The sequence below is a fragment of the Myodes glareolus genome, chromosome 4, assembly GCF_982192425.1.
Source record: "Myodes glareolus chromosome 4, mMyoGla1.1, whole genome shotgun sequence".
In the NCBI taxonomy this organism is placed as follows: domain Eukaryota; kingdom Metazoa; phylum Chordata; class Mammalia; order Rodentia; family Cricetidae; genus Myodes; species Myodes glareolus.
The window spans coordinates 110,968,982-111,092,046 of NC_142029.1; the positions used below are offsets into that span (position 1 = coordinate 110,968,982).

General features: G+C 44.3%; 4 protein-coding genes across 7 annotated transcripts; 2 read left to right on the forward strand and 2 right to left on the reverse strand.

Annotated features, from left to right (window-relative positions):
• Positions 1-12,558: 12,558 nt before the first annotated feature.
• On the reverse strand, positions 12,559-23,642 carry Gpr83 (G protein-coupled receptor 83). The gene is made up of 4 exons (XM_048433734.3): positions 22,596-23,642; positions 18,421-18,546; positions 16,542-16,675; positions 12,559-15,131 (listed from the first exon to the last, which is right to left on the reverse strand). Exons 1-4 carry the CDS (start codon positions 22,977-22,979, stop codon positions 14,507-14,509), a joined length of 1,269 nt encoding a protein of 422 aa, XP_048289691.3. The 5' UTR covers positions 22,980-23,642; the 3' UTR covers positions 12,559-14,506.
• A 20,621-nt stretch (positions 23,643-44,263) lies between these two features.
• Mre11 (MRE11 double strand break repair nuclease) lies at positions 44,264-90,258 on the reverse strand. Of its 2 annotated transcripts, none has more exons than XM_048433701.3 (20): positions 90,108-90,258; positions 89,360-89,472; positions 87,824-87,956; positions 83,856-84,016; positions 78,849-78,936; positions 77,588-77,729; positions 74,923-75,037; positions 71,027-71,212; positions 69,531-69,702; positions 66,787-66,867; positions 65,853-65,979; positions 63,709-63,812; positions 62,514-62,687; positions 59,972-60,034; positions 55,458-55,677; positions 54,123-54,188; positions 51,356-51,414; positions 50,079-50,143; positions 48,044-48,119; positions 44,264-45,272 (listed from the first exon to the last, which is right to left on the reverse strand). In XM_048433701.3, the coding sequence occupies exons 2-20, from the start codon at positions 89,377-89,379 to the stop codon at positions 45,216-45,218; spliced, it is 2,109 nt and encodes a 702-aa protein (XP_048289658.3). In that variant the 5' UTR covers positions 89,380-89,472; positions 90,108-90,258; the 3' UTR covers positions 44,264-45,215. The 2 variants fall into 2 exon arrangements, with proteins under 2 accessions (XP_048289658.3, XP_048289668.3); XM_048433711.3 differs by having other exon boundaries at positions 90,102-90,258.
• A 40-nt stretch (positions 90,259-90,298) lies between these two features.
• On the forward strand, positions 90,299-95,140 carry Ankrd49 (ankyrin repeat domain 49). Of its 2 annotated transcripts, none has more exons than XM_048433690.3 (3): positions 90,299-90,387; positions 92,000-92,346; positions 93,381-95,140. In XM_048433690.3, the coding sequence occupies exons 2-3, from the start codon at positions 92,089-92,091 to the stop codon at positions 93,840-93,842; spliced, it is 720 nt and encodes a 239-aa protein (XP_048289647.1). In that variant the 5' UTR covers positions 90,299-90,387; positions 92,000-92,088; the 3' UTR covers positions 93,843-95,140. The 2 variants fall into 2 exon arrangements, with proteins under 2 accessions (XP_048289647.1, XP_048289643.1); XM_048433686.3 differs by lacking the exon at positions 90,299-90,387 and adding an exon at positions 90,404-90,811.
• A 6,510-nt stretch (positions 95,141-101,650) lies between these two features.
• C4H11orf97 (chromosome 4 C11orf97 homolog) lies at positions 101,651-121,385 on the forward strand. Of its 2 annotated transcripts, none has more exons than XM_085689908.2 (4): positions 101,651-101,784; positions 105,162-105,266; positions 118,873-118,998; positions 121,126-121,385. In XM_085689908.2, exons 1-4 carry the CDS (start codon positions 101,727-101,729, stop codon positions 121,128-121,130), a joined length of 294 nt encoding a protein of 97 aa, XP_085546034.1. In that variant the 5' UTR covers positions 101,651-101,726; the 3' UTR covers positions 121,131-121,385. The 2 variants fall into 2 exon arrangements, with proteins under 2 accessions (XP_085546034.1, XP_048290754.1); XM_048434797.3 differs by lacking the exon at positions 101,651-101,784 and adding an exon at positions 101,800-101,938.
• Positions 121,386-123,065: the final 1,680 nt, after the last annotated feature.

Here is a 123,065-nt window from a genome sequence, read left to right on the forward strand (position 1 = left end):
TCTGCAGTAGTCTCTAAATAGTCACCCAAAATATCCACAAAATAACTACCTGCCCACAGCAGAGAGGATGAGGTCACCCAATCACATAAGAACCCTGTGTTCTTCCCCTCTTTGGCTCATTTATGATTGGGGATCCAAGAGGGAACAGTCAAAAGTATGTTGAAGGGTGTAAGAGGAGAAAGCAGTTACATCCATGATCCAGAGAGCGGGAGGCCACTGATGTAGGCATCAGCAAAGGAAGGACCCTTGGCTGAGGATGAAGATCACAGAACTGATTCTTACCCTCAGCATTTTAATTTCTGAACTTCAACATTTGAAACTGTATATTTGCCTTCCTATTTACTCAAGAATAAAAACAGTAACTTACAACATGAAAAGTACTGTGCATTAAAGAAAATACTGATAAGTCAGAATTTATGAAGAGCTAGCATTTCCGTTTTGCAAAGGCCGTTAACAGGATGATCGTCTGATAATGGGTCAGAGCTGAGAACCTCAGGATGAGCTCATGTGAGACTCGGTGCAAACATGGGTGCAGAAATACTCATAGCTACTGCTTTGCCTGCTAGAGGCCTTAAAAACAATGACATCCTAGTAGGAAAGTACACACCTAGCATATCAATAATTGATGCCTACAATTTTTTCCAATCAATGAGGCCAGTACCCCTAGGAAAATAGATAATTCTAGGCAAAGGCAAGAAATATACAAGATGAGTCATGAGCATACCACAGTTTCAGAGATCAGCAAAATTCTAAAGCTGATCCAAAAAGCCACATCCCAACCTAGACCAAAGGGAGCATGCCAAGCAGACACGGGGCCTGAGGAGAAGGGTTCTTCTAGAAAAGTCTGCAACTACTTAAACAGTAAAATAAATGAAATGGCATTGTTACAACCCAAATAGAAAACAATTGCACTGTCTCTAGAGATACAAAATGATGAGGAAGTAAGAGACGACTCTTCCAGGAAGCAGAGTTGTAACTAATGCTTGCAGCAGCTTCATCTTCTAGCAGGTGGAGGGTAACTGGTGCTACTTCACATGCACTGTGCCTTGCGATTCCCAATAAAGAGACACTGTAAGAGTGGATGGGATATAATGAAGGCTGCTGTCTCAGTCACTGTTGTTTTGCTGTGAGAAGACATGACAACTTTTATAAAGGAAAGCATTTACTTGGGGTCTTGCCCACAGTTCTGGAAGGTTAGTCCGTTACCATCATGGCAGGGAGCGTGGTGGCGGGCAGCAGGGTAGAGTGCTGGACCAGTAGCTGAGAGTCACACATGCTCATCCTCAGGCAGCAGGTGAGTGGGGGCTGGAGCGGAAGTCTGAAACAAGGATGTATCCTACTCCAACAAGGCCACACCTCCTAATCCTTCCCAGTAGTTCAACAACTGGGAACCAAGCATCCAAATAGATGACTATATAGGGGTCATTCTTATTCAAACCATCATGGTTGCAGTGGGAAGCCCTGGGAGCAGAGGCTCAGTGAGACAACATGATTAGGATTGGTAGTGATGACTCACATCCAGTGTGCAGCTTTGGTTGGATGCACTGAGAACTCACTTTGGGTCTTTCTCCTGTGAAATCATGAGGAATGCCATAGAAATCCCAGTCAAGTGACATTCTTTACAAGCCCTCAAACCCTGAGGTCGTGGAAAACAAGGATAATCTGACTTTGCTCTCCAGGAGGCTAAGAATGTGAGTGCTATGTGGTGTTCTGGTTGGCTCCTGAGATAGAAAACAGCTGTTAAATCCATAAGTGCAAGGCATGGTATTGCAGGCCTGCCATCCCAGCACTCAGAAACCTGAGCAAGAGAAAGCCTGCAGTTTGGATTAGCTTGGACCGCAGAGCAAGACTGTCTCAAAACAAAACCTTAGGAAACATGGAGCACAGACTTGTTAAAAATGACTTATCAATATTAGATCTTTAACTGAGACACATACGATGTTGGCATTCAGGAAGATTAGTTACGGTATATAAATAAGAATGGACTGTACTAGTTTTATAACTTCCTGAAAACCAAAAGTTTATTTTTTAATACAAATGTTTATTTCACAAAGACGTAAAACCTCTCCATGTAGGTATGGGGAAGATGACATAGTAAGTAAAACTTAAAATTATGATAAAGCAAGGCCCTAAAGGTAGGGCAAATCTCAGCACTATTCATCAATATTGTTAATCCACTCATCGGGGCATCTGTGAGAACCTGGTGCCTCCAGTCTACAAAAAGTGATTCTTATCAAAGATGAATCAGGCAGAAGTCACAAAACACATGGGAATCCACCTTCTCTGAGGAGAGCAGGAAAGCTGGCCACGGAATGACAGCTACCCGCTTGATCACTCAGTGATTTAACACAAAATGACTGTGATGTGGGATTCCCCCCTGTACACTGTGAATATAATTAGTTAGTAAAGAAACTGTCTTGTGCTTTGGGCCTATAGCAGAGCTTTACAGGAATAGAGCTAGGTGGGGAAAACTAAACTGAATGCTGGGAGAAAGGAGGCAGAGTCAAAGAGAAGCCATGGAGCTGCTGCTGGAGACAGATGTGCTGAAACTTTGCTTGTGGGCCACAACCTCATGGTGATGCACAGATTAATGGAGATAGGTTAAACTAAAATGTAAAAGCTAGCACATAAGAAGCTAGAGCTAACGGGCCAAACAGTAACTTAAATAATAAGTTTCTGTGTGATTATTTCGGTTCTGGGCAGCTGGGACAAACAAGCGGTCTCCCCCCAACAAATTGGTGCCAATGTGGTTGACTAAAATCCACTTAAAATTCACTTGAGAGGTCTTGAAAAAGTATTCTAGACACAAAAACACAGAGTTTAACACAGCTTCTTGCTGTTTGTTGGTAGTGTGCCACGGCTCTTTTAAGAGAGGTTTTCCTGACTCAGCAGCAGCAGAAAACAAGCCGTGGTTTTGAAATGCTAGCTTTCTGGGCCATGCTGCCAGTGCAACCTCTGGCTCTTTCAGGAGACCGAGCATTTGAATGGGGTTTGTGAGCAACATTCTATGGCTTGCTTGGTGGCAACATGAACCGGCTGTGTTCTTAGACATAGGGCAGTGTACATGGCTCTCAGAGGCAGTGAGCAGCTCCGCCATGCTGGGCTGGGTGGGGAAAGCAGGCAATGCCTTATTTCCCCTAGCAATGGTGCAGTTGAAGTTTTTAAGAAGCTCTCCTGAACAGTAAGGAATTACAGATACACAATAGGACAGATTCAGACATAAAAGACCTTTAAATGGGCCACAGTTTTGGATAAATGTGTGTTGGCTTGGGAGAGAGAAGAAAAAAATAAAGTATAGAGAGTCATAAAAGGAAGTAAATGGTTAAAAAAACAAAACACAATCTTTAAAGAGACAGAGTAAATATTACAAAGTAATAGAGTAAAAACAAATAAGCCACGTAAAGATGGGCTATACACAGAGAATCTGGATAATGAATATATATTATTGTGTTTTCTTTGAATTTTTGACTATGAAGGAGCTAAGTACAGAGAGATATTTCATTGTATGGGCTGCTGAGCTAAACCAACATGTATATTATAAAGGTATCTTGTTTTAAAAATTTGGGTCTAAGGATATGTTGCTTTGGAAAAGAGATTCTTCTTTTGTTTCCACAGAAGATGAGAACTTGAAAATTTCTTCCAAAGTAATGTGGTTTGATGGACCAAAAACCGCTGAAAGGTTGCCTTGTGTTGCAAGGAGAGGGCCGCTTGTTTGTCCCAGCTGCCCATCTAGCTTAGCCCCGAAATAACAACACAGAAACTGCATTAATTAAATCACTGTTTGGCCCATTATCTTTAGCCTCTTATTGGCTAACTCTCACGTCTTGATTTAACACATTTCTATTAATCTGTATATTGCCACGTGGCAGTGGCTAACTGGGAGAGATTCTAATCAGCATCCAATGAGATGGAGGATCCATGACTTCTCCATGACTCTGCTTTCTTCCTCCCAGCATTCAGTTCTGTCTCCCTGTCTACCTAAGTTCTGCCCTATCACCAGGCCCAAAGCAGTTTCTTTATTAACCAATGAAAACAATACAAATACCTCCTACACCAGCCTTGAACACCCTTCAAAAAAATTATTTCGCCCAATAAAAAGCAGAAAGCAGTTTGGAGAAGAACTATGCCCATTTCCTCAAATATCGTTTATAAATGTTTGTTTATATTTAAAGGGGGATATGCTATAGGGATTTGCATTGGTATAGATCTCGGTTTATTGATACAAATTTAAGGTCAATTATGTTATACTGTACACACACACACACACATACATATGTATTTCTGCTCTTGGTTAAGGTATTGCGTTTGTGCATCTCATTTAAAAATGTAATGTATAATTAAGAAATATAGGTTAATAGATAGTCATCTATAATAGTCAAGTTTGTGGTCACATGTTAGTTAGATTTTCTAGATGTTACAGAGATGTATTTCAGATGGATAAGCATTCTTCAAAACTTTCAAAAACTACAGAATATGGCATTTAAAATGTTTAAGAACTTAGGACTTTTCATGACATGAGACACATCTGTTCCTGGTAGCATCAATTACTTCAAGAGGAAGATGGGCATCAAAGAGGCTCCTTATGAAATTGGCAAGAAACTACTATTGCCTGAATTGCTTGTTGATATGCTATATAAACTGGACATTCAGGACCCACAGTGAAATGACTGCTGAAGTTGCCCACAGAAGGTGAGATAGTCCTTTGGGGTTCCTGCTTCATCAAAGAGTCTGTCAGACATTCTGCAGGACACAGAAGAAAGTGACTGACAAACTACCAATATAGGGAGAACTGTCTTTGAAATTTCCTGCTTCACAGAAAAGTCTGGGATACTATGGGCCGGTAGACTGAAGATGGATGTCCCAATGATACAGAAGAACTTTGGGTGACTGTCCAGGCAGCAAGATGTCTCTGTCAATTCTATAGTTTTGGAAGTTACTTACAAAGAACTTCTTGTTTATTTAGGTAATATTATATCCTTCTGGAATCTTTGATGGAGTTGAAGAATTGATAGTTATATATGATAAGAGATAAAGTAGATATAAGTAATTTTACTATGTTAAAGTTAAAACCTTCCTTTTCATTTAAACTGAAAAGGGAGGTGATGTGGGATTCCCCTCTGTATACCGTGAATATCATTGGCTTATAAAAGAACTTCTTTGGGCAGAGCTATAGGGAAACAGAGCTAGGCAGGGAAAACTAAATGGAATGCTGGGAGAAAGGAGGTGGAGTCAAAGAGAAGTCATGGAGCCACCGCCAGAGACAGATGTGCTGAAAATTTTCTGGTAGGCCACAACCTCGTGGTGATGCACATATTAATAGAAGTGGATTAAATTAATATGTGACAGTTAGCCAATAAGATGCTAGAGCTAGTAGGCCAAGCAGTGATTTAATTAATACAGTTTCTGTGTGGTTATTTGGGGGCTAAGTGACCGGGAACTAACTAGCGGCCTCCTCCAACATGGTTGAGCTATTGCAAGGGATAAAGTAGGAAATATGGTCTCTAATCAAGGAAATGAAAGAGAAAGTATAAACATAGTTCACAAATGAACTGCGTCACAAGGGGCTGGAGATGGCGCAGCAGGTAGAGAGCACTTGCTGCTCTTGTAGAGAACCAGAGTCCAATTCCCAGCACCCATACTGGGCAGCTTATCACAGCCTGTAAATCCAACTCCGGAGAGCTATGATGCCTCTGGCCTCAGTACCTCTCCTCTTACACACACACACACACACACACACACACACACACGCACATAGCACATACACACAGGCACATGTATGCATGCATACACATAGGCACATACACAAAAATCTTAAAAAGATATGTAGTTATACTAGGGATATGAAAAAATATTTAAATTTTAAAAAACAAATAAGGGGACTGGATTCAGGTAAAGAAACTGAATTAAAATATTATTAAAAATTACAGAGGATGCAACACAGAAGCAAACAAACAAGGAAAGCATGACAAAGAAGCGAGGCATCAGCAAGGATCTGGCTGTGCTAGTGAACCAGAACCTGGAGGGAGGCAGGAGGATCATGAGTTCAAGGTTAGCCTGGGCTGAAAATCGAGTCTGAGGCTAGCTTGGAATACATAAGTCTCTGCCTTTGAAAACTAAACAACAATAAAACAAACAAGAAAAGAAGCGATGAAGATCTAATACAACACAGAAAATAACAAGAGCTACAGAAAAAGAAAAAGAAAAAACAGGAAGAGCTAATATTTGAGGTAATGTCATCAAGTGAGTTTGAAGAATTTACTAGAAAAGACAAATCCTTGGAGTGGAGGATTAAACAGAGTTCTAAACCAAATAAACTGAAGCAAAAAACACACCTACATACTTAGCAGTGGAAATCCAAAATGTCAAAGAGAAAGAGATATAAATAAATAAATAAAAGGAAAGCTGCCTGCGAGGAAGCTGGCAGACATGGTGTGTGAAATACGCCTAGCACAGCGTGCTGTCTCTCGTATGTGGCATCAAACACTGGACTCAGAGCTGCAGGGCACAGGGTGGTGACTGGTGAGGGACATGGGGACGTGAGAGAAATGTGATGCAGTCCATGTCAGGGTGAAAACACCTGGAGACCTGTCACCCATCACGGTGACGTCAGTTAGTACCAGCAGACTGTTGCCCTGTGGACCCGAGACCTGTTAAAACAGTGGACAGTAAAGAAAGACTCACCACACACAACTGATATCTATGTGAGGCCGTATCTTCATTTTGGTTGATTATCTTTGAATAAGATTAGAAAATCAGAAAACAAAGTAACATAAAACACTCCTACGAATGAATGCCCCTCAAGCAGCAGACCCTTGTCACAAACACTAGCTGCCAGAAGCAGCACAGGCAGGTCCTCTCGGTGCTAAGGATAAGTAACATTCAGCTTTGTAGACACTGTGCATCCTGTGTGGCAGATTTCCACTGTTATAACAAAGTCCCCGAGACGGTCAGCTTACAGGAACAAGCTCATTTTAACTGAGTTCAGTCCATTGCAGGCAGCCTGTGGCCGTCAGCCTGTGGTGAGGCTGTCCATCAAGGTAGGGGTGGGACACGGTGTCGAGCAGAGCAAAGGGAGAGCAGGGGAAGGAAGGAACTGGGCGTCCCATGTTCCCAATGACCTAACTTCTGTCCGCTAGGCCCTACCTCCTAAAGGTTTCCACTTCCAGAGAGTTTCAGAATCACTAGGGTCAACCCTTCAACACATGATCTGGGGACACAGATGAAACTATAGCATATTAAACTGTTGTTCCAGAATAAAAGGCCTCTTCCTTCTGGAGCAAGGGTCTTGCTATGACCTAAGCTAGCCTTGAGTTATCTTTGTAACCCAGGTTTGCCTTGAAATAACAACCTTTCTACCTCCCTTTCCCAAATGCTAGGATTCCAGGCATCTGTTACTGTGCTGGTAAGTCTTCCAAAGACTTACTTTCTTCCAAAGAAACTACTTTCTGTCCATCTCTGTCCTGTCAAATGTAACAGACCAGTTTATCTGATGCTCAGTCCTACTTCTTTCTTATCCTGTAGAGGCCAGAACTACAAAACAAAGCAAAATCACAGACCCTGTATTCTGACTTGTCATACACATGCCGTGTTCTGGAATGGGAATAGCCATGGACTTTAGAGGGCAAAGGGAGCTGTAGAAAGGCAATGCTGTGTTCAGGGCAGTGAACTCTTCCCACAGACAGAATCTGCATCATGCACGGCAGCTGCAACAGAGGCTCCCTCTCCAAGAGCTGAGTGTTGGTCAAGCAACACAGTAACTGAGCACATCTCCTCAAGATGCTTCTGCCTGTGCAGCATCCAAACCTCATTTTCCCATAATCCTGGAAGTCCTGTGACCTCTCTGAGACCCTGTGACAAATAGCTTTCAGATTTCAACTTTCAAGAGCATTGTGTTATAGTGTTCCTGTGCTGTCATAAAATACTCATGAAAGATAATTTAAGGAGAAAATATTTTGGCTTATGCTTGCAGTGTTGCTTTGGAACCTGTAGTGGGGCAGAACCAGGAGCCCATAGTAGAGAGAGCTACTCCCCTCATGTACAGCCCACACTCTTCAAGACTGTGCCCTTAGTGACATTCTTTGTCCAAATGGCCCCACCTCTCCAGTGTCTGCTGCCTCCCTGTGTTCCATGCAGCTGTGAACACACTGCAGGCTTAATCCATCCTAAGATCTGAGCACTCATGATCCAGTGTCACCTGGAGACATCGCTGCCCAGAGGACCAAACCTCTACCATACGTCAGTCTTCAGGGCCAGCACACCCAAGGGGTGTGTGTGTGTGTCCCACAGCAAAACCACTGTAACAACAGATTTGTTTCCCAGGTGGAAGCAGCCTATAAACTTTCAAGAAAATGCATCTGGAGTTGCCTTCTTTCATGGGTTTTGAAGGCATTGAAGAACAGGATGGCATTGTTGGATGAGAAGGCGCTGGTACCCAAGGCACAAAGCATAAGCAGCATTCCTTCTGACTGATTGGATTTCTGAGGTCATGGGAGCAGGAGAACTGGGCTCTTATGTACTCCCTGTGTGCCCATGAGTCTGTTCTGGGATCGGCTTCTGAGCTGCCCCGCATAGTTGAAATACTAAAGAACTAACAGAGTCCAAGCATGAGAGCAGTTGGCACCAGGTTGAAGTCCTTGAAGTCCCTGATCTCTTGAAAACAATGAGCCAATGTCACAACACATCCATGAAGGACCACAGAAGCTAGTTAGTGCCAATATCCATTTTTGAGTAGCGTAGAGAGAAAGAAAAACATCAGGTTGTGCAGCAGGAGCTAATGGAACCCTATACTGGTAGGCAGGACTATGGCCCTCCTCCAAAGGCCCACCCTTCAATGTCCAGGTCCTGAATGCATGTCAGGATGAGGGGAGTTATATTCGTAAGTGGATTTAAGATTTAGAGTATCCTGGATTACCCAAGTGGGTAGAATATAACCACATAACCCCGAAAACTGGCGAGGGAAGATCTCAGAAAGAGTCCAAGGCAAATGTGGTCACAGAAGCAGCTCAGATGCAATGCTGCTGGCTTCAAAATTGGAGGAAGGAAGTCAATAGCCATGCCTGTGGCCTCTGGAAGCTCTCAAGCCCGAGAGGCCTCACCCAGGACCAGCAGAAAACAGCGTCCTGTGCATGTCAGACTTTGCAGCCCTGGCAAGCAATTTTGTTGTGTAAGCCACTAAGACTGTGGTGATTTGTTATAGCAGTAATTTAAAGCTAATTCAAATGCCTTCAAAATTGCAAAGAGAAAATGATTTTAATCCATTACCTAAATTCAGACACACTACTGAATAAGTATGAATTTAAGCCCATTTTCAGACAAATAAGCTCTAAAAAAATACGAGCACCTAAGCACCTTCTCTTGAGGAAGATGTAGCCTTTCAAAATAAGGGAACAGACCAAGACAGAGGACCCTGGAAGCTGCTGGGCTTACCCGGTAGCAGGTAGCAAGGCGGCCCTCAGAAGCAGATGAGGGTATAGGGAATAAGCCTGTCAGGGTGGGGACTTGAAGATGCCATGGGAGGTCCGACAGCGCAACATAGGCCAGCGGGATAGCTGGTCTCCTGAAGCTCACACCACACATTGGGATTTTAACTATTGTTAAAGATGGGGGAGCGTTAGTGCCAGTGGCCCAGAAGTCAAGAGCAGAGGCAAACTTCAACTCCAAGTGAGGAGGTTGCGCCGAGAAGAGAAAGATGATGGCCTATCCTTATTGTCATGACAGTGAGCTCTCCTTGCATATCGAAAACAGTTTTACTAATTTTTTGAGAATTTCATACCCCCCTACACCTCCCTCTAACTTTTTCTGTAAACCGTAGAATCCAATTTGTACTTCCCATGTACTCCCGGATGTGGGGCCATACCTGGAGCAGGGTTGACCAGAGTCAGCCCTCACTCTCCCTCACCAGCTGTCAGTCACCAACAACTCCTCAGCTAGGGGCGGGACTTGCTGACACCCTCCCCTCCACAGGGGGATTCTGTCAGGCCAGATCCTGCACAAGGCTGAGCCTGGGAAAACCCTGTCCCTATACAGTCTTCTGCCACCTCTGGCTCTCCCAATCTCTCAGCTCCTCTTCTGAGAAGATCCCTGGGCTCTAGGAGAATATTGTAATGATTCAGATATGGGCGTAACCTGATTAGAAAGAACAGGGTAGAAAAGTGAAGGCCTGGGCTGTTGGAGGAGGAGGCTGCTTGTTGGTTCCCGGCCACCCAGCTAGCTTAGACTTGAAATAATCACACAGAAACTGTATTAATTAAATCACTGCTAGCTTCTTATTGGCTAACTCTTACATATTAATTTAACCCATCTCTATTAATCTGTGTATTGCCACGTGGCAGTGGCTTACTGGGCAAAGTTTCAGCATGTCTGTCTCCTGCAGCTCCAGGGCGTCTCCCTGGCTCTGCCCTTCTTTCTCCCAGCATACAGCCTACCTTTCCCTGACTAGTGTTGTTTGTCCCTGCCATAGGTTCAAAGCAGTACTTTATTCATTAACCAATAAAAGCAACACATAGACAGAAGGACCTCCCACACCACTGGGCCTCTGGCTCTCTATTTTCATTGGCTTGCTGTTTGGGCCTTTTATTGGTGGGTTTAAAGGTGTGCAAGTCACAGGGTCCTAACTAGATTAATTGCAGTCCTTGGTCTATAGCCACTCTAAACAGGAGTCCAGTGTGATCTGCTCTTTGCTATCTGGTGAGTGATTTAATTAATTACTTTTACTACTATGATACCCTACTGCCCGAAACCAGAACAAAAACCTGTAGAAGAACCCATACCTAACTCTGTGGCCCATGTCCTGTCTTGAGACCAGTTCTTCACCCCAACTGTGATACTCAATGTCATGAGTCTCATGTCTCTGGTGCCTTTACTGTCTCCTCATATGCAAACTGAGCATCTTAGTTCTTGACCAATCTGACAATGATCCCTGCTGGACTGGAAGCAGGTGTATTGGAGAGGTTGTTGAAACCAACCACTTTGCCCCTTCATAGCTGTCTGTGAGACTGTTTCCAACAGCTCTGGAAGAGACTCAGCCCAGGCTTTTCTCTCATTAAATCCCACTGCTTTGCACCATTTTTCCTCTCTTCCCTAACTACAATTTGAAATTGGCCCCAGAGGGTACGTGGAGATGCTAAAGATGTTAATGACCGGTCTCTGGCAGCATGAGTCTGCTAGCTTCAGGCTCCACTCTGAGACCGGCCTGCATGCTCCGTGAGCCTTCTCAGATTCCTCGGGGCCAGGCAGCCATGGTGGACTCTGCATTAGTTACTTAGTTATTTTGCTTGTTGATGTTGCCGGATGTTTGTCGCAGCCGCTTGAGGAAGGATTTGTTTGGGCTCATGGTTCCAGGATATAGCCCATCATGCGGAGAAGGCAGGGCGGCACATTGTTCCATGGTGGTGAGAGCGGCTTGCTCGTATCTCAGAGGACCAGGACGCAGAGAAGCGAATGCTGGCCCTCCAGTAGCTTCCCCTTTCCTCTCTTCAATCGGTCCACCCGCCCCCTCTCCTCGGCCCACACAATGGATTATGGTGCTCACCTCTGAGTGGGTCTTCCTTCCAGGGTAAATTCTCTCTGGAAGACCCTCATCGATACACCCAGAGACCCGGAATGGTTATTGACCTTGGCAGCTTGCCAGGGTCTTATGGGTACCAGCATCATGGGGATGACTCTTGCCAAGTCTGTGTCCTGGAGGCAGTGGTGCCATGCTGCCTGACCCCCGACCCACTGACCCCTGATCCGTGGAGGCTTTAGGACTCACTCAAGTATTTCCCAAACTATGTAAATCAAGCCCTAGTTTTTAGGGTTGCTAACATATTTCGCCCCCCACCCCAGATAAAACCTTGCCATTAAAACACTGGAGAATATGAGATCAAAATAAAAACACAGGCTTCTTTGCCATACTTTCACAGAACTTGGCCTCCTAGATGGTGATATTTTCAGTTTGGATTGTTGTCTTCAGAAAGATATCTACGTTTGCTGAGCCTCAGTTTCCTTCTCTGAGACACAGAAATACTGATGACCACCCCCATAGAATGCAGGGAGCGTGCGACCATGAGCTGGAAGCCTCTGCCAGCCGCTGCCTGAGGCAGCGTCCACACATCCAAGTTCCTATCTCTTTTGTCTTTGTCTTTTCTCTTCTAGGTCACCAGGGCCCCATCATTGACCTCTGTCTTTAAAACTGACCGTAACCGTCATGAGATGGCCCCAGGGGGTTTCTCTATAGTGGACCCCAGGCCTAGTACAGCATCAGTCACAGGACACCCAGGGGAGGCTGTCTACTGGTGCTGCCTCTGGGAGCAGGCTCTTCTCAGTCACTAGAGACAAATGTTGCTTGGGGTCCAAGCGTACATCACAGATGTGCCACCCCCAAAGAGGGCAGGGCAGCTCCTGCCAAAGAGTCAGAGTCTCTCCACTCTCTCCGCTGTCTCTGCACCCAGGCTTCCTAAGCTAAAGGTCTGAGCTTTGCATTGAGAATCTCTGTACTCTTCATGCAATCCACGCCGATCCCTGTTTTTAAGGTCACCAACTGTGACACGGTCACCCATCCAAGAAACACAGCCGGCACACGGAGGAGAGATTTTACTGAGCCTAGAGAGATTTACAATGAAGCACACTTTACAGCAGACTGGAGAAACTCAGGCTTCACAAAGACAGCGCTCGCGATTACCAGGCACGTTTGCTCAGGAGCACACAGGGACCCAGGACAGGGAGCAGATGGGTGACAACAGGAGACCCAGACCTCAGGGCTGACTCTGTGATGTGGCGCTACCTCTAACAGCCCGCAGGGAGGTGTGACTAAAGATTTTCCCACAGTTCCCGGGGAAGACACACTGTAAGTCCCGGCGGCCTGTCCTCAGGCTGGAACATACCCTGACTCTCCTGACTCTCCACAGCTCACAGTCACTAGCTGACATCACAGGGGTCAGGACAGACACAGAAGCTGTAGCCCCCTAACCCACTTTAAATTTAGAAGTCTCTTGCTGGCCTCTCCAAGTCATTTTTTAAAAAATCTGCTAATACATATAATCTTGGTAATTTTTCTAGCATTCTCATGAATAGACTAGTTTAAGAAACTCCCCTCACTCGCTATAGGGACACAGCTACAACCAAGTTGTGCTTCAGTTAGCAACTGAGACATCTAAATGAGTCTTGGATGAGATGCTCCTCCCTCCGACCTCAGTCCCCGACTCAGCTCCATAAAGGTGGAGCTTTCGCTTGTCTCTGAGACCTCTCTGCGACGAGATGGGAATCTGAACTAAGCACAACAGCCACCAAGCTGCTCTGGGCCTGGGGGGCAGATTCTGTCCCACCCGACACGTCACTCTCTGGGTGACACTGAGCCACTGAGAACACATGCAAGATGATGCGAAAACTGGCTGTCTGGAATGAGATTTCTCTGACAAATGGGCCCTTAAGGAATAGAGCCGCTTTAAGAAGCCCATAGGTTTTTGGAAAATGACACATGAATTTTTCAGGTGCTGTTGACAGGGAATCTTGTTTCAGGAATTGGTGTGAAAAAAATTTCATCTTTCAGACAACAAAGAGAAATGTCCTGTCTAGACGGTTTGGGCAGATGAGGTGTCAAAGCACAATTATTCCAGCTCATTGGAAAGCAAGCTCCCTCATTGCCCGTGAAAACAGAACTCTCTCTCATTTTCGGGGGCTGGGGGAAGGGGTCCTACCTCCCAGCTCCTTGTACTGCTCCTTTTGATGGCTGCTGCCAAGGAGAGGGCCAGGCCCCACCCACCATTGGCTGCAAGATGGAGCCAAACTTTAGCTTGCCCTCCCTTCCCCTCCCCTCTTCAGTTATGCTGAGGGACCCCACTCATCATGGGGGGTTCAGGAGTACTGTGATGTACTTCCATTTCTTGCTAATTATTACAATCTAAATGGACACATGGAGTTCAGAATTTTAGAGCTACAAACATGTACACACACACACAGAGGGCAAAGTTACAAATTCACAGCACATTAATAGGCATTTTTACAAATTGATGGGCTAGCAGGGTGATATTCATTCATTCCTGTACCTTTCTGAACATTTTTTTCTGAAAATGGTAATGATAAATTATTTCTTTTTATTTTAAGAAGCCAAAATGGGTCCTGTCTGATCACGGCCATTGAAGATGTGTGATTACGCTTGGTCCAGTGACTTCCCGAAAGCTTTTGTGCCGTTCTTCCCGGCTAGTGAAGCTGATTTCTGGGCACATGGATCAGGCCCACCAATAGTTCAGGTCGCCTGTGGGTGTTCAGTAGTGGGGAGGGCAAGGTGGCAGGTGCTGGGCTGCTGGGGGTGGACTGAAGGGGCTTTCAGAGCTCTCTCTCAAAGATCTGGGCACAACACCTATGGCACCTTCTAGGTGGTTTACACATCAGATTGCGGGGGAGTTGGGGGGCGCTGGACAGACTTCTAGGAACCCAAGCATCTCACTGCTTCTGTAGGACTTTCCGACACTGAGTATCGAGTCCATTGTGAGAGGACACAGCCTTTCCCCACCTCGTCCTGCTTCCCTTAACTCATGGCCACAATGGGCTCCACGGAGGACAGATCTGTCTTCCCAGACTGGATCTGGGTAGAGGGCAGGTGGTGATTGGCTAGCAGAGCGCTCCGACCGTGGCTCTTCTCTGTCCACGCCACCCTGAAGGAAGGAACTGGGGAGGGAAGCCTGTCTTCCTGAGGCTTGGGTGGCCTCTGGCACATGCTCAGCAAGGCCTTTAGCTCCACCCTGAAATTCTCATTGAGCCAGCAGTAGATGAAGGGGTTGTAGCAAGTGCTGCTCATGGCAAACCAGTGGAAGGCAAAGTAGAGGGCGTTGTTGGTGTGGATGGCCTTGCTGGAGAGCAGGAGGACGTAGCAGTTGAGGGGGAACCAGCAGAGAGCAAAGAGGACCACCACGAGCACCAGCATCTTCACGGTCGTCTTCTTCTTGCGCCGCAGGGCCAGGTACTGCTCCGTGGTCACGTCGCCAATGGTGTTGCACAGCCACAACTTCTTGGCCACACGGGCATAGGCCACCGAGATGATAAAGAGTGGGAGGAGGTAGAGCAGGATGAAGGTGGCCAGGTCCAGGTACTTCCAGAAGAGGTCAGCCGGCTCTGGGAAGTCCGGCAGGCAGAGGGAGCGCACAATGTCCTCGCTGGACCAGAAGGGAGGGAAAGCATAGGATGGGGACGGGGCAGATGGAGTGGGGAAATCAGTATCTCCACTTCCTCCCTACCCCGGGCTGAGCACATCTGCTACAGATGTTTTGACACTGTGGCCTAATCATCCCGGCCTGCTTCGGTCTCCCAACAAGGTAGGGCCTTTAATAGAGGTAGAAAGACTCCAGACTCCGTGTTTCCTGAACCTAGCATCATGCCTTGCACACAGTGAGCCCCACAGAATGAATGAATGAATCAATGAATCAATGGACACGGAAGGAAGGAAGGAAGGAAGGGCACAGCAGTGTTTCTGCACAGAACGTCAGCTCCTTCTTGAGGAAATCTTAGAGTCCCCTTTGTACTCAGTTCTCATCCCCAAGGGGAACAGAAGGAGGTAGGGAGACTGTGGGAAGCAGGCCTCTAGTGTCTCTGTGACTTCTTAGCTTTTCTCACATGCTAGGAAGAAACTGAAGGAGGGGGGCAGCTGGTTCTCAGGGAACTAGCTGAGCCCAATCAAAGCCCCACCCCACCCCTGTGCTCATGGTCTGCGTCTCTGAACTGCAGGGGTGTGGTGTGGAGGTAGTGAGTTAGGAGTTCAACTCAGGCAGATCTCAAACGCTAGCTCCCTTCCACTGAGTCTGTATGGAGACAGGCTGTAAGGAAGAAGACCATAGTTTTTAAAGAGAATTGGGAAAGAAGGAGTTTCTGGTGAGGACCAAGCGGGATCTTGGCGGAGACACCTGTCTCAGAATCCTGCCTCAGAAGCTGACGCTCGTGCTTGTTTGTTTCTAAGTCCTGCGAGACTTGGAATCTTGCTCATTTAAAACAAGGCAGAGGGAGACCATCTCTGCCTGTGTGAGCCCACGCCTCCTGGTGGCAGAGTGGAGACCATCTCTGCCTGTGTGAGCCCACACCTCCTGGTGGCAGAGTGGAGACCATCTCTGCCTGTGTGAGCCCACACCTCCTGGTGGCAGAGTGGAGACCATCTCTGCCTGTGTGAGCCCACGCCTCCTGGTGGCAGAGTGGAGACCATCTCTGCCTGTGTGAGCCCACGCCTCCTGGTGGCAGAGTGGAGACCATCTCTGCCTGTGTGAGCTCACGCCTCCTGGTGGCAGAAGCTGATAGCAGTTGCCTTGTCCCTGCAAACAGGCTAAAGAGTAAGGCAGAGCTAAAGTTGAAAAAAGCACAGGGCAAACAGAAGAGAGACTGGGCATGAACTGAGAGATGGTAAGAACGATTCAGTGAGGCCGTAGGCAGTGAGGAGGCGTGCCTACAGCTACCAGGAAGAGTCATGTCCAGGGAGCTCTGGCTGACTCCCTGTGACTGTGGTCCAGGGCCATTCTGGAGAAGGTCAGTAGGTTACAACCTCCCCTGAGCCCTAGGCTGCTCCCACTAACACGTCTCACCTGTACTTGAAGGTAAACAGCTTCTGGCAGATGGCATGTGGCAGTGAGAAGAAGGTGGCCATGACCCAGATGACAGCAATATAGATGACACCCTTGGTGATGGAGATCCGAGGCTTCAAGGGGTGCATGATGACCTAACGAACAAGCAAAGGGTGTCTCCACTGAAGTCGGAAGCAGGTAAGAATCTAGGCAGCCCCTGAGCTGCACCAGGCAGCTGAGCATCAAAGGGAGCTCAATCTGACCTCAGTTCGGCTCCAGGAGGTCACGTGACTCCTGGAAGTCCCAGGGCCTCTTGCAAGTGAGGAGAGCAGGGTAGGGGTGAGGGGAGGGTACAAACCTGGCAGAAGGGACCCCAGGCTCAGCCCCACCTCCAGAAGGTCAGTGGTTCCAGACTCTGGATGCTATGGCGGGTTCTGACCATGAGGGGAAATCTCCTGTCACCCACTGCAGAAGTGGATTTGATAGCACCTATTAAAGCCATTACTAAATTCCAACACAGACCGGCTTCCACACATTTAACAAGAAGCCAGTATCACAGGTGTGGGGCAAAATTGCATCTTGGAATTGATATTGTGTGGCAGTCAACCAACTCTTCTAAGAGGCTTAAATAAAGATGGACGTTAACAGTGTTTCCATTTGTGAGACTGGGTCCTGCAGCAGAGGTACCCAGATCTCTGATGAAACTAGTGGGGGTTGACTAGAGGTAGCTGTGTGCAGGATTTTCTCAATTGACTTTGCTGCCTTTCTACTGTGTGAAGACTTGATTCTAACGTGATCGTGGCATTTTGGCAACAGAAATATCTCAAATTTGGACAGTCCATGTCTCACCTGATGTGCAAACCCCTTCAAGAGCATCCTTATCAAGTTGCCATCCAGAGGCACTGAGATGTGGCTGGTGACATGAGGCACTGTGGACCATTTATTCCTCCAAGAAAATCATTCCTCACAGTACATGATGCTTTCAGTGTGGGTCTTTGAAATCATTTTTCCGTTGGCCCTTATGCTTCTCAGATCATCTCAAAGCAAACCGTGATTGTCTCCATCCTAAAGATACTTGCCTCGTGAGTCTGCTTAAATTATCACAGAGCAGGAAAGTCTAGTGGTCAGAGCATAGCTTGGAGCCAGACAGATGTTGATCCTCATTTTAGTCAGGTCATACGATCATAGGAAAGCTATGTATGTGCATTTCTGAACATGTTTCCTGACTTAACATGAAGAAAAAGAAGGAAAAGTAGAAGAAGAGGCAGCAAAAAATAATTTGTGGTTGGGGTCACCACAACAGGAGGAGCTGTATTAAAGGGGCACATTATTAGGAAGGTTGAGAACCACTGAATAATCATCATTATGTGCTCATGAATCACAGAGTTAGCAAGTACCTGGCCCTTCCTAAATGGATGCCCTTTGGTCCTCTTTGAGTGCCTACCACCCGTGGGCATTACCCCACATACTCACTCCTGTGCTACCACATCTTGCTTGCTCCTGCCACCGGGACACCCTGGTTTGTGTTCCTCCTACACAGTCTGGGCCAGAGCCTCCACCTCCCACTTGAAAGCTTTCTCCGACCTGTAGTTCTTGCTTCTTCCTTTCCTTCTGTAATTTTCTGGGTTTGATTTTCTACCACCACCAAAATAATTCATTAAATTTAGAGATGGGAAATGCCAACAGTGAGTCTTCACTTTGACAACAAAGGGGAAATAACCTTTTGCAACCACCAAAGGGTTTAATATCCCTTGTGTCCTTGCCGGAATTGATCAACAAGGAGACAAGTGCACACGCTGACAGCTGGGCTGAATGAGTCACTGTTGTGAGAGCATTCCCTACAGACACCAGGCAGGCATAGACAGAGGGGGAGGATGGTACCAGGAGTGGGTGCCCTCACCTGGTGACGGTCCACAGCAATGGCTGTCAGTGTCAGTGCTGAGACGTGCAGAGAACAGTATTGGGCAAAGCGGCTGACATGGCACATCCCCTTCCCAAACACCCATGTGCTGTTTACAAAGCGAACCTGTGGGTAGAATACAGACATCAGGGGTGGACAGGATGGATACAGACATCGGGGGTGGACAGGTTGGGTAGGATACAGACGTCAGGGGTCAACAGATTGGGTAGGAAACAGACATCAGGGACGAACAGGATGGATCCAGACATCGGGGGTGGACAGGGTGGATGGGATACAGATGTCAAGGTGGACAGGATGGGTAGAATACAGACATCAGGGATGGACAGATTAGATACAGATGTCAGGATGGATAGACCTTGACTGACACCCAGCTCAACCTCAGTGGTCTCTGAAGAGCATCTCTTCAGGAGGCCTCTCAGCTCTCCCAGTCAAGGAATAGTCCAGCTACTGTAGCACACAGCACATGGCTTTCCCCCAACATAACCCATTCTTGATCATTGAGTTCACCAAGCCCCAATCATGGCCCTGGACCATCAGGATCAGAAGAGTTTGGGAAAGGTGTGAGCTCGGGAGGCTAGCCTTTCCACAGCTATTCATTGCTGTGCAGCCTTAGTCGGTAAACTCTGTTAACCTCAGTTTTCCCTTTTGCAAAAAAATGGTTTCAGAACACTTACCTGAAAGGCTTATTGCAAAATCTGTAAAGATGGGAGAAATTGCCCAGCAAATTGTTAGGAGGTGATTATTAGAAATTGGAGGCTGACATTTTGAAGTGTAATAAAATTCTTGACTGAATGGAACCTGGTCTAACAGGGAAACATCTCCAAAAAGTCATAATATAGCATTTTAACTGTGCTTAGAAGGGGTGTGTGTGTGCGCGTGTATGCATGCATGCGTGCATGTGTGTGTAAAGGATCCGACACAGAGTAACAGTGTCAAGCGATCCACCACTGAGCTACACTCAGCCTCATGTGTATGACGATCTCGCAGTTGACCACCTGAGCAGAGACATCTGGAAAAGCGAAGGTTAGGGTGGGGAGAAACAGGACCCTTGGGGGAGACAAGGTCCTCCTTCAGCAGCATGCAAGGCTGTGTGCTCACTCAGGCCTGGAGCAGCCCCTGTGAGGAACGCCTTGTGTCCAGGAGAGATGGAGCATCAGTTCTGACCAAGGCACACCTGATCTGGAAGGGGACTGAATGTAGAGCGTACCCCCTAGAGGGTCAGACACAGCGCAAATGGGTCAGCCGGTGGGAGTGGAGTGGGCAAAGGAAGAGAGACAGGCGTTCTCTCTTGACTTGGATTGACAGAGTTTGTCACTCACTGCCATCACCTTAGTGGACCTGGTAAGGCAGATCCGAGGATGCGCCAGCCTTGACAGATACACAGGTAATGCCTCTAATTGGTATCTGAAGATCATCCTCTCCAGAGGCTTCTTAGCCCTCCCAGCCAAGGAATATTACAGGCACTGTGCTGAAGTATGGGTCACTGAGCTTTCCCCAGCATTGCTGATTCGTTCCCACTCTGGGGTCTCCGAGTCTTCTCTCCTGCACCTGTGAAGCAGGCTCACACTTTCACATATGAAAATCATGTCTGGTAGGAAGCAGGTGTAGAGTGTGTACAACATGCCATACTTAGCCAGCACCTTAGCCTCTGAACTGCCGTTCTGACTACACAGGATGTATTTAAGATGAGCGAGGACTCACATAGGAGGAGCCTAGGACAGCAGCCAACAACTCTGGATCAGGGTCTGTTGGGAAATGAGGAGTGGGGTGTTTGCCTGGCCTGTGTACAGGAAAGTTGGATTGAGTTTGGCTACCTCTCCTCAGGGAGACAGAAGACCCAAGGCTTTGCCCTATGCCCTGGAGGAGCCACTGAGGTTACAAAGCAGCCCATCCTCAGCCCCTCTGCCTCCCACCCACAATCAGCAAGTGAGCAAAGCAAAACTTCTGGTGGGACACCACCCTTCCCACCTCCCGGAAACTCTCTGCTCTTGATCTTGCCCCCATGGATTCAAGTGGAACATGGCTGCTGGCACGTGGTACTCACCCAGACGAAGACAGATGTTTCAGGAGGCCACAGGCCTGACACACTTGGCCCAGCCTCTCTTTCCGGCCCACCCCACCTTCCCTTGCCCACTCTGATGTGTTTTTGGTTCCTACACCTCCACCTTCACCCAGTCACTCGGCGTTCTCGCCACACAAGGTGCGCTTCAGTGGCTCCTCCTCGGGTTTTTCCTGCTCCCTCTGCACTGTGTGTACCGGTCATTCGCTTGCACCCAGGAGACCTGGCTCTTGTACAGCTGCTGAAATGTCACCGCCTTTGCAGAGTCTCCTTTGACCTCTGCTGAATCGGGATGAAGGCCCGCCTCCTCCAGATCCCACTGCATGTCTACATGTCTGTCTTGGGAACTACAAGCAAGTGTTTATTTTTGTCTCCATGATCAGAGAGCCAGTGTTCATGCTGACTGCCGTAAAACAGGGGCTGGGAAGAGGGGCCCAGGAGGAGGGTACTGTCACCAAGCAGTCAAAGGCGATGCCTCCCCCCAGTGAGAAGGCAGAGGGACTTGAAGATCCCAGTTCTCACCACCTGTGTGCCCAGAGCAACACTCTGTAAGTTCTACAGGAGCTTGGACTGGGGAGGTTCCATGGGTCAGGTTCAAAGCCAGGCTGCTCTATTTTGTCTTGTAGGAAGGGCAGAGTCCCTTCCCACAGGAGGTCCCTGGGTCATTCAGCTCTCAGCTGTCACTGCTTCTTTGTCCCTTCATGTCTGTGTATATCTGACCCTGCAGCCCGCCTCTGAACAACAGCCACGAGGCCCTGGAATCTCGCAGCTCCCATCTGAGACCCACCCCAGCTTGCCCTTTCTCTGATAAGAAGGCAAGGGAGGAACCACAGAGAGCCAAGATGCAGTGTTTCTAAGGATCAGCAAGGCACAGCACATTACTGGGACACCTTCACGTCCTTGGTCAGTGCCTAGGGGATCCTGAGTGGCCACTGATCGAGCGATTGGTTAGTATAGGCTGAGGGAAGTTGGTGTCTTGGAGCAGTGGAAGCAGAACATGAGTCAGGAGTCCCCACTCCCACTGGCGACTTAGTGCACACACCAGGGGACGTGAGCGAAAGGACACAGTTCTCCTTGCTCTGCAGGTGGCCGTGGACAAGACCGGGGTTGCTGTGCCTTTGTTTCCTTATATTATGTGAATAGTCCCTCAGAAGGGAGAGTGGGAGAAAGAATGAGAATGTTTTGAAGGTGGAAAATTTGGAAGGACATCACATGGACCAATGGACTTGCAATGATCCATCTTTTTCTGTCTTCATTTGTATGTGAGATAATAGATAGATAGATATTCTGCTTGGTTAATAACTCTAATAACATGTTATTCCATACGTTGAAAGGGATGTAACTCTGCTATAGAAATGAGCTGTCTGTCACTGGGATTGCTCAGCCACACCCTCACTATTTCAAACCGTCCATAAACTCCCTGGTCACTAAGGGACAGAGCAGCACCTCTGCTGAGGAGCAGAGGCTCAGAGAGGGAGCCACTAGCGTACCCTGTGCAAATGTCCCACACCCCAGGCTCCAGGCCACCTCTATGTTATTCCCTCCCAGAACAAGCATCCAACAGGGCTTCCCCGTCAAGCCGCCAAGGGAACAGAGCTGAACCCATCAGCATCCAGATTGACAGCTGCTGCTCCAGACAACCCACCAAGCAGCACTGGGAATGGGTGGGAGGCAGGCTCTTCACAGGCTGACTTGAGGGACAAGAAGTGACCTAATAACCTCTGCTAACATTGCAGGGACCCGATTTATTGTTCGCTCATTTCAAATGCCTGTGATCAGGGAAGTCACACAGTGAATGGGCAATCCTTTAGAGCCAGCTGCGGACACTTGACTCATGAATCAGTGCCTTCAGCTGCAGAAACTCTGACTTGGAAAGGAAGAGGAAAAAGAAAGAAGGGGAGACAGAGGAGGAAGGAATATTGAGGAGTGACAGGAAAGAAAAGACTCTCAAAGATTAGGACATGAAGAGAAAATAAAAGCTGAGGTGGAAGGAGGTGGTGAGGAACTGGAAGAGACAGAGTGACAGGCAGAGAGAGAGGAGAGAGAATAGACCCATGCGTCAGGAAAAGAGAAGCCCGGGAGGGCCTATCCTTACCAAAGTGAATGGCGTGTTGAGCAACGTGATCATGATGTCTGCCACTGCCAGGTTGACGATGAAGAGGCTGGTGGCAGAATGCATGCGCTGGTTCTTGAAGATGACATGACAGACCAGGACATTGCCGAAGAGCGAGAAGACGATGATGAACGAGTAGGCCACGATGAGAAGGGCTTTCACCGTGGGGTTCTGGGACTCGGCCCCATAGCGTCTCCTACCCACGAAGTTCTGCCAGTCGGAGAAAGTGTAGTTGGTCCAGAAGTGCGAAGCATTGGTCCCGGTCAGGGATGCCTCCATGCTCGGATGCTCAGTGACGACCTGCGGCTGCTCGGTGCCTAGCACCGAGGACAGGAGAAAGAGCAGCAGGACAGGAGGGACCATCATGCCCAGCCACCGCGGCTCTGGACGCAAGGGTCGGACTCCCCGCCGGCTCGGTGCGTGAAGGCTGGCCGCGGGGCGCTTAGCACACCGGGCTACAGAGGTGCGCAAGGCAGAAGGAACCAGAGCACGAGGGGAGCGGAGCACAGAAGGAGCCCCGACCTCGGGGTCCCGACTGGAAAGGCCACCGAGATCCGCAAGGAGTCCGGACCGCAGAGGGAACTCCGGAATGCAGAGGACTGTGCTGACTGCCACCCGCCTCTGTCACCCAAGCCCTCGGTGGCGCTCGCCCGTTCTCGCAGCACTTTTATACCTCTGCTCCCGCAGCGGCCAGTGCGCCTCCGCCTATAGGGCTGTGCAGCGTCTCTTCGCTCCAGTGACGCGCTCAGCTCCAGCCGCCTCTCTCCTGGCTTGCGGCACCGCAGTCCCCAGCGCAGCCTGCGCTGGCCCCTCAGCACTGCAGCCCGGACTCGGATCGCCCTCCCTCACGCTCACCAGCTTTCTTTCTGTACAGTAAATCAGAGAACAGGTGGAAGCAGCCTTGGGGACTATTTGGGGTCACACACTGCAAGGCCGGGTTTGTGCAGTCCAAGGATCCACCACGTTGGTTTCCACCTGATCTGTAGCCTTGGCACATTCCCAATACTGAAGTGGTTCCTGATCCAGGTGGATCCTGGGATGCGGCAAATCCTGAAATAGACCTGGAATATTTCTCTGTAGCTAAACCTTAGACTCACTGCGGGCTTAGTCAAGGCCTGTTGGGAATGTGACATGGGTGCTGATGTCTTTAAAGGAAACTTCAAACACTTCTTGTCCACTCCTCTGGAAAACAGTTGCTTAGCTACCATAGAGTTCTGGAAGCTGCCCTCTCTCACCAACCTCCCGCTTCTCTCGTGAGACTTTTTAAATTTGTTAAATTTGTTAATTAGTTAGTTAGCACACAAAGTAGCGGTTCGGTGTGTGGTTTGCATGAGTATACATTGTTATACTTCAGTCCTATTCTTTTCCTGGCTTCTCACCCCTCTTTCCGGTCCCCTTCCTCTGGCAGAATATTTCTTCCCGCTTTCAGGCTATGCGAGCTTTGATTGGCTCTCCATGAGCTACCCAATCTTGATAGACAATCCTCAGCTCCTCATTCTGTCCGTGAACCTCTGGAGATTTTCTAGTGTTGCCTAACTCTGGTGAGCAACCTTCAGGTTGAGACTGGAATACAGATGTCTCCAACACAGGCGCCCTCGGGGGTTTTCACTTGGACCCAAGAAAGCATGCATTTTGTCTCAGGCTCGCCCCACCAAGACTGCAGCCATCTCTCACCGTGGACCTTTTCCAGGGGCAGTGAGGGTTACCCTGTGCACTCACTGTGGCTGCGGGGACACAGACCAAACTCTCTGAAAATTAATTTGAAATGGGTCTATTAAATGTCACCATCATAAAATACAAGATGCTCTTTTCTGGGTTGGAGAGAGTTGGGGAAGTCTTTCCGTGGTGACGGACACTTAGGAGACAGAGTGGCAGGAATGAGTTCTCCGTGGGAACCATGCGCTCCCAGACATGGAGGAGATCAGCACTGTGATAGAGGTGGTGACTGCAGCGACGAAGAGAGGGCAGGGACCCAAACTTAAGGGTGTGCTAGGATAGGAACAATTCCCTTGAGAGTGACCGCAACCAGTGTAGAACTTGACATGATCTGAGTTGTCCTTTTTCCCTCAAAGTGCGGGCAGGGGGACGAAAAAGGATGACAGATTGAGGGAGGAATCGGGATGACTATGAGATTTTCAATTTGGTTGAAGCCCAACACAAAACCCATCAAGGAGGGGAAGAAAGATGGCTTAGTGGTTAAGAGCACTGGTTGCTTTTCCAGAGGACTTGAGTTCAATTCCCAGCAACCACATGGTGGCTCACACCATTTATAGTGGGACCCAATGCCCTCTTCCGGCACAAAGTCAAACATGCAGATAGAGCACCCATATACATAAATGGATAAATAAATCTTTAAAGAAAAATAGTAAAGATGTTTTTTTTAAAAAAAATAAAGATGCCTCCTTTGATCTCAAGCTTCCTTGGAATTTTAGCCCACATTTCTCCATTATTTTATCAGAAAGTTCCAGAAAATGTCCTCATTTTCACACTGCATTCACCTTTTAAGCCACTGAATTTGGGAGTCTCCCAGCTGTGCAGATGAATCTTGTAGGTCCTACAGGGTTAGCAGATTAGAACAGGGGGATTGTGTACTTGATCACAAGGGAAAACATCAGACAGAATAAGTAACAAACGCTTGGTCAAAGTGGGTTTGAGAAGCAGAAGGCCCTGGGTAAGTCAGTTTTGGTGTTGGGAGACAGAAGCTGCACTCTTGTGCTCCAGAGAGATAGGATATATTGAGGATGCCAAGAGCAGGCATGCAGTCCAAGCCATTTACTCTTCCTTAGGTAGACAGTCTGCACACAGCTAGGCTGGGTCCCGGACCACTCCAGGATCCCTAGCACAGCAACTAGGCTAGTTTACCCTGGTCTTTACCAAAGCGAGAGCTTCCCTTGCCTAACTCCACACCAAGGCTGAGTTACTCCAGTGTCCTTCAAAGGCTTATTTGCTGATCTATAAGTTACCATCACATTGAGATTATGGGGAGACAAGAACTGTTCTTTCAGAAGGAGCCAACTATGTTTGTGCATTCTGAATAAAGAAAGTCGAGGATGTGTGTGTGTGTGTGTGTGTGTGTGTGTGTGTGTGTGCAGTCAGAATGTGAAAAGGGCCCTCAGACTGCTACATCTCTAGTAATAATCACACAATCAAACATGCCCAAGTGCACAGTCTAGGGTTCACTTCAAGCTGTCTGGAAGAGTCATAGGCCATCACTTTGCAAGTATATTTCCTCAAAAACTTATATGACACCACACAATGGTTCAAAGAGGTGTTTCTAAATTATAATAATAAAAACATTAGAAAGTGAAAACAATTAAAAAATTAAAAGAGTAGTTTTTGGAGAATCACATTGTGGTGGTTTGAATAAGAATGGCCCCCAATTCAAAATATATTTGAATAGCTGGTCATCAGGGAGTGGCACTACTTGAGAGGGATTAGGAGGTGTGTCCTTATTGGAATAGGTATGGCACTGTTGAAGGAAGAATGTTGCTAAGGGTGGGCTTTGAGGTTTCAAATGTTCAAGCCAGCCCCAGTGTCTCTCTCTTCCTGCTGTTTGCAGGCCCAGATGTAGAACTATCAGCTCCTGCTCTAGAACCATGTCCCCACCACAATGCCAATGAACTAAATGTCTGAAACTGTAAACATGCCCCAAGTAAATGCTCCCCTTTGTGATGGAGGAAGGTCATCTGTCTATGTGTTACTTTCATTGGTTAATAAAGAAACTGCCTTGGCTTTTGATAGGACAACAGCTTAGATAGGTGGAGTAGACAGAACAGAATGCTGGGAGAAAGAAGCAGTCAGGCAGAGGCAGCGAGTTGCCCACCATGAAGCTGCCAGGTCAGACATGCTGAATCTTTCCCTGTAAGCCACAACCTTGTGGTGACATACAGATTATTAGAAATGGGTTGAATCAATATGTGAGAGTTAGCCAATAAGAGGTTGGAGGTAATGGGCCAGGCAGTGTTTAAAAGAATACAGTTTCCATGTAATTATTTCAGGGGTAAGCTAGCTGGGAGCTGGGTGGCGAGATGCGGCCCACTGCTCCTTTTACACCTTTGTATGAATTACTGTGCTCATAGTGTCTCTTCATAGCAATATAACCTGAAGACTAAAGTTAGTATCAGGAGTGGGGCTGACAGGCTTGCTGTGACAAGTTTGACCATGCTGCTTGTCGGTAGAATGCAGACTTTGGGCTTTGGATTAGAAAAGCAATTGAAAACATTAAGCAGGGTTAAATGGGCCATACTAGTAGAAGTGTGGAAGATAGTGATGCTGAGAGAAATATGGATTATGATGACCTAACTCAAGGGGTTCCAGAGAATACTAGGAAGTGGTTTACAGACTATTCTTATAATATTTTGGCAAAGAAAGTGGCTGTTTTTCTCTCTCTTTTCCTAAAAATCTTCCTGAGTCTAAACTGAAAAGTTTGGGTTACTGGTATTGGCAGAGGAGATTTCAAGACAGCCTAGCATTGTCTCTGTTGTGTGGTTATTAGTGATCTCTTATGCAGATGTATAATGACAAGGAGAAAGCTGTGCAAGGAAAAATACAAAACACACTGTTTGGGGAGAAAAGGAGCATCAGGAAGTGATATAGAGCTAAGTCTAGAGCTCAAAGAGGTGAAAAAGCCTGATGCCAATGGAATACAGAGAGTGGTGACCTCAGGGCAGGACTCCACCCAGTAAGTTTCCAACTTCCAAAAGGAGTTTAAAAAAGCTTAAACACTGAGGGAAATGATTAATGACAGAAAACTTACGCTGACATATTTCAAGGAGGGAGCCACATTCCAGCCCCAGCAAGCACCAGAACTTGGCGCTTCAGGCATGTAGTTTTGGCTTTTGAACCAAAAATACAAGGAAGGTGCTGTGGAATCTCCCTTTGAGGAGAAAGAAAGCTCCTGAGGCCAGACATCTGTCAGGGGTGCCCCTGCACCAAGGCCGAGAGAGGCTACTGCCTGAAGCTGTGAAAGTGAAGCCTGGATTGTGTTGGGGACTCCAGGATGTTGGAGATGCAAGAACTGTGAAGGCCTGCCAAGAAGAGCTGCTAGCAGGGAGCAGAACCAGCCCAGGAGAGAGAAGTGTGCTGCAGCCAGCACAGTTGAAAGGAGTCAGAGACCCAAAGATCTCTTTGGCGTCAGATATGAGATGCAGACTTTGGAGTTTGCGCAGCTGGTTTTCAGTCTTGGCTTTGTCCATTATTTCCTCACTATGCTCCCTTTTGGAATGGTAATATATTTTATGCCATTGTATGTCAGAAGTATGTTATCTGATTTTTTTATTTTGATTTTACTGGGAGTTACAGTTAAGAGATTGCCATGAGCCTCAGAAGAGACTTTGAACTTCAAACTTTTAAACAGTGTTGAGACGGTTATAGACTACGGGGACTTTTGAAGTTGAACTGAACACATTTTTGGATTATGATATTGCTACAAGCCTATGAAGCCAGAGAATAAAATGTGGTAGTTAGAATAAGAATGGCCATCATAGGCTCATATGTTTGAATGCTTCGTCATCAGGGAGTGACACTACTTGAGAGGGATTAGGAGGTGGGGCCTTGCTGGAGTAGGTGTGGCCTTGTTGGAGGAACTATGTCACTGAGGGAGGCTTGAGGGTTTTAAAAGTCCATGCCAGATCCAGTGACTTTTTCTTCCTGTTGCCTGTAGATCTGGATGTAGAACTCTCAGCTATTTTCTAACACCATGCCTGCCTGCACACCACCATGCTCCTTGTCAGAATGACAATGGACTAAATCTCTAAAATTGTAAGCCAGCCCCAAATGAATGCTTTCCTTTATAAGAATTGCATAGTGTCTTTTCACTAAGACACACATCAGTTCCCCCAAGGATATCATGATGCCTCTTCAACATCAATGCTTTACTAAAAAACTCAGGCTAAAACTAATAACACTATTCCCAGATCCATCCCATATCAATTGATGGCAGAGAAAAGAATAAGGAATCAACATGGTTCCAGGTGTGTGACAGTGACTTGGTTTGTCTATGTTGATGGATTAGAATCCACTAGAGGGACAAAATCATCATGGTGTCTGTGTCTGTGCGCATATGTGTGGATATGAAAGGATATTTCTTAGTTACTTGTCTATTGCTGTGATAAAACATTATGACCAAGGCAATTTGTGTAAGAAACTTTTAATTTGGCTTCATTTCAGAGGGTTAGAGTCCATGATGGTGTTGTAATAGCTGAGAACTCACATCTTGATGCACAGCCACAAGGCAGAGAAACACATTTCAAAGCCTGCCCCCCAGTGGTACACCTATTTCTCCCCCAAACAGTTCCTCAAACTGGAGACTAATTGTTCAAATATATGAGTTTATAGGAGTCATCCTCACTCAAACCACCACAGGGGACTTACTGTATTGGCTCACAAGATTAGAAGTGAAGCAAGAACCTGAATAGCTGCTTAGTCCAAGAAGCTAGAAGCCTCAAAATACAGGAACCAATGGTGTAGCTCAACATGAAGCTGAAGATCTAGAACGGTTTGAAGACATGCTATCTGGAGTCTGCAGTAAAAGGCTGAAGAAGTGAGTCTGATGTCCTTAGCAATGGCTGTAGACCAGACACACTCACTCAGGAAGAGTCGAGTTTACACCTGCTGCCTGACATCCTCGTGTAGTTCTATCTGGGTGGTCCAGCCTAATGAATGGCCCTACCCACGTGCAGGCCTCTTCACATCAGGTCCACAGCCATTTTGGACCTTCCTGGAAGCGCCACCACAGACACACTCACAGGTGTGCATCTTCCAATCCAATCAAGCTGACAGTCATGATTACCCATTGCAGGTGACAACATTCTTGAAAAGGAACCAAATAAGCCTGAAATACCAAGTTCTGCTGAACAAATACTCAAATATATGCAAAAAGTTAAATAACCCCCGACAAGCAAGACACTGGGGCAAGATTATAAGAGTATACCTAGCATATGGAAAATACCTAAGACCTGCCTATAGTTTGTGAATCCAAATTGAACTGGTTGTGATTAGAACATTCCACTTGGGATGAGTCTTAATTGGCATGGAGATTGCTCCACAGACCAAGCTGGTCTCACACGTGTGGGGAATGCATCTGCCTCTACCTCCCGAGTGTTATAATTACATATGTGTGCCGTCACACTCAGCATTAGTCTGTGATATAGTAATATATAAAACTTTGTAGGTGTATGAATGGTGCGTGTGGGAGGGGGTTCAGGGTGCCATGGCATATGTGTACAGGGCCAAGAACAACCCTGAAGAGCTGGTTCCATCCTTCCACCTTTACTTGGGTCCTAGGGATACAATTCAAGTCACCATGGTTGCATGACAGACATCTTTTCACACTCAGCCACCTCACAAGCCCACTCTCCACTTCTATGTGTAAGTTTTATAAATGGTGGCATGTCTCTTGAGCCAACTCCCATCAAACTACCTACTCAGAAAGGTAGCATGAGCTGTAGACATCCACAGCATGGGCCGGTAGTATCCAGGGTACCATCATCCATGATCTGTAGTAGGAGTCTGCTTGTTCGTTCCCGGCTGCTCAGCCCCGAAATAATCACACAGAAACCATATTATTTGCAGTACTGTTTGGCCAATAGCTTAAGCATATTTCTGGCTAACTCATACCTTAAATTAACCCATCTCTATTAATCTGTGTATCCCCACGAGGCTGTGCCTTACAGGGTAAAGTTCCAGTGTCTGTCTTTGACAGGGCTACATGGTGTCTCACTGACTCTGCCTTTTTTCTCCCAGCACTTAGCTGTTTTCCCTGCCTACCTAAGTTCTGCCTTGCTATAGATCTAAAACAGTTTCCTTATTAATCAATGGTAATCACAGCATACAGAGGAGAATCCCACATGATTGACTTCTCTTGATTCAAACCTATCTTTGGGTAACCCCAGGCACCTCAATTGATTTAGCATTCCATCACTCACCAAGACTCAAGACCTGTATCTCATTGGCCACCTCTCTGCAAAGCCCAGACCTATATTTCACACTGAGAACTGACTGGCCATTTTCCCCTGAAATACTCATTCTCTTAGCAAGAAGCTGCAAACTAGGCTCATCCTCTCCATCCCTCCCTTACGTTCTAATAACTCTCTCTTCTCCAATATAACCGAGTAAGAATTTAGGGTTAACTGCGTCTCATCTGTTTCCTGATGCACTTGAAAATGCTGTTTCTACCCCATGACCATTGCCTCTGCCACTCGAGAGTCAGAAACAACCTTGTTCATTTTGCATGTGTGCAAGCATGTGTGCATATTTGTATACATGTGAGCACATGTATGGGGGCCAGAAGGCAACCTTAGGTGTCATTCTTCTGGCTCTATTCACCTTGGTTTTTGAGACAGGACCATCCTTTTCTGGGACCTGGAACTCACCAAATAGGCTAGTTGGACAACAAGTCTCCAGGTCTCCTGTGATAAGAATCAAACCAACCTTTCCATGTGAGTTCTGGGGCGCTCACGTCCTCAGACTTCCATGAGCACTTTGCCAACTGAGTCATCTCTGTGACCCAATTCCTCTCTTCTTCAAGACCCAGTTCTAATGTGGCCTCTTCATTGAAAAATCTCTAAACCCCTTTCCCACCAGATCCTAATGACAGTAAGGAAAGGGCCCCCGAATCACCTGTATGATGACGCTAACACAGGGGAGGGCTCCCAAATCACCCTGTATGATAATGCTAACACAAGTTCTTGTCTCTTAGTTCCTTTCCTTGTCATCTTGCTGTTGCTACACATCTGTGTTCCCACTACACAGTTAGTCTCCTCAGGACAAGAACTGTCTTTTTCCTAATACCATCTCCTACATTCAGTGCAGAACCCAGGTAGCATATCCCGAGGAAGGCTGGGTACCGGGATGCAAACTATCATTTCTGATACTTCGTCTGTCATGCAGGATATGCACATTAAGGACTCAGCAGTTAAGAGAACATGTTGCCTATGTAAGAGGACCAGAATTCAAATCCAAGCACCTATAAATGCTATGAATTACTGGCACCCCAGAATGGGGGGATGGAGACAGGAGGATGGCTTGGGAGCTGGGAATTATTGGTTGCCAGTTTAGCCAAAACAAACAAACAAATAAACTAACAAACAAGAAGTTAACCATGAATTCCAGGTTCAGTGAAAGGCACTGCTTCAAAAGAGTAAGGTAGAATGGCAGAGGACATCTGGCTTCCTGTTTAAGCCTCCATGATTATGTATGAATGTGTGCATACACCATATACACATACACTCCATACATGCATACACCACATGCATATACCTCACAATACATCATACACACACACACACTTGTACACAAAAAAGTTAAAGAGCTCATAAACTTCCACTTTCTATAAATGACTATTTTCGGATTCTGTTGCTAGCTAATGCTCAAACATTTCTTCACTAGATCTTGGATGGAGCAAAGACACAGTCCTTCTAAGGCCATGGAACTAGGGTTGCAAGGAATAACAAATTTCAAGCTGACTGGATATTTTTTCAGCATACGCTCTAATTTTATGCTAATTGCCATTGAGCTATTTTTCTGCTTCAGTTATTCCTGCTGTGTGCTTTGTTTCAAATAAAACCTTCTGAATGTGAAAGAGGATAATTAACCAGGATTTTTAAGCTACTTGAGTAATATTGCGTTTTTCAGAGGAAGAATAGCGATTAAAGTGTTTTTTAAAATACCAAATCAAAATTTTGTTAAAGCTCTTCCTAGGTGGGGCTAGGATGAGTCAGTGGGTAAAGTCACTGCTGTCAATCCCAAGACCTACGTTCAGTCAGCGGTTCTATTCCTATAAGTTGTTATCTGATCTTCCTGTGGTGCTCTCTCGCTCTCACGCTCTCTCGCTCTCTCTCTCTCTCTCTCTCTCTCTCTCTCTCTCTCTCTCTCTCTTGCACACACATTGAACAAATGTAATTTTAAAAATAAAACGTTTTAAGAAGATGTTCTAGAAATCACCAGTGGATTGAGAGATGTGCAGCCATCCCCTGAAGATGAAGCTATAACTGTCATTCGAAAGTTGCTTTTGAAAAAATGCTTTAATAAGACTTTTAAAAACTACCATTTGGGGGTATTAATTCTGAATTCCAGGAAGCAAAACTTGTCTTTTTTTCACATTCATTTTTATAAGACTCATGCTATGATAAAGACTAATTCCGACAATTAGACTTAGAACCCTGCTCGCAGGCAGTGGACTGGCAATGACCACTGTGGGCTTGAAGTCTAATGACCATGGTTCAGAGTTAGGAAAGGCTCACCACGCAGCAAACGTGCAGATCAGAATGTGAGTCAGATCTGGCCCACCAGGCAGACTAGTCCAAAAATTCACTTGACATTTGGAAAGACTGTGATTAAGGGTGGAGTAATAAAATATAATTTAAATTATGTGAGAAAAACAACCATACCATTTATATGACACCTAGTGGCTTAATTGCTAAATAAAAATTCTGAACATCAAGTGAGTTCCACAAAGCTCCTGAACCCCCAACTGGACTCACCCTGCCCTCTCCTCCTGGACCCGGCTGGACTCACCCTGCCCTCTCCTCCTGGACCCGGCTGGGCTCACCCTGCCCTCTCCTCCTGGACCCGGCTGGGCTCACCCTGCCCTCTCCTCCTGGACCCGGCTGGGCTCACCCTGCCCTCTCCTCCTGGACCCGGCTGGGCTCACCCTGCCCTCTCCTCCTGGACCCGGCTGGGCTCACCCTGCCCTCTCCTCCTGGACCCGGCTGGGCTCACCCTGCCCTCTCCTCCTGGACCCGGCTGGACTCACCCTGCCCTCTCCTCCACACCAGCCTTGTTATACAGTGTAGCAGCTGGCTCTAGGTGGCTTTTCTCACAGCTTTCTTAAGGGCAGGCACCCGCTCCTGCCTTTTATACCATAACTTGGCTTGATGCCCAGCACGGAGTCAGCGCTTACGAAACACTTAATGTAAGAACACAAGAAAACACAGACGCTGGTAAAAGCATGCAAAGTGTCCAGAGAAACCCAGCCGGGTCCAGGAGGAGAGGGCAGGGTGTATTGGAATAGACTAGGATTCTCTTTGCAAGTCTCTGTGGTCTGTGTACAAATGAAATTTATGAAAAAAGAAAACCCCAAGAAACACCACCAAAGTTCATAAAACAACCAGAGAGCTGGAGAGACGGCCCAGTGGCTGATAGCATGGCTGCATTGGAGAAGGTAAGTCCACTCTCCAGCATCCATTCCTCTGTGACTCAGCTCCAGGGGACAGGGATGCCCCCTTGTGTCCTCCTCAGGCACCTGCACTCAGGTGCACACTTAATTTCTTAGTCATCACAGTCTTATCACTAATATCTGGTACTCTCTTAATGTTTTTTTTACATATACTAGAAATGTAATTTTATCAGTTTTATATCAGAGTTAAATTATTCTTAAGCATTCCCCCATTATCAAGTTTTTCTCAAAACTTTTCTTTTAAATGGCTGGATAAGCAGGCAGTGCACACCTTTAATTCCAGCACTTGGGAGGTAGAGGCAGGTGTATCTTTGTGAGTTCAAGGCCAGTCTGGTCTACAGGGCTAGGTCCAGGACAGCCAGGACTATCTTGTGAAATACCACAGCATAATGTACTTTTCACTGTAATGAAGAATCCTTGGTAAGGTTTTTATATAATTTTTCTAGACTTGTTACGTGAAGGCATACATTTATCTTCCAGTTTCATTCATTTTCTTCCCACTAGTCTAGATTAGAGGATGGGATAGAGTCCAAGACACAGAATTCTAGGCAAGGGAGATGAAATGTTCTATGGTTATGATAACTTGTTCAAGTGACTGGTAGGAAGCCATATCCTTTCATACTCCCAGCAGCAGCAGTGCAGGAAGGGGGAGGCTGCTCACCCCCGAAATAACCACATAGAAACTGTATTAATTAAATCGCTGCTTGGCCCATTAGCTCTAGCTTCTTATTGGATAACTCTTACATATTTAACCCATCTCCATTATTTTATCATGTCTGCAAAGGTTTCAGCATGTCTGTCTCTGGTGGCAGCTCCATGGCTTCTCTCTGACTCTGCCTTCTTTCTCCCAGCATTCAATTTAGTTTTCTTCCACCTACCTAAGTTCTGCCCTATCACGGCTTCAAGACAGTTTTTTTTTTATACTAACCAATGCTATTCACAGTATACAGAGGGGAATCCCACATAACAGCAGGAAAGAATGCCTCATTCACTGTATCCTACCCAATACTTCATCATTGCCTGATTCAGTGAAATATATTGTAACAGGATGCTTTCATTGATTCCAGGCTCTAAAATCCTTCCTCACCCATAAGCTAATAGTGAGATGGCTAGTCAGTGAGACCTGGGTGTTCGCCTTCCAGTAATTAGAGTTGTGTGATTCATCCATGTCAGTTATGGAGCGCTACTTCCCCTTAGACAATAAACATACCCACCTTAGTGGGCTTTGTGGTGATCTAGGGCAGGCCTGGCTCAGAGGAAAAACACAGAAAAGGTTTTAGTTGTTTAGACTAAAAGCTGAGGCTCAGATACTGATGGGTATTTTCCTGGTGCTCGGGGCATAGCTGGTATTCAACACTGAAGAACAAAACTGTACATTCATTTTTCTGAGTTACGGTTTCTATTGCTGTGAAGAGACATCATTGACTGTGGCAACTCTTATAAAAGAAAACATTTCATTAGGGCTGGCTTACATTTCAGAGGTTTAGTTCATAATCATCATGGTGGAACACAATGGCATGCAGTCAGACATGGTGCTAGAGGAGTTCATAGCTCTGTATGATTCTCAGGCAACAGGAAGTAAGCTATTACACTGGGCATAGCTTGAACATAGAAGACCTCAAAGCTCAGCCTACAGTGATTGACACACGTCCTCCAATAAGGCTACACCTACTGCAACAAAGCACACCTCCTAATACTGTCACTCACTTTGGGGGTCGTTTTCTTTCAAACTACCACATTCATATTATGGTTTGCATCTGAAATGCCTCCAGAAGCTCCCGTGTGGAAGGCACACAGGAATGCAACATGTGACCCAAGGTGAGTTTCTAGGGATTGGGAGAGATCCATCTTCATCAAGATTAACCACTGGTGGCTTCAAATCTTCATGGGAGATGGTAGAAATTCTAGGAGGTAGGGCCTGGTTACAGGAGGCAGGACACTGAGGGACAGGCCCCTGGAGGATATATTTTGTTCCTAGCCTTCTCAGTCACCATGAAATGAGAATTTCTCCATCATGCAAAGCTCCATGATGTTTTGCCTCTAAAGAGGCCTAAGATAATGGAGCCAGTGGGCCATGGGTTCCAGGTCCCGAAACTGTTCCTTTTTTGTCAGTGGTGGGATGCTCACAGACAAGCAAAGCTGACGTGCTAAAGTTGGATTTCACTGCTGACAAAGTCCTGGGCTGGTTAGCTATTTGCATTTCCAGTCTTGTTCACCTTCATATCCACTTTGTTATTCAGCCAAGCAACGCAACTAGTTGTTACTAAGTCTTTGAATACAACCTCAAACCAAGACCAAAACTTCATATCCAAGAGTTTGATCTAAAGGAATGAGGTAGCCATCCACAAACACACACATTTACTGTTACTCCCAAAGACAGGAGGGAAAGGAACACTGACCCAAATCATCATGGCCAAACTAATTTGAGCAAGTGATTAATTAAAGCAAGCCTTTTTATTCATGTGCACTGGCTGCCTCCCCCTAAGGTGGGATTCAAGAGGTCAGCACTGGATATGAGAAAGACAAGGTTTTTATAGCTCAGGGGTAAGGGGGTTTCCAATGGAAGATTTGGTGGGCAAAACAGGTGGGATGATGGAAGCAGAATCATAAGGATAATTAGTTAGTCCTAATAACATCCTGAAACAAAGACATAGTTGCAAGATGGGCATAACAAGGTAGTCATAACAACAGGTAGTCATAGCAACCTTTTTGAAACAAAGGTATGGTTGCAAAATGGTTATAAACGACTTTTTGAAACAAAAGCATGGTTGCCATTTCTGTAACAGGCAGTTCAGAACCATTTGTGGCTAAGTTTATAGGTGGGGGATAGGCCAATTCTTGAATAGCAGAGGTTTAAAATATACAGGAATGAACCTACTTTGTCTTTACTTGAAGATGGCTTTTAAGCCTAAGATGGAGGCAGGCTGGTTCTTCAGAATCCTACATGCTTCTAGCTCTTTTTAAGTCTTGTAGAATATCACACATTTTTAATATTTAGGGAAAAACCAATAAATGTAATTTGAGAACAAATCACAGAAACATCCTGTGGAAAAATTACCATTAAATACATTTTTTTGTGGACAGGCACATGAAGTAATCTCAAGAATCCCTCAGACCCCACCAATTACAGACTCTACACCAGCTGGACACTGCTCACACCATCAGCACTTATGAGACCTTGAAGAGATCACCAGTGGTTCCAGTTCAGTGTTTAATATGAAGCCAGCATCATCTGAAACCTTTCTACAAGACAGCCCTCTCCTTAGTCACCTTAAATGGGCCAGGCTCTGCCTTTAGACAGGACTCAAAGGAGCTTTGATTTTCTTTTCTGCATGGTTTCTGTCCTAATTTACTTTTGAATTTGAGGCTAATGTTTTCTGTTATAAGTCATGATAGGTTATGGTACCAACCTCTGTTGACTGGAGGAAGTGCAGCCATATGGGAAGAATGTAACTGGTGTGGTAGCGTATGTCTGTAGCAAAGTTTTTAGTCTAAGACTGGCCTGGGCTGCACCGTGAGACTTTGTTCCAAAAGTGGGATAGGGATATGGAAAAAGCTAGCTGAGAAGCAGCATGCATCTGAGCCCTGACTACACAAGCAATGTGACCATCAGCCTCAAGTTCTTGCCCTTATGCTTCTTCCACCATGATGGACTGTATATACTCCTAAACCCTTTCATCTTCAAGGTGCCTTGAGTCAGGTATTTGATCAGGGATAAAAGTAACTGATACATCAAAGTCTCAAAAGAACAGGGGAGGACAGCAATGCTTCACACAGCTGGAGGGAGGGAAGATGCAATGCTTCACACAGCTGGAGGGAGGGAAGATGCAATGCTTCACACAGCTGGAGGGAGGGAAGATGCAATGCTTCACACAGCTGGAGGGAGGGAAGATGCAATGCTTCACACAGCTGGAGGGAGGGAAGATGCAATGATTAACACAGCTGGAGGGAGGGGATGCAATGCTTCACACAGCTGAAGTAGAGGGGATGCAATACTTCACACAGCTGAAGTGGAGGGGATGCAATGCTTCACACAGTTGCAGGGAGGGGAGATGCAATGCTTCACACAGCTGGAGGAAGGGAAGCCAGACAAGATGTGGCTATGAGAAACTACATAATTCTCTCACCTGGGCTGTGTTGCTAATGGGCAAATGAACATTAGCTGGACATGGGGCAGGCGGCGTTTCAGAGGGAGATGGAAAGAGCCCAGTTAGGAAGGAACACTGCTAAGCCCACACTGTCAGCTCTAGCCCTGGAAACACACTGTGTTCTCTGTCAAAGGAAATGTCTAGTAAACCCTGGGAACAAAACCAAGGCTTAAATTAAGCAGACTGCAGTTGTCAATAACTATGAACCATAATACAACTGAAATGCATGAGATTTTGTTAAAACCTTGTATTAGGTCACAGTAGTACAGTAATTATTAAATGTATTTGAAAATGTAGAGTCTAGAAGTCCCAAAGTAGCTTTTAAGAATAAAAACAAAAGCAGCAAAGAGTAGTCTTTGAGTAAAGCACTCATTATAAAACCACATCAGTTAATTGTAATTAATTTCCAACAGCCTGTGAAGGAACAGCATTTTCAAGCATCAATGAATACAGGCACTCAGTAATAACTGAGACAGGCCATCTCAACAGACGGCGCCGGTGAGCCATCTCTATGTGGAACAGAATGAATGAAACATGATCCCTACCTCACACCACACATAAAAACCAATTCCCAGTTAAACAACAAAATGTAAAAAGCTAGAAGTCTTTAGATAGACTTCCAGAAGGCAAATTAAAGAATCATGACTTTATGGTAGAGAGAGTCTCCTAAAATAGAATGTAAGAACATTAATTATCAATAAACTAAAATCTAACTATGAAGTTAAATTGTAAAGAAGTAGGAACAAGAGAAATCTGATTATATTAAACACGAATTATTAGGGGCTGCTGAGATGGGTCGCCAGGTAACAAGCCTGACAACCTGGGTTCAATGTCCAGGACTCTCACGTAGGAGAGAACCAACTCCTGAAAGTTGTGCTCGAACTTCTGTGCATACAGGGACAAGCAAGGGCTTTCTGAAAAGGCTCTCAGAGCATAGGAAATATTCCCAAGAACTGATAAATGTGATTATAAGAAAATGTAATACTTTAAAACATGTTTGGCATCTTTAGTCATCAAGGAAATACAAACTAAAAGGGCTTTCTGATTCCATCTCAGCCAGTCACAATGGTGTGGGCGAGCTTGTGGGAAAGGGGAGCCCTCACTCACGGCTGGCGGAATGCAGACTGCGCAGCACTGCAGCACTCAGCGGAGGACTCTCAAGAACTGAAAAGGAACTATTGCATGGCCAGCTGTGGTCCAGAGACTCTGAACATTCGTGTCCATTGGTTCACAGTCACAGTAGCCAGGGACGAAATCAGCCTGGGGTCTATCAACAGATGAATGGATAACAAAAACTTTTATCAGCTGTAAAGAAAAACGATTATGACATTTATAGAAAAATGATGTAACTGGAAACTACTGTTGAGTGAAATAGGTCAGAAAGACAGCTGCATTTTCTCTCATGTTGAAGCTATATTGAAAGGTGTGGGGCATGGTCATATTTGCATGTCTGCATATACACGTGTGTACGCATATGTGTAGATCATGCCTAGACAAGATATTAGAAGGGAGGAAGAAATCTTCAGGGAAGAGAAATCGGGCAATGGAATACATATGTTAAGAAGGCTTTAGGGACTAAACAGGGAGGAGGGGAACAGTGGGGAAGATCAGATGAGAACGCAGTGTAACAACATATATGAAATGCCATGATGAAATTCCTTACCCTGCAATCTAGAAAAAACAATAAACTATAGAAGTAAGCAGAGCGCGAAACTCAGGGACAGAGCAGCCGTGTGGCGCGCACAGCCTAGGTCCGCACTGAAGAGAAGCAGCCAACACTCATGACTTCAGAGTCAAGTGAGGTGATGGGCTTACATACATTCATGGAAAGATACACCCTTGCAATTGGGAACTCTGTGAGGGAAATTCAAGAAACATCAAAAGCTCTTGGACTACCATTTCAAAAAACAAATATGAAAAATCAGGAAAAGCATAAATTATCATCAATATTAATATACTTTTATATCAAATGGAAACTAAGATCTCCCCAAATGGACAAAAATATGACTGAGCAAATTCCCAAGAAAACCAGAAATGGCCCAGACACTTAGCATGCTCACTAGTGAGAATCAAGGCATGGCTGTCCCGAGAGCTGTTCGCCACTGTCGGATGGGTTACGAACTAAGAACATCGTCAAAGACTGGGAGGCAAAGGGCACTCACAGCCTCACACAGCTGCTGTAGCCTCTGGAATGGGAATCCGGCAATACGGGGCAAAACAGTATCTGCATTTATTCTTCGATTAAGGGACCGAACTTCTAAGAACTTTCGCTAAAGAAGTAACTTCAAAACCTGTGAGTACACTAACACAACACTAACATTTATAACGATAAGAATCAGAGCTATCAGAAAACATAAACCAAAGATAATAAACTGCTGGTATTTAAAATCAAGTGTATAGCCAAAGTTATAAAAGTAAGAAAGATCTGTATGAGATAAGAAGCAATTTCCAGGGCATAATACTCAGACCAAAAAAAAAAAAAAGTTTCAGCAAAGTTATAGCAAAAGTCTTCTGTGTACTAAAGGGAAAAAGATAAAATAACTCTAATTATTTTGGAAAAAAATATAGAAAAGGCAAATTATAATGTAGCGTTAATGATAATGGGTCATAGGTCGGCAGAAAGGAGTAAGAAAGACCTGAGTATATATTCAATGGTTCAGAAGTTGAGAAGTATGCTAATGTTTTTATAAAGTCAAAAAATAAAATGAAACCCTAGAGAGAAGTACACTGTGAGGGGGCCACTGGGGGCAGCCGCTGTGAGCAGTGTGCAGACTGCGGAGCCCATGCCACGTCACACAGAAGAGAAATCCTTGCTTCCTGAGAACACACCAATGGAGGGGAAAGGAAAGTAAGTGGATGGCTACAACCGACTCCACAAAGATCAAGGATAAGTCATACACGCACCTACACACACACACACACACACACACACACACACACGCACGCACGCACGCGCGCGCGCATGCGCGCACCTATATAAGGATATATCTGTAACACTCACATAGATAATAAAATAAAAAAAATAAATTAAACTTCAATGAGGGATTAAATTCATTATTCTCACCAACTTTTTATAAAATATTTTAAAAATTTTTAGGGGGCTAAATAACTCAGTGGTAGAGTCTGTAGCAGACCCTGAGCTCCAACCTGAACCAAACCACAGTAATAATGTTTGAAAACTATTGTGTGGGATTAAGCAGCATTGCAAAGCTTAAGGATCAACGTGAGAAGCCACTGGAGTTTCCAGGGGTGAGGGGCAGGCTAATTTGTTGCAGATGAGCACTTAGTGTAAAATCCATACTTGAATCATATTCGAGAGAGAAGCAGCTGTGAGTCTCACCCTACTAGCTATGCCCTTCCTTGTTTCTATTTCCTGACTCTAGGAAACGTGCTGAGTCAGGTATCTGCCACCAGCACTTCAAACGCATTCACAAGCAGGAGACACTAAGGACTGTGCCATGGGAAATACTCCCTTTCCAATAGGCTGGGACAAGCTTGAAAGCAAACAGGCCTTGTGATAGTTCAGCTGTGTGTGGTCTGGGCCACCCCATGAGGGAACCGACGCCCCACTGCCTTCCCCTCTAACCCTCAGGTGCCACCCCTCGCACCCTTTCATTTGACACAGGCTGGACAGCGGTCCTTTATCACCTGCTGGAAAGTGTGGCTCGTCCTTAGAGCAGGCAATGATGTAAAGGTTAACAAGGCAAATGAGCCGTAGCTTGGCAAGAGGGTGGGTGCATATGACAAGGAGTCAGAACCAAGTGCCTAATGGCCGACAGGTAGTAGAGAGGTGATAGGGGAGTTCAGTCAATCACATTCTGTTCGTGGGGCGTGTTGCCCTAAGGCAAAAGTTTTCCTATAAACCTGGCAGGTGCAATTCCCCACCCTCTCTCTCCCTGTGGACCTGGCCTGGATCCAACATTCCAGATGGGTGGGATTCTGTGTAAGTTTTTCCTTCTGTTTTATTAAAGCTGTATCTTTTGTGAGATAGTCTGGGGACTTTTCATCACCGATCACACTGCAGCATCAGAGAGGGACACAGTGAAACATACATTTTGGTGTGATTTCAATGTCTGCACATCAAAGAGCGGAATGAGATCTAGTAAGCCACAAGGACACTCCTAACAGCAATAGCCAGTTCCGCAACTAAAATTGTGGTAGTATCAGGTCCAACACACATTAAGTTCAATATGACTGAAAGGAAGACAAGCAAGGGTGAAATGTGGGTATTTTTCATTCAATAAAAATAAATCTTTATTATATAATTCTTTTTGTAATTTTTGTTTGTTTTTCCAGACAGGACTTCTTGGTATAACAACCCTGACTGTCCAGAGAACTCTCTCTGTAGACCAGGTTGGACTTGAACTCACAGGGATTCACCAGCCTCGCCTTCTCCTGAGTGCTGGGATTAAAGGCATGCACCATCACCACCCAGCTTCTTTTGTAATATTTTAATGTTAGCTCTTAAAGGCTTCAAAACACAACCTGGACTTAAATGTCTGACAGATACAAAAAAGGCTCAATTTAGAAGAAATGCTGTTTCTAAATAATCTACCTTAGGAACTTTTTTTCATGCCAGGAGACCATTTTTACTCAATTTTTCCAGTGATGAACTTTTTTCCCTTTATGAAGACATCCATTCTTCTTAAACCTTTACATATACAATTCATCAAATGAGCCATTCTATGTAATGGGTGGAAACACGTAAAGTCCAACCTGCACACACAATCAAGGATAATTACAGCTTTGCTGCACAGACTCTCAACCACTGCAGAACTCAGAGATTCGCTGTGGAAACACCCTAAGTGCACCGACAGCAGAAGCATCCCCTGCAGCTGGAGTGCTCTGCCCTGCAGTCATACTGCTTCCCAGCGGCGATCGCATCCCCAGCTCCCAGCAGCAGCTCCTCCAAGGCCTCACTTCACAGTTTAAGACACAGTTTTTCTATAATTTTGTCATCAGCAATTTTAAAAGTTTCTGAAAATAAGTTCTCTATGTTCCTGAACTGAACTTTACTTGCCTAGAGGTTTAACTTGTCAGTAGCTCGAGGCACCGTGCACTCTCCATAGGTACCCACAGGAAACACTGCCAGGGAGAGATGGACTCTTTGGTTAGCATGAAGGACAGAGGTCTTCCTTCATCGAGGGCCTGTCACATCCTACAAGAGCAAATGGAAGTGCTCAAAAATCATCTGGAAGTCTGTTGGGAGCCAGGCGGTTCCAAGGCAGTCTCAAAGGGCAAAGCAAGCCTTGCTGCGTGTCCTTGCCCAGGAGCAGATGTGGCAAGGTCTAGGCTGGGGCTGGGACCAGGTCCCTGAAGGAATCAAGGTTTCAGTTCCTGGGAACTTATCTTTTCCCTCTGAAGAGCGAGGAGTATCCATTCCAAGGCTTCTGCTCCTCAGCCTGAGGCACCTGAGCTAGCCCGTGTTCCCCTTGTGCAAAATGGCTTCATTAGCTTCTTGCTGACTTCAGCTCACTGTATGACAGGCTTTCAGCTATGTCCCATCTTCTCCCAACAAACTGGATAGAAGATGCACTTCTTAATAAACTTGTTTGGCATAAAGACACACCTTTGCAAGACTTCCTGAGTCCAGCTTTCCTATCACCTTTACTTTCTGAAGACCTTTGTACTTAACATACTGCTAGGGTGTGATACACGCTACTATATGAACAATTTCCAGGATTCGACCTGCCGGGGCCTCACTTCCCCTAGCAGCTACCAACATCACTTCATACCCGAACCAAGGTTGTCAATAGCAGAAAAGCCTCACTAAACTTGCCTGCAGAGAGTTTCGCAGGCAAATTCTCATGGTCACTCACCTAGAAACATCTCACTGGCACAGGAGACAAGCCAGTGTCAGACACCTCCCCACTAGTCCCCCCACTCCTCTCCACTCCATTCTAATCCCGGAATATCTTGCATTTAAAGTGATGAAGATGTGGGAGAACTGCCTGATCTCACAGGGATCTCACAGGCCAGGCCTTTGGCTGTGAAGGTTCTGCTGGCAATCCTGTGCTCCCACATGAGGAGCATGTTCTAGCAGCTCATGAGTGCTGCACTGTGATTCCAACTCAGACCACTTCAAGACACTGTGGTCCAGAGGCACTGCTGCCAGCTGCCGGGCTCCAATACTCGGTGAGTTCCAGGCAGGATTAATTTGATGGTCATGAACATTGGTGTCTATCTATGAAGAATGCCAGGGTGCTGTGCCAGCAGGACCCACATGCTCTCAGGGAGTGCTTGAACACACTAGCCTTATGAAACGAGAAGGACCAGCAGCGGTCTTCAGCGTGTGGATGAGGGAATAAGACTATTTAACTCAACTCTGAAGGGGAAATGTTTTTATTTCCTTCCTAAAACAAATATGAAAATAACAACTTGACATAAGCTGTTTCAGTTTTTGAATTATCTGTTCAGAGATGTTTTGTAGCAACCAAAACCACAATGAGGCATTGCCAGTGAGAGAGCCTGGCATTGGCACTGGGCAGCTGTATTTCGGTATGTCAGCCTGACCCAAAACCACAAAGGTCAGCTGGCTGTTCTGCCTGAAAAAAAGCTTTTCAATATTTTTAAGACAGAAAATTCTCTAACCCTTTTCTACCTGATGGGTATATGAGAGAGAAAAGAAAACGAACAGATCAATACTGTTCAATGGGAGCAGAACCTGAATCTGTGCTACAATGTGAATTAGAAAAAGTATGTACTTAACAGAAACCTTATACTAACTAATGAAACACAAAGCCCTCTAGTGCTGAATTCCACACGCGGTGACAAACACGGGCTTAGGTTGCTCCATAAAAGGCCTTGCTTTCAGAGATCCAAGAAATAGTTATGACACGAAGGAGCCGGGTCTGTGAGCTCTCTCACCAACTCTGCTAGCTGTGGCACAGTCTCTGATCATGAGGCAGCACATGGAATGGAAGCTTTGTCTCTAATCTGCACTCAAGAAGAGCATTTTAGCAAAACTCTTACAAGCAGTAAACAGTTCTGTCAGCAAGTTAACATTCTCGATACGGCAGCACATCCCCAGACAGCGCCAGCAGCCAGATTAAAGACCACAGAGAGCGGCATCTCCTTACCACCGAGCTAGGAAATGGCTTAATGGACTCCCATTCAGGAAGCAATACTTTAAAGTATAAACCTTATACACTAGCTTCCCGGTCAGCAGACTTTTCAGACTCCTTGTGAACAGAATGCTAAAACATCTTCAGCTGTAGTGACGGCATGCAGGGCTTTGATTTCTTCCTGGATCATTTTGCTCATGGTCCACTGAAAACATTATCTGCGGTTTCTCCTCAGAGAATGGCTGCTCAGGAAAGGGTCTTCGTCATCGTCCTGAAGCGACACAAATGTTACATTATGTCAGCAACCACTTATCTTCTGCTGAGCCAGAGAGAAATAGCATCAGGGAAATCACATTATTTCATCTATTTCCTCTGACACTGTAAAATGTAAATGCTCAAGCCAATTCTCTGTGTATTATAATAAAATCTACCAGGTCTTGTGTGAGAATGCATGTATCTATAAAACACAATGCATACAGTTCTCCCAGTCACAAACCTTAATAAAAGCAAACAAGGTATAGGAACCAGGAAAGACACTATTAAGTCATTTCTATTCCATCCGTGAAGTTTTCTCATGCACATAATTTTGTTCTTACTGTTATGTGTATGCAAACACATGTATGGTTGTGTGTCCTGTCAGGACAACTTCACGGAACTGGGTTTCTCCACCCACCCTTTGTGGGCTCCAGGGCTCACACTCAGCCGCGAGGCTTGCGCAGCAGCAGCTCCGCCCACTGAATGTCTTGCTGGCCTCAATTACCTCATCACCATGTTTGCCTTCTTGGATATTCAGCCAAGAAACAAGGAAATCCCAGGGAAAAGCCCCAAGTCTGAAGGACCGTGATTTCCGTTTCCTGTCACCTACTTCATGACAGAGTACATTGCTTTCAGCCCAATGGAGAAAAGAGCTGAGCAAAGTAGTCTTTCAGCTTTTGCAGGAAAATATAGATGATATATTTCCGGTGTTCCCAGGCCAATAGGACATAGGCTACAAGCATGGTAAGAATAAATATAAATATCAGACATTAACTAAGAATTTAATGAGAATGAAAACACCTAGCTGGAAAGATGGCTCAGAGGTTGAGAGCACTGGCTGTTCTTTCGGAGGTTCATTTCTCAGCAACCACATGGTGGCTCAGAACCATCTAGAAAGAGACTTAGTGCCCTCTTCTGTCATGCAGACATACATGCATGCAGAATAGTGCATCATAATAAATAAATGAATCTTAAAAACTAGGAAAGAATTAGCTGGACCTGGCGGCACAGATGTGCCATCCCAGCCGCTAGGGAGTCTGAGGTGGGAGGGTCACATGTTCAAGGCCTGTCTAAGCTACAGAGAGAGTTCAAAGCCTTGGTAACTGTGTGAGGCTCTGTCTCAAGGTAAAGAGAAAAAAAAAAATTCTGGAGTTATAGCTCAGTGGTTGAGAGCTTGCCTAGCATATGCCAGACCCAGGGTTCAAATCCAGTCATAAGGCAAAAACAACTAGCAAGCCTTACATAAAGCCTGATTATATGATCTGAAGAAAGATATCACTAGATGGATTGTTTTTTATAGCTACATATTCGAAAGATAAGTGTTTATAAATTTGTTTCCATTAGGATGTTAGTAAAAGCAAGTGATTATTTAGTATTAGACTTATGTCTTATGAAGTTCTTTAGTGAGAAATGGATGCTTTGAGGATCACAAATTTAACTGTTTTGCTGATTCACTTTCTCTACTCTCCAAGGCAGGCCTTGTTAAAGACACAGAAATAAAAGCAGGCAACGTGCCTCCAGTTCTTCTCCGTACTTAGATGCAAAAGAATACACATACATTTTATTTTCTTCTGTGTGTATGCATTTTTGTACTCAAATGCATCTGCTCATAAGCCCTGGAGCTCACGCATCCCCACAGGCCAGGACTAGGATTACAGGGATGTGCGTTTCGGACACCAGGTCTCAGGTCCTCGTGCCTGGGCAGCAGGTCACCAGGCCGTCCTCTCACCCTTGGTGTCATCTCCAGCTCTGCTACCCACGGACAGCGGACGCGTGTCTGCTTCCCTACTGGCAGCAACATGTCACCATTCAATAGGAAGACTCAACTCACAGCCAAGGTGCAGCAAGCCTGGCAAGCAACTGCAAACCCGTAGCTGAGACACAAGGAACATGACAGCCGCGCAGAGCTGGAATACAAAGTCACTAGGAAGTCCATGACCCGGGGATGTACAGCAGACAGTCATAGAAGAGAGAGCACAGCAGTGAACGCCAGGGGCTGGGGACAGAAGTAAGGACACTGGGACGTGTTTAAGGGACACACGGGGTTTTACAAAAAAAAGTTCTTAAGGTCTGTTTTACAACACAAATCTATTTAATACTACCAAGCTTCATTTAAAATGGCTAAGATGTGATTTTTATGTTATGTGTTCTCACTAAATTATATTTTTTTAAAAAAAATAAAAACTAAATGAAAGTGAAGAGAGGCTCAACAAAAACATCTTCTACAAAGCCTGCGGAGGTTCAGTGGCAGCTGTGTGGGAATGGGAAAGGCCAAGGTCTGTGTTTCACAGCTAAGTCCCTCTGCACTAAATAACAGACGAACACAGGAGAGGCACGTGCACTTCCTCCCACTCCTTGGGAGTTAAAGCCAGTGAGAGCTGGGTAGAGACCAACACTATCCTTGCTGAGTACCTGTGCTGAGGTAGCATCTGTCCAGGGTATGAAACACGGTAGGTGCAGGGAGCATTTCACCAGGGTAACCTTAAAAGCCCTACACCAGCATCACCCCCACTCTCCAAACACAAACAGCAGAGCTAAAAGAAAAAAAACCAACCCAGCTCTGATCCCATTAATGGGCCAAATGAGAGCAGAGAGAACTTTGTGCTTTAAAAACCCGCAGGCCTTTACAGGTAATTACACTGACGGGCACTTACTGATCTTCAGAAGTACAGGTTCCAGCATGGCTATCATGGAGTCTAAAAATAGAACCTGCAATGCTTAGTGAGTGCTCCCCACTTACGTCTCTAGACGGTTAAGGTAAGAAAATGCCAACGACATAACCATTACCTCATCTGATTCAAAGTCAACCCCCTTGGCTGTCTGGCTCTGGGACATCCGTTTGCTAGATGTTGTGCCCGGCCACCTGCGGAAGGGAGAAACACCAAGTGTGAATGAAAACATTAGAAAAATGCACTACTAGTTACCACTGAGTACAAACAACACACAGCTTCCTTCCCTCTGATAGCTATAGTAATTTTATGTATCTGTGTGCACTAAGGGATAATATACTAGGTATAAGAACTGTGTGTGTTTTTGCATCCTACAAGCTCTATTTCTCTGAGGAGAACAGCACTGTTTCTCTAAAGTAAACATTTTCTAATAAAAAAACAAAACCTTAATGGTAAGAAAACCAAATCCTAGGTATGTTACCCCCTTTGCACCTAAATTTCCTCATCTGTCAAATCGGGAAATGTTTATTTTTTTTAAAGAGCTATACGCTTAAGCACTAGCCACGGTCTGCCATGTTAGCACCAGCCAGGCGCTGACGCATGTTACTGCTATGGGATCAGCTCCCCTCCACAGCCGCAGTGGACAGTATGTTCTCTTCACAGCTACAGAGGATCTTGGGACAAGCCCACCACTCTGCAGAGCATCTCCACCACATCCCACAGCACTTGCTCTTTTCCATAAGCACTCACAATCAAGGGACTGAATCACAACTGTCATACAAAATTATGAACTAATTCAATTATCCTTAATGCAGCTGTAGGTGTTCAATCCCTTCTAGGACAATTTAAGTCACCTAAGTCTGCAACCTTATCAAAATCTGCAATGTACCATCAGACCTAATAGAATGTGAAAATAGTAAGTATTAAAAACAAAAGAAAAAGGGGCTATAGTTTATTTTCTTTAAAAAAAAATACATGATGTATATGCACCAGGTACACACAGTGCCCAGAAGCCACATGGATCCTCTTGGAAGTAAAGTTACAAATGATTCAAGAGTGAGCCAGTATGTGGATACAGGTTGTCAACAAGGGTGCCAAGAACGCTCAATTGTTGAGTTACCTTTCCAGCCCCTTAAACACCTTCTTAAGTAGAAATTTTTATTTATTAATTAAGTTTTAAGTAAACAGTATTTGCCCAAAATGTTAATACATAAAAGAAAACAGTGATTCAAAATAGTTTAATAAATATTCCAAGTGACTCAATTAGGAACTCCAGAAATGAGTAAGTCTACATGAGCCACTTATGTGCTAGAGTAAGTTCATGTCAGTCAGGTAAGTACTCCAGACTAGGTCTATGTCAGCACATATGTATTCAGAATAGGTCCAGCCACATCAGTAATACAGAGGAAGTCCTGCCAGACACATAACACTCCAGAGTGAGTCCAGTCAAACACACAAGTATTCCAGAGTAATTTCGCAACAGCCAACATGAGTTCTAGAAGTCCAGCCAGACACAAAAGTACTCCAGAGGAAGTCCAGACATAGAAGAACGTTAGAGCAGTGGTTCTCAACCTTCCTCCTTTAATACAGTTCCTCATGTTGTGGTGACCTCCAACCAACAGATCTCTCATTGCTATGTCATAACTGTAATTATGCTACTGTTATTAATCATAATGTAAATATCTGAAATGAACCCAAAGAGGTTGTGATCCATAGGTTGAGAACCACTACTCTATAGGCAGTCTAGCCAGGCATACAAGTTCTCTAGAGGAAGTCCAGTCAGACACAGAAGTACTCCAAAGTTCCTACTACCCTCTTCACGTGTTTGGCACAGCCCTGTGTACAGAAAGCACAGAAAAATTTATATAGTGAAAAACAAAGCCAAAATCTAGAATTAACAAAAGCATTCTCTATTACCGAGGAGACAATCTTTCAAGAAGAAAAGAGCTGGGTAATACAGACAAGGGGACATGAATCACAGGCTGTTTTTCAGAAGAAATATAGCAATGCTGAATCATTCTATTTTTCATTTCTACATACTTTGCTAGATGAAAAGAATTCTATTCATCCTCTCTGGCATAGAAAGATGTATTGCCATAGAACTCTGGATCATTGTTGCTTTTGTTTTTGAAGGAGGTAGGTCCCAGGCCTACCTTTGATCAGCCTTGGAGCTGGTAGGAAAAATGTCATCTTCATCAGACTCATCCACCTCAATAGTCTACAGAAGGGAGAAAACAAAGCAACAGGTTCATCCCAACATCTGAATTAAGTAACGGAATATGAAGACATACATGTAGGTATGTGTATAGGCAAACTACATAAACGCTCGCAATTACCACAAACTCAGCCATGTGTGTGGCTCAGCGGTAGAGCAACTGTCTAGCCATGGGGTCTGATCTCAGCTCTGGGAGAAAAAAGTAAGCCCAAGCTGACTTCCACCAAGAGCCCTCTCCCTTCTCCAAGCCCACTCTCTTCTCTCTTCACTGGCAGTTACCGAGGCAGGGCCCCTGAAGGACACAGGGTGCTGAATGACAAACACAAGTGCTATGCACTCCTGCCCAGCAGCTTTCTTCCTAGGTTCTGAAAATCGATGGACTTTCAGTGTTTCAGCTCCAAGATTTTCCATAGCCCAGGCTAGTTTCAAACTTGCAATCTTCTGGTTTCTGTCCGCTGAGTGCCAAGATTACTGATTTGTGCTACCAAATCCTCCTCTCAGCTCCAACCTTAAATAAGGCATCAGATCAGGAAGTAGCACATAGGTAGGTATTGATGTTAAGAACCAACAAAGCTGTACGTCATTCTATCAGGTTCTGTGTTTTGTGTTATTGTGACCCTTGACAAGCATGGGCTATGGTTTCCTCTAACTGAAGTCAGATGAGGAAGGAGCCAAGGACAACACTCCAGAAGAGCAGCATGCAGTGTCGGGAGCTCCACTACACCTGTGCAGTACACAGGAAGTGCCGTCATCAAGCACAACTGCCTGGCATAGGAAGAAGAGTCCCTGCCTGGGTCGTCGGATACACGGACTCTGACAATGAGACAGCCATCAGACCCATTCTGAATCCTCTTCCAGAATCCCAGGGGGCAGCAGGGCCATGTTAAATGTGTAACAGGACACAAGGATCCCAACACTTGGGTCTTTAGCCCACACCGCTATGAAAAAGAGCATCTCCACGCGAGGAACACATCTCTGTGTCAGGGTTTAAAAGTAGGGCTTTTCGGTCAGCACTGCTGCCCTTGAAAATGCTACCATACCACAGAACTAATGAACTTTTAATAATGTGAACCACTGGGCTTTTGTTGTTGGCTCTAAAAGAGCCTAAATAATAATCAAGCTCTCCCCAGAGTTGACTTTCACACTTTGTCCCTATTAGGAAGTCCATAACTCAGAAACAGATTATTAAAATCAAATTTCTAGCAGTTTTCTTACCTCTGAATAATTCTTAGTGGCAGTGTTTCTGGCAGGCTGCTGTCGAGAAGATCTGAAAGCTAGCATAAAAAAGATGAAATGCCTGTTACATAGTTCTTAAATAACTCAAAAGCTCTACTCACTTTTCAGCTGGAGAATTTTAAAGCCCTATCTAATAAAACCTGGAATGATAGCTTAGAAAACCATTCTACATTCTGGAATCTGAAAAGCTGTGAAACTATATACACTTGAAGCACCCAGAGCCCACCTATACATCTCCCATTTTCCCAGCAAGTTCTAATATAGTAACAAGCAGAATGCACCTACATGTTTGCATGAGGAATGCTTTATAAGCACACCTGGACACTGAAGTCTTGTCCCTCAGTCAAGTGACCTACACCAGCCCTCCCGCCCTGCCAGTCTCACAGCTCTGCAGGCTCCCGAGGCCTCACAAACTCTCACTCCTCTCCCCTGTGGCTACACTGGGTACATGAGAACACACCAGAGGGGAATTCTACAAATCACGTATCTTTGACACACTGATAAAAACTTTCCTTATACTCTTTCATTTTGCTTTATAGAAACCTGAGGTCTGGCTAACCTGTCTCCTTGTCACGTGACATGGAAACACTAGTCCAGCACCTGGCTGAGGATTGTTGTCTCCTCGGCACTGCCATGTGCTAACACCAACCATACTTTCTTCAAGACAACCTCCACTCTAAGAGGGCAAAGGCAGACATTAAAAAGCCAAGGATTCCTTCAGAGGTGGGGGTCTTTCTACGCAGCCCAACGTTATTACTGCTCAAGCTTCCCACCTCACATTCCTGTCGGATCCTGTGCTGTCTGAAGGAAGGTGAAAGGCAGACACCCAGGTTCCATCTGCTCTCTCATTCACACACCCCACCCTACTTTCTAAAATGGAAAAACAGGGCAAATGAACAGAAAGCCGGCGAGCACAGTGGTTTCAGAGAGTGCTCTGTCGGTACTTACTAACAGCCCCCAAATCCTGAGATCCTGGAAATCAAGAAATCTTTCTTTGGATTCCTAGCTGACAACAAAATAATGAAGGAACACTTATGAAGCCAGGTAGTGTTTATCAGAAGACACACTACTTTGTAATGAAGGCCATGTACTTTGGTAATCCAGAGATCTGGTTCTGGAGCTGGGCCCATTCTGACTATCTAGCTAGTAACCACTGCCAAGCTACTTGGCTTATCCAAGTCTTAACATCCTCACCTGGAAAACAGTGCCAATGTTTTGTGCAGAAAACCACTGAAAGGATTAAAGGTGCTCAATGCCAGTTGCCTTGGCAAGCGCCCAGCAGGACGCAGCACCCATCCAGAGCTCTTCAGCGTGGAAATGGACGGAGTGGCTCAGGGCAGCAATCACACAGAAAGGCAATGGCCAAGGGTGGTTTTTATCTGCTCAGTCACCACCCTCTGCTGACTAACTTCAGTGGAGAAACATCTTGCTGTCAATTCTTATTTATAGCATGTAATCTTTTCCCAACAGTAAACAATCTTGTGTTCTATAGAGCTCGCCTAATTTCACCTACCCGCTGCTCTGCCTACCGTGGACATCTAGACGTAGAATTCCAATGATGTATCTTCCTGGGTGCTGACAGTCAGCACCTCCAGGTTAAAAACACCATATGCATATATGCATGTAACAATCAATGAAAAAAGAATTTGAAAGAACATGAAGAGGTATAGGGGAGGGTTTGGAGAGAGGAAAGGAAATGATACAATTATATTATAACAAAAAATAAAAGAAATAACTGAAAGGAACATGAAAGATAGAAATATGAAGGGGGAAAAACCCTCACCAACTTAATGCAATAAAAACGTCCTGTGTATCCATGCTAAAAAGATCAGTCATGTCTAGAGAACAAAGAAGACTAATGGGAACGAGGAGGTGACGGGGGGGGGGGGGGGGGGGGGGAATGTGCTGATCACCCAGACAGGAGCTCCGGAGCACAGCAGAGCATCTGAGGAAATGACAGCTACAGCTTTCCTGGACACAAGGAAACACCTCTATGAGCTCAGGGAGTACTGAACAGGGTAGAGAAGAACACCACACTTAGACTTCATCTGGCAACACTGCACAAGACCAGAGACAGCAAGCTGAGGGAAGAGGGTACCGCAGACAAAGGCAGCAAGCTTAGCCAACGGCTGACACCCCAACAACAGCGGAAACGGCAAGAGTCTGTAATTAATTAAGCCGAGCACACACACTCAAGCACTCTTTGTATGTCCGGTTCCTTTTTTTAATAGTAATAGTATTTTATAAGAGCCTACTCGATGCACCGGCATTGGGATCTAATTGTTTTACCAGTCAGATTTATGACCACAGCTTAGTCCCTCACGTACACTGAGGAAACCCCAGCCACTCCACCAGGTAGCTAATTTCTGCCGCATGCTTCTCTCATCCTCACCCACCCTCGCTGCACTCATTTCTCTGTATCTGGGAATCTCTCTGTCAGGAGGTAAGTGAAGCTATACTGCAGAAGTTAGCCATTCCTTAAAAAAGTTAGGAAGCACCAGTAACTCTGATGTATGGAAAGATTTCTCAGCTTTTCGTTTTGTTTTCTCAGTAGTTTGGAGATCTAGAGGGATTGGCACATGCAAGGCTACAACTCTTCTGCAAAGCTGCGCCTGCAGCCCTAAGAAACATCTCTGCAGAGTAATTTACTGACTGCAGGGAATGCGATACAAGTGAGAGTTACTAGTGAGGCACCTCTCGCCTTTCCGGGCTGGGACTCAAATGTGCCCCTACTGTCCGTACTCACCGTCTAGAATGGACATATTTCTAGTCACTGAGCATCTGCCTCGCGTAGCCGTCTCCAGCCCAGTGTCTGCAAACAGAATCACGAGGTCAGTAACAGTCCCTTGGCAGCTAAGTGAGCACACACAGGAAGAAAAGTTCAGTAAACTGCACAGAAAGCCAGCAGTGTAGGGGAAAGAGACCTAGAGACTGGGGATCAGACTCAGACCATGCTTGGTCACACTGTTCCTCCACTACAACTTGAGGACACACACCCTAAACGTAAGAATGATAAAAACAGTCATGGACAGATTCTTCAGAGCTCCTTCTGCTTGCTTGTTTGTTTTTGAGATAGGTTTCTCTGTGTAGCCCTAGCTGTCCTGGAACTCCCTCTGTAGACCAGGCTGACCTCGAACTCACAGAGATCCACCTGCCTCTGCCTCCCAAATGCTAGGATTAAAGGTGTGCACCATCACACCCAGCTCTTCAGAGCTTTTATATGATGCCACAATTTATGTTACAGATCATGTTCTCACAGATAAAATATTCTTTTTAAAAAATTATTTATTTTATATTTATGTGTATATGAGTGTGCTTACGTAAGTTTATGTACTTCACGTGTACGCAGGATCCTGCAGAGCAGAAAAAGGCATAGAATCCCCTGGAACTGCAGTCACATACAGTTGTGATCTGCCATGTAGGTGTTAGGAACTGAACCCAGGTCATCTAGAAAAGCAGCCAGTGCTCTTAGTCCCTGAGCCATCTCTCCAGTGCTTTCCTTATTCCCTAAGGACAACTAAGAACTGCTTCTAGTGACAGATTTATGGCCACACCAGAAGTCCCTGGGTAGTCATGTTCTGTCACCTGGCCCATCCCAGAGCAACAGTGCCAGCGATGGCAGCTCTGCTATGACTGCCCAACAACGTAAGGGGTTGAGAGTAGTCTCCGCTTTCAAACACGCTCATGGAGTCTATGAGTATGCAAGCACTTTGTCTTCTGATGGTCGCAATATTTTTATATATCTTCATGATCTGGAGCTGCGATTTTCCTTCCTTCGTTCACATTTGTGTCATTCTTTACTCCTCCATCCGTGAGCAAATACACACAAGGGAAGTGCACGGGAAGTTCTGAGTCACAGCTTACAAACAACTAAAACCCTGTGTTCATGTGGCCAGTCACCCTTCACCTGAGTCAAGGGTGCATGTCACAGCTACCTATGACACATCACAAAAAGAAGTCAGCAAAGAATTGTTTTAGAAAACAAAACCTCCTAATTCAATTCAGACCAAAGGACACAAATTGCAACTTTTCTTCTAGCTTTGCAAATCTGAAGTGTTGAGAGGCAAAGATGAGTGCTGACCTCGGCCCCTCTGAGACCTTCCTCTTGGTGCGGCGCTCTGTCCTCTGCCTCCTCTGCGCCCGCGGCCTCGGCCCCGGCCTCTGCTGGGCACTGCTGACAGGCTGTCATCCGAGTCATTTGCTGTCGCCTGTTCCATTATATCGAAACTCGTGTCATCGGCGCTGAAGGCTGAGGCGGAGCTCTCCGACTGCGATCTGAGGGCCCGGGCCCTGCTCATGGCCTGTGCAGTGGGGACAGCACATCAGTGCACATCAGTAGACACAGCATCCTACCCCCCCAACTCGTGCAGTCACATGGACATTCACCAACCCACTCACACTGTATGCCAGACAAGTGTAAAAGGACTGGTCTACCAGTCAAGTTCAATGACCTGTACCTGAACTACAACCTCGTACAAAGGTCACCAAGAAACTCAGTTTTGTGGTCAGCACTTTCAGAACCAGCAGTGCTGAAGACTACTCCTTCCCCTACACAATGTTTATAAAAAAGAGCTTCCTTTTTACAATGAGCTCAGAAGAAGAAGAGGAGAGGGAAGAAGAAGTAGAAGAGAAAAAGAAAAACTTGCAAAATAGCTCTTATCTCTGAGCGGTGAAATTTTAGGGTTCATTTATTTTCTTTCTTATTTTTGAATAACATTTTCCCTAAAATAATACCTTTATACTCAGAAAAACATGAATAATAAGTAATCTTATAAATTGTTACAAAAAGGCTTCTAAGAAAGAATTAACATCTTAGAACCAAGAATATACACTTTTTTCATTTTGTAAGAATCATTTAGAAAAGACAAATTTGAGATTTAACCAAACATTCTACCTCTAAAATGAACAGATTTTTCATTAATGATAGAATGAAAGCAAGTTATGCTCAGGTATCTTCACTGGATCAGGCAAAAATGGAAGAAAGAGAACAAACCCCAAACAGGTTTTTAATAAAGCTAGCAAACAATTCACTGCACTAACACTGCCTCTGAGGAGAGGTTAGAAATATAGGCGTCTACGAGGTGGAGAACCGAGAAGCTGCAAGTGTGGAGACGCAGCTCCCACAATTGCAACAATTGTCTTTCTTACCCAAAAAAAACCACTTAAGGGCCTAAGAGTAGGAGACCAGAGGATTCTTGTGCTCCAATAGGACACCACAGGCAAGGAGAGGAAGGACTAATTGATACGGGCAGAAGCAGACAGAGTAAGAGAGGGTGGTGGGTGAAGCTGCAAGGCATGGGATAGGAAGAAAATAGGTTAATTCAGTTTCCAATAGTTAGGAAAGGACTCAGGAGATGGCTCAGAGTCAAAGAGCATGTCTCGCAAGCTAGTGCCACACCTCTAAAGTAGCAGCGATGGCCAACAGCATCAAAAACCCTGAAGTCTGACTGTGATGCTTATTTTTGAGTGACCATCTTTTCCAAATTGTCTTTCTTTTTCTAAATATCATCTTTATTTTCATTTTCTTAAATATTATAGTCAGTGTTCTAATTTACCATTTCTCTGCAACAGCTTGGAATTTACTGACTCTAGGATTTTTCATCTCAAACTCAAACTCTACCCATTTTGTACCCTCAAGTCCCTGGGGCCCCCTGTTCTGCTCCATTCCTGACTAAATAGCACAGTACGGCATACAGATGAAATACTACATTGTCCATGTGAATCTGGCTCTTTCCCACTCAGTGTGCATTCAGACTTCATGCATATTGAACATGTGTTAGACTGTAATGATATGCTAATATTCCCTTTGCAGGAGGATATATATCCATGGGCTATTGATAGACACCCGGCTGTGTCTAACTTGGCTACTGTCAATCATACTCTAACAGCACTGCCATATGAGGATTCACTTGAGATTCTACTTTCAATCCCTTGGCTGTATATTTAAGCTGTACTCAGGAGGGGGCACCAGGTCCTCTTACCAGGGGGTGCAGGGTTCCAAGCTTTTCACATAGGTGCCAACACTCACACCTGTCCTTTCCTGTATGCACCCTCATTCTCTGTCCCTGGGTTTTATTCTTGCTTCTCTAATGTGTGTACCATGGTTCTGCATTATGAATACTTAGAATCCTAAGTGCTGATGGAACAATTGAAAACCTTTGAAAAGACGTATCCAAGACTTTTATCCATTTTTAAGTTGCTGTTATTATTGAATTTTAGAAGCCTTTTTAATGCAATGTAGACACCAACTCCTTGAATGTATAATTCATAAGTATTTCCTCCCACCCTGTGAATCCTCCTTTCACTCTGGATGGGGTTCAGCATCACATTTTGAAAGGATGCGCCCAACCTGTCTAAATTCAGACAGGACCTAAGATTTTATAAGCCAGAGAAGCAAGGACTGTGTGCCGGACTAAGAATAGCCTTATATTTTTAAAGGATTGCAGTGTGTAGGATGGAGATCATGGCAGCCTATAAAACCTGATCTTTCCTGGTCCTGGTCATTATTTCCAAGTCTACTTGTGCCTACAGAAATACCTGAGTTCTTCCCACATGAACAAGAAGCTCTACAGAATGTATTTTTTCCCTCTAAATAAAAGGACTCCCATTTGTCTGTTAAAATAACTGAAGCATGGTACCAGAATTTATATTCTGAGCTCAGAGATTCTGACAAAGCTGTGAATTACATCTTGGGAAAGTGTCAACTCAATTACTCAAGTCCTAAGTAGGATGCTGAGGCTGAAAACCCTGCCAGAACCCCACAGAATTCTGGAATGCTTACTGCTATGGTTTAATATGCTTTTCAGATTTCATCCACAAAGTCACACATATCGATAGTATGGTCAGGTCCTCATGAACGGATTAATCTACTCATGGGATTGATGGATTCCTAAGTTACACAGGAAGTGGCTGTTATGGAAGAAAGCGAGCACACTAACTGCCTATGTCATGCTATCTGACATCAGAACACTACAGGAAGACTCTCATTACATGCTGGTTCCATGTTCTCCAGCCTGCCCAGCTTCCAGTACAATAGCTCAAAAAATTTCTATCCTTTCTAAACTATCTGGTCTCAGGCATTTTGATACAGTAACTGAAAACAGATTAAAAAGCCCAGGAAATCTTGTTATCTGTAAATATAAAAAATATAGCTAAGTTTTAAGTTTATTCCTCTGAAGGACTCCCATTTGACATGTTCCATTCCCATATAAAGATACACAATCCCTTTTATTTATTGATTTTTGATGGTGATAGGGATGAATCCCACACCCTAACACGAGGGATTCAACCACTGACCTAAGCCCTCAGCCTCAGCTCTTATAAGAAACTAAGGTTAGTGGCTTCAATTCCAAAGGACTCAATGTAAAAAGTATTTTTATTATATGTTCAGTTAAAAGGGCTAACCAAAATTAATCAGATGATCTAAGAACTTTTCTAAGAACCTTTCTAGCACGTTCTTTTCTATTTTAAAACCACTTGTAAGATGAATGTTGGGAGCTGTGAACCCCAGATCCTGAATTTCTGGTAAACAACTTGTAATGCTTGCAGCTGCTATGAACACAAGACCCTCAGGAGTTTCTGATGGCAGGGGAGTGGTTTCTGGTGTGTTTGGCTGGGGTGTGGTTATCCCTATATAAGCTGCCCCTGGGCATAATAAAGGTGGCATTGCTGTTTCAAGAATGACCTGTGTGTCTGTCTGTGTGTGCCTGTGTGTTTAAATCTCCAGGCCCTTGCCCGAGGCTCGTGAATGGCACTATAGGCATAGTACCGTAGTACACATAGTCCAGGCGGGCGCTACAGATGAATACAAATGGGATAAAAGTAAGTGACCCAACCCTAATTAATTGTTTTTTCACTTAAATTTCAGAACACAGCCTACAAAAAGCACAGCAGGTGCACCTAGGCACATGACTCGCGCTGGTTTTGAGGGGCTCAGAAGTTTCTGGTTTCAGCTATTCAGTGGCTGTGAATAATCTTATGGACCCCTGAGAAGACTCTGGCTGGCACCAAGTCAAGACTTCGAGGCAGAAACATGTTCAAATTCCAGTACCACCATATGACCCCGAGTCCAGTCTCAGTGTCCTCAATTTGTAAAATAGGACCTGCCAGCACAAGCACAGAAGCTATCAAAATAATTTAATAAATACCTTCTCCACACACACCTCACCTACTGCTCAGGAAACTCTTGGGGGTCACACACCAGACTCTTTCATACATGTACTCCTAGTAAAATGCATGATGCTCACCACAACAGCCACAGAAACTGCCAACTGAAAGTAATCTAGATAAAGCCTCAGGAGTCAATAACGTGTGAGACAACCATAAAACAATGACAGTAGTACAGGACTGGAGCTTCAATAAGCAGTTTCAAATCTTCCCTTTCTGACATCGAGGAGACTAAGGATTTCAGCATTCTAACTCACAAATAATTGTAGAGTTATTTTCATTACTGAGTACTCCCTGTGAATTTGCCACCACATTTACAGCTATATTTCAACAAGAGCAGGAGAACAGCAATGACAGCCACACGCTTACGGTCACTCATGAGAGCTGGGTTCAAACTATGGACACAGCACACTATAGCCGAAAAATTACCTCTCGAACTTCATCGTCTTCTTCGTTGGTATTTCTCTGTCTGCTTTCTCTGAAACGCCGGACCTAGACCACAATAGAGAAAGTCAGACACCGTGTATGTTCTCACAGCAGAGTCGTGGTAATGTGACGGTTTTGTGGTCTGTGTAACCGAAAGACTGAAGCGTCCATTAGAACTCTACTGGGGGAGCAGCACAGGGAATGGTGCTTGGCTTGGGAGATCTGTTCACCATACACAGGAAAAAGACAGCAAGGGGAGGAAAGGCTTGGAAAAGACTTGTGAAAAGTCACCACCAAAGCCAAGAAGCATGATGAAATTAGAAAGTAGGTAAGTAGATGTAGGGGCCCAAGGACTGAGCCCTGCAGAGTCCAGTTTAAGAGGATGGAGAGATGAAAGCTACCAGGAAAGAAAATTCTCCATTAAGGATGGAAGAAAGCAGGCCTCAAAGCATGGAATCATGTAAGACCTGTAAGTTAATTGCCTCAGGAGCAGACAAAACGTCACAGGAGACCTTGACGAGAGCGGCTTCACTTCACTGGAACCTTGGGTCAAAACCAGCATGGGAGCCAGGCATGGTGGTATGGTGTGGGAGAATTGTCTGTATTCTGTCAATCATATTTTAATAAAACACTGATTGGCCAGGCAGGCAGTATAGGCGGGAAAGCCAGACAGGAAGTAGGGGTGGAGCAAAGGGACTGGGAGTATTCTGGGAAAACAGGAAGCTCCCTCCACAGTTCTGCCCAGACCACCTGAGAGGAAAGATGTAAGCTGCCCCGCTGGAAAAGGTACTGAGCCATGTGCTAACGTAGATAAGTATAATGGGGTAACATAAGTTATAAGAGCTAATAAGTAGCCTGACCTAATGGGCCAATCAGTTTATAATCTTATGGAGACCTGTGTGTGATTTCTCTTTGGGATTTGCCAGCTGTGGGGTACCGGGCGGGACGGAAACCCCAACAAGCTGGCCCCTCACTACAGTAGTACACATCTTTAATCTCAGCACACGGGAGGAGGCATAAGCAAGTGGATACCTATGAATTCTAGGCCAATCTGGTCTACATAGTGAGTTCTAGGACAGCCAAGGCTACATAGAGACCCTGTCTTTAAAAAAAAAAAAGACACAGTAAGGCATGGTGCTCTGGGTACCAAAGCATTGTCATTCACAGATAACACAGGTGGAGGAGGCAAACTAGGGGGCAGTGAGGCAAACGCTAGATGCCGTTTTAATCCTCACAACGGTGGAGATTCTGTTATTCATCCATTTTACAGATAAGACACAAAGAGCCTGGAGAATCCAAGGGCCAGCACACAAATGATCAGGCTTTCGACTCTGAGCACAATGTGGTCCAGAGGCCATGCTCTTGGCTACCATGACACAAAGTCACACATGGTGCAGCTAAGGAGGCAGTGTCACCGAAGACAAAACAACAACTCCAACACATTCCAACGTGTGGCTCTGCATCCTTACAGTCCTGTAACATTATACTGAAAATACTTTTCCACGTCTTTCAAACACATTTTTTGTTTGTTTGAGACAGGGCCTATGCATCCTAGGCTGGACTGAAAATCATTATGTACTGAGGATGACCGCGAACTCCTGATCTTCCTACATCCACCTTCTAAACACTGGGGTTAGGAGCATGCGCTGCACATGACCAAAATCCTAATAATTAATAGCTATAAAAACGTCTAGGTTGTCAACATGACAGTGCTCAATGAAACTGAGTTTCCCAACTATTGCGCTTTAAGGACAGCACTAGCAGGACCTACTCTGTGCACTAGTTTTTGACTGATTGCCATCTTAGGATACACCCTGGGGCCGCACTAAAGAAAGGACCTCCTCAGGCCCCGCAGAGCCTACAGCCATGCTGCTTGCATGAAGCTCCTCCAGCAGGGCACTTACTTCCAGCTGTCTTAAGTCAAATACGACAAATAAAACCCATGTACTATTAATGGTCTTGGTTAACTGTGATTAAATACTGTGTTCTCAAGCTTGCTAGACATTTATCTTCCTTGTGAATTCCCTTTTCATGTCTTTTGTTCATGGCTCTACTGAAATGTTTAATATTTTCTAAAGCTCACATTTTATTTGAGTCTTTTAATATTATATTGAAAATGTTAGGCTTTTGTACATTCATAAATATTTTCTCCACATTCATACCCTTTAATTTTGCTTTTTGACATGCCAACATTTAAATTTCAATGTACTCCAATGGAAGCTTTTTCTCTGTCGCTCCTTGATATGCAGAGGGAAAACATGCTCCAGGTAAGACTCAAAACTCAATCAAAACGAATGAAAAACTTGAAACAGCAGCAATTCCTATGCTGCAAGCATCACTCTGCAGTGCTCCCAGGGGCTCGGAAAGACGCTTTCTCAGGACAGAACAACCTTTACTCAGCGCCCGCCACACTCAGACTCTTCCGGGTGCTGCTAGACACTGTCTAATTTACTCTTCATTTTATCTCAATTTTATAGAAAAAAAACCCAAACTAATCAGACTTAAACAGTCAATCAAAACCAAACCAAACACACCAGCCGCTCACCTCTTCGTCGATCTTGTCTTCCAGAGCATCGATGTGGCGTTCCTTCAGAAAGCGCTGTGTTTTCTCCAGCTGGTACTTCACTAATTCTTCAATGGCATCCTTCTCTTCCTTATCCACAAACTCCTGAACTGCTTCCCCCATCCCTCTTTCTGTCAGCAGTGAGAGCTGAACATTCTGCAGGAGAAAACACAGTCTGTTATGGAAAAGGATGTGCTGGGGTCAGCAGGCAGCACTTGGCCAAGAGCCAGAAAAATGGGAGAGGAGTCAAACAGAGCTGTAACTTCGGGGGTCTGAAAGGCTGTGACAGTCCCCAGAAAAAGCCATGAACGGTGACTGGAAATAAGGTAAAGTCATTGGGGGAGGGAGATAATGGTTGCAAAAATTCTGCCATCTCACACTGGGCCTTGTGACTGTTCATGGTGAAGTCTGAGACTCCTCATCACCTGCTATAAACTATGGAGATTGTTGGGGGTGCTCCAGGCAGAAGAGGGAGGCACATCTGGGAAATGGACTGAGATGCAACACTGCTGGCTGTGTGCATGGACAAAGGAGACCCAGCCAGGATATTTGAGAACTGCAAGAGACTGAGGAAGGTTGAGAAACAGACCCTCCCTACATGGCCCTCCGACACCTGGTTTTCCAGCCAGAGAGATCAGTGCCATTTCTGACCTACACAGTTGCCAGGTAGCAGATTTGTGTCTGGAGTTTTTTGTTTTGTTTTTTTGTGTTGTTTTTCAAGACAGGGTTTCTCTGTAGTTTTGGAGCCTGTCCTAGAACTAGCTCTTGTAGACCAGGCTGGTCTCGAACTCACAGAGATCTGCCTGCCTCTGTTAAGTGCTGGGATTAAAGGCATGCGCCACCACCACCCGGCTAAGATTTGTGTTTTTTAAAATAAATGCAGCTAAAGAAGTCCAAGTAGTTTTACTAGCATTGGTTGTTTAGGTTTTAAAAAAAAGTAACTAAATTAAAAACTACATTCAAACATAAGCTAAAATCTCAGATCAAGACTTACAACAAAGACAGGCAAACCACACACCAGTGAGCCCTGGCAATGACAGCAGCAGTGTCCAGAGAACACTCTGGTGTGCTGGCTACTGCAGAGCCACCGGGGAGTCACTTCACATACGAACTATGCACACACCACACTAAAATCTGCTGTTGTCCATTCTTAAAGCCATGAGCGGTAAGGAACTACCTTCTCCGCGGTCTGGAAATATTGCTTCACCAAGTCTTCTACTCGGAGTGTTGTTCCTTCTGCAGCAGGTTTTGTGATGAGCTTCCCAAAGTTGATCTCCTCGCCTACAGAAAGGGGCCAGGGAGAAACAGCGCTCTCCATAACACACTAACACAGCTAAGCTCTGACCAACATTTCAGGGGCCAAATAAATTCTAAAGCAAAAAAAAGGCCTCAGATTTGCTAATAAAGAGCCTTGGTGTCATTTAGAGTTTATTTCTTTTTCCACACGATCCATATACATTTTTCCCATCTACAAGGACCATGGCTATTGCCACTGTTCTAAGACTATCCCCAGACCCCACATAACCCTTTCAGGAAGTACGAGTCAAAACACTCCCCCAAGAACAGAAATATTACTCGCTTCTTCCACCGTGTGGACGTCTGCACTGATGACAGAAAAGTGGTGGGCAGAGCTTCCAGGGCACACGATAAAGCACAGAAGTGCCCAGAGAGCCACTGATGTCACCACCACACCCACCCCAGTTCAAATAAAGGAAGCCAGTTTCAACGACAATGGCTCTTACAGACTGGTAAGATAAGTTTTACTGACTCTCAGCCCTGAGCACCTGTCAGCATCTGTGAGCACAGGAACAGGAAGTGTGATTTAATGCACTATGCTGACTTCCTGTGAGGGCAGTCAACAAAACGCAGCAGAAACCCAGCAGTGCCACTGAGGGTAGAGACACCGCCCAGTTCACAGCATCTCCTGCCAGCGGACAAACACCTTTGTGAGCTCCAAGACAGTTACACTACTTTTAATTACCATGACTGCTCTGCACTTGCCAGACCCTGTGTGAAGGTCATTTACAAAACAATTCCAGCTTTGTAAAGGAGCAGTCTCAACAGCGGAGAATTATTAATTTATACAATGTCACATATGTAATAAGTGGCCAAAATAAGAGGTTTTCAGTTAAGACATATTCAGGTGGCATCATTTCTACCAAACAATTCAAATTTAAATTAAAAAGTATTCCCAGGTCATTCTACTGGGGATAAAACTCAAACAGGGTAAGGTTCTTGTCAAGGAATCAATAAGAAGTGGCAGATTAAAATTCACATCAGAACCCAGCTCTTGCATGTATGTGCCTTTCTGAGTTCTACAGCCGCATGATCTGGCCTATACGTCAATATCTGAAAGGTGGCTTCAGGCTGAAGTCACAGCATTTGTAAATTACTTTTTAAAAAACTTTGCTGATTTTTTTCTCAATGTGTATGAACATTTCCATGAATTTATACTATGTACCATGTATTAGCAGTGCTTGGAGGCCAGATGAGGACACTGGATCTCCTGGAACTGCAGTTATAGACAATTGTGAATCACCATGTGAGTGCTGGGAATTGAACCTGTGCCCTCTAGAACAGCCAGTGCTCTTAACTGCCGAGCCATCTCTCCCAATCCATTAAGAATTAAGAAATTCTTAATTTCTTCCCCTGTTGGAAATGCTACTAGTTACAAAGGGTAGGGCCTCTATACAGAGCACGACTGGTATTTCTTATGAAAAAGCATTATTAGTTGATGACTTTGTTCTATAGTTAACAGGACACTAAGTGTCTATAAAATTTAACCGGAAATAAACTACTCAATCATCAAAAATAGCAAACCACAGGACACTTCTGACTTCAAGTCTGGTCTTCCTGAAGCACTGTTAACACTAAGTCAAAGTACTTAAAACTGCAAAAGTTGAAAGCATGTACTCTGTCAGCCCACGGTAGGGAAGATGGGCTGTGAGACAGCCGCCTGGCACTTCTGAGCTGTGACTAGTTTGTGTTTGCAAACAAAGCCTTCCTCCAAGCCTTCATTCATCCCCACTGCTTTATAGACTGGATACAGCTGGGTAGGATGGTGCAAGCCTGCAGACCCAGCACTCAGGACACTGGGGAAGGATCTAGAGCTACAAAGCAAGACCTTGTCTCCAAAAGGAAATAAATAATCAGAAAATACTCCAAATGCTCATTTTGAGAAGAAAACATTCCCTTACCATTTTTTGTCTAACATTACAAATACTAAAATATCTACTACTATCTTCATTTATTTTACCAAAGACTGACTTACACAAATCTTGCTAGAGCATTCTTTATAACTTTTTAAAGTAACCAGCTTACCTGTTTTTTCCTTTTGTTCCCTGTGCCTGAAAAAGTGGATGACATCTTTGGGGTTAGCAACCCGATCCACAAACTTCTGGCTAAAGCGAAGAACATTGAAAGGTTCAAAGCCCCCACTGTAGTCCACCTGTAAAGACAGGAAACAGTGTGCCAATTTTTGAGAAATACAGGGTTTTTTTTGGCATCTAAAGTATTTATATCAATCTAAAAGCTCAATACTTTTACATTTGCAAACTCATGTTCTATGTTTAATGATCATGATGATGTTAAACCATCTGTCTTATTGACAGAATAACACTCAGAGCGTGAAGTTTACACAAACACACTTCCTGTTCAAGAGAACAGAGCAATGCCATCCCAGATGCTGAAATGTTCTCTATCTCCTGTGGCAGCCTAGGTACACAGCATGGGTACTATTTGAAAACAAGGTGGGGGGCTGGAGAGATGGCTCAGAGTTTAAGAGCATTGCCTGCTCTTCCAAAGGTCCTGAGTTCAATTCCAGGCAACCACATGGTGGCTCACAACCATCTGTAATGGGGTCTGGTGCCCTCTTCTGACCTGCAGGCATACATGCAGAGAGAATACAATATACATAAATAAATTAATTAAAAAAAGAAAAGAAAAGAAAACAAGGTGGAACTTGCAATGTTCTTTGCTTTAGCCAGAAGTCTGTGGATCGGGTGCCCAGAGTGCAGCAAGGGAGCCAAGCAAGGACAGATCAGAAACAGATCATTTAGGAAACGACAGCAACTATGAACAAAGCAGCACACCTACCAAACTCACCTGAGATGGGATCAGGCCTCAGACCTCCCCACTTCTGCCTCTGCTGGTGCCGACTCTATGCTAAGCATTTAACTTACTACTTTTCAGAAAAGTATGTGAAGTCTGTGTTACTACGAAAACTAGTACGGTTTAATTAGCACAAAGGACCTACCCGGAGTCGTATGAGAGGCTTCTCTGGCTGTAGAGGATTCCCCAGCCGTTCCCGTTCAGCATTTTCAAGCATTTCTTCAATCTCAAAATAAAAACGGCAAGTGTTCAACTTTGTGTAAATTGTCTGACATAGTTAGTTTATAATACTGCTGCTGACTGACCGGCCTAATTCCATCTTACAGATGGAAGCCATTCTGTTATAAGGTCAGGACAAGTTCATTATTATTTGATGCAAAATTCAAGTTGTCCATGCTTTTTACCTGTTTCTGGAACTTGCCATGCTTCCCACCCTATGGAGTTAACTCATACCTTGAACATACCCCGATAGGACCCGATGTTCTGCCAAATAATTTTAAAATATTCCGCAAGGTCCTACATAACCAAACCTCTGGAAATCCTCCATCCCTTGAAAACCCCCTCATATTTGGGGGACTATATAAACCCTACCCTCTCCTGTGTTCAATTCTGATTTTTAAACCCCACTTTAGGGGGATAGCCCTATCTGGCAGAAAATAAATCTTGCTTAACTTGGCCAAGGAATTTGGGTAATGGTCTTTATTCCTGTGGGTGGGATCAGCAGCACAGAATTCCGCACAGCAGCTCCACAGCCGCCTCGACTTCCCATCTCACTGACAACACCTTTTAAACACACCTTGTAGTGCCAACACCATCCCTTAATATTTTTCTTTTGCAAACATTCTCAGCAATGTTTCCATCTTTAACATAACTCCTTCACAAGAAAATCTACAACATTGATTCTGTTCCAATTTCTAATCATGTTTCAACACGGGTTCCCTTGCCTTAACTTTAAACCAAATAAATCAAGGTTTCCGGTGGCATCATATAGACTCTGCAGAAATCTTGGACTGCTTACCTTGGAAAAATTCAAGTAAACAAGATGAGTGTTTCCAATATCTGAAGTTGCCTCATGCTATACCAGGTCAAGCTTACAAAATCTCAGAGATCCGAAAGCAAAAACACTTGTTGTACACTGCTCCAGAGAGCACGAAGGTGCGAGAGGGTAATTTTAATTTCCTAATTTTAATTTTTCAATTTCCTGCTGCTAGTAACCACTCTACTCTCTGGATTCTTGTAACTCTCCTTAAGGATGGGGCATGCTGGAAACCTGGCACCTGAGACGGACAGGCAAGAGGTTCACAACAGAACCATGTTCCAGAATACCTAGGCCTCATGCCAAGAACCTGTCTCAAACAACAACAACAACAACAACAACAACAACAACAAAACAGGAAAAACTTGGAACTTAGGAGCAGGGAGGGGTTACAGTGCAGCTCAACCAGAGGTAAGTTAAACCCTCAAAGGACATTTCACAGCCTGTTTATCACGACTGTAGGGAAAGGGGTTGTGATTTTATATCAGCTTGACACGGTTAGAGTAATCTGAGAGGAGGGAACCTCAAACAGAGAAGCCTGCACTCCTAGTCAGTCGAGTCTGAGAAGCCAGTCACCGTGGAACCTGCACACACTAAAGCTGTTCAGGTACACAAGCCACACGTTGCTCCTGCAGCTGTGACACTGGCCAGTGGCCTAATCTGAGGTACCAGGCTAGCCCACTCAATGGTAGAAACAACTGCATAAAGAATAGCATCTGCATAGCCCTGGAGCCAATTCCTGAAAATAACAAGGAAGAGGGGAAACAAAGGAAGAAAGAGCAAATGGGAGACAGAACCTAACTACACAGAGCACTGTGAATGGATTAATGACAGCCTTCAACACAGCACACAGCGGCAGTCAGTGCGGACCACGGCCATCATTATTCCCATTCCCGACCTTACATGAGACTACAAAGTAAAGCCAAAGCTGACAGAGTATGGACTGAGCATGTCAGCATGTGAGGCTAGCAAGCCTGTTTAAATGTGATAGAATGTGCAGCCCAACTACAGCAGGGCACCCGGAACCTCCCCAGAGGCCGAGAAAGAGAGGCTGAGCTTTATTTGGAGTAGTTTTCAGGGTGGGCGGAGTGCAATGCAGATGAGAGGCGTGGGGCCGGAGCGTCCTCCCAGCTCCAAAGTCAGGGTCTGTCTTCACAAGGAAGACGAACCAATTGTAACAAGGAGGAAAGTGAGGGAACTGGATGTGTATGCTCAAAAGAAGTTCTGGGAGAGTTAACTAGCTTCTCTATACCTAGCATCCTTCTATGTAAAAAAAAAAAAAAAAAAAAAAAAAAGTCTTTGCAACTAAATATTCAGCCCCAAAAATCCATTTGTACTTCCTCTCTAAGGCCCAGGAATACTGAAAAAGAGGTGCAGAAACCTGTGAAAGCCAGAAGATAAGAACGGCTGCAAGACATCACCTTGTGGGCACGACAATGCAATCATGAACTCGCTGCAGCCGCATCTGGCTTGCACAAGGCCAACTACGGGATACCAATGGGCTCTGAAGAAGGGGCAGTCATCACAATTATGTACTCACTGATGCTGGGCCCACCAGGCACCAAGGTAAGGGAGTTAAATTCAATGACTCACAAAACAGACACAAAAGTGGAAAAGATGTCTTCGAGGGGAGAGGGGGATGCTTCAATGGTGCAAGGGAGAGAAGGGGGGCATTATATACATGTATGAAATTATCAAAGAACAAATTTAATCTAAATAATTAAACTTAAAAAACAAAAAGACTTTGGCCTCATTCCCCGAATGCCAGTGGTGTTGCAGCTTCATAGCTTCCCTCTGCTCTGCTCAGCGATTTCTCAGACAACATAGACCTCACAGCTGTGCTCAGAAGTTACCTTCTCCAAGCAGAAGCTCTGGATGGCTTGGGTCACTTTAGGATTGTCAGGGTTGAACAGGCTTGGGTGGTTAGCCAGAACCACATCCTCCATGAAGAACTGCCGAACTGTGCGGAGAGGCAGCTTCTGCATGTTCATCTTCCTCCCTTTAACGCGCAGCAAGCCCACGTGTCTATACAGAGAAACCAAGAGCTCAGGCATAGACATTCTCAGGAAGATGGATGCATCAAAGCTGGCAACCAGGTTTGGGGCACATGCCTGTGGTCCCAGAACCCAAGGGACTGAGGCCGGAAGACAACAACTTAGAGGCTAGCTGCGATCCCTTTATACACAAATAAAAGGCTCCACTTCTCACTTAGTAATTATAAAAAAAATACTCTTAAAAATACATGTTTCTGTTAATTTAATTTTTTATAGTATAAAATGGAAAATATTCTTCTTTATAAGAATAAAATGTACTGGGGGCTGGAGAGATGGCTCAGAGGTTAAGAGCATTGCCTGCTCTTCCAAAGGTCCTGAGTTTAATTCCCAGCAACCACATGGTGGCTCACAACCATCTGTAATGGGGTCTCCTCTTCTGGCGTGCAGGCATGCACACAGACAGAATACTGTATACATAATAAATAAATAAATGAATAAATAAATATTTTAAAAAAGAATAAAATGTGCTCTTCCATCATCTCCTGTCTGAGCAGATACAACTTCATAACGAAACAAACCTGACAAAAGTATAATAAAATGCTATCCAGATCATGAGAGAGCCACAGGGAAAACCACAAGTACACACTCCACTGCCATGCTCCTTATACCACATTACCATAACCATCAGAATGTCAGCGGAACAACGGGGTGAGACCTTCTATAGTCGTTGGTATTTTGTGAACTTACAGAAAAACCATTTCCCCATTTTATTGTGGGTAAAGAAACACGTGCACAGCAAAGTTAGCACTTTGGTAGGGAGCCCATTTTACCCAATTCTTGGATTCTACTGTGAGGCATTTTATTAAATTAATTAAAGTATCTACCGAGCTACCTACCTACCCCTTTCCTATTATCTTCCACTTTATTTTTCATATGTCAAAGTGAACTACGGATATCTGTACTGCTTCTCTTAAAGCAGCAAGCGCTTGTTTGATTTTTTCACTTTTTTATTTACCTAGGAATAAACGAGACGAGGTGGTGGGAACCTTCAAAACCAAGAAAACACTGCAACTACAATATCCAACTTTCACACACAAAGTGACCTTCAGGAGAAGAGCACTTGTCTGCAAGCCTGAGATCTGAGTTTGATCCTCGAACGCAAGCCAAGTGGAAGAGAACTGATTCCATGGCGTATGTGCATCCTCACACCTCCCTCCCTTCCTCCCTCTCACACACAGTAACGAATGAAATCTAAAAACTAAACAAGCTATTCTCTGCTGTCAAACCATGGATGTGGGTAACCAGCCTACAGCACGGATTTCTTAGGGACTGACTGAGAATATGTAAGTACTCACTTCTTCACAGCTTCTCCAGGGGAAAGGGAAGTCACCACTGAGCTTCCAGGCTGAGACACATAGAAGAGCTGCTGCTCATTCTTGGTTGGGCCAATTTTACACTCGTGTTCATGGCCCCAGATAACGAGGTCAATGAAGTCATCCAAAAACTGCTCTGGGATGAAGTTGGTACTTCCATGTTTACTCCTACACCAAGATTTAAGAGTAGAACATAAGTTCACAGCATTAAGGAAGCATTTCATCTTAGGTCTACACAGATCTGCATATATCCTGTCAGAAACTGTGCAAGGGATGGCTATTCTATCGAATTTCAGAGCACAGGTTTATACATTTGCAGGATATGATCAAACCAGAGGCCTGACTGGAAGCATGAGGAAGCCAGGTCTGCACTGGAAGGAGATGGCAGAGTTTACAGAGAGAATATTCTACTCTGGGCAAGTCAGGAAAACCAGCTCTGTCCACCTCAAACCCACAAGTGTCCTGACTGCACACCCCATGAAGAAGACAGATGAAAGCCAGCTCTATCCAGGCAAACCCACAAGTGTCCTGATTGTACAGCCCACGAAGAAGACAGATGAAAGCCAGTTCTGTCCACCTCAAACCCACAAGTGTCCTGATTGCACACTCCACGAAGCAGACAGATTTTAAAAACTGAGTTAAATCCAAACTCATGATAAAGAACACACTCCTAAGTGTGTTCAGTGATGCTTAACTTCTACTGACTATAGAAAGAAGGAATAGGGGCTGGAGAGATGGCTTAGTGGTAAAGAGCACTGGCTGCTCTTCCAGAGGACCAGGTCCAATTCCCAGCACACACATGGCAGCCTACAACTATCTGTAAATCCAATTCCAAGGAATCTGATGTCAATGTACATAAGATAAAGTTAAATAAATTTTTTTAAAAGGAAGGAATAAGGTGGTTATTTTAACTAAAGACACTGAAGTGCAATGACCTTATCTGAAAGCTGTGCTTTTAGAACGAGCAGGCCTCTGTGAGGAAGGATCCACCTGAGAGGACAGAGCGCCCTGCCGGGAAGAGCAGGTGGAGGGTGCTACAATGAGAACAGCAAGGAAAACTGCAGCTACACTCAGGGAAGATGGAAAGTGAAGGTAAGAAAGCCGTGGGCCTTTGTGTTTCGTATGTCTTTGTGTGAGTTAAATATGCAGGGTATGAGGAAAAGCAGGACACACTCAAACACAGCACGGTGCCAAGGTGCCTTCACAGAGCACACAACCCAGCCTGCTGAGAGACTGCAAAGTCTCTTGCTAGCTTCAGTATCCCTCCTTCTGCAGCAAGAACCAAGTTGGCCATTATAAAGTGGAAATAAATCAAATGCAAAGGGTGCCTGGCACACACCCAGCTGAGCAATCCTGTTTTCCAGATGCAGCAGCAGCAGCAGATGTGTCTAAAAATGAAAAAGGAGAGACGGCTCAGAGGTTAAGACCTCTGCTCTTCCAGAGGTCCTGAATTCAATTAACAGCAACCACATGGTGGCTCACAGCCATCTGTAATGAGATCTGGTGCCCTCTTCTGGCCAGCAAGCATACAGACAGACAGAACACTCTATACATAATAAATAAAGAAATAAATAAATCTTTAAAAAAAAAAGTTTAAAAAGACCAAAAAGGGGAGGAACAAATCTAAGTGTCTGTAAGAATCACACCCAGTAGTGAGAGGGAAGGCAGGAATGAAGCAGGGCAACTCTGGGAATCTGGGAACCTGGCATCCTGACTAGTTGAGGCAGGCCACGGACTGAAGTCCACAGACACTGTACTCTAGAGGGAAATGTGCTCCTCACAGAGATATAGGTGAGAAGTAACAGCTTTTCTGTGCACTTTATCTAAGCAACAGGAACAAGTAGGACAAAAATGTGTTCAGACGTGGAGCACTTGCTGAGCATGTGCGAGGGCTGGGTTGGATCCTCAGACACACATATGCATGCACTAATAATCTGGGCTTCTTTCACAAACATGCAAAAGACAAGACACAAATGGACTATGCAGATCTGGATTAGATTGGAATCAGCATGAACTTGTGGTTGTGTTTTTTGTGTGCACACATACAGTTGTTTCCATGTTATTAACTATCAATAATAGTTACTATTATTAACTCTGTTCAACTGAGATGGCTGAGAGGTCCAGCATCAACAAGCACACCTAGAGCTCACACAAATCCGAGCTCTAAACACCGTCAACAAAAGCAGTCAGAATTCCTTGGAGAAGTGGTTGGTTCCAAGGTGAGGGAGGGCAGGAAAATACAAGATTGAATTACAGCATCTTGTGAGGTCAAGAACGTAAGGCTACACTCAACAAATAAACTAACAAACACAAACAGACAGCTGCCCTCTCTCTTGCTCATCCTCTCCCTGCTTTCCCCCTGCTCCAAGTCCTTGATATAAAAACATAAATAGGAAAATAAATGAGGAAGGGTCTGGTCTTTCCTACAAGGAATCCCAGTGACTAAATATGGCAAGAACGGAGGTCAACAAACAGCACAAGTCTTACACCACAGTGCTAACTTCTAGACACAATCACCCTGTGGGCGAGTCAGTCCATAACAGTACTGTGGGAAATAAGGTATTCATATGGTCACAAAGCATCTTCCCCCAACACTAACTTCAAAAGAGAAAGTGGGAACTGCACTGAGGAGCAAGCTGTAGTCTACCCCTTGATCACACGTGAGTATCACCGTCATCTGCAGTGAGCTGTCACACACCAACCCTCAGCAGGGCTTTCCACCTTCCTTATGGCTTAATCTTTTGGAATAATGGGTTTTCCCTCCACCTTTCCCTGAGTAGTGCAAGGTGAGGCAGAAAAGGGAATACTCGGCAGAGGTGTAAAGGTTCGAGGAACCCTCGCATACCAAAACACACTTGAGACCATTTCAGACTCCTAAATCTACCTCCTGAAGCCTTGCACTGACCCAGCACTCAGCCTAAATACACTGCACTGCATGGCCAGGCCCAAATCCTGGAGTCTTCAGAGACTTCCCAGCTCTGTCTCACTCCCCTTCCGGCTTCCTGCACTCACTCCTACCTTCTCACCTCACTTTTACACTGTAGTGATCACAGGACACATAGCGCTTCCTCTGGTTTCTCTTCCGCCCAATCCATCGTGGCCTCTACTAACAGAATAAACTACCTACAACCATTAGCAAAAGACAACTGATCTAGACCAGGTGTGGTGGTGCACGCCTTTAATCACAGCACTCGGGAGGCAGAGGCAGGAGGGTCTATCTCAGTGAGTTTGAGGCCAGCCTGGTCTACAGAGTGAGTGCCAGGACAGCCAGAGCTGCTATACAGAGAAGCCCTGTCTTGTAAAAACAAACAACAAACAAAGCAAACAGCTGCTCTAGCTATGTTTCTGGAAAGGCATTCACACACACTGAGATGTGTAGAGAAGGTACTCACTGCATCAAATTTTATAAAGAAAAAAAATGCAAAATAAAATGCTCACTGACAGAAGAAAACTACAACTATAGATCAGTAACAGGAAGGATGAAATTCAGTAATGCAATATTAAACACTTACTCACTGTCCGTGACACACAGTGATTCTTAACATACTAAATATTTTCTATGGATAATACAGTCCACAGTAAAGCACATGGAATGATTAATTCACAACCCAAATAATGTTTCCTGAGGGATATGAGGAAGCAGATAGGATGCACAGCAGGGACGGCACTGGGTTACGGTCACTCCTGTGTCTCGCCTATTCGGGGCACACACTCTTTCATGGTTATTAATCCTCATGACCCGGCTTCAGCCTGAAGTCACACAATGCAGTGTGACTCCTCCTGAACCCACACTGGTGATCATGACAGTCAGGCCTGTACTAGAGTCCTGCACAAACAGATCTTGAGAACCTCAGTGCTTTACTTCAGAGTATTTTTACCTGTTCTGATGAATCACAAATAAGTTAAACCATGAGTTCTCGTCTTCCTTTGGTCTCAGCATGGTCACTTTTTTATTGACAAACATCCGATAGAGCCTTTCATCTGGAATGGACCCTGGGGAGGGACAACACTATTTCAAAATAGTTTTCCTACTGTGGACTTCAATGATGAACAGGTTTTCCTTCTAAGTTATGCATTTCTCAAAGGACTACATTTCCTGTTCAGCTGTGTCTCTGAACTCCAGAATCACATGTAGAAATGGAATTACTAACAAGTGCCCCAGGTTCACGACAACAGCACTCACTTGCATTCAAAGAACACTTCCCACTTTGGAAGTTAGGGTAATATGGAAAGAGAAATAAATGAATTGAGATTTTCTAAAACATATATTAAAGTGTAATACTACTATATATACTGAGTTTATGCTTTTTAATATTTTAATGATTTTAAGTAATTCTTCCCATATGCAGAGGTTTGTCTTGGTCTGGGCAGAAGACACCAAAAGAACAGGTAAGAAAACAGTACTAAGCTGTCATTATGTTAAGAGGAAAGGCCAAGACATGAACACAGAGAATAACTGTGGAGCTGGAGAGGGTTTTAACCAAGGCTGCTACTTCACATCAACTAGAGAAGAAGAGCCAGTGACTGGACGCATAGAGACATCTGGATGTACAGAGGAGACAGGGAGTGGGCACAGGTCAGGCAAGCCCAGCATACAAGGCCGTGCTGGCAGGGAAACCTGCATGTAAAGCACAACATAAGTTGGTAAAACCTGAAGACACAGGCTGAGGGAAGTAACCGCTGATATGTTGTCAATGCGAGGGAACGGGGACCCCCACTTCTGCTCCAACACCCACAGGTGTAAGAACTGTGGGGCACACAGGCACAAAAGACTCCAGACGGGCATCACGGAAGGGGCGGTGGGGGTGGGGCTCTGAGAACTTGAGCACAAAGCACATTCTTAGGTTCAGGATGGAGCAGACACCAGTTAAGGAGGACACAATAGGATGGATAACTCGGGAGAAAAATGGATCACTGAAGGGGGTGCCCCAGATAACAGTGAAAACACAGTTCAATGGAGGAGCAAGCCATTTTTCTGGAGATACAATGCCCAATACTGCAGACACTAAAACTGCTAATGGCTTTTTAAAAATGTCTATCCTCTTTATGTTCTATCTCAGATTCAGACATAAAGCACAAGAAATGGACTTTACACATTATTTCTAGCTTCAGAAATATTTGAGATACAGGGGCTGGTGAGATGGATCAGAGATTAAGAGCACTGACTGCTCTTCCAGAGGACCTGAGGCTCAATTCCCAGCATCCACATGGCAGCTCACAACTGTTTGTAACTCCAGTTCCGGAGACTCTAACACCATTATACCAATGCATATAAAATAAAATAAATTTTAAAAAATAAAAACATATTTGAAATATAAAATACACAGAAACTTTTAAATGTGTTTCTTAAAAACAGAGTTTAGTTTTTCATTCATGTATAATAAAGTCTAGCAAAAAGGCGTTCCTACAGAACACTAAAGGAAAGGAAAACAGAAACCAGGAGTAGTTGTGCACATTTTTAATCCCAGCACTCAGGAGGCACAGGCAGGCAGATCTCTGAGTCTGAGGCCAGCCTGCTCTACAGAGTGATTCCAAGACAGGTAGCACTATATAGTGAGACCCTGCCTTGAAGAAACCAAACAAACAAACAAACAAACAAATTAAAAAAGAAAAAGAAATGGAAAACAATGAAATTAACAAAGTGTGTGTGTGTGTGTGTGTGTGTGTGTGTGTGTGTGTGTGAGCATTGAGCATGCCCATGAGATATGCAGGCTGAGACAGAGGTCAGCCTTGAGTGTCATTCTTCAGGTGCCATCCACCTTATTTTGAAGACAGAGCCTCCAACTGGTCCATAGTTTCCTGATCTGGCTATGCTGGCTGCCCAGTGAGCTGAAAGGATTTTCCCTTCTTCACTTCCCCAGTGCTGGGATTACAAGCACATAATAGCACACCCAGGGTAAAGCAGATTTCTGAATCTACTTTAATAATAAGATATCAGTTGTAGAATAGATGCATATGTGAGCCACTAATGCATGAGATATATAAATAATTTTCTACCAGTCACATTGAAACAAGTAAAATAGCAAAATTAATTTTAACATATATAATCTGTTACTACTGGGTCTTCCTATCTCTTATGTCTAGTGTATCACAACTCAGAGTAGCCAGATTTCAGTCTCACAAACCAAGAAGGCCAGTGCCACTGGACTAGACAGGATGATCTGACCTCTCGTAGACTTCAATGATACCAAAATGCAGTTCTGCTAAAGAGCGTGCCCTTCTATCATCCAGCTTTATATGACTCTAAAGAAAAGTCCAAAACAATAAACAGGACGGAAGCAGAGCTTTTGTTTGTTGTTTTCTGCCAAAACTGCCATTAAGTATGAATAGCTACTGGAACTTAGAAATACCAAAACCATTTTTACCAGAGCATTCCACCATTTTTTAGAGTTATCAACAAGGAATAATCACAACTGTCTGACTTCTCCCCTTTGGAAGTCCCTTGGGTCCACACCAGCTCTAAAACTGTATTTGCCGACTGTTCACACAATTATCGATGGAAGGGGACAGTGGAATCCCATCTGACCCAAGGCCATCACCTACCTAGGCCGTACAGAGCGAGTTTTGTGCTTCCTTTCTGCAGCAGAACTGGACTAATGTCAATCTTCTCCACAGACATTGACCGTCCAAAGTGATTCACAAACCCAGCACAGCTTAGAATATCCAGGGCACAGAGGGCATCTGCCTGCACAGAGGATTCAGAGAGCACTGAGTTTGTCCACAGAGAAGGACGGTCTGGGTGAGCACCACACTCTGTAGACCACAGGTCTATTTGTCTTATTCACAAAACTTGGGATCAAAGTGCTTTCAGATTTAGGGTTTTCTTGACTTTAGAATGTCTGTGCTGATCTTACACCAGGTGAGAACTCCAAGGTGAAAATCCAAAACCTAAAATGACCTAAAACCAAAAACTTCTGCACCTCAACTTTGAGATTTTCTTTTTGTGGCACTTTTAGCTTAATACTTTTTGAATTAAGGACACTCAACCTTTAATTACAAAACAAATTACAGCAAAACAAAGTCCCAACGTTAAGCAGCTGCTGCCTTCTTCCAGCCACAGATCACCCACAGCAGCTGAAAGCATACAGCAGAGGCATCATGATGCCCTGGCCACTCAATCCAAAATCAGCTGTGAAGTAAGTGCCTTGGAGTCAAATGGACTCTTGTTTTTTGGGGGGTACATATATGACCATAGACTAATGACTTATAGTGACAGGAGAAAACACAAAGGTACTTTGTATTAGGACGGCCAGTCTTCCCTATCAAACAGGGAATAAAATAATTGAATCCAGATTTAAAATACTAAAAAAGATTTTTTTTATGGTGAGAATCCAGGAGATCAAGGATGCTGAGAAGCTCTAGGTAGGCAGTCAACCCTACTCCCAGCTAGTCACTGTTAGCAAAACTCCACAGAAACAAAAGCAAGGCCCCAGCAGGCCCTGGATCAGTGGCTACGATTCCAGTTTCTTATAGGCTGAGGCAGAATCAAACTCAAGGCCAGCTTGGGTAACTTAAGAGATCTTGTCTTGAAATAGAGTAAAAAGAGGGCTGGGGATGGTAGTTGCCACCTGGCCAGTGTGTCAGGCCCTGGTTTCCATCCTCAGTACTGCAAAGAGAAAAACAGCACGGCTCTCTCCTACAACAATTCTTACTCCACACAAAATCAAACAAAGAAATCTAAAAACATAAGCAATAATAAATTGACATCATTGCTCAATCTGACTGCAAATTATTGGGAAGAAAGGGATGATGCTTTGCACTAATCCAATGTCATTCTGAAGATTCGAACAAAGTTTGTAGTTACCCCTGTGGGATCATCATGGTTGCCATGGATACTAAACACCGGAATGGAAATGTTGAGATTGCCATCCTGATAGTTCACCCATGGAAACCTTGAAAGAAAACAAAATGAGTTACTGTAAGGGATAAAAGCTGTTTCCCTAAAACGTTCCTTCCAAGCAGTTATGCACTAGGCAACTACAAACACTTATCTGCAGACAATCCTAGCTGGGTACAGGAAATAAACTGCTAAATTAAAAAGTTTGAAAGTATAAAGTGTATGAATATCTAAGAACAGACAGCTGATTAACTGGGAAGTTAACAGGCCTCTAAAATGTTTAACTGCTTGTATAAGGCTTCTCCTTATAGCTCAGGGGAGGGGAGAAAACAATCCGTGCTTATATAGTGGTGTTGCTGCTCGGGGTTTTGGAACACAGCCTCTCACCAGCTCCATTGCCTCCCCACTTGCGATTTAGTCTCTGCCCATCCCTCCCCCAGCTGTCAGGCCCCTGCCCTCCCCCAGCTGACAGGCTCCTGCCCATCCCTCCTCCAGCCGGCAGGCTCCTGCCATTTGCGATTTAGTCTCTGCCCATTCCTCCCCAGCCATCAGGCCCCTGCCCATCCCTCCCCAGCCATCAGGCTCCTCTTCTCTGTGATGGCAGAGGGAGCCATTTCTATTATGCCTTTCAAAAATTTTATCTATGTATAAAAAAGTACATTTTTTCCTTCTTACATGTTAGGACAATATGGCTTTCTGTCCCTGTTTAACCTACTTTGAACTCTTTCTACAGAAATCTTGTATGCAAAGAGCTCCCTTCAGTTTTTGCCAGCTGTATGGCTTACTGCCCAGAGCTGAAGCAGGTCCTCACCACTTAGACTCTGTCTGGTCTTGTTTTCCAAGTGATACCACAGTTAATATGTACCAGAGATTGTTCCTCAACCTCAGCCCTTTCAATCTACACCAGCGAGTCTGAACTCTGCCATAAGTTCTAATTAGCTAAGGACCTTTTAAGAAATATCATTGCCCATGCCACACTCCAAGAGACTCAGCAGTTGGCATGGAGACTGAACATGAGTACCTGGGAGTCCTAGGTAACTGTAATATGCACAGAGGACCGAGAACTGTCTGCCTATCCAGTGTCCATGAGAAAAACACTCCAGGCAACGCATCTGACGCCTTAGAAACGAGACAGCTGCTCTTGACAGGCATTAGTGCTGTCTCCATTTCTGTGCACTATGTGTACTCTCTAACTACATTGTATAAGCTAATGGACTTCTTAATCAACACAAGAAAATATTCATTGGAAAATCAGCCTTAATTTGTGCTGAGCTGCAAGTGCTCTTCCTTAGTGAACTATGACTTTCAAGTCTGCTCTGGAAGTCTTTTGGTGTAAATTATTTATTTTTAAGAAGACAAATGTGTCAATTTTTTATATCTCCTGTGTTTTTAAGATGACATCACAAATAAATTCAAACCACAAATAGTTGGTATGAACTGTAAGAAAGAGTGGGTAACTGACTAGGGGGAAGTTAACAGGTCTCTAAGATTGAAAATCTTTGTAGAAGTCAATCTTTACAGCAAGAAAAGAGATGCTTTTACAAAGTCCTCTATCTACAGACTTTCCTTCATACTTAATAATTCCTCATAGAACTTTCATTAAATAACAGGTATTTTCCCCAAGGTGTGAGCTCTCACCTCCATCAAAAACTGCCTGTCTTACATGAGGCTCTTTCTGGAGTTCCTAATCTGTTCCACCTCTCTGTCAGTTCATGAGCCACATTTTTAATTACGTATAACCTGATTAGGCTACTTGATCCTTCCTTATTTCAGAATTTCCCTTCTGTGTCTGTCCATTTTTCCCATATGACATAAGAAAACCAGAACAGGAAAGTAACCAGAATGCATGGAAAGAGATGAAGTAAAGTTAGTGTTTATATCAAATATAGAATAAAAAGATGAAAGCATTCAGGGGAAAAAAAAATGGGAAACTATTGTTTGAAAAAGTAACAGAGTCTGGCAGTGGTGGTGCACGTCTTTAACACCAGCACTCAGGAGGCAGAGCAGGCAGATCTCTGTGAGTTCAGGACCAGCCTGTTTACAGAGAGGGTTCCAGGACAGGCTCCAGACAGGCTCCTGTCTTGAAAAATCAAAATAATAATAATAATAAATAAATAAAGTAACAGAATTTCTAAAAGAAGAAAGGTTTGGGGGCACACACTTTGAAACACAGCACTTGGGAGGCAGAGGAAGTCAGATCTCTGAGTTCAAATCCAGTCTGGTCTACATAGTGAAATCCAGGCCAGCCAAAAGTACAAACCCTGTCTCAAACGGAAAAAAAAAAAAAAAAAAGGGAATGAATTTTCTAAAATTGCTGCAAAACAATTATTAGATTAAAACAGAGGAGGAAGGGCTGGGGACACGGCTCAGCAGTAAAGTGAGCCTGGTATGGGAGGCCAACCACAGCACCACTGCAGGAACAAGTGGACAGTAGAGCGTATGATGAAACCCAAGTAGATATAGAATTCAACCCACAGCTAAAGGCTGAGGATAACAAATGCCTCAGTAACCTAAGTGCTTTCTTCAGGCTAAAGACTACTCTAGGCAGTTTTCTCGCTAACTCAATCTCCACACCTTATGTACCTAGCACGAGTAAGGAAATGACATAGTTGTGTGACCATTAAATGGCAGAGCCATGCTTTAAACTGACACCATCCAGAATTTATGCTCTTTGGGAGCTAGGGAGATCGGCCAGACAGTGCCTGGAGTTGATGCATGCCCACACAATCCTCCTGCCTCTGTCTCCAAGATGATAAAACGCTGTGCATGCATGCATAACCACACCCAAGGAACCCATGTTTTCTACCCCCATGCTTCACTGCCTTTCCAACAATTAAACTAACAACAGATTCAACAGCAATAAAAACAAATAAATAAATAAGTAGGAACTCATGACTCACATATGCCTAAAGAGAAACAACTTCATGCTGGGAAGTGGTGGCACATGCCTTTAATCCCAGCAATCGGGAGGCAGAGGCAGGCGGATCTGTGAGTTCAAGGGCAGCATGGTCTACAAGACCTAGTTCCAGGACAGGCCTCAAAGCTACAGAAACCCTGTCTCGAAAAACGAGAGAGAGAGAGAGAGAGAGAGAGAGAGAGAGAGAGAGAGAGAGAGAGAGAGAGAGAAGGCAGTCGTGCACGGTAGCACACACCTGTAATCATAGCTAGCAGGGACAATGAAGCAAGAAATCATGAGCCTGAGGCCCACAGGGATATGGAGAAAGAAGCTTCGGAAGGAGCCCAGTGACAAAAACCTATGACTACTCGGACACTCCTCCCTCCAGAGGTGGATTTTAACCCTCTCCCATCGAGTACAGGCTAGCTTAGGGACCCACTTCTAACCAAGGGCAACGGAAAGAAAAACAGCTTTGCAACGGAGAAACCGGAAGACATCTCAGCCTAACGACCTAGGTCAACAACATCAGTGAAGTCTTGGAGAGGTCACGTACATCCTAACACAAGGCTACAGAAAAGCCCTTCGCTTCAGTGATAGTCTTCCCTCCAAGCTCACAATCCCTGTCCAAAAGAAACAAGAGAGAAAAGCAAATGAGAGGTGGTCTACAAACACTAGCCAGTCGGTAACAGGGCCATCAAAGACAAGGAAAGAAGAGAATCTGACACCATGATGACAAAGAACACATTTCACTAAAATATATTGTGCTGTCCTTACAGTATTGAAAAAGAAGACAATGGTTTAGGCTGGGGATATAGCTCAGAGGTAGAGTATTTGCTTAATACACACAAGGCCTGGGGTTCCAAATTCAAGGCGGCAGGTTAAAAAAAAAAGATATCTTTACTATATAATGCTCTAGATTAATATAAGACCTACATAAAAACTATATCTGGCCACAACAACAAACCATAAGCAATGCCAAAAGAAAATGACTAAGGAAAAGCCTAAGCCTTTTATTAAGCCTAAAAAAGGCTTAGTAGCTAGCATATATAAGTAACTTGCACAAATCATGTCAAAAAAGATTTAAAAAACCACCGGGCAGTGGTGGCACACATCTTTTATTTCAGCACCTGGGAGGCAGAGGCAGGTGGGTCTCTTCAAGTTCAAGGCCAGCCTGGGCTGTTCCAGAGAAACCTGTCTAGAAGAGAGGAAGGGAGGGAAGGTAGAAGGGAGGGAGGTAGGGAGGGAGGGAGGGAGGAAGGGAGAGAGGGAGAGGGAGAGAGAGAGAGAGAGAGAGAGAGAGAGAGAGAGAACCAAGTTTTAAAGAAGAAAAAAACAAAAGCAATCAAACTCCAGAAGAAAACAGAGGATGAGAGATGTAAGAATAAACTGATGTCCAACATTAGTTCAGAAACACAAATCGCCAGGCAGTGGTGGCACATGCCTTTAATCCCAGCACTTGGGAGGCAGAGGCACAAGTATCTCTGTGAGTTGGAGGCCAGCCTGGTCTACAAGAGCTAGTTCCAGGACAGGCACCAAAACAAAAGAGAAACCTTGTCTCAAAAAAAAAAAAAAAAAGTAAAAAAGAAAAAAAAGAAAAGAAATACAAATTAATGATATACAGAAAATTCAAAGAACTGCATTTGCTATGTATGAAAACTGCCTAGAATAAAGGCAAATAGATAATGTGCTGGTTTTATCAACATGACACAATCTAGAGTCACCTGGGAAGTCTCAGTGAAGGACTGTCTACTGGCCTATGAGCATGCCTGTGGAAACGTTCTTGTTCATGGTAGCTGATAAGGGAAGCCAGACCACTCTGAGCTAGCTGAGCAGTAAGCACGCATGTATTCATTCCCTCTCTGCTCTTGATTGTGGAAGCAACTAACTGCTTGAAGTTCCTGCCTTGGTGTTCCCAGAATGGTGGGCTGTAACCTGGAATTGTAATTCAAATAAACCTTTTTCTCTTCAAGTTTCTTGGTGGGGTATTTTGTCAGAACAATAAGAAGCAGAACACAGACTTATCTATTATACAGAAACCATGCCCAAGGAAACCTTTCCTCAATTGAAAGTGTACTTACCTACTGAACCCAAAGTTGACTGACTGGTCACTGAGGATCTCAAACTGCACAGGGCGGTCACCCATACAATACTTTCTGAGCAACTCCAAGCAGCTGTGCAGGGTTTTCCTTGAGGGCTTGTTTTCATGGAAAAGATCACCACCTAACAAAATAAAATCCACCTAATCAACAGAAAACAGTGGTATAATTGGTAAGTTTAAGGTAAAAATTGTTTAAAGCACAGAAGAGATAGAAAAAAGGTTTCACAGCCTGATGTGGTCACTTAAGGCCTCTCCTTTCAGAGACCAGCCTTGGCAACATAACTGCTCGATTTTTAAAAATGGGAGAGAACAGCCTAGTGGTGTAGTATGGCCTGCCATGAATGATATCTATGGTTCAATCACAGTACAAAGACATGGAGATAAACAGAAAGGAACAAAGATTGTTACCTTTAATAATTCAGAAGACACTGAAACATAGATCTCTACAGCTACACTAGTCAAAGAATTTTAGTAAATCAGATTCAGGTTCAGCTTTAATGAGAGACTCTCAAAAAATAGGGTGGAAAGAACTGAGAAAGACATCCAACATCAACTGCTAGCCTCTGCATGCACAATGAACACATATACCAACATGCAATGTGTCTTTGAGCACACACACATCGCAAGCCTCTCTCCCTCCCTCTGCTCCCCACACAGAGCTTTAAAATATCAAGGAATGCCAGGCAGTGGTGGCACGTGCCTCTAATCCCAGCACTCAGGAGGCAGAGGCAGGCAAATCTGAGTTCAAGGCCAGCCTGGTCTACATAATAAATTCTAGGACAGCCAGGTCTATACAGAGAAACCCTGTCTTGAGGGGTGGGAGAGGTTGGGAATCAAGGAACAAAGGAACAAAATAAAAATAGCTGGATAACAAGGATCCGTATACAAGAAAACTTAAAAGTCAAGAATTTAGATTTCAAAATAAATAGTAAATACAGAAAAAAATTATAAAAGACAAATATAATACACACTTAGAAGATCCAGCATGAGGGGGTATGCAGAGAAGGGAATCGGGAAACAGGGTAGAAATGAACAAAACAGTAACAGCCAGGATCAGGGGAGGGTGCTTTTAGACCCAGCATTACCGAAGAGCATAACTTGTAACCAGGGTTCTGTGGAAGGAAAACAGGCCTCCTGAAGTTTCTCTCACCTCAGGGAAAGAATCAGCTAAAACCAGCACACTCAGCCAATTTTTAAGAGTCCTACAGCTGCCTATATCCTTTCAAGGTGCAAGTTACAGAGTTCAAATCCACTGGGGAAGACCAAAGACTTAATCTAAACTTAGATTAAAATTCAATGAATTTCTTACTGCTAGCAGAAGGACGACGACCTTAGAACCAAATTGAGAGCATGTCACAGCATAAAGGTTTAGAGGAAGGGCACTTAAAAGTGGGCATTACATCGTTCTCTTCAGTGGACTTAAAGGCGGGCACTACATCACCTCTCTTCAGTGGACTTAAAGGTGGGCACTACATCACCTCTCTTCAGTGGACTTAAAGGTGGGCACTACATCACCTCTCTTCAGTGGACTTAAAGGTGGGCACTACATCACCTCTCTTCAGTGGACTTAAAGGTGGGCACTACATCACCTCTATTCAGTGGACTTAAATTAAAGGTGGGCACTACATCACCTCTCTTCAGTGGACTTAAAGGTGGGCACTACATCACCTCTCTTCAGTGGACTTAAAGGTGGGCACTACATCACCTCTCTTCAGTGGACTTAAAGGTGGCACTACATCACCTCTCTTCAGTGGACTTAAAGGTGGGCACTACATCACCTCTCTTCAGTGGACTTAAAGGCGCATTACATCACCTCTCTTCAGCAGGCTCCAAAGCTGCTGGGAAAAACCGCTTTCCTCCCCTTCACTGTCTCTCATTCCCATCACACAGGACAGAGGACACTGTTTTGCCCCCTTTTCCAGTGGTGAGTGGCTTACAAAAGCCGGAGCAAGCACGTGATTATCTCAGCAGGCACACTGTTCTTTCACTCTTATATCACAATTGGAGCATCATCCTGGGGAGGACACAGGCGCTAGAAGCTCCTGGGAATTTTAGGGCAAAGATCAACAACCAGGGGTGACTGGTACAGAGTTCAGTTTTCTTAGGTATCACCCAAGAACACATTACTAAGCAATAGAAAGACTGCACTGTCACAGAATCTCTCCCATAGGGGAACACAAGTAAGTGATGGGTAAACAACTTAATCATTTTACATGAGGTCATTACAAAAAAGCAGCATAATGTCACAGAGAGCTCGGAGGTATAAAGGAAAACCTTCAAAAAGGTAAAATATGGTGACAAGTGCCTATAAGCCAGCATTTAGGAGGTGGAGGACCAGAATTTCAAGGTTGCCCTTAGCTACATTATGAGTTCAAAGGCAACATCAGTTATAAGATCACCTCAATAAACCCCCATCCCACTCATCCCAAAAAAATTAGAATGTGAAGAAAGAAGTCAACCCTGCCCAAATCCAGGCGGTAAATCAGAAAAGTTGACGTATAAAGTCCCAGAGAAGGACACACTGGTGTGGACCAGGGCACGGCAACCAAAGATCCTGAGCCCTGGGAGGATCAATGTCAAGATATAAAGATCCAGACATGTAGGAGGAACCAGGCAGCTGTAAGGATCCAGAGCCCTGGAGGGACCAAGGTCAAGGTACAGCCTTGTATAAGATTTTGAACAAGTGACAGGATCTACTTATGGTATCAAGTTTCCTTCGGCTATGATGCTGACAACACACAGGGGGCAACGTGTGAAGTAAAAGACCCCCGGGAGCCACTGCACTGCGGGACACCTGAGACGGGAGCTATGCCGGGGCTGCTTTGGGCCGACCACAGCAGCGGAGGGTGGGGGGCAGGCAGGGGCTGAAGTCCTCCTGGACTCTGGGGACACTCCCCACTCCAATCTCCACCTCTATTCACCCTCCCACATGACAGACTCCCCTTCAGCAAGAAAGAAATGCCACCATCATCCACCCAGGTTCAACAGACTTGATTCATTTCCAAACCCTGCAAATTAATGTATGTATGCCTTCTCTTTGTAATTTCTCGCATATTCACTTTGTCTTTTCCAGTTTTTAAAAGCATTGAAACGCTCTACAATGCCAGCTGCCAGAAGAATTCCACCACACAGAACACAGAGTCTGACATTTGCAGCTCTCCTCATCAATCCAGTTCAAATTCAGTTCTAGTTTTTCGGCAATTTTTTTTTTTTAAAAAAAAAGTAAGTTTCTCATTCATGAAGTTTAAGCTGGCCTCAAAGTCACTGTAGTAATTGAGAATGACCTTGAACTTCCTGCTCAAGCCTCTCAGTGTTGGGATTAAGATGTGCCACCACATTCAAGCTTTACATGGTGCTGGGCATCAAACCCAGAGCCTTGTGCATGGCACACAAGCGAGCCACACCAGTCACCTAACATACTCCATGCTGTCTTATATCTGTGCCTTCATTTCTGCTTCACACTGAAAGGACATTCTGTGAACCCAGAATTAAAGGCTGCTTCTCCTTCAACACGTGTTAAATGTCACCTCCTTGACTACGTTCATGTGACTAGTCTCATCTAAACTCCAATCTTCTCTACCTCTGAAGTCTAGGAAATGGCGCTTTTACGGCCTCTTTCCACAAACATTTCTTGAATGTTTGGGATATTTGTCTCAAATTCCAGTTGGTTATATGTTCTTTGAACACTAACAGCCATCTTCTTATTAAAAGTAGAAATCACAACAGGTTAGTGCATCATTAAATACCCCATATTTCTAAATGAAGGCTATTTGTCAAGGCAATTTCTGCTCCAATTATGAAGATAAAGTACTCAAATTTTTGAGTATATTGACATTTAGCCAGAAAATATGAGTGCATGAGGTTATGCAATCAACTCTAACTTAACAGAAAAGAGGCTGTTACCCAAGGAAGTACAAAAGAGCAAACACAAATGTAACCAAAGCTCACTTCATTTTCCAGGGCAAGTCTTAAAATTTCATCAAACGTCACAAATGTATCATTTCCTCTAACTGCATCCTTCTCCATAAACCCAAGGTGAATATCAGTGGCAACCAGGATTTTAAATGTGTCTTCATCGTCACTGTATGAAAAAACAGAATTCAATGCAATTCATTAAAAGGATATTCATGCAAATGGAGACCTAAACATAAAATAAATTAACAGCAACAATAAAGCAAATCACTTTCTAGCCTCAGACTTGGCATGAAAGTTTGCAGTACTCAACAGATCTTTAACATCATGGCTCTCCATTTCGATTAAACACAGAGCAAAGGTGAGTGACATTTGTAGGTGTCCCCTGCCTGCTATAAAAATTCATAGCCTTGATACAAAGTTTATACATTCTCAGATCTGTTCCCTACTTTGCTAAACAAAAACCCAAAAGGCTTTGCTCCTTTGCTATTATCTGACTGTACACTTTTCTGAAAAAGTCATTTAAAAGTCTTCCTCTAAATTTAAGAGATTTTATACAAATATAGTAGTTGCTTACATTCCAAACCCTGAAAATATCTGCCTGACTCTGCTCTTTACACAGTTTTTCAATAATAAATTTGACCATGTCCCAAAACAGAGCTGTTCAAATCCAAATGAAATTTGATAAAGGTGTTTCGATGTGAACCAGCAGCTTAACCGTTAACACTCACTAAACTGAGCATTAAGTTTAGTTCTTTACAATACTTTCATAGTTAAGATGCAATCTCAGTCCCCACAGGGAAAAGAGCAGCCAAAGTCACTATCTCTGGAAAACAAGAAGGCCAGATACAGAGATAACCCACTCACCACACTAGCAGCAGAAACACTAGAGGGCATAAAAAAAAAATCAGGCTCTCTTCGCTGGACCACTAAGAATTCAAAATGTATTCTGTACACAACTCCACAACTCAGAAGCTCCAACAGCTGCATGCAAGGGGTCCTGGTTGCCCCACAAACTTTTCAGCTCACAGCTACACCCTTCCAAAGTGTGTGTGTATTTTCACATAAATTCTCTCAGACCTCAAAGGAGCATTATTATTCTAGCTAAGCAAACAAAAAACCAAACAAGGCAAGTCCAGGGAATTGCTGACCTTCCTAACACCACACAGCTAGTTCCGATGGAGCACTTGAAACCAGAGTGGAAGATTCCACCCGTGTTCAAGTTCCACTCCCCGACACACACTCAACTTCTAGAGTTCTTTTATTGATTTCCATTTCGTTCAAATTCATTCTAATTTACTCAATATTAAAGCAACTTCCTCTAAAAGATTATTTATAGACTTAACAGTTTAAAACAAATCAGAAGTGAGTTTTCCTGCATGGCCATATAATTGCTTAACACACTCCTCTACAGCTCCCGACTATCTCTCTACTAAGAAGCATACAGGATGAGCTTTTAGGCACGTCAGGCATGTTTTTGGTGACATTCTATTCACTATCAAGTTTTGTTGCTGTTTTTGTTAAAGTGCCTAGTTTTCCTTAAGATCATCACAGTTAATGAGTCAGTCTTACAGTGGATCTGTGGGGCTCATTTTTACAGTAGAGTTCTTCTGGGGCCAGGTTCCTCTCCAAGTACGCTGGGGGTCTGTGTTCAGTTATGTCAGAGAAGTCACCCGATCCAAATTCTAAAGATAAATACCAAAACACACATTTTATAAAGGTTGCACATATTTCCCCAACGGGAGTTCAGTTGCAGGGTAGGCTTCTTAAACAAGCACTGGCAATTTTGAGAAAGCCTAGTTTTTCGTCTTCAACACTTACTGTAATTGTTTCATGACCTAAGCGTAAGAGCAAGTCACATCCTCGAATGAGGCCCTAACTGCACTATCATGACTACTCTCGTGCCTTCCTCATGAGATTGGTACGTAGTAAATCCCTGGACAGAGAGGGTCAGACGTAATTCTTTGCGTGCATACATTTAAGCTACACTACCTAGGGCTTTGGAGAAGAGGCCACCACATGCACTTAACATTAACAGGGCTTTAATGAGGAAAGCCCACATTTAAAGCCAGAATAAATAACCAAACACGTGGTCTGCGTGGAACGACTCTCAGAGCCAAAGTGACAGAGTGGTAATTGCGAAGGCGGCGCTGCCTCGGCGGACGACCCTCCACCCTAGGGGCTCCGGGCCGGAACGCAGAGCCCGCACCACTCCCGGTCCACCCGGCCCACCCGGCCCTTCTTCCTCAACGGCCCCAGACGCTAGGGGCTTCCGCCGTAAACCCCCACGCAAAAAGAGTGAGGCCTAGGTTACCCCAACCTGGACTCGTCAGAGCCCACCGGCGAGACCACAGATCATCTCCAGCTCAGGGAAACAGAGCGGGAGCGCCCAGGACAAGAACACCGCGAGCAGACTCCTGAATTAGGCGCGGGAGAGCCGCCGCCGTACTTCTCGCGAGATTCACTGGTGACGCCAGCGTCACATGTCCTCCTTGCTCTCTCATTGACTAAAGAGTGGCTCCGCCTCCGCAAGGAGCCAATCATCGTCAGCGAAGAGGCAAACCCGGAAGCGATGCTCTCGGCGAGGTTCTCGGTGGAAGGTGAGCGTCCGGAGCGGCGGGGCGGGCGACTGTGGGTAGCGGGCAATGTCGTAGGTAGCGCCGAGGCATCCTCTTCGGTGTGGGAATCGGAAGCCCTCCCGCTAGACCGGAGAGAGACCTTTCTTCCCTCTTGCCCTGACGATCGCCCAGGATCCCCGGTCATCACTTGTGCCTTACTTTGTGTGCTGAGAGAACCGGGAAAAGAGTGGAGTAAAAATAATGTGGAACGTTGAACTAAATCAGACCCCAGAAGGTCCTGATGCTGATGCAGGGCAACTTGTCTTAAACTGTCAGAGTCTCGGCGCAGTCCTCTGAAATGGGACATGGGGGCTCCATCTCACTGAGAGGAAAATTGGAACAGTTCGTATCTCTCTAAAATGGAGTGTTGCCTTTAAGTTGGGGAACACCCTATTCCTCCATAATGGTATGCATAAAGTTTTATGCCTTAAATCAGGAGATACATCTGTGTTTTATTTTTAAATATACCAAGGCAGTTGTATGTAGCTTTCATCTGGAACGGTAAAGTCAGAGTTAACATGAGTTTTCATAACGAAAGGTGTGGGGAGGGGGCTGAGGTCTGTGCTGTGATGTTTTGGTATTGACATGTTAACCGTTTAATGAATTGATGTGACATAGTAACTTTAGAAAATAGTTTTAAGATGAAAGGAAACCGTGAAAAAAGCAAGAAAATAGTTCTGATAGCTCTCTTAAAAAATGACAGACCGATCAGACCTTAGAAACGTCAAGTGGGATTTTTACATTTTACAATGCAGCTATAGGCCCTAGGATGTTGCTGGTCATATTTTGGTGCTCTTGTCACTAGTAATGAAGCTTACTAGGGCAACAGAATGGTGAACACATGAAATTAAGTAGAAAAAAACATGAGGAGTATTTATAATGACAAGTTCTTAGAAGCCATTCAAAGCAAAGTTAAATGATAGGTCTTGAATTTAATGATACAAATAGTTCTTAATGCAGGTTACATACAAATGGCACAAAAATCTGAGCTGAAGATGCCTATCCTTCAAAGGTTGATGGCAGAACAATGTAAGACATAGCACCTAAAAGAATAAACAGAGAAATACAACCGGCTCAACAGAGAATGAAAGTTGTAACATTTGAAAATAGCAATGAAAAATGGCAATGTACAAAAAATATAGTTAAGAAACTGATAAATGGTTTTCAACGTAATTTCTCTTTTTCTTAATTGAGCCTTATGTTCTGGTTAACTCTTGAAGCTGATGTCAGTTTATGAGGTAATATGGCAGGCTATCAGAGTAAACATCTCTGCCCACAGGAAAACTTTAACTTTTTAGTACTGGGTGAATTACAACCCTTCTGTGTGCTAACTGTACCTAGACTCCATCTGTCTTAACATAAATTAATAGATTAAAATTAAGATAATTATTACCATTTATATAGTAGAAGAAAACATTTTTTATAAATGATCATAGAGAACAGAAACCTCCGAAGTCCAGTAGTTAATAAATCTACTGGGTTTTAGGAGAAAACACCAAAGACAGTATGATAATTTATCTGTCTTGTTTGCAAGGTTGGTATCCTGTTGATGATGCCTAGTTACCAATGTCTAACGTTGTGTTTGTGTTTTCAGATTGGAACGACCAAACAATGCAGACATAATCTGTCTCTAGAAAGACTGTTCCCTAATGCTTGAAATGCTTTTTTAGAATAGTAGCAAAAATGGAAAAAGAAAAAGTAAGGGATGATGAAACACCAGACCCAGAAAACTCTTTGGACTTTTCTGAACAGTTTAATCAGCTCGAATTGTTGGAAACCCATGGGCACCTGATTCCCACTGGTACGCAGAGTCTCTGGGCAGGCGATTCTGATGAAGAGGAGGAGCAAGAAGAAAAACACGAAGAATGGTATCAATTGCAGGAGAAAAAAATGGAAAAAGATCCAAGCAAATTGCTTCTTTGGGCTGCTGAAAAAAATCGGGTAAAAAAAGAAACCATTATATAGTTGGAAAAGCATTTGGTTCGGATTCCAGATACCTGGCCCTGACCTCTGTATCTTTGGGCATATTCCATCATTTCTGATGGAATTTCTCTTAATTTCTTGTCTTTAAATGACAGCTTAATACTTGTCTCATTTATGTAGGAGTGTCCAATGAAATAGTATATATGAAAATGTAAGCTACAGTATAAACTGACTAGATGTTGGGAGATTTGGGGGTAATTATAAACAACCCTCTAATTAAATCGTTAGGATTCTCCACAGGTGAGTATTGCTAAGGATGGGGAAGGTGGAAATTAACTTAGATGACCAGTCCATCAAGGTCTTACTGCTCTACTTACTCCTCACAACGTCCTATGAGGAGGGCCAGGCAGGTTTGCTCCGAGTCATCCAAATGTAGTACCCAAAAATCAGTTCTTCCCACTTGACCATTTGTGCTTAGTTTGCTAAGTCCTCCCATGTGTGTCGGTAAACTAAAAACTGAGAGGGTTTTACACGTGATGATTCTTTTCAATCCCAAAGCACAATGTATTCTTTCAGAGGTCCTTGATGCCCAGCAACATGACTTGTCTCTGAGCTTGTCTGGAGGGATTGAGCTCTTTAGTCTCTAGGTTGCTTTAGCATCACTTTATTCTACTGTTAAAAGGGGTTTTTTGTTTGTTTGTGTTTTGGTTACTATGTCATGTATATTGATATACTGTTATAGGAAAGTTAGGTTTGCTTTACAGGTGAAATAGAAAATACAGTTAAACCCTTTGTTCATCTAGGGTCAGAGCATTAGGCAATAAGCATTTATTAGAGTGGGTTAAATGTGTGGTGTGATATTCAGAGAATTAGATTCTTGAGATGCACCAGAATGTAATGGGCTGTAACTTGTTCAACATTAATCAGTTACTGTCTTCTCCTATAGGAAGAATCTTAAAGTCTAAAGCCACTGGATGATGTAATTGCCTTTGTCGAATGTTTTGAGTTGGACTTTTTTAAAGTTTTTAAAGTTTTCTTCCTCTTTTCCTTAGCTTGCTACGGTGCAGAGGCTACTTTCTGAGAAGGCCACTGAGGTGAACACTAGGGACGAGGATGAGTACACCCCTCTTCACCGAGCAGCCTACAGTGGACACTTAGATATTGTTCGTGAGCTGGTGGCTCAGGGGGCAGATGTTCATGCAGTGACTGTGGATGGCTGGACACCACTGCACAGTGCTTGTAAGTGGAATAACACCAGGGTGGCCTCTTTCTTACTTCAGCACGATGCAGACATCAACGCCCAAACAAAAGGCCTTTTGACCCCTTTGCACCTTGCTGCTGGGAATAGAGACAGCAGAGACACCCTGGAACTCCTCCTGATGAATCGCTACATCAAACCAGGGCTGAAAAACAACTCACAAGAAACCGCTTCCGATATTGCCAGGAGGACAAGCGTCTATCACTACCTCTTTAAAATTGTGGAAGACTGTACCAACTCTTCACCTCCGTCTTAATGGCTCTAGTCATTTTCTTAAGCTTCAAAGTACCAGTGCCTCCTATGTATGAGATGTAAAATATCCCCACATACAGAGAGCAGATGTCTCACTACAAAAATTTTGTTGGATGAATCACAGTTTTCTTTCAAGTGACCTGCCTGACCTTGGTGTCAAGGTGTATTTGAGACGTGTTTGGGTGCAGCTGTGGTGATTGCCACAGAGCTTGTGATTTTTATCAGAGGTAATTTTAACTGGACATGGGTAATAGAGAAGCTAAGGATATTTTTTGGTGCTGATCCAAGAGAAAAGTATTTTTAAATATCCCATACCCTGGGTCTTTGTTCAGTGTTTAGCATATTGACTTGTATTTTTATAAGCTAAGATAACTCCAAATTTTCATCTTCAACATACTGGTGCAGTTCCACTGTCTTCTCTGCATCTCCAGTTGCTTTCATTATAAACAAGAAACACTAACAGATTTGTGACTTACATCTTTGTAAGTTCAAAAAATAGTGAAACATTTAGGTGTATTGTAAGATGTAGGCCATTCTGAGGAAAGCAGTTAGGGAGATGTTTAATGTTTTCCACTGCCTCCCCCGCCACATTCCTCCTAACCCTGTGGACAGTCCTACCTCACCCTGGCCAACCCATGTGACCCTTGTTATGGCCAGTCAGTGTCACTTAGACATGCACAAAACTGTACCTTGTCCAAGAGATTAAAACTGCCCTCCGAAGTGTTCACCCGTCTCTCTCTCCCTGCTGGACTGGGCACTGCTTACCTCAGTGAGTTCCAGGAAATGTCACCACTACCCCACAGCCCTCATTTTCTACAAGCCATGACAAAGGCAAAGGGGCACAGAATTGTAATAGTGAGGAGTGATTATCATGTGGGACCAGAACAACAAGTGGCTCAGACTTTCTTACAAAAACCAAACAACAAGAGACACAGCATAAATAGAAATAGAGTAGAACTTTGACAGTGCAGAAGACATGAATTCTTTCCCTGGATCTGTGGCTCGTTTGTTCAGGCTGCATTAACTTCTCTTCCTGGTGCCTGCAACATAGTTTGTGACGGACTCCCTAGCCTCTCTGTATTCCCAAAGGGTCTTTGCACCACGAGAACTCAAGTCCAAGGGAAAGACCACGAGGGGCTCATCCTCATTGTCAGCTTAGACTCACCCAGGAGTTGGCCTCTAGCGTGTCTGGGAGTTAATAGAAAGGTTTAACTGAAGAGAGACTGCGTGTCCAGATGTGGGTGGCACCGTCACATGGGCTCAAGTCCCAGATTAAATAAAAAGGAGAAAGCAAGCTAAGAACCAGTGTTTGTGTCTGCTCTCTTGTACAGTGACTGCCTCCTACACCATAACACTCAAGTGTTTGGTCATAGCAAGAAGAAAAATGGTTGTCCTTTCCAATGTCATTTTTAAATGTCGACCTAATTTTGTCTTTTGGGCCAACCCACATAAGTCAGTGGACTTAGATTCAATAGTGGTTTAATCAGATGTGTGTGGCGCTGAAGGGAGGAGTCGTGTGAAGAGCATGGCTGCTCTTCCAGAAAATCCAGATTCAATATCCAGCACCCACACGGAGACTCACAACCATCTGTAACTCCAGTTTAGGGATTCAAAACCCTGTGCTGGTTTCCGTGAGCATTGCATGTACCATGTGGTACATAGACATGCAGACAAAACACCCATATATATAAAATAATTGTATATGTATATATAACAATTTGTTTATATAACAGTCTCAAAAATTAGGATAACTTCAAAAGATCTGGGGCTTAAATGTGCCCTTGTTCTTAAGTGTCTGATGCAAGAGCTTTGGAAGAGAGTGGAAGGCAGCTTTCTTTTTAGTCTGCCTGAGAAAATGATGGAAAAGTGACAGAATGTACGCATCTCAGACTGTTGAGCAAGGCTGCATAGTTATCTGACGGTCAAGAAGTCTTTGACACTAGCATTATTTGGAAATGAGCTATGTATCTGCCTTTGTGTTACTTTACTGTGTAAATATGGGACCAAAGAAGCCTCTATATTTAAAATGTTTAATGTTGGCTTTTTAAGATAGAGTTCTGTGTAACCTAAACTGGCTGTCTAGCCAGGGATGACGAACTGGTCCTGCCTCCAACTTTCCTTATTCCTAATAGGGGCTGGCCTGACTGCTCTTGACAGCGGTGGGCTTACAGACATCCATTCTGCTTGTTACATGCGTAAAAGAGAAGTGACATTGTTATTGTTCAGTGGAAAGAATTCATAGGCCCACACAGCAAAACTAGCTGAGGTTGCCAGAGAGCCTTCCAGCCCACAGCCTATCACAGTGATGCGATTTGTGGAGTTATTTACTAGAGATCTGAGGGCATTAGTTGTATGTGATGGTATCTCACTGCCATGAAGAAGCCTAGAGGCTGCCTGAGACAACTCTCTTATCAAAATCAAATCTCCAGCTTGGCCGTCACTCATGCACACAAGGAGAGATGATTGATAGTCTGACAGGTAGGCTACAGGTTATTGGCACCCTACCAGAAATGGCTCTAGGAAATGTGGAGCTGGCTATTCTGTACTATGAATCCCCAACGCATCCACGATGCCTTTAGGGGATGCTATACTTCTGCAGGATTCCTACATGAATGTGTATGAAGAATACCTCCTCTAAATCAACTTGAGGTTTGTTAAAAAGTTCAGCAGACAGAAAAGATGCAGTATGGACAATTGGCGATTTTAATTCTTGGAAACTTCAAAGCCTCAAAATTTTTCCTCTGAGAACCTAAGTAGGGCATTGAAGTCAATGCTATTTGCATAGAAACATAAGCCTCATAAGTAGTTTTAAGATTTTTTCCCCTAAGAGTCATAATAAACTAAAGGAAATGGCACTAATTTTTAAGAAAATATATATGCAAACCAACACATCTAAAATGCTCATTTCAACATGAGGTGCATATTTAAAACCTGATAGCTCAGTTGATTAGGGCTTTACCACCAAGCCTGAGAACCTAAGTCTGGTTCCTGGGACAATCTGGTGGCAGGAGTAAACTGACTCCCACGCTGTTCTCTGTCCCCGACACATGCACAGGGCAGCACATACGTGAATGGGTGGATGAAGAGACACAAACGCTATTTTTAAATTGAGATATGTTGCTTTTATCGTATATTTTCACAGTGGTGTGTTTTGTAGCACCTCTTGGTTCACACTAGCCACACGTGAGTGCTGCCTGCTGCGTGGAACAGACAGGTCTAGGTGCCCAGCAATCCCGAGAGTAGTGGTGGCTTGTAACCCCACAGGAGTCACATGTCAGATACTTACATTATGATTCATAACAATAGCAAAATTACAGTTATAAAGTAGCAATAAAATAATTTTATGGTTGGGGTCATCACAACATGAGGGACGGTACTAAAGGGTCCAGCATTGGCGAACCACTGCCCTGGAAGTTTTGCAGGGTAAATGGAGAAACCTGAGATTAAGCCCTGATTGCCACTTGTGTGTGACTGCAGTCCCTTTACCCTGTTGAGATGTTGCAAGGAATACATGCCATGTAAACAAAGTACTTATTCACTACATTGTAGTTGCTGTTGCCACTATTTCAGGAAGACATGCCCTTCCCAGCCTGGGCATTTGTACCCTTGGAGTCTGACGATAGTTCTTCTTTCTCACTCTAGTTTTCTCTCACACATTTCCAGGAAAATTAGCAGCATAGAGCTTTTCTCAATAATTCAAGCAACTGGACTTTAAAAAAAAAAAATCCTACCCCAGTTTCAAAGGCTCCAGCTATGTATCAAAGGTTTCTTCAACAGAAAAATTAGAATAAGCAAAATAAAAATTAAGGAACAAAAAATTAAAGGAAATAATTACAAGGACTGGAGAGAAATGAAATTCTGAGAGAGAACGCATCTATGGTGAAATGCCAAGTCTTGAATGGGTTGTGGCTCATTCTGCTTGCATCTTCCTGAAGCACCCCAAATTAGTTGCCTCATTCCCCCCCCCAACTTTTTAGGATGGGTTCCTGTTAATACTGAGCAAATGAGAAAAAAATCCATAAAAGCATTCATTTCTGGTTCATCATTTTATCCATTGAAAACTCAGGTTCATTTAGCGTCCTCATTGTGGACCTAATGACATGGCCGCGACCTCCGGTCCATCTCATCACTGCAGCAAGATTTGTAGGTTTGAAATCGGCTTTCTGGAAGGACTAGCTCTCACAGTCCAAAAGCAATCTGCCGCCTCATTTGTTCCACTTTCCTTACTTTATAAGTACAATGGGCTGGCTCAGCATTTCATCTCTGAGAGGCACTGTGGTTGAAACTGGAAACACTGGAGAATTATATTGAGCTCAGGAAGGACCCAGACCTTTCGAGATGCCATGAGCTCCGGTTTCACACACAGCTACTCTAACGGGAGCGTTTTATAATGGAAAAGGGTCTGGGGAGGTGGTTCAGAAGGCACCCGCATCCTGTGCAAGCAAAAGGAGCTGAGTTGGGATCTCCAGAATCAGCATAAAAGTAGCATAGTGGCGCACACCTGTCACCCCACACTAGCAAGGCAGGGTCAGCAGGGCCCAGAGCTCACTGCGGCCAGTCTAGCAGAAAGGCTGTCTGTAGGTTAAGTGAGACACTGCCTCAAAAAATAAGGTAGAGCACGATACAAGAATATATCCAAACTTGACTAATTGGACAAGTTCACAAGCACACATAAAATAAAAAGGAGACCTTTCTTTCCTAGTTTGCTTTTTGTCAGGATATTTTGTCATGGCAACAGAAATAAACTTAGGACAACCATTATATACTTTAAAAATTAGTAATCATTGATTCGAGTTTAGATTTCTTATATTTCATTGATGAACTCATTTAAGTACATTCAAACACCAAGCTAAAATGTATAGGAAAAAAGACCTGCCCAGTACGAGGTGTCATTTGGAAAAAAAACTACAAGTACTTGCTCAGTGCTCAAAACTTAAGCAAATAGGTAAGCCTTCTTGAGATTTGTTGTAAACCTAAAGAATTAAACATACAATGTTAAATATATCCACCTAGATTTATACTAAAATACTATTGTCATGTGATTTAATATATTAACTCTGATAATACAATAGCTTTTTTGGATAAAGACTGAGTACATTCGTGTGCGTGTGCGTGTGTGTGTGTGTGTGTGTGTGTGTGTGTGTGTATATATACGTGTGTTAGATTAGATCTTTGGTTTTGTCTCCACCTAGTGGACATTTTGGTCTTTTTCATTAAACTACAAAGAGGATAAACCAAGTACCCCATTTTTACAACTCAAATAACATATTGTATACTTTTTTTAACTAATAATTTATACACAAAAGAATTTGAAGTGGGATATACATATCGTGATTGGAAATTTTTAAAGAGAAAGCCACAGAAGAGAAAAGAAATAAACTACCTAAATTAATGCAACTACTGCAAACAAAAATTTACCTCTAGGTTTTTGAGGAAAGAGGAAACAAGAATTGTGATTCCTTATTATTTAATCAAATAAATGACACTGTTTTTTATGAGTAAAATTTCAAACAAGCTTTTGTTTTATAACTAAAATATGATTAATTGTTAGCTTGTGGAGATATACCATACCCACAACAAAATTTAGAAACCTTGAGAAACTATATAAAATGTACAAACTTTGTAGCTACCCTCAGATCAAGGTGCAGAATATAGTTGGTGTCCCTAAAGCCTGCTTTACACCCCCAGTGTTTCTTTAAAGCTAGCCACTATTTTTACTTCACCGTCTTTAATTTTTACTACACCATTGAATAATTTACAATGTACAACATCATATCTATAGAATTCTCCCACATTTCTACATAAAGAAGTTTGCGCTTTTTCCTTGTAATATTCTAAGAACACAATGATTAGTAGGTGTACCTTGTTTCTAACTCCTTTATGAGTCTTTGGGGCTCTGGTGAACGGTGTTGCTGGGAGCACTCTACTGTGTGGCTTTGGTGGCCTACTCCACAGTTTAGTACATGCCCGATGTTAGGACTGTGATGTTAGAACATTCCTCTTTAGTAAAAGCAGAAAAAAAAAAAAAAGCTCTTCAAATTAGTCACATAAATTTACACTTTCGTTTTTGACAAGCTCTCACTGTGCTGCCCCAGCTGGTCACAAACAGTCCTGCCGAAACCTCCTGGGCCAGCTCAGGTGGCACTGGACAGTGAAGAATGAGAGCCCAGCTGCCATGTGCCCTCCAACCGTTGCTACCGCTGCGGAGCGTGGGGGAGGTGACAGCTCCTTGCCGCTTCCATTGCTTGGCCTGGTGACAAATGTGTGGAACAGTGTCTCAGTGTCTGTCAGCTGTTGGGATCTCCTCTTCTGTCGTGTGTCCATTTGTCTGTCTTTCCCCCATGCTCTACTGAGTTCCATGCTCTACTGAGTTCCATGCCCTACTCACACTGATCTGTGAGACTTCTTTATGGGTCCTGATTATTTATTAGCTAATGTGTTTCGAAAATGTTCTCCCAGTCTGTGACTTAACCCCCCCACATTCTTAACAGTGACTTTAATCAAGAGATTATCTTAATTTTTATGTTCTCTAACTTAATGTTTTCTTTTGATTTATGCCTTTTATTGCTTACATAGGAAATTGTTCCCTACACCCAGGTCGTGAACATGTTCAATAGATACCACCTAGGAGCTTTGGCCTTCCCTTTACGACTATGACCATCTAATTGGCTTCTTGTGTTTACTATATGCCAGAAGGGCTTTTTTTCCAGATGCACATTCAATTTATATAACACGCGTGCCCAGAAGTTTCTTCTCTCCCAGTCGCACCCTACACCCACTTTTATTAATATCTGGTGCTCATACATGATTAAGTCAGTTTCAAGACTATTCTATTCCACCAATGTGGTTTAATGGTTACAAACACGAAATTAACAACCAAGAATAAAAGCGAGCTGGGTGATGGTGGGGCACGAACCACCATCGTAGGTTCTCAGAGGCAAGTGGGAGGCAGAGGCAAGTGAATGTCTGGGTGCAAGAAGTGGCAGGTGTGCAGCGCACACGTGTGCAAAGGTTTGTTCTGGATTTTAAAGATGGAAGACGGGCGTGGTGGCACACGTTCTTAGCCACAGCTTGGGAGGAAGGTGGATCTCTTGTGAGTTCAAGGTCAACCTAGTCTACAAAGAGAGTTCCAGGACTGCTAGGGCTACACAGAGAATCCCTGTCTCAAACAAACAAAGAAAGAAGAAAACAACAATAAAAACCGGAAGAATAAGAGTGGTTGCAACTGGGATTCAGAGAAGATAGACATATTGCGGTGGGCGGTGGAGGCGGGGCGGGGCCGGGTGAAGTGTATCCTGAATTTGTTAAAAGCCTTTTCGAATTGTTTAACTTTCTAGAAAAGTAGTGCAACTTTTTAATGACTTAAAAAACAAAAACAAAACAAAACAAACAAACAAAAACGGAGATAACCGCTGCTTCAAACAAACTCGATTTTCTGACTCATTTTTCCAATTCTGTAGGTTCATCATCTGTAAAATCGGTGACTTTGTGCGCTGACATAGACCGTGAGTATCGAACTCGTCAACTACAGTTGTTTAGTAATTTACAGCTCCTAAATTGTGAATTCACAGTAGGAATCACCGGTCCCGGCCTGTGGCCCATCCCAGCAATCACACCTTCCCTGTCCAAGCTGGTGACCAATTCTTGGGGCTTTGGAGAAGACTTTGCTGAGTCATACTCCAGTTTTGTGGCCTTGGACACTTTCCCAAAACTTTGTGACTCTCGGTTTCCCAGTCACACAACGGAAGCACCTCTCTTGAAGCTGGGTCCTTTGAGTGGGTCTGTATCTAAGGAGTCGCTGTGCCTGACTGCACGCGGTGTGTCGCCGTCACTCGGGTCCTAGGAGAAGTTAGCAGAGCCCTGGAGGCCCGGAGCATCCGCGGTCACTATGGCAACCTCAGACGCCTCGCGTTCCAGAGCAGCCGGTGGCGGAGTTGAGAGGCCAGGTGGGCCTGGGCCCGGGAGACCCCAGTGGCATGAGGAGGCAGGAGGCACTGGTGGTGACGGCAGGGATGGCAGCGGAGGCGGGCCGCGACGGGGAGCAGTCTAGGCCCCCAGGGCTCGGTCGTACCGGCGGCCCCCAAGAGCCCCGCCAACCATGTAAGTTCAGCTCCAGTTTCAGGCTGTGGCCGTGGGGCCCTGGGGCTGTGGGGCTGTGGGGATCAGTGACAAGGCTGAGGACCCCAGGGAGGAACTGGATGGAGACCTGAAGATTTCTAGGGAAGGAGTGGAGAGCCGCTGTTTGGCAAAGACAGAGATAAAGACACTGGCAGAAAGCACCCCGGATCTCTTCAGGTCAAGCGTGTAGAAGGAAATCTTTTCCCCTTTATGATGAGAATGGTTCATAAAGGCATTGATTTTTAAAGGGACCATGAGCGCCCTAACACAGCCGTCAGGAATGATGGGTGAAAACAGGGTCAGGAAGGAATGCAAGCAGCTTCCAGGTGCTGCTCAGAGTCTCTTGGATTACCTCTCTGGTGAGGAACCCTCCAGATGCTCTGGCTAATCCCCAGAGGCAATCAAGGGGCGGGGGAGGGGGGGGGGGAAGGGGGGCATTCCCCACGTTCCATCCAAGTTTTCTTGCTGATCTGGAAGTTTTTCTGCAGGACAGGCTAGACTGGCTGAACGACTGGCTGACTGGCCAGTGAGCTCCAGGGATCAATATGCATGCCACCACACCAGGCTTTTCTTACTATACAACATAAACAGTTATTCTCGTCCACAGGTAATTGTGAGAAAAAGATACACAAGTAAGATGCTTAGGTTAAAAAAAAATCATTATCAACTGTTGTTAGAAGTCAACACGCCTGCCAAACTTACTCCAAAACAGAGCCCAGAGCTTCAGGGGTCTCTGCAGCCCTTCCCCCTCCCCCACGGTCCTGCACATGACAGCTTGTTAGCCAAATCAGTGGAGCAGCTCGGGCACACTGTGTGGACTTCTCTGTCTTTTTCTTCTTTTCCCTGCCTTCTCCAGTCTCTCTCCCTCCCACCTGCCCTTTCTCCTTCCGCAGTTTGCTCTGTGGATTCCCTGACTGCCACATCACAGTCTGTCAACGGGCCTGCACGAGCAGGCAGCTCTTCTCTCTGTGGTACGGTATAGACTTAGCCTCCTTCCCTGCCAAGCCATTTCCTGTGAAGGTCATGATTCTTCAGAGAAAGTCTAAAACAGGATAGAGTAAGGCTGCTTTCTACTCCCATGATCCCCACCTTTAGGAAACAAGAATGAGAACCCAGACGAGTCTGGTTGTACCTTTCTGAGTCCTCACCATCAGAAGTGGGGCAGGGTTACTACCCAAAGAGTTTGTCACCTTTGAGCCAGTCTGCACTCAGGACAAGTACACTTCTGCTCTCTGTTGGCTAACCGGGAACAAGAGGAGATGCCTGCCATATCTTTGTGAGATTAACATCGAATCGTAAATATCTAAAGACTTTGCTTGAGTTCTCCTCGGCTCCTTGAGTTGTGACAGGAAGCCCTTGTTCTCTGGTGGTTGAAAGGCTGTGTGGACAGACAGGTATGCAGCAGCCCGGTGCTGTTCTACCTCAGCACACAACCACTGTCCTGCTCTTATGCCACACTCGGCTCTAATATTCATTCCAACAGGTAGAATAGAAGGACGTCTGCCTTTATGTATTGATGGCTGGTTTTAAGAGACAGATATTAAGCCACCAGTTACACAGTAATTGTATGCAAATATGCAAATGAAACAACAATAAGTGAAACAAATGAGGAAAGAAAGGCTACCCGGCAAACGAAAAAAAGAAAAAAGAAAAAGACAGTTCTAGGCTGCAGAAGCAGGGAAAACTTCTCCAGGAACTGAATGTAGTAATGCATGAGGAACAGTTACTTCAGCAAAAACTCTGGAGAGAGACTTATCAGGGAGAGGGGACATGCAAAGGTGGGGTCAGGTGGACTGGTGATGGGGTGCTGAGCACAGAGAAGCCAACAGCAAAATCAGTCTGAAGACACACCCCAGGTCCTTTTAGGGTTCTGTTCTCTGGAGAGAGCAGAAAGAATGCAGCAAGGCACCGGGGACAAAGGCCAGTCCTGGGCTGGGGCAGCAGTGAGAAATGGGGCTAGCCTTAGAGGCCACAGAAAGTCCTGGACCTTAATCTGTGGTTAATGTCTATGGATCTAATCTCTTGTTTATTTTATCATTTGTTAGGGTGTGTGTGTGTGTGTGCGTGTGCGTGTGCGTGTGAGGCCACAGAGTCCAGAAGAGGGCATTGGGTCCTCGGGAGCTGGAGTTCCAGGCTGCTGTGAGCCTCCCTGTGGGTATCAGGAACAGAGTTCCAGTTCTCTGCAGGAGCAGCAAGCACTTGGTTGATGAGTCATCAGTTTGTAGTCTTACGGAAGGGAAGCTAGGGATGCCAAGGAGGTGAGGCTGGGGAGGCTGGTCTAAACACTTGCTGTGCAAGCATGAGGACCCGAGTTCAAACCTCAAGAGCACGGAAAGCCAGCCACCGCAGCAATAACCTGTAATTTCAGTGGTGAGGCAGGAGGCTAGCACAGGAGAGTTCCGGGAAGTTTTCGGAACATGTAGTCTGACATACGCAGTGGCAAACAACAAAGAGACAAGAGACCCTGTCTCAGACAATTTGGAAGGAGAAGACTGAAATCTGAGTGGCCTCTCACTCCACATACATGCTGGAGCATATTCGTGTTACACACACGCACGCGCACACACACGCATACACACATGTGTGCACACATGCATACACACACATGCATGCTCACGTGCATATGCGCACGCATACATACATACACACACACATGCACACACGCACACATCTGGACTCTAGTATCCAGACACAGATCTGTCTTACCCTTTGCTCTGTCCTCGTCCCCAAAGGAAATGTCAGGAACAGAGTAGGTCTTTAACCAGAAGTCACATGGTGGTGCATGCCTGTAATCGCAACACCAGGAGGCTGAGGCAAGATGGTCTCAGGTTCTACAGCAGGCTGGGAAACACAGGAGGACTTTGTCCCAAAACAAAGCCAACATCCAGCCCCAGACCCTTTCCTTATTAATAAATGAAAGTTCACAGAAATAATGAGAATGTTTCATGTATTTCTTCATCATACCTAAGACAGAACCCTGAAGCTTACTCCACACCCTCAGAAATTACATAGAAGTATGAAGTCCTCTAAAGCAGAAGTTGTGATAAAAGAGATCATCCCAAGAAACATCCCAAGAGTCTGCAGGACAAACTGTCTGCTGTCTCTAAGGGATGACATGCCAGTTTTCAGAAAGCTATTCATATAGGAATAACAGCTGGAAGGCTGGGCAGGGTTGGTGATAAGTCAATTGTGAATACCTTTCCAGGGAAGACATTTTTATACTGCGAGCCCCATAAGAGAATCAAGGAGGTTTTGGAAGAAGAACTTTCCATCAAGAGGGATGAGTGCCACGTGAAAAGCCCACCTACAGGTAATCTTAGCCACAAGGAAGTAGGTTTGCTATGAGTTTGTTTATTTGATGGCAGGGTGTCTAATTTATTTGTGATGAAATGATAACTTAAACCAAAAGAAGAATGTTCCTGGGAAATCGTAAAACTTTCTTTTTGCCTCTGTCCAAATATAGCACTATGTAGTGGAAAGTGAATTAGATCTTTAATATATTTTTTTTTTGCTGTCCATACTTGTGGATGGTGTTCTTTCTATTTGATAGTAAGTAAGTAAGTAGAACGTTTGCACAAGCCTGGGACACACAGTAACATCTTCAGATAATCAACACAGATTTGCAGTGGGAGCAGGGGTTCCCAAATGTTACATTGTTTCGCTAACCCAGGAGCTTTTTAAAGCAGCTTCCTGTGGGGAAAGCCTTGAGTACTAAGTTCCCAGGTGATAGGCATTCCTTGGCAGAGACTCTCCCTGCCAACTCTTGCAGCAGTGTGAGCCACTGAACTAGGTCAGATCTCCCAGTGATCTCATTTTAGAAAAACACAGTTCATGAGAGACACAACTGGTCACTGATAGCTCTCGGGATAGTTCATGTGTTGCCCACACGTCCTCACAGACATCATTCTCAGATGACTGGCACCTCGTATCCATGATTCCTTTCCAGCCAGGATCACTGAGAGACTGTTTCCAGTCTTTCAAATAATCAAGCTTTCATTACAATGTTAATGGGGTCCTGGATTTGCTAGAGGAAATACCTAGGTCAGCAAGATGGCTCATGGGGGTAAAGCACCTGCTGGGAAAGAAAGCCTGTTGAGCTCAGAAGTTCAGTCCCTGAAACCCACAATCCCTAAAGTTCCTGCATGGTCCTGGTGTACAATGCCCTGACAAAAGTGACGTCAGTGGAGGAGGCTTACATAACTCTCAGTTCTGAGTCAGTTCCCAGTGAGGACATCAAGGCAGGAACTTGAAGCGGCTAGACACATCCACAGTCAAGAGCAGAGAGAGAAAGTGCATGCATGCAAGTCCACCGCTCAGCTTGCCCTCTGTAATTTAGTCTAGGACCCTAAGCCCAGGGGATGATGTTTCCCAATGTGTGGCTGGGTCTTTGCATGTCAATTAGCATAATCAAGACAATCTCCCACCAACGTAAAATCAGGTCAACCTGATTTTAACAAACCCTCATTGAGACTCCTCTAGGTGATTCTAGGTTGTATAGAGTTGACAATTAGGGCTAATCATTACACCACATAAAGGTGGAAAGAGAACCAACTCCACAAACCTGTCCTGTGCTCCGCATGCAAGCTGCAGACATACACCCATCATGCACACATACCACATTAATAAAAAGTAAAATAAATGAAAGAAATCATGAACCTCAGACTCCAGTGTTCAGAGACCTGGTTGTCTTCTGGGTGGACTGTTCTGGGAGGTGGGGCCCAGTTCTTTTAGGAGTTTCTAATAAGAGATACTGGCAACCTCAAGGCGTATCATCCAGACTCAGCCCATTTACGTGTCTAAGTAGCCGTAATGTTTACTTTGGGACTGACTGTATCACCAATGACACAGTGCATCTTCAAGAAAAGCTTGACATCTACTCTCCACGCTGTGAATAGATGTAGAACGACCTACCAGCCTACGTGCACTATGTTCTTGGTGATTAAGCAACTTTTTCCCTAGTTATTATAATAGTTTGGATTCAGCTTCATTGTTTTTAAGGACCATATAGAAGCTAAATAACACATTTACCATTTTCTGAGGAGGAACAAGTGTATCTTTCTTACTGAGTGTGTTTGACTGTGAGACAGCCTAAGAAAAAAGGAAATAAATATTCATTTTTCTCAGTATTTTCAAATATTGACTTAGCATTCTGCTGTCTGGGTTGCATTTTTATAGCATCCAACAGAGGGCACCCAAAGGTATTATTTTACCTAGAAAACTCTCTGAATGTTTTAAAGGGCACCTCCAGGATAGGGAACGAGCACCCAGGGAGGGTGACAGACTCCTCCTGCCTGGCAGCAGTGTGGGCAGCCCCTAACTAGCCACTGGGCCTTCTAGCAGGGTGTGCAGGGGCACTGGTCTTTAAATTCCCGACAACAGCCTTAGCTACTCCTTCCCAAAGACACACATGGTCACAACAGTTCAGATTCTGCATCCAGCTTCCGTATGCAGTAGGAGCTCTCTGTGGATGCTGAGAGTGAGTGCCCGTGGCAGGTTGCCTCAAGCTGGTACTCATCGTTTGGTCCTCCTCTTCCCTGCTATAAGTACACTGTGGTCCCCGAGAGTTTGAAAACATTTCCAGATAGCAGATACCTCTGATGGCCAAGGCCTGTGTCTCTTCACCATGCAGCCTCTCAGTGGTGTCTGGCACAAGCGTCTACTCCTTTTTTCCTTTGATAGCTTCAAGATGGCCTCGAGTACAACAAGCCCCACTCCCCTGGCTCTGCTCCTTTCTCTCTCTCTCTCTCTCTCTCTCTCTCTCTCTCTCTCTCTCTCTCTAAAGATTTATTTACTATGTATACAGCATTCTGCCTGCATGTATGCCTGCACACCAGAAGAGGGCACCAGATTTCACCATAGATGGTTGTGAGCCACCATGTGGTTGCTGGGAATTGAACTCAGGACCTCTGGAAGAGCAGCCAGTGCTCTTAATCTCTGAGCCATCTCTCCAGCCCCTGCTCCTTTCTCTCTTGCCACCTTTTCTCCCTAACTTCCTGCCTCTGCTTGGCCTCCAAAATACAGATAACTCACCCACCGCCCCCCTTTTTTCCAAGGCAGGGTCTCTCTATGTAGTTCTGGCTGTCCTGGAACTCTCTGTGTAGCCCAGGCCTGGCCTCTAGCTCACTGAGATCCTCCTGCCGCTGCCTCTTATGTGAGCCACTTCACTCATCATTCTGGTCTTTTTCTCTGTCTACTACATATGACCCTACAATGATAACCACCCCAAAATGTACCATTTCTAGCTTTTATCTTTCCCTTCTCATACCTTGGAGCCCGCTTGACTTTGCAGATGGATAGATGGATGTCTGGTCGTGTTGGTGGGATAGCGGTGAGCGTGACTGCCTTCCAGGTCTGATTGACCTCCCTGAGTTAACACGCCCTGAGTTCTCATTTTGTACACAGACATCTTTTTAACCCACTCCTCAGGGGCTTCCCACATCAAGAAATACCCCACAGTCCACTTACCTGATTAGGGCAGCGTTTAGAAGTCAGGTCCTCAAGCTTCATTCCAGACGGCTGACTGAGTCTGCTGACTGTGGTGTGGAAGAGCCCCAAGTTTCCCCATCTGAGCCTTTGACGCCTACATCTTCCTCCTCCCCATCTCAAGCTCAGCAACTTCCACTGTGGTCTCCTCAGTCTGTTCTCCAAGATGAAGCATGTCACCTACACACTCAAACCTCTACAGTGTCTTTTTACTGTTTAACATTAAATTCTATCAATTCTGTCTATGAGGTAGAGGCAGGATGATCAGTAGGTGAAGGGCATCTTTGGCTATATCACAAGTTCAAGGCCAACCTGGACGACAGAATACCCATCTCAAAAAGCTGAAACAAGCAAACATTGGAGTAAATCACATTCTCCTGCTCACAGGGTCCTGAGAGATTTTTAGGAGGTCTAGATTTATGCAGTGAGTGGCAGACTTGGACTCCAAATTCAAGTCTGACTCCAAACCCATTGTCTTCTAATCAGGATGGTGTCTCTGGTGACACACAGCCAAGCCCAGCAGGGATTGGGCCATCCTCACTGACTGAGAGTTACATGTTTAATGTGCCTGATGGTTCTTCTCCCGACTCCATGATGCTAAGCTATCCTGGCTTTTCCCCGGGAACACCTTGTTGTTGTTGTTCCTTAAGAACTCTTGCTCCCCACTTTGCCCGACCTTTGAGTTATCCAGGATGATGCCCACCATCTTTGAATCTTGTCCCATTAGCATTAGCTCTCTCTGAGTTCCTCCACTGCGATCTTACTAGGACACACCTGACCTTCAGTCTCTAGGACACACCTGACCTTCGTGTCTCTAGCTCACTGTATCCTGAGTGTCTCTTAAACACTCAGGATCAGCCAAGTCTAGAACAAAACTCTTCCCCTTAACCCACCCCACCTGATCAGTTTACTCCTCCCCCCGCATCAGTGTTCACCAAATGACAGGGCCGCTCCAAAATCCCCTCTCTCTGCAGGCAGCCATAACTTTTACCTAATAAGGCTTAGTTTGGATTAAGATCGCAAATCATTGACCATATGCCAAGTTTACCCTTCAATATTCTATTTTTCTCTGTAGCATATACTTTATCAGAAGCAGTTGTCAACATTAAAAAAGTCAGGCCCATGCCTGTAATCCAAATACTTTTTTAAATTTTATTTTATTGATATTTACTGAACTCTACATTTTTCTCTGCTCCCTTCCCTGCCTCTACCCTCCCCCTTCAATCCTCCCCAAAGGTCCCCATGCTCCCAATTTATTCAGGAGATCTTGTCTTTTTCTACTTTCTGCTTCCCATGTAGATTAGATCTATGTAAGTTTCTCTTAGTGTCCGCATTGTTGTCTAAGTTCTCTGGGATTGTGGTTTGTAGGCTGGCTTTCTTTGCTTTATGTTTAAAAGCCACCTATGAGTGAGTACATGTGACAATTGTCTTTCTGTGTCTGGGTTACTTCACTCAAAATAATGTTTTCTAACTCCATCCATTTTCCTGCAAAATTCAAGCTATCATTATTTTTTTTGGCTGTGTAGTACTCCATTATGTAAATGTACCACATTTTTCTTATCCATTCTTCGATCGAGGGACATTTAGGTTGTTTCCAGGTTCTGGCTATGACAAATAAAGCTGCTATGAACATAGTTGAGCACATGTTCTTGTGGCACGATTGATATATTTGGATATATACCCAAAAATGGTATTGCTGGGTCTTGAGGAAAGTTGTTTCCTAATTTTCTGAGAAATTGCCACACTGGCATCCAAAGGGGCTGTACCAGCTTGCATTCCCACCAGCAATGCAGGAGTGTTCCCTTTTCCCCACAACCTCTCCAGCATAAGTTGTCATCAGTGTTTTTGATCTTGGCCATTCTTACAGGTGTAAGATGGAATCTCAGAGTTGTTTTGATTTGCATTTCTTTAATGACTAAGAATGTTGAACATTTTAGATTCCTCTGTTGAGAGTTCTCTGTTTAGGCCTGTACTCCATTATTATTATTTTTTTTTTACTGGACTTTGTGATCTTTTGGTGTTCAATTTCTTGAGTTCTTCATATATTTTAGAGATCAGACCTCTGTCTGATGTGGGGTTAGTGAAGATCTTTTCCCATTCTGTGGGCTGTTGTTTTGTCTTGTTGACCGTGTCCTTTGCTTTACAGAAGCTTTTCAGTTTCAGGAGGTCCCATTTATTAATTGTTTTTCTCAGTGTCTGTGTTGCTGGGGTTATATTTAAGAAGTGGTTCCCTGTGCTAATGTTTCAAGTGTACTTCTTACTTTCTCTTTTATGAGGTGCAGTGTGGCTGGCTTTATGTTGAGGTCTTTGATCCATTTGGACTTGAGTTTTGTGCATGGTGAAAGATATGGGTCTATTTTCATTTTTTTACATGTTGATATCCAGTTATGCCAGCACCACTTGTTGAATATGCTTTCTTTTTTTTTCTATTTAATATTTTGTGCTTCTTTATCAAAGATCAGGTTTTCAAAGATGTGTGGATTGATATCCGGGTCTTCTATTTGGTTCCATTGGTCCTCCTGTCTGTTCTTATGCCAATACCAGGCTGTTTTCAGTACTGTAGCTCTGTAGTAGAGTTTGAAGTCAGGGATTGTGATGCCTCCAGAAGTTCTTTTATGCACAGGATTGTTTTGGGTATCCTGGGTTTTTTGCTTTTCCAAATGAAGTTGAGTACCATTCTTTAGAGGTCTTTGAAGAATTTTGCTGGGATTTTGATGGGCATTGCGTTGAATCTGTAGATTGCTTTTGGTAGGATTGCCATTTTTATTACGTTAATTCTGCCTACCCAAGAGCGTGTGAGGTCTTTCCACTTTCTGATGTCTTCTTCAATTTCTTTCTTCAAAGGTTTAAAGTTCTTGTCATACAAGTCTTCCACATGTTTGGTTAGAGTTTGAGATATTTTATGCTATTTGTGGCTATTGTGAAGGGAGTTGAATCTCTGATTTCTTTTCCAGCCCTTTTATCATCTGTGTACAGGAGGGTTACTGATTTTTTTGAGTTAATCTTGTATCCTGCTCCATTGCTGAAAGTGTTTATGAGTTATAGAAGTTTCTTGGTAGAATTTATGGGATCACTTATGTAAAATATCATATCATCAGCAAACAGTGAGAGTTTGACTTCTTCTTTTCTAATTTGTATCCCCTTGATCTCCCTTTGGTGTCTTATTGCTCAGAAGCTAGGACCTCAAGAACTATATTGAATAGATATGGAGAGAGTGGACAACCTTGTCTTGTTCCTGATTTCAGTGGAATTGCTGGGAGTTTCTCTCCATTTAGTTTGATGTTGGCTGTTGGCTTGCTGTATATTGTCTTAATTATGTTTAGGTATGTTCCTTGTATCCCTGCTCTTGCCAAGACCTTTTTCATAGAGGAATGTTGTATTTTCTCAAATGCTTTTTTGGCATCTAATGAGATGATCATGTGGTTTTTATTTTTCAGCTTGTTTGTATGGTGAATTATGTTGACAGATTTTTATATGTTGAACCAGCCCTGAATCTGTGGGATGAAGCCGATTTGGTCAAGGTGGATGATGGTTCTGATGTGTCCTTGGATTCAATTTGCTAGTATTTTATTTAGTATTTTTGTATCAATGTTCATGAGTGAAATTGGTCTATAATTCTCTTTCTTAGTATTGTCTTTCTGTGGTTTGGCAATGTTTCCTCTGTTTCTATTGTGTGGAATAATTTGAGGAGTATTAGTATTAGTTCTTCTTTGAAAGTTTTGTGGAATTCTGAGCTGAAACCATCTGGTCCTTGGCTCTTTTGGTTGGGAGACTTTTGATGACTGTTTCTATTTCTTCAGCAGTTATAGATCTGTTTAATTTGCTTATCTGGTCTTGATTTAATTTTGGTAAGTTATATTTATCCAGAAAGTTGTCCATTTCCTTTAAGTTTTCCAATTTTGTGGAGTACAGGTTTTCAAAATATGACCTGATGATCCTCTGTATTTCCTGTGTCTGTTGTTATGTCCCCATTTTCATTTCTGGTTTTGTTAATTTGGATATTCCCTCTCTGCCTTTTGGTTAGTTTGGATAAAGGTTTGTCTATTTTGTTGATTTTCTCGAAGAACCAACTCTTTGTCTCATTTATTCTTTGTATTGTTTTCTTTGTTTCTATATTGTTGATTTTAGCTCTCAATTTGATTATTTCCTGCCATCTAGTTCTCTTAGGTGAGTTTGCTTCTTTTTGTTCTAAAGTTTTCAAATGTTCTGTTAATTCACTAGTGTGGGATTTTTCCAGCTTCTTTATGTAGGAGTGCTATGAACTTGCCTCTTAACACTGCTTTCATTGTGTTCCATAAATTTGAGTATGTTGTGTAGTCATTTTCATTGAATTTTAGGAAGTCTTTAATTTCCCCCTTTATTTCTTCCCTGACCCATTGATGATTCAGGTGAGCATTGTTTAATTTCCATGTGTTTGTGTTTTTTCTGGAATTAGTATTGCTGTTGACTTCTAGTTTTAAAGCATGGTGATCTGATAAGGTACATTAGGTTATTCCAATTTTTTTTGTATTTGTTGAGGCTTGTTTTGTTATCAAATATATGGTCAATTTTTTAGAAGGTTCCATGAGGTGCTGAGAAGAAGGTATATTCTTTTCTGTTTGGATGGAATATTCTACAGTCGTCTGTTAAGTTCATTTGAGTAATAGCATCTGTTAGTTCCCTTATTCCTCTGTTTATCTTTTGTCTGACTGACCTGTCCAGTGGTGAAAGGGGAGTCTTGAAGTCTCCCACTATTAGTGTGTGGGATTTAATATATGATTTAAGCTTTAGAAGTGTTTCTTTGACATATGAGGGTGCCTTTGTATTTGGGGCATAGATGTTTAGTATTCAAATTTCCTCTTGATGAATTTTTTCCTGTGACCAATATGAAATGTCCTTCTTTGTCTCTTTTGACTGATTTTAGCTTGAAGTCTATTTTGTTAGATATTAGCATAGCACACCCGCTTGTTTCTTAGGTCCATTTGATTGGTATATTTTTTCCCAACCTTTTACTCTGAGACCATATCTGTCTTTGAGGTTGAGATTCATTTCTTGTATGCAGAAGAGTGATGGATTCTCTTTTTGTATCCAATCTGTTAGCCTGTGCCTTTTTATAGGTGAGTTGAGTCCATTTACATTAAGGGATATTAATGACCAGTGGTTGCTATCTCCTGTTAATTTAGTTTTCATTGTTGGTGATGTTAATTTGTGCATTTTTTTCTTCTTCAGGATTTGCTGTAATGAGATCATCAATTGTGTGTGTTTTTGTTGGTGTAGCCATCTTCTTTGGGTTGGAGTTTTCCCTCTAGTATTTTGTGTAGGGCTGGGTTTGTGGCTAGGGATTGTTGAAATCTAGATTTGTCATAGAATATCTTTTTTGTCCTTCTATGATGATCGACAGTTTTGCTGGGTATAGTAGTATGGGCTGGCATATGTGGTTTATTAGTATCTGCATAATGCTTGACTATGACCTTCTGGCTTTCATTGTCTCCACTGAGAAGTCAGGTGTAATTCTGATTGGTGTAACATGAAGAGGCCGGGCCTGCTTGTTTGGGTTTCTCTGTCCTGCCCAGTTTCCCCAGTTTAGTCACAGAGAAAAATCACACAAAGGACTCCGTAAGTTATAATGCTGATTGGCCCATTAGGTCAGGCTAACTCTGACCTAATTAGGTGAGGCTAACTCTCACATCTTGATTAACCCATTTTTCTGATCTATGTTAGCCATGTGGCTCAGTACCTTTTTCAGTGGGGCAGCTCACATCCTGTTGCTTCGGTGATCTGGGCAGGAATGGGAGGAATCAGCTTCCTCCTCCCCAGAATGCTCCTGCTCTCCTTGCATCATTTCCATTTCCTGTCTGGTTTTCCCACCTACACCTCCTGCCTGGCCAATCAGCGTTTTATTAAAATATGATGGACAGAATACAGACAATTCTCCCACACCAGATTGGTCTACCTTTATATGTTACTTGGCCTTTTTCCTTTGCAGCTCTTAATATTCTTTCTTTACTCTGTATGTTTAGTGTTTTGATAATTATGTGGTGAGAGGACTTTTTTTGGATCTAGTCTATTTGGTGTTCTGTAAGCTTCTTGTATCTTCACAGGCATATCTTTCTTTAGGTAGGGAAAGTTTTCTTGTATGATTTTGTTAAATAAATTTTCTGTGCCTTTGAGTTGAACTTCTTCTTCTTCTATATCTATTATTCTAAGATTTGTCCTTTTTATGGTGTCCCATATTTCAAAAATATTTTGGGTTAAGCTTTTGTTAGATTTAATGTTTTTTTTAACTGATGAGTCCATTTCCTCTATTGTATCTTCATTGCTTGAGATCCTCTCTTCCATTTCTTGTATTCTGTTGTTCATGCTTGCATTTGTGGTTCCTGATCTTTTTCTCATGATTTCTGTTTCTATAATTCCTTCGGCTTTTTTTCTTTATTTTTTTTCTATCTCAGTTTTCAAGTCCTGAATAGTTTCTTTTATGTTTGAGTTCTTTTTCTTGGTTTTCTTTAAGCAATTTGCTGATATCTTCAAATTTTTTGTTTGTTTTTTCCTCCATTTCTTTAAGAAAATTTCTCATTTCATCTTTAAGAATTTCAAACATTCTCTTGAGATTAATTTTTAGATCATTTTCTTCTGGTTCTTCCTTATTTGGTTGTTCAGGTCTTGCTTTTGTAGGGTCTTTAGGTTTTACTGGTATTGTGTTGCTCTTTGTGGTGTAGCATGTGATCTTACCTTTTCTACTCATCTTTCCCTCTAATAGGTGTGGTTGGGGCTGTCTGAGATTCTGTTGAATAATCTTCTAGGTGCCAGTGAATCCAAAGCTCAGATGGTTGTTCCTCATGGTACAGTCAGTGTCACAGTTCTAGTTACCCCATTGGTTACTCCTGTTCCCGGAGATAGCTCAGTTATTCTGTACTTTGGTCTACTCCCTTGGAGTTTGCTGTCTCAAACCTACTTTGGCCTAGGGTTGCTGGCTTTGATCTGTTTTTGTAAATCTTGATCTGGATCTCCTCCTGCAGAAGTCCCTGGCTTGGAGTTGGACCTGTTGTGGTGGAGATCTCTGACTCTGGATCTGGTCGCTGGCTCAGTCCTGATCTGTCTGTGTCCCGGGACTGGGTTTGTTCCTGGTTTCTGCTCCTGGTGGAGCTTGTTCTAATCCAAATACTTGAGTGGAAGCCAGGATAATCAAGGAGTTCAAAGTCATCCTTGGCTACACAGAGGGTTTGAGGCCAACTTGTGTTATGTTAGACCCTGTCTTAAGCAACCAGAAAAGGTGGGCTGGAGAGATGGCTCAGCTGATAAGAGCGTTGACTTCTCTTCCTGAAGACCAGGGTTCAATTCTTGACACCCACATGGCAGCTCACAGCTGTCTGTTACTCCTGTTTCAGGGAATCTGGACCCTATAGGCAAAATACCAATACATATGAAGTAAAAATAAATATTTTTTAAAAAAAATAGAAGAAAAATAATTAAAAAGGGGCCTGGGGATACAACTCAGTCATAGAGAACTTGCCTAAAATACACAAGGTCCTGTCTGGGTTTGATCCTCTGCTCCCCAAATTCCTGTCAGATCTGTGTATCTACAATGTATACAATGTAACCCCTTGGGTCATTACATACCAAGGCAGGTCAAGGGCCTAGAAGTCACTGAGCAGAAATTACAGTCACTTGAACTTTTGCTTTCCCTGTCAAAGCTCTGAACATGTTGACACAGGGAAGTATGGCCCCACCGCCTTCCAGGTCCTCCCACTCGTCACTCAGTCCACACAACCTGGAGACTGGTTGGATTCTCTAGGGGTTAGTGAAAGCATGCATGGTCTTACAATTTTCAAATTTAGAATAAAAGTGCACAGAAGAAGGTCTCTGAATAGGAATGATCAAGGACCCGAGGAGAGAAAAGGTCTCTAGAAGGTTCTAGGACAGGATTTGGGTCTCTTGTGCCTGCTGCTCTTTTCCCTTCCTATCGGGTGTGCCAACTCTGAGGCCTTCCTGCCTCTGCCCCTGCCTTGTCGTCCTGCTACCTTCTTAAAGGTGCATGCATGCCTGGAACACAGGGAGGTCACTTCCCCCAAGAGGAGAGCTGCCTCTCAGACCTTCAGTGTCTTGTTCTTCTCGAGTATTTCAGCTCTGGTCACCTCTTCACCCAGGTGTCTCATCAAATAGACACAGCATTGTCAACTGCTTCCCTGTTAGCCCTCATCTTTGAAAGCAGTGACCACTTACACACAACTGTATTTCACTTTGAGGTTTTAACTACTTCTTAGCATTTGTGTATATTCTGAGTGTTTTCTATTCAGCTGTAACCTTTAGCTCTCCTCTAAGTGGATCAGAAGACCAGAGCCAAAGCTGGCCGGTGAACACTTGGATATCCAGTTCTCTGTGGCTATCTGCAGAAGACTGGCTCTAGAGCCAGAACTGCTTTCTACCTGCTAGGGCTTCCCGCCACCGCAGAGGGCAAATCTCTGGCTGTCTTCACCTGCGTTTGGGAGCAGCCGCTGGGAGGAGCAGCCGCTGGGAGGAGCAGCCGCTGGGAGGAGCAGCCGCTGGGAGGAGCAGCTCTCTCTAGGCAGGACAGAAGAGGAAACTGGCTTGAGAGGGAGGAGAGATTTAGGTTAGATATAAAGAACCATTTTAGTTTTGTAAGATCTCAACAGGAGGCAATTGTGAAGTCTTCCTTTAAGGACCTAGAGAAAGAATGACACTCATCTTGATTGGCGGCTTCAGACACACACACACACACACACACACACACACACACACACACACCCCGCCAACTGATGTAGCACTCAGCTTGGCAAGCCCTCCCGCTGCAGCCCTAGAGGCTGAGCTCACCCTCAGACAGCAAAGTCACTGCCCTTATGAAGATGATAGCAACCGTTAATTGAACACAAAGCACTCTGTGTCCATTTCATTCACATCCGAGAAGAGCCTTCCAAGATGGTATTATTAAGCCCACTTCAAATCTAAGGAACTAGACACCGTGGGTTAAAACAACTTGCCCAGGGCTTCCGGCTGGTGATGGGCGAACTGGGCCTGAAGCCACTCTCAGTTCTGAGCCCAGAGATTGAGCTTCTTCCTAGGCATTACTTACAGCAGAATCTTTTATGGTGGGACCAAGTGTTATGAGAGTGTCAGTGAGTCTGCTCTGGGCGGGAAGCCCTGGGTCTGTGAAGAGTATTCAGCAATACAATTTACACACTCAAAATCAGACCAAGAAGCCATAGAAGCTCCCCTGAGCTCACTAACTCAGTCAGCATGGGTTGTGCCTTCCTCTGTAGTTAAATTGCCTTAGTCAGGGTTGCTGTCTCTGTGATAAATTCCATGACCAAAGCAACCCGAGAAGGAAAGGGTTATCCATATAACTCTCAGGTCACACTCCATCAGTGAGGGACGCCAGGGCAGGAGCTGATGCGAGGCTGTGGAGGGATGCGGCTTGCTGGCTTACTCAGTGTGCTTTTCCATAAGCCCCAGCGCCACCTGCTCAAGTTGGCGCCACCCACAGTGAACTGGGCCCTCCCTCACCTATCACCAGTCAAGAAAACTCCCCCGCAGGCCAATCTAGTGGTGGCGTTTTCTCAGTTGAGATTCCTCTTCCCAAATGACAGGCTGTGTCACACTGACATAGAAGTAGCCAGCACAGAGGTTAAGGAAGACAATTTAGGATGGATTCAAGCACAAAGCACTAATAATGCTTCGGCATGTGCTAAGGTGCAGACATCCTTTTCAGGTTCCAGACCTGCCGCCATCTGCCAGGTGACAGTGCAGACACCATTGCCCAGAGGCTCAGCACTCTAACAGCAGGAGCCAGGGAGCTGCCACGGAATTTTCACGGGAACTTTAAGATACACCTAGCTCATGGCTTTTAAGAGATTCTTCAGTCTTGTAAATGGTTTTCTTTTTCTTTTTTCTTTCTTTTTTAGGTTTTTCAAGACTGGGTTTCTCTGTGTAGCCCTGGCTGTTCCTGGAACTCACTCTGTAGACCAGCCTGGCCTCGAACTCACAGAGATCTGCCTGCCTCTACCTCCCAAGTACTGGGATTAAAGGCGTGCACCACTGCCTGGCTGTGAATGGTTTCCTCGTCTGTGGAAATAGATCTTCTTATTGAAGGAATTAAATTAGAATCAGATATGGAAAATCAAATAATATGCAGAATTTGTTTTATTTTTCTTGATTCTTTTGTTTTGCCATATATGTTATTGTATTGACTTTTCATGTCTTTGTGGAGACTCGAGCTTAACAGCATATTGTGGTTTAGTTCCTCACAGCAATACATGAATGCATGAAACGTATTGAAGATTAAATAGATGAGAGGGTCCTGGGGTGGCTTGGTTAAGTCTAATATAACTTTACCCAATGAACTGAAAGCATAATCGTCAAGGAAAAGACTCTTGAAATGCTTCGTGCTGGGAAGGGGATGCACCGCGCACTCTCACTGCCTGTTTCTACCGTGTTCACAGTGGCCCTGGATGGAATTTGGAGCATTAAGAGGAACCTGCCTGTGGGAAGCATGATGCCAGGACAGCAGAGCAGAAACAGCTCCCTCCCCCAAGCCAAGTACTACTCGAGGCACGGAGGGCTGAGAAGTAAGACCCTGGACCCTGGAGGGCTAAGAGCCTCAGCTGAGTCGGCCTCCCCGCTTGCTTCTGTCAGGTCACACTTTGTCATCCTGGGACTCAAGCAGTCCGGCTAAGAAGCACACCTCTACAGACACCAGAGAGTTCACACCTAGGCTTACACGTCTGGCTATTTTCTTTACTTCTTATGCACAAGAGTTTCTTGTACACAGTCAGGCCCTCAGGCAGGAATCATGTGCTTTCCTTTCTTCTAAATGTGATGAAGGGAAGGTGAGGGAACTAAGGAGGAATGGGCAGGTCTCCCGTCTGCATCCCTGAGTGTCTCCTCATTCTTGGCACATGTCACTGTGGTGTGCTCTTCAGAAGGCAGAAGCTTGGAGAGCAGCCGTGCTCCTTCTCACTTTCCTGTGTCCGCATGTCACATTTCTGCAGCAGAGTAAGGAAGGAGACAGGGCTCTCGACATGGGAGCAATGCACAGCTAGTGTGGGGACCATGGAGCTGGCACATGAATCCTGAACATCTGTCTACACTTGGGAGGGGACCCCAAGTGAAAACAGCAGCACACAGAAGCCAAGCATGGGGTCCTTTTCCCCTTTCCTTTCCTTCCCTTCTTTTCTTTCCTTCCCTTCTTTTCTTTTCTTTCTTTTTAAAGATATTTTAGAGGTGTGTGTGTGTGTGTGTGTGTGTGTGTGTGTGTGTGTGTGTGTGTGTTTGCTAAGTGCCCACAGAGGTCAGAGGTCAGAAACAAGATTAGCTGTTTCGGAGCTTGAGTTAAAGGTATTTTATGATGTAGCTGTTGGGAATTGAGATTTTGGCCCTAGATTAAACTAGTGCACACTCTTACTCTCTGAGTCGGCCCCAGTGTCTGTGCTCTTAACTGGGATAGGAATCGTCCCAGAAAATGCTCTAAACACCATTGTTTCAGATTTCTAACATTTTATTTAAGCATTACACCAACTGTAAGGAATAGACACAATCCACCTTTCAGATGAGGACACTGAGGCACAGAAAGGCTGAAGAATTCACCCGGTCTACTTAGCTATTAAGTGGAAGTGCTTGCTTTGAATCCAGGAAGCCCATCCCCAGAGCCCGTGCCCTCCACCATGAGGTGCTCCTGTGCCCGGAGCCCAGACACTGGGGTATCTACTGATCCCAAGTAACGTGTGGGCACAGCACAAGTGCCACAAAAGTGGAGGCTAGGGAAGGACTTGTGGGGCATGAGCGACGCAGGCGCTGAGAACTGAGACATAAGATTAAAGGACGGAAATCAAACGAGAGAGCCATGGAACATGGACTGGCATAACAAAGCGGTTGCCTTTGTTTACCACATGCGAGGCAGGACAGCAGGAACTTCCCATAGCTGTACAGCCCACGTGATCAAAAGTTGAGGATGATAAGCTCCACCTCCCTGGTAAAAACTTGGTGATAGGAAGGACATGGTGATGCCTGCTCTGAGAGTTAAGTGTAGTGGAAATTACCAGCCTACGCCCCTCTGACTTCCAAGACTGTGCTGTAACCACTGACCATCCTTAAAGAGATTCTGGTCACTGGACAACAGGGTGGAACCATCAGATCATACAGTTGTGGTTAACCAGGGTCGAATGCCAGGGCTGTGGCAAGGCAGTATTAGATTCTGAGCGGTGAGTCCATTTACAGCCTGCAGAAAAATCAGGACTTTCAAGAAACCTGTTTTAACCAGTAATCCCTGGAGCTCACTGGCCAGCCCAGCAAAATCAATGGGCTCCAGGTTCAGGGAGAGACCCTGTCTCAAAGAATAAGGTGGAGTGATATGGGATTCCCCTCTGTATACTATGAATATGTTCTATTATCATTGATTACTAAAGAAGCTGTTTTGACCAATGACTTAGTAGAGTAAAGCCAATCAGGGAATCTGAACAGAGGTAAAGAGAGAAAGTAGGAGGAGTCAGGGAGATGCCAGGTGGCTGACGAGCAGGTCTCACGGGCTGAACCGTGGTTTCCTGGTTATAAGGAAGCATGTTGCTTTCCCATTTTGCTCTGCATGTGAACCACTATGAGAATTCAGTCTAACCAAACTTAGATTGGAATGGGGTTGGAATTAAAGATCATCTCCCCAAGTAAACCCATCTGCTCACATGCTCTTTCTCTCACTCCAGGATAAGACGGACTCATCCTTCCATGGAGATAGGCCTGGCATTCTCCCAATGTCCAAAGACAGAAGAATCTCGAGCTTGTTTCTCAATTTAAGATGTATGGAATAAAGTTTCTTAGTCTGTAATACCAATATATAAATCAGTCCAAAGCCATAAAATACTATTGGAAAAATGTGCTAAGAAAAATATTCTTGTTTTTAGATTTCACAGTTGAGATGTATTAGGCGTCTGTTCAGCGTATTTTATTAAATGAATCAAACAAAGGTACAGCTCTTCTTCATTTCAAATTAAACATTATAAAACTGAAACTTTACCTATAGTGTAATGGTTAACCCATTTCCTATTTGATATAGAGGTGATCCGGACATGGGTGACACGCAGCAGAACACACAGTACCTCCTGAGTAGTTAATGAGTGACCAGTGAAAGAGCTTTGGCCAAAGACAGTTCTTCTCTTACAGCTCAGGGGAGGGTATTGTTTCTTTAGAATTTGTTTAGTAAATGGTAAGGAGCCAGGCTATCTATCTATTACAGATACATGAATAACATATATCCATATATATATATTCTTATGAGTTTAGAAAGAGAAAAGAAGAAAAGCCCTTCCACTCATTTCAGTATGGAAAATTGGAAGATAAAGAAATGTGAAGGAGGGCAGGAGAGATGGCTCAGCCATCGAGAGCACTTGCTGCTCTTACAGACAATCCAACACTCCCACAGTGGATCATAACTGTAATTCCAGTTCCAGAGAATCTGACACCCTCTTCTGGTCTCTGAGGCCACTACGAGCATGTGATACATAAACATACATGCAGGTATAACATCTACACACATAAAGTAAAAATAAATCTAAAAAAACAAAAAAAAACAAAAAATGTTAGCTGGGTGGTGATGACACATGCCTTTAATCCCATAAAGAACTGTAAAGGAGGCCTGGGCTGTGGCTTGGGAGGTAGAGTCCTTGTCTTGTGTGCTGGAAGCCCTGTTTTTATGGTACAGTGCTTGAGAGGTGGAGGCAGGAGAGTTAGAAGTTAAAGGTCACCCTTGCCTACATAGTGGGTTTGAGGACAGTATGAGCTACATGAGATTAACCCAAACAGCAACAGCACAAAGACAAAGGAAAATGTAATAGAGCTTTCAGGTTATGAACAGCACACGGATATGTCTATTCCTTTCTTCTATGCCTGTTTCCTTACTTGCCTGACGTCATTCTGTACAGCAGTGGTTCTCAACCTGTGGGTCAGGACCCCTTTGGGGATCGAATGACCCTTCCACAGGGGTCACACATCAGGTAGCCTGCATGTCAGATACCTACATTATGTTTCATAACAGTAGTAAATTTACAGTTATGAAATGGCAACAAAGATAATTTTATGGTTGGAATCACCACAGCAGGAGGAGCTGCACCAAAGGGCTGCAGTGTTCAGAAGGCTGAGAGTCACTGCACCAGAGCATAGACGTTGATTATCCTTAAGAATGCAACAATGCTTAACTTCCAACTCGTTTATGCATCATGAATAACTGCACAAGAATGCATATAAGGCTGGATGTGGTTTTTTCCAGCCTGTAATCTTAGGACTCGGGGGCTAAGGCAGGAGGACTGCCAAGAACTGGAGGCTTGCTTAGGCTCCATGGTGAACTCTAGCCCAGCCCAGCTACAGAGGGAGACCTCTCAAAATAGCAGCACATTGTACTTAATTTATTCATGCGTCAGGCTGTTTGCTAGGTATTTGGACTTTCCCAGTTTTTTAATCAGGTTATCACTGTGCTTTGTCTGACAGTAAAGATTCTGTCTCTCTGTTTTACAGGATTAGCTGTTGTGGTCTCTCCCGTCCCTTCCCACCCAAACATAAGCTTACTTAAGCCCACTCAGTTCCCATTCTCAGGTTCAGCTCTGTTTCTAGTGGAATGAAGTGAACAGCGATTTGCTCACTGGTGTGTCCT

Bases quoted from the DNA above. Each gene is read 5' to 3' on its own strand.
- Gpr83 (XM_048433734.3), bottom strand. From the start codon at position 22,979: ATGATGGTCCCTCCTGTCCTGCTGCTCTTTCTCCTGTCCTCGGTGCTA. The intron at 16,676-18,420 runs GTGAGGGCACCC...CTTGTTCGTTAG, and splicing joins TTGCTGTGGACCGTCACCAG to GTCATCATGCACCCCTTGAA. The intron at 15,132-16,541 runs GTGAGACGTGTT...CTTCTGGTCCAG, and splicing joins CTGTTTACCTTCAAGTACAG to CGAGGACATTGTGCGCTCCC.
- C4H11orf97 (XM_048434797.3), top strand. From the start codon at position 101,815: ATGAGGAGGCAGGAGGCACTGGTGGTGACGGCAGGGATGGCAGCGGAG. The intron at 101,939-105,161 runs GTAAGTTCAGCT...ATACCTTTCCAG, and splicing joins CCAAGAGCCCCGCCAACCAT to GGAAGACATTTTTATACTGC. The intron at 105,267-118,872 runs GTAATCTTAGCC...CCGTGTTCACAG, and splicing joins CGTGAAAAGCCCACCTACAG to TGGCCCTGGATGGAATTTGG.
- Ankrd49 (XM_048433690.3), top strand. From the start codon at position 92,089: ATGGAAAAAGAAAAAGTAAGGGATGATGAAACACCAGACCCAGAAAAC. The intron at 92,347-93,380 runs GTAAAAAAAGAA...TCTTTTCCTTAG, and splicing joins GGGCTGCTGAAAAAAATCGG to CTTGCTACGGTGCAGAGGCT.
- Mre11 (XM_048433701.3), bottom strand. From the start codon at position 89,379: ATGAGCCCCACAGATCCACT. The intron at 87,957-89,359 runs GTAAGACTGACT...TTTTTCATACAG, and splicing joins ATGAGCCCCACAGATCCACT to TGACGATGAAGACACATTTA. The intron at 60,035-62,513 runs GTGAGCGGCTGG...ATTGTGGTCTAG, and splicing joins AAGACAAGATCGACGAAGAG to GTCCGGCGTTTCAGAGAAAG.